The sequence below is a fragment of the Notolabrus celidotus genome, chromosome 6, assembly GCF_009762535.1.
Source record: "Notolabrus celidotus isolate fNotCel1 chromosome 6, fNotCel1.pri, whole genome shotgun sequence".
Classification (NCBI taxonomy): domain Eukaryota; kingdom Metazoa; phylum Chordata; class Actinopteri; order Labriformes; family Labridae; genus Notolabrus; species Notolabrus celidotus.
Genome location: NC_048277.1, coordinates 25,439,092 through 25,583,270, shown reverse-complemented (window position 1 = coordinate 25,583,270; position 144,179 = coordinate 25,439,092). Strand labels below are relative to the sequence as shown.

The 144,179-nt window shown below is 39.8% G+C and overlaps 5 protein-coding genes, 1 long non-coding RNA gene and 1 pseudogene across 9 annotated transcripts; 4 read left to right on the top strand and 3 right to left on the bottom strand.

Moving 5' to 3' along the window:
• Positions 1–29,196: 29,196 nt before the first annotated feature.
• On the bottom strand, positions 29,197–34,808 carry LOC117814751 (heat shock cognate 71 kDa protein-like). Of its 2 annotated transcripts, none has more exons than XM_034686241.1 (9): positions 34,775–34,808; positions 32,443–32,647; positions 32,080–32,285; positions 31,651–31,803; positions 30,996–31,551; positions 30,648–30,850; positions 30,341–30,539; positions 29,738–29,970; positions 29,197–29,562 (listed from the first exon to the last, which is right to left on the bottom strand). In XM_034686241.1, exons 1-9 carry the CDS (start codon positions 34,778–34,780, stop codon positions 29,356–29,358), a joined length of 1,968 nt encoding a protein of 655 aa, XP_034542132.1. In that variant the 5' UTR covers positions 34,781–34,808; the 3' UTR covers positions 29,197–29,355. The 2 variants fall into 2 exon arrangements, with proteins under 2 accessions (XP_034542132.1, XP_034542133.1); XM_034686242.1 differs by lacking the exon at positions 34,775–34,808 and adding an exon at positions 32,796–32,902.
• A 63-nt stretch (positions 34,809–34,871) lies between these two features.
• LOC117814752 (TBC1 domain family member 15-like) lies at positions 34,872–43,776 on the bottom strand. 2 transcript variants are annotated; one of them, XM_034686243.1, is made up of 10 exons: positions 43,196–43,776; positions 40,860–41,045; positions 40,639–40,757; positions 38,986–39,089; positions 38,062–38,129; positions 37,779–37,925; positions 36,257–36,347; positions 35,985–36,133; positions 35,750–35,891; positions 34,872–35,646 (listed from the first exon to the last, which is right to left on the bottom strand). In XM_034686243.1, the coding sequence occupies exons 1-10, from the start codon at positions 43,404–43,406 to the stop codon at positions 35,478–35,480; spliced, it is 1,386 nt and encodes a 461-aa protein (XP_034542134.1). In that variant the 5' UTR covers positions 43,407–43,776; the 3' UTR covers positions 34,872–35,477. The 2 variants fall into 2 exon arrangements, with proteins under 2 accessions (XP_034542134.1, XP_034542135.1); XM_034686244.1 differs by lacking the exon at positions 43,196–43,776 and having other exon boundaries at positions 40,639–40,773; positions 40,860–40,951.
• A 2,807-nt stretch (positions 43,777–46,583) lies between these two features.
• LOC117813761 lies at positions 46,584–50,642 on the top strand. The gene is made up of 8 exons (XM_034684791.1): positions 46,584–46,697; positions 46,964–47,024; positions 47,119–47,505; positions 47,759–47,785; positions 47,906–48,023; positions 48,413–48,487; positions 48,714–48,789; positions 49,111–50,642. The coding sequence occupies exons 2-8, from the start codon at positions 46,964–46,966 to the stop codon at positions 49,168–49,170; spliced, it is 804 nt and encodes a 267-aa protein (XP_034540682.1). The 5' UTR covers positions 46,584–46,697; the 3' UTR covers positions 49,171–50,642.
• Positions 50,643–54,267: 3,625 nt separating this feature from the next.
• On the bottom strand, positions 54,268–60,530 carry LOC117814420. Of its 2 annotated transcripts, XR_004631575.1 has the most exons (4): positions 60,445–60,530; positions 54,814–54,885; positions 54,588–54,660; positions 54,268–54,508 (listed from the first exon to the last, which is right to left on the bottom strand). It is a non-coding gene; the product is annotated as an uncharacterized LOC117814420 (long non-coding RNA). The 2 variants fall into 2 exon arrangements; XR_004631574.1 differs by having other exon boundaries at positions 54,588–54,885.
• Positions 60,531–67,967: 7,437 nt separating this feature from the next.
• Positions 67,968–101,322, top strand: LOC117814419 (LHFPL tetraspan subfamily member 3 protein-like). Its single transcript, XM_034685732.1, has 4 exons — positions 67,968–69,311; positions 94,720–94,956; positions 97,372–97,400; positions 99,918–101,322. Exons 1-3 carry the CDS (start codon positions 68,885–68,887, stop codon positions 97,386–97,388), a joined length of 681 nt encoding a protein of 226 aa, XP_034541623.1. The 5' UTR covers positions 67,968–68,884; the 3' UTR covers positions 97,389–97,400; positions 99,918–101,322.
• Positions 101,323–103,715: 2,393 nt separating this feature from the next.
• si:dkey-29p10.4 (E3 ubiquitin/ISG15 ligase TRIM25) lies at positions 103,716–113,580 on the top strand. Its single transcript, XM_034685731.1, has 7 exons — positions 103,716–104,029; positions 105,571–106,529; positions 106,647–106,742; positions 109,144–109,392; positions 109,499–109,521; positions 112,237–112,391; positions 112,562–113,580. The coding sequence occupies exons 1-7, from the start codon at positions 103,774–103,776 to the stop codon at positions 113,104–113,106; spliced, it is 2,283 nt and encodes a 760-aa protein (XP_034541622.1). The 5' UTR covers positions 103,716–103,773; the 3' UTR covers positions 113,107–113,580.
• Positions 113,581–121,431: 7,851 nt separating this feature from the next.
• On the top strand, positions 121,432–122,577 carry LOC117814036 (annotated as a pseudogene).
• The last annotated feature ends 21,602 nt before the right edge of the window (positions 122,578–144,179 follow it).

The following is a 144,179-nucleotide window of genomic DNA, read 5'->3' as shown; positions in this document are numbered from 1 at the left end:
AGCACGTGTTTAGGTCTATCAGAAGTAAGCATTGAAATACAAAGTTCATCCAGTGGAGTTTATTTAGTTTATAAAAACATGATTATAACCTGGATAGACAACGCAACATAAATAAACAGGTTAAGAGCCAATATTTCTGCAGGATAGTTTACATGGTCTGTACACTGAAAAACCCACACAGCTTATTATTTCTAATTGGTCCCACTTATCTAGAACAAAAGTACAATCTCAATGCCGCTGTTCTCATTTTACTGAGATCACAAAACTGACGCACTGTTTGCAGACATAAAGGAGTCCAGCAGAAAATCTGAATCCTTCAGAGGAAATAGATTTTTCTGGCTCAAGTTTGGCAACTGTGCTGTCCACAGTCAGAGCTCGATGGCTGACTGAACAGTGCAAACACTTCAGGTTGAAAAACAGACTTTTACGCCAAAACTGCTGCCATACTGATGGTAGTCTTACAGATCCCCCCTCTATTCATCAGCACCACCAACAGCATTTAAGGCATTGTCCTTAAACCAGAGTATGGATGGGAATTAATAAGATTGATAGCAACAACAATAACAATACCAATGCCCCAAGGTTTTCATAAAACATGTATTTGAAATATATTTTGTCCTCCTTATTGTGAAAAAAGAACTGCATTTGCAAGGACTCTTTTCGTGTTTCAACAAACAGCTGTTGTGGATGACAACCACTAGTGCATTCACCTGAGAGTTGCCAGATAACAGGGTCACTCTTTAAACCAAAACACCTCTGACATAGAGCGTCAAACACATGGCCCTCCTGATACTTAATGCTCTGCTGCATCGACAAACGTTTCAGCACGCTGCTGGTGTTTCCCTCCTTGCTTAAAAATCACGCAGCCACGGACATGGGACGATGCGCTGCTCACGTCATTTTCTGTGAAATTAAGCCACACTCTGGACCGACTCAGTCTCATGTCCACCATGATTACTACCTCTGCTCCTTGGTTGTCAATCGCAATGACTGCCTCTCTTGATGCGTGACCTGACTGTTTTCTAAGGGATGCAGAAATAAGTGGAAGGTATTGATAAGAACCAGCTCTCAACTGGAACCAGTTCTTGATTACCCATCCCTGAACTAGAGGCCTAAATTATCTCTCACACAAACACAAATACAGTCATATAATGGCTTATGTCAGCTAAGGAGGTAACTGTGTCATAGGTGGGGTTGTAAAATTCTGTGAATTTCAAAGTTGGAAACTTTCCATGGGAATAAACGGGAATTTATGGGAATAAACCCGGAATTTACTAAATTGAAGGTTGGCTCTTAATAGGGAACTTAAATATAGTTGGGGAAAATATATTTTAGCATAATCCTGACTAAACGCCCTCTACATGCACTTTTTATTTGCATGTTGAATTGGACTTTTTTGGAGGGAGAGCGGCTCTCTCCATTTAACATTTTGAATGGGACTTTGTTGGGATTGCATTTTTGTTAACTTTTGAATGGGTTGGGTCAGGGGGGATGAGTAATATTTAACTCAACATTCATGTTTTTGTTCTTCAATGAAAGAAATGATTGTTCTATAAAATATTTAACACTTGATAAAGTTCTACAAATAAATCTGTTTTAATTGTATTATTTTGGATGGATGTCTGCTTATAACAAAACAAATATTTATGCTTGGATATGATACCCTACCATAAAATTACCCTCAATTCCCAGTTAATTCCCATAAATTCCAATTTGGAATATTTCCAAAATTCCCCAGCTTAACTTCCCATGGAAATTTACCGGAAATGTTCCACCCCTTTGCAACCCTAGTCATAGGTCATCATTTTGAAATATTATTCCACATATGTGCATGTGGATATGTGTTTGTGTGTGACCTTTCCTACATCCTCTCATCTTCGCTGAGAGCAGAGAGCGGTCACAGCTCAGTGTTCACCGTCTGTTCAACACACCCCTGCTGAATACACATGCTCACCGTGCTCAAACACACACACACACACACACACACACACACACACACACACACACACACACTCCCAAACAGATACATTAGTCTAACATTGTAAAATGAGGAACCTTGACATGACAACCTAACAACCTAAGACAGAATGACCACCAGCATAAGTGTTTGGGACGCACAGGAGGCAAAACGAGAGACAATTAGTGTGAGCCAGGTGAGCCATCTGTTTTACCTGTAGCAGTGTTTAATGACAGCAACACACATCCTTGTACCTAATGGCCTTTGTGTTTTCTTCATGTAGGTCTTGTCCTACATCCATCCCAACTACAACATGACCATTCTGCAGCCTCTCCCCCTACACACACACACACACACACACACACACAGATTAACACACAGTTAAACACACACACACATAAAGTGCGACTGGGGGCTATCGTTCTCCATTATGAAAACTAGGTCGGGGGAGGCGTGGGTGAGGGGAGAGGGGCAGTAATTATTTTTATCATTATTAATTTCCACCTCAAGGTTGCGCCAGGGCTTTTTTGTCCGCTTCAATCTTCATTTTCAGACCCCCTGCATCCACGCACACACACACACGCACATATACACACACACACACACACACACACACACACACACACACACACAGCTACCATCACTACTTCTGTCTTTGAAAAGCTGCGTGCCAAACAAGGCAGAACAGAGGGTGGGGGCACAAAAGAGGAAAGGGCTCAAAGGGATGGAAAGACTGTGGTGGCAAGGGAGAGAAGGGAGAGCAGAGGCAGGGGAGGCAGGAGGGGTTGGATATGTCGCTTCATCACTCACTGGACCCTAATTTACACTAACAGGTTGTTTACTCGATATGGCAAATGATAATAAAAGCCCGGGTGTTGGAGGAGGGGAGAAGGCAAGAAAAGAGAGAAAGAGAAAGAGAGGGCCTGCGGGAGCACTTTGGCTATGATGGCTTGCACACTCCAATTAGTCCAATGAAAAGCTTGTCCCCCCTGAAAGGAGTAAAGGAGGGGTGTATTACTCAATGTGTAAATAAAACCAGCCAGGATCACCCCCAAAACCCACTGCCCTGTCAGAGAGGGAGGGCTGCAGTCACACACACAGAGGCTCTCACTGAGCCAGCAAGACAACACAACTCTGCTGGTAGCCGGGTCTCAGCGGTGGGCATACACAAAGAAAAAACTCACAAAAGACACTTGAGTGTCCAAAGACTACAAGCAACAAAGTATTTTTTAGTGGGCTTTACTTGTTGGCTGTGACTCTGTTACGTTAATAGGAATGTTGGGGCACAAACCAAACACTTTGGAGACTTTGTAATTGCATAAGATTGGACTGCACTCAACAAGGTCAAAGAAGAGTAAGTTTTAGTTATTATAACTGAGTTTGCCAACGATAAATTCCACATCTGTGTTTTTCTATTGGAAAATAAGCTCACTTCAAGTCACTACACATAGGAGAGCTCTTTTTCCATTTGCACTGCAGCCACAGAAAAAATGTAACAGAAGTATTGAAGAGGAAAAATACTGAATCCTGACTCCTAAAATATAGAAACAAGGTAGGTTTTTTAAACATACTGAATAGGGATGGGTACCTTTCACATTTGACCCGATACGGTATCGATACCTGGTACCTGGGAATCGATACCGGTACTCAACAGTACCAATTTTCTGTACTTTTGTGTGTTTATGTGGTAATAAATGTTAATTTGTTTAATAATAAAATCTCATTTTTTAAATTTAACATATTTATTTCATTTAACATGAAATGAACAGAAACAGGATTATATAGGTGATTAGATATATTAGCTGACACGTGCTTGTGGAGTCTAATTGCTCTTTCGGGAGTTTATCAATTAACACACGTGAATGGAAAAAAGTCAGTTTGCCGTCTCTTTATAATAACAGGACACACAACTTACTTGTTGGGCATTCACGCACACAGGAACGGCTATAAACAAGGCAGGTAGTCAGAGCAAGAGAGTCCGTGTCTACCATAGACTGTATAAAATAAGTCCCAACCAGGTCTCAACTTACTCCTCCTGCAACTCTGCCTCGCAGTGAGTGCGCGCGCCCGTTGGCTGCAGGCTCTGTTTTGCGCGCTCCCGCAGAGAGCAGAGACGTCCATCCGATCAGTCTTGAACTTTATTACAGGGCGAACGTACGGAAAATCGCCTACTCTTCCACTCCCTCACAGTCACAAAGATGTGTTTAGGTACCGAAACATTGTACCGTTTAATTTTACGTGAATCGGTACTCGGTTGTACTGACGGAATTCGGTCGGTACCTATAAAAGTACTGAAAACAGTACCCATCCCTAATACTGAAACACACCAGTCAACTGCTTGATATCAGAAGGTGTTCAAGAGGAGGTAGAGATCAGATACAGAGACTGGTTTCTATAGCACCGATCCGATCCTGGTATCGGATATCGGCTAGATCGGATTCAAAAAGCTAGATCAGATATCAGTGACAAGGGGCCGATATATAGTGCTGATCCATATGGCAGATCTATTCATCTCAGTTCTATGCGTTTCTGTATCTACAACAGGCATGTGCGTCTCCTACGTCATCAGCGCCTACTGGCCTGTGCATTTTTGCCCGGCAGAGCATGATGGAGGATAACTACAGAGACTCTGCAGTTTAGGTGCATGCTTCTCTTGCTAACAACTACACCGGAAACTTGCAACATGTGCAGTGGTAATGTTTCCACCCTCTGGTTTAGCACTTGGAACCCCCCCTGAAGTTGCCAAAACATGATCCTATCCTCACATTAAGGAATAGAGTCATGTTAAATCAATACCAGGATCGGATCGGCTAATATCGGTATCGGCAGATACCAAAGCCCAGGTATCGATATCGGTATCGGGACCTAAAAAGTAGGATCGGTGCATCCCTACTGGGAACCATACGTTTTCCCACAGAAATGTCCAATATTAACCCACTTTTCTATCAAAACATACAGACAAAAATCTGCATACAGCTCAAAATTGATCTTAATGGATTGAGGGTCCATTAGAGCTCGGATCCAGCTGTTTGTTTTTTCCAGTCAGGAATGAGTTTATTCACATTTTCCTGCCATTGGTCCATTTTCATTCGTCTTATTTTTGGCTACACAGCAGATTAGGATTTGTGATCATGTCCAGTTCAAATAAACTGATGCTTTGAAAATGTTTTACTTTATTCTGTATAATGTAGTCAGACTTGTTTGTCTTTGGTGAAACTGCTGAAATAATCATAGCTAATCATATGATTTGTTATAATTGTTCAGTAATTAGTGACTGATTAATGATTACAGTTAGAGCTTGGTGTAATTATTCCCAACAGCTCTCAAAAATGTGTATTGGTTACATGATTAAGTGATTACTGGCCACAGTTTTTTTTTTGTACACTTGAGTCACAGCAAGTGACCTCGTTTGAGTTCAAGCTGTTCGTTTTATATTTCATTTACGCCTTTTTCTTCCACCAAACTCGACCTGAGCGATAAGAGGCCCTGTCAGGGTTCCCACTCTTTTCCAGAGATCATTTTCCAGGACATTTCCAGGACATTTTCATTGATGATCAAGCTGGTATGACCGTCAAAATTTAGTTCCTAATTTAGTTCCTAAATAGTCTAATATGTTCCTCTCTGTGGAAGTCTACATTGAAAGACATGTAGTCTATGGCTATCATTGAAATCATCTCTTACATACTTAAAAATGATGGGAAATTGATAATAGAATAATGCAACCACAGATGTACAGCACTTCACTTTATCAGTGCAACCAAGCAACAATGATGGGCAACTCTCATCTCAGCTTTCTCTTTTCTCAAAAAATATAAAATGAGCAAAGAAAAAAACAAAAGGACCTACAAAGGAATCAGGAAGCTGCCTTCCTGAAACAATTAAATAATAATAATGATCAGAGGATCAGTGCTTTAATGACCTAAATAGATCTAAATGACAAAAATGGCCACAAATGTTTCTCAACTCAACTCAGACTCAAAATGTACCTGCTTAATCATGATATTCATCCTGCTAAGTGGTCGACATAAAACAAAGCAAATGTCACTTTTTTTTTATTTGAGTTACCGTAAACTCTGAAAAAATCTCACCGGTGTAAAGAGGCACTTTGTATGTGAAGATCTCTCAGAGATTTAAAAAAATGTAAACTGTCTTCCTGCATGGCGATGTCTATTATGATCAGCGATGTCTACAACGTGGAGTTTCTGTGCAGCTGTGTCACTCTTTTTGTTCCCTTTGTTTTCACTATCGGGAGTTTGCACTCCTACTAGCTAGAGCAGGGGTTCTGAAACTTTTGGAGCCAGGGACCCCTTACAGGTGAGAAAATAGTCCATGGACCCCTCATAATTGTAACACAGATTAAGTACATTAGTGATGTGTCATCAAAAGCTGCAGCTCTGAGAGTCGATGCTTTATAGTGAATCAGAAGAGCCGGCTCGCATCAATAGAGAGCTGGCTCCCAGTTTTTTCCTTTCGCTGCTTAGCTCTCACAGTGCTCAGCCCCAGCTCTGCTCACAGCAGAACTTTGTTTTGATTGGTCAGCATGGCGGCCATGCGGCCAATCATATGTGAGGATATAGGAAACAGGTGATGGAGGGGAGGCTGTGTTTCGTGGCTTCATCTGTTCCTTCAGAGAGAGTCTTCTTAAAGACCGGGCAAATACTCACTGAGAGGAGAAATCGGATCAGCCCATCCAAACTGAGGCATCTGATTTTTCTCAATGCCAACCTGAGGACATTAATAAGGTTTGCTTGAGTTTGGTTCTGTTTCTGTTTACCGGAGTTGGTTCTGGTTCTGTTTGCTTGAGTTTGGTTCTGGTTTTGGTTCAGTTTGCTTGAGTTTGGTTCTGTTTCGGCTCTGGTTCTGTTCTGATATGGTTCTGGTTCTGTTCTGTGCTGGTTCGATTCTGGTTCAAGTCTGGTTCGCTTCTGGTTCGGTTCTGGCACAGTTCTGGTACGGTTCTGGTTTGGTTCTGGTTCGTTTCTGGTAGGGTTCTGGTTCGGTTCCGGTTCTGGTTCGGTTCTGGTGCGGTTCTGGTTCGGTTCTGGTTCGTTTCTAGTATGGTTCTTGTTCGGTTCTGGTTCGGTTCTGGTTCGTTTCTGGTATGGTTCTGGTTCGGTTCTGGTTCGGTTCTGGTTCGGTTCTGGTAAGGTTCTGGTTCAAGTCTGGTTCGGTTCCGGTACGGTTCTGGTACGGTTCTGGGTTGGTTCAGTTCTGGTTCGGTTCTGGTTCGGTTCCGGTTCGGTACTGGTTAAGTTCTGGTCTGGTTCTGGTTCGGGTCTGGTTCTGGTTCTGGTCTGGTTCTGGTATGGTTCTGGTTCGGTTCTGGTTCAGTTCTGGTACGGTTCTGGTTCGGTTCTGGTACGGTTCTGGTTCGGTTCTGGTTCGTTTCTGGTATGGTCCTTGTTCGGTTCTGGTTCGGTTCTGGTTCGTTTCTGGTATGGTTCTTGTTCGGTTCTGGTATGGTTCTGGTTCGGTTCTGGTTCGGTTCTGGTACGGTTCTGGTTCAAGTCTGGTTCGGTTCCGGTACGGTTCTGGTACGGTTCTGGGTTGGTTCAGTTCTGGTTCCGTTCTGGTTCGGTGCTGATTCGGTTCTGGTTCGTTTCCGGTTCGGTACTGGTTCAGTTCTGGTATGGTTCTGGTTCGGGTCTGGTTCTGGTTCTGGTCTGGTTCTGGTTCGGTTCTGGTTCGGTTCTGGTTCGGTTCTGGTACAGTTCTGGTAGGGTTCTGGTTGAGTTTGATTCTGGTTCGGTTTGCATGAGTTTGGTTCTGGTTCTGTATGCTTAAATTTAGTTCTGGTTCTAAACCTAACCCCAATCCAAACCCTAATCCTAGTCCTAACCCTAATCCTAACCCTAATCCTAACCCTAACCCTGATCCTAGTCCTAACCCTAACCCTAATCCTAACCCTAACCCTAATCCTAACCCTAATCCTAACCCTAACCCTAATCCTAACCCTAACCCTAATCCTAACCCTAGTCCTAACCCTAACCCTAATCCTAACCCTAACCCTAATCCTAACTCTAATCCTAACCCTAACCCTAACCCTAATCCTAACCCTAACCCTAATCCTAACCCTAGTCCTAACCCTAACCCTAATCCTAACCCTAGTCCTAACCCTAACCCTAATCCTAACCCTAAACCTAACCCTAATCCTAACCCTAATCCTAACCCTAATCCTAACCCTAATCCTAACCCTAACCCTAATCCTAACCCTAATCCTGACCCTAATCCTAACCCTAACCCTAATCCTAACCCTAATCCTAACCCTAACCCTAACCCTAACCCTAATCCTAACCCTAACCCTAACCCTAACACTAACACTAATCCTAACCCTAACCCTAATCCTAACCCTAACCCTAACCCTGATCCTAACCCTAACCCTAACCCTAATCCTAACCCTAACCCTAACCCTAATCCTTACCCTTATCCTAACCCCAACCCTAACCCTAACCCTAATCCTAACCCTAACCCTAATCCTAACCCTAATCCTAACCCTAACCCTAACCCTAATCCTAACCCCAACCCTAATCCTAACCCTAATCCTAACCCTAACCCTAATCCTAACCCTAACCCTAATCCTAATCCTAACCCTAGTCCTAACCCTAACCCTAATCCTAACCCTAACCCTAACCCTAATCCTAATCCTAACCCTAACCCTAATCCTAACCCTAACCCTAACCCTAATCCTAACCCTAACCCTAACCCTAATCCTAACCCTAATCCTAACCCTAACCCTAATCCTAACCCCAACCCTAATCCTAACCCTAACCCTAACCCTAATCCTAACCCTAGTCCTAACCCTAACCCTAATCCTAACCCTAGTTCTAACCCTAACCCTAACCCTAATCCTAACCCTAATCCTAATCCTAACCCTAACCCTAACCCTAACCCTAACCCTAATCCTAACCCTAATCCTAATCCTAACCCTAACCCTAATCCTAACCCTAACCCTAACCCTAATCCTAACCCTTACCCTAACCCTAATCCTAACCCTAATCCTAACCCTAATCCTAACCCCAACCCTAATCCTAACCCCAACCCTAATCCTAACCCTAACCCTAATCCTAACCCTAGTCCTAACCCTAACCCTAATCCTAACCCTAGTTCTAACCCTAACCCTAACCCTAACCCTAATCCTAACCCTAATCCTAACCCTAACCCTAACCCTAAACTTAACCCTATCCCTAACCCTAACCCTAATCCTAACCCTAACCCTAACCCTAATCCTAACCCTAACCCTGATCCTAACCCTAATCCTAACCCTAACCCTAATCCTTACCCTTATCCTAACCCCAACCCCAACCCTAACCCTAATCCTAACCCTAACCATAACCCTAACCCTAACCCTAATCCTAATCCTAACCCCAACCCTAACCCTAACCCTAACCCTAATCCTAACCCTAATCCTAACCCTAACCCTAACCCTAATCCTAACCCTAACCCTAATCCTAACCCTAACCCTAATCCTAACCCTAATTCTAACCCTAACCCTAACCCTAACCCTAATCCTAACCCTAATCCTAACCGTAACCCTAATCCTAACCCTAACCCTAATCCTAACCCTAACCCTAACCCTAATCCCAACCCTAACCCTAACCCTAATCCCAACCCTAACCCTAATTCTAACCCTAACCCTAACCCTAGTCCTAACCCTAATCCTAACCCTAACCCTAATCCTAACCCCAACCCTAATTCTAACCCTAACCCTAACCTTAATCCTAACCCTAACCCTAATTCTAACCCTAACCCTAACCCTAACCCTAATCCTAACCCTAACCCTAATCCCAACCCTAACCCTAATTCTAACCCTAATCCTAACTCTAATTCTAACCCTAACCCTAACCCTAACCCTAATCCTAACCCCAACCCTAATCCTAACCCTAACCCTAACCCTAACCCTAATCCTAACCCTAACCCTAATTCTAACCCTAACCCTAACCCTAATCCTAACCCTAACCCTAACCCTAATCCTAATCCCAACCCTAACCCTAATTCTAACCCTAATCCTAACCCTAACCCTAGTCCTAACCCTAATCCTAACCCTAACCCTAATCCTAACCCCAACCCTAATTCTAACCCTAACCCTAATCCCAACCCTAACCTTAATTCTAACCCTAATTCTAACCCTAACCCTAACCCTAATCCTAACCCCAACCCTAATCCTAACCCTAACCCTAACCCTAACCCTAATCCTAACCCTAACCCTAATTCTAACCCTAACCCTAACCCTAATCCTAACCCTAACCCTAACCCTAATCCTAACCCTAACCCTAACCCTAATCCTAACCCTAACCCTAATCCTAACCCTAACCCTAATCCTAATCCTAACCCTAACCCTAATCCTAATCCTAACCCTAATCCTTACCCTAACCGTAACCCTATCCCTAATCACAACCCCTAACCCTAATCATAACCTTAAACCTAATCCTAATCTTAGCCCTATCCCTAACCCTAATCATAACCCTAGGATCAGGGTGAGAATGATTTTGTAACAGAAGAAATGCACACAATTGGGCATTATAAGGCTTCTCATAAAAACACTGTACGTAAAAGGGTTTTCAACACAAACCATTAGTTTTTGCAAAATTAAGGTAAAATATACGGCTACAAAAGATCCTACATTAAGAGCCGTTTGAGAGCCGAACATCCCATCACTAAAGCACATGCTTACTACCATTTGCACTCTTAGTTGCCCTTGGAACTATTTGTATTGTAAAACATAACAATGGTGTATGCTGTTTTGTAATGACACAGCACAATTTTATGATTTACTAGAAATGTATTCAAATTATTTCATGGACCCCCACGCTATGGTTCGCAGAGCCCCAGGGGTCCCAGGACCCCACTTTGAGAACAACTGAGCTAGAGTACGGTAATTGAGCCAAATGTACCATAAAACATGAACAATATACCCCCGTTTTCTGTGAATGCATGATTATGAAGTGAACGATAAAGGATGTGAAAAAAGTTGTGCAGTGTCGCTGTCTTTTCCAGCACAGCGTGCACTCAGCTTTCAATGAATGGGGATGTGTTTTGTTAATAGGGTCAGGTCAGACGCAGCCATGTTGGAATAATTTTCCAGGACTATATGTGATTTTCCAGGACATTTTACTTTTTCTCCCATTTTCCAGGTGTTTTCCAGTACTGGAAAACTGGTCAACTGTTTTCCAGGTTTTCCAGGTTTTCCAGGTTTTCCAGGACGCGTGGGAACCCTGCCTGTACTCTCTCTTACCTCCAAGATTAGGCTGAGGATCTCTGGAAGTGACTTCATGGACACCTTGATAAATGACGCTGCTTAGCTGAACCTATGAGGTATCATGCTTTCACAAACAGTAGGATCGACATTCTCCACATACTCTGCTCTTCTTCTCTCACATACTATAAGGACTATAAGAACTGCAGTAAAAATCATTGGTGTCGACCTGCCCCCCATCCAGGACTTGTCCCGGTCCCGGGCCAGGAAACGGGCAGGTAGCATCACCACTGACCTCTCACACCCTGGACACAAATTCTTCAAACTCCTCCCCTCCGGCAGGCGCTACAGATCACTGTGCGCCAAAACAACCCGCCATAAGAACAGTTTCTTCCCCCAGGCTGTCACTCTGATGAACACTAAACCATAACAGTGTCATACCTGTTGGATCAATACTCTCTTTAAATTCACATGTAAATATACAATGCAACAATTCTCCAAGCAGAATTCCATATTTCTATTTTTTGTATTATTTAACAACAATTTTTTTTAATGTAAAAACTACCTCTGCTACTCACCACTGCACTTTTATCATATTATTTTAGCCTGTACATATTAGTCATGCCTACTTGTTGTTCTTTTGTATTTATAGCTGATGTTACTGTTATTATATACATTTTTATTTATTTGTATGTCTTATTCTTATGCCTTGTACAAAGAGAGCACAGTTTACCTAAGTCAAATTCCTTGTATGTTCAAGCATACCTGGCCAATAAAGCTGATTCTGATCCTGATCCTGATTCTGATTCTAAACGACTGACCACCTCATCTGGATCTGTTCTGTGGATAAACGGTCTGGGTGCTAAGTTGATTAGCAGTGCCTTGTCGTATGCTGAGGTCAGACTTCACAATCTTTTTGTCTGATACAATGGTCACTGTTTCAGATTAGACGATTACAGAGTTGTAAATTCACGCCGTTAGTTGACCGACAGACATACCAGACTGCACAAACAATGAGATGACGCTTGAAGGAAGATGGGCTGGGGTAGACAACACCCAGAAATCCTAACAGTAGTTACTCCCTAGGCTGATGAAGTTGCTATTTCTCGCCAATACTTCTCTTTTTTCAATCCGTCATGGTGGTACCTTCATAAAGGTCGGGATGTTGTTGCCAGACCTTTCTTCTGTCTCATAGTACCATCTCGCAGCACCTTCATCATTCTTCTTTAGCATCCTTATTTAGTTCGTGTACACTTGTGATTTTTGTTCTGTGTGCCCATCAGTCAACCTCACTGATGCAACGGAACAAGAGAAAATCAAACATGCTACACGTTCTGTCAGGAGTTCACGGGGCGTCTGAGATTGTTGCTAGCTATGACACACTACACGGGATGAAGCGATCAATTTCCTGCTGAAGGGTCCCAAAATCCTTTGTCCACGGGGTCAGGTGATAATGGTGCTTAAAACATATAGGCCAACCTTAGCATTGGTGAAACTATTGATTCTAGAAAATTTGACAGACACAGTAAAATAACAGATAAAGGGTAGAGGAAGCTTGACTGACCAGTGGGGGTCGGTTTGATGACCGAGCACTATCCGAGCAGGCTGTCCTTCCTTCCTTCTTTCCCCTTTTTCTCCAAATTCCGTCATAATTCTGCATCAGTGTTTGAATACGTTTTTTGAATTGGTTGCTTATCAGAGTTTCCAGCATGTTTCATTTTAGCTGTTTGTGTATTTGACTTTTTCAGCCACCATAATCAATAGTGGTATGCTAGCTAACATTAGGCTTGTAGCTAAAATGTAAGCTACTGTTTAGCACTGTCATACTGTGAGCTGCTCTGACTCTAGGAAATGTTCTCTCTCTTTAGCTATTTTGGTCCAGCTTGCAAGGTTCATACAAAGTCATCCAAGTTAAAAATCCTCTCCCTCAAACATTTTTGAAATAATCAGGGCACCTGCTTAGCTTGCAAGCAGTTTAAGAGGTTTAATGCTGTGGATTATTTTCATTACTAAGTCACTTGTGCTGAACATCAATACACACCAAGGTCCAAGACAAGATATATGGTGATTAATTGACCCCTTTAGTCTTAGCCCAGCTTTTTAAGTTTTTGAATTAGAACAAGTGGAGCATTAATTACCAAAATGTGGAGTTCATTTGCAAAAACAGATAACTCAGTTTTTTCAAAAAACATATTTCTTTTGGATATAGGTTTCTAATAAAGTTACACTTTCAAGATATGTCTGATTAGTAAATTCATTTTGACTTAGTCAAAGCCACCCAGTTTTTTTTTTAGTTTTTCAAAAGTGAGTTAACTGTTTTTGCAAATGAACTCTTCAAGTCTTGATCCTTAAAGTATGAATGAGAGGATGCATTCACTTTTCTTACATCAGCTGCTGAACTGTTGTTGAGTTGATTATACATAGTACATAGTTTAAAATAAGATAACATAAGATACTCTTTTATTCAACCCACAACGGGGAAATTTAAGTGTTACAGCAGCAAAGTAGACAGTGCAAAACAGTATAAAGCAAACAAGAGCAGATAAAATAGCAATTATTAAAAATTTGTTAGCAATTAAAATTAAAGAAGTAGAAATTTATGTGTGAATATTCCTTTATATTCTTTTTCACATTGGCTTCCATTGGCTCAGAAATGCAGAGGAGTCAAAGACTCGATGCTAACCTAAGTTTAAATGTGGAAGGGCACATGGCCTGGCACAATTTCAGTGTTATACATTTTTCAAAAGCTGTGACTCATAGTTCTTCAGGAGTTCTGAGCATGGCACAGTGCATCACTCCAGGCTGCCCGAGTCCACAGATTGTTGGCCTTGTACTTCTTTTGCATCTGCTAGAGCAGAAATCTGTTCTCCAAACTCCTCATTTCAGTTCAGCTCCCGGTTCACTGTCATTGTAGCAACCCCCCACCCCCAACCCCCATCCTGCAGTCATGGTAACAGAGCTGTGAAAGAACAAGCTGAGGAATATGATACATGGGAGATGACAGACACATGGCCACATTGTGACAGAGACAGACGGAGTAAGTGCGGAGTGTTTGACACCACAGACAGACAGCCATTTCCCCATCCTAACATCCAGCATGCAAGCAATTATGGGAGAACAGGAGGCAGATGTTATGTGGACATGCCAGTGTCAAGAAAAACTGGGATGCTATTGTTTGAGTGGCATTCAAGAGTAGACTGAGGGTACCACTGAAAACATGTTTTATTGTTTTGAGAGAGATGTATGTTCTTTCAGTTCTGAGGTACTCGTCTTTCAGCTGACACTGGGCTAGTTTCTTATAAAAAGATATCACAGAGCTGACCTACTGACACAAACTTTTCAGCATTTTCCCTCTAAACCCTTTCTGATGACCATTCTGCATTCAAGAAAGCATAAGCTATGAGCATGGCTGAAAATCAATGAGATAAATTATAGAGAAATGTTCCAACATCTGAAATCCTACACGCACTCACATAAAACCTCCTGCCTTCACAGAAAAGTCTTATAGCCTAATAGATACAATATTGATTTTAGTGTGGTTGATGCAAATGTCCATAAATGTGCAAAAGACAAAACAGCCCTTGTTCTCTCTCCTCTGTATCCTGCATAATCTGAGCTGTTTTCAGGCATTGTGCTCAGCAACAGCCTGGGAGAGGTTGCTTTTCTTGTGTGTGCAATAGATGCACAGCATGTCTGGCACACACATAATAAAACAGATCTATCCCAAAAGATACCATTCATCCCTAGACACCAGCTCAGGCTCTCACTTCTAACAAGATAGGGGGTGCATAAACACACGAGCAATGATAGCAGGAAAAATAATTCTCATAAATACTGTTGAGAAAAAAAACACAAACTTTCACTAAGATAGTGCTTACACACTTAAAAAAAAAGATGTAGTAGAACATGCACACACACATATCTGCACTTGCAGATACAAACACAGAGGGGGGAGGGAGGATGGGGAAGGGGGCACAGAGGCCACAGTACATACAACAAAAAGCAAACAGACAGCCTTGAGCTACGAGCTCAGCTAAATAAATAAATAAGTGAAAATCTCATTTTAAACCAGTAGCTTCACACCCCCTCCTGGAGCCCACTCATACTCTCCCTGCTCTCCTCCTCCCCATATCCCCGATCAGGATTTCATTCTAGAAAAAGCACAAAGACAGACTACCGAGCGTTCATCTCCTCAGCTCCATCCCACCCATCACCGGCCTCCAGAGAAATGGACGAGGAGCTCCAGAGAAATAGACGAGGAGCGCTGCGCCCATCTTCTCTTCTGTTTTCATTTATTCCCATAAAGAATGCTGCGAGTACCAGACCTCAGCAGAGTCTGACACCTGACAATCAAACTGCAGAGGGGGCAGGGTCCACATTGTACGCGTTTGTGTGAATGTATGATTACAATATATTTTTATATATATATATATATATATATTTTTTAAGTTATATTATTGGGGTATTTTGCCTTTATGGATAGGACAGCTGAAGAGAGACAGGAATGTGGGGAGCAGAGAGAGGGGGAGGACATGCAGTAAATGGTCGAGGCTGGAATCGAACCCAAGACCTCTGCAACCAGGATTATAGCCTCTGTATGTGGGGCACTTAGACCGCTAGGCCACCAGTGCCCCGTATGATTACATTCATCCATGACTCATTTTTATATTTCATAGCTCATTATGTGGCAGTACAAGGTTGGAAGGATGATGCATTCAGAGATAGATATAGATACCTCAAACCCAAGACTAAAGAACCCAGTCTACACACAACCTCCTTATTTAGATCCACCTAGATTTTATCTGCTGTGGCTTACAAGCAAAATGTAGCAACCCATCACTTCATTTAATCCAAGTTGTGGATGAATCCATGTTAAGTAGCATTGTGTAAACAAGCAGAGATAAGTAGTGGACATGTGGATGCTGAAGAGACACAACAGATCATGGCTGTTTTGGCATGTAAACCCCACACAGATGGATGAACATACTGCCAAACGGACTACTGAAAAGATTTGGTCAGACATGAAACAATATCTCTTAAACAAAAACACACTCGGATGCTCAAAAACAAACAAACAAAAAAAAAACAGGGGAAGAAGAATGGTGGATGGACAAGGAGGGATGATGGAGTTAGTGGGGAGCTAGTGAGACAGATGATACGGATGATAATGTGCCCTACATCTTTCTGGCTACGAATAGAAGGAGGGAGGCCTTTGCCCTTGATTATATGGGTCAGCGGACCACGAGCTGGTGGTCTTGCATGGAGGGGATCAACAAGTCAAACAAATGCACAGACACACACACAGACAGCCACTTGATCCAAAGGGAGTCAATCAATGATGTGGCTTAATAAAGAGCAGAAAATGCAAATAGGACACACGCGGACACACACAGTTTTAATGGAGATATATCTATAGGAAGAGTTGTGAAAGTCTGAACACAAAAGAGAGATAATGATGAGTAACGGAGAAAGTATCCGTGGAATAGGACACCTGACTTTATATATTTGGTCGTCGAGAAAAAGGACACTGTGCATTTGCATGTTGTATTATAAAAACCAAGGACAATAGCTGCTCCACCACAGTTTACCAATAATGACACAAAGAGCAGAGCTCCATGCACACCTGCTCCACCATAATCATGATGTCCAGAGTGTGTAATTAACAGAGAGGAGCAGACACACATTGCCATCAACATATGCACACAGTGCCACACCTTTAAATCAAATGAAATGTCCCGCTGAATCCTTCACTGTAGGTCCTTCAGCACAGTGCTCCACACACTCATTGATCCAATTACAGGTCAGAGGTCACAAGACAGTCCTATCCTACCACAATATACAATGGGACCTCCCCCCACTCACTTCTCCCATCCTCCCAGCATTTCCCTCATTCATTTATCCTCCTCACTTCACACCCTTCTGCTCAGCTGTCATCTCTCACTTCGTCTCCTCTAAATGGCTATTGACGCTGCTCACAGAGCTTTCGGTCTTTGTCCGTCTCTATCACAAATGTGTCTGCCAATCACAGACTTATGTTCTTTGAATATTCACCTCCCTGCTCTGACCTAACCCTATGTGTCAAGGAAACAGTAGTGCACTACCGATGTGGAGAAAAAGTTAACCCTCTTTCTATTTATCTTCTCTCTTCTTGTGATATTCCATACTGTTTTGAATGTTGTTGCTGCAGTTTCTCAACTAATCTATTTTCTCTGTGGTTGCCCTTTACTCAATCACTGCCCTCTCTCCTACGCTCATCCAGTCTTACTCACTCAGACTCTCTCCTACTCTCTCTTTTATTCTTTCCTTACTCCTTCTCCCCTTCACATGGTAAGTCTCTGGCTCATGCCCTGAGGGAAGCGCTCCCTTTCAACTCCCTGGACCTGCAGAGAAGAAAAATCCATTCCTCTCCTTCTATGTCGCGGCACTTTGTTTCTAGTGACTAGCTGGCGGAGTCGATCCTGTGTGACAGTCACTGTGTTACTGTGTCACTGTGTCAATGTATGGCTGGCTTTGAAATGCAAGGCATCCTCATTCAACTATTCAGAGACCATTCACTAGAGTCTTATCATAGTATGAGGGAGAGTATTTAGACTAATTTAGGTTTTATTATATTTGTCATTTTAATTGTATTCTTTTATGCTTGTCTGAATGTTTCCAATGCTTTTAATCTTTTAATGTAAAAGATTGAGTTGCCCCCGTGTATGAAATGCGCTATACAAATAAAGTTGCCTTGCCTTGCCTTAAAAAAACAAACTCTACATAAATATCACCATCTTGAAAAAACAGGAACAAAAGTCAAAAAGCTAGAGAGAATAAATTATTGGTAGCAGGACAAATAAAAAGAGAGGACAGAAGCCATGGTGCCAAGGGAAGGACATCCATGCTTATATATACCCCCCGTACAGAAATCTACACATCCCACACTGACAAGGCCATGCCTCATTAATCTATCACTCCAACAAGCACCCCATCACTCCCCCACTCCTATCCTCCGCTATACATTTGCTCCTTGTCCTGCACGAATGCCCCAGATTTACTACCTCTCTGCTCACTAGCAGAGATGGGGTTGATATACTGAGAGCACTGCAAGAGAGGAAGAGAGGAAAGAAAAAGAGAAGGGGATGAGAACTGAGATTTTATCCCTCCACACCCCTCAGCACCTCCTCTGATGAGTTTCACTCTGCTGGCATCAGTCTGACATCTAGTCTGAGAGTGCAGAAACTCATCACCTCTCTGGGCAACAGCAAAGGTAATTATGACTAATGAAGTGCAGACTTTTATGGCCAAACATGAGCCTAACTGCATTTTGTGCTCATAATGGCGTACAGAGAGACACACTCTGCTGCACTGCATAAACATTACCCAGACGTGGAATCAAGGTCACCTCGGCAGATTAGCGCAGCCTGTAAATGAGTTCAATTAAACAAGTTGCTAATGACTGTCGGCTAATGACCAAGTACCTCGCTGGCAGCTCAGTGACAGCTTTTACAAGGGAAAACCTCTGTGTAACCTACACAATGTAATAATCAGACCACCTACAGGTACACCCTTTAAAAAATGAAAACATGAAATGTACCTCACATTCTTTGAAGTTCCCAAGAAGTTCTGGAGATTTCTGAGGAATTTACTTTGTAAAAGAAAAAATATTCAGCGAGAGGAAAATCAATAATTGAACGGGTATAATGGAGTAATTCCACTCTGCACAATGAAACGAAGAGGACACATTTTGATCAGCTAAAATCTAGTTGCAATAATTAAACATGAGTAATGAGCTCCTCCATAATTAACCTGCTCCCCAAGCTATGCTCCTCTCTATTAGAGAAAAGATCAAGAAAACACCAGAGACTGAGAGATAAGGGGCGGGATTTGAAATGTTCACACAACAGCGAGTGAGATCAAACCCATTTGCTGGGACCAGGGTGGAAACTTTGCCATGCAATTAAATGGCAATTCCAGTCATGAATTGGGAGAGGGGATCTCATCATCAGCGGAAACTGATGGATTATGGTCATGAGCCTGAGCAGTGCTGTCACAGGGCCAGGCTAGGCTCATTCACCCACACCAACCCTCCGCTCACCAACGTTTACCCCGAGCTATTTAACAAGCCATTATGCCATCTCATTACATTTGACGTCACAGTAGGATGTTTGACCTGGAGGCAGCACATGGGCAGTAAGGTCAGGGAGAGCCCAGCAGCTATTAAAGAATCACCATCATCTTCCGCCTCTGAAGCTAAACATAAACAGATTATAGAAGCACTCGAGTGGAGAGAGTATTTTGTTTTAGGAGAGATAAGTTAAATAGTATGTTTACAGTTTAATCAGTGTAGCCCTGGAAAACTTGAATACAACTTCATATACACATGGGACACAACCATATAATGAGGAGCTAAAGGTGAGACCAGAGACTAATGGCCCTTTTTCACCGGCCCGTCTTAGCCCTACTCTACTCGACTTGACCCGACTCTACTCGATTTGTGTTGCGTTTCCACGGCCGCGGTACCTGGTGTCAGATACCAGTTTTTCGTACCTGCTCTGCTCTGGTTTCAAGCGAGCTGAGCTGATGCTAAAAGGTGACGTTGACAGACTGCTGGCCACTGATTGGTCAGAGAATGTCGTCACCGAAGAGTCATGAGTGCGACGCCCAACCTATGTGTCCAACACAGGAATCAAACCTGCCATTCATCAGTACTGTACAATGTCTGCACGCAAAGTGTCTCCGTGGTTTCTCCTCTCTTGCTCAGCCTGAGACAAAAAGCCACAGACCGAGCATCAAGTACACCATCGCCTCCATGTCCTCCATTGTTTGTGATTGTTGTGTCTGTGTCGCGTTCAAAATGATGTGAACGCAGTTTTGCGCAGCTGTGTAATGACCAGTGTTCATTTTGTTAACGAAATTATGACGATAAATGTTCGTCAAAGACTCATTTTTTCATGACGAAAACGAGACTATGACGAGCTAAAGTGCATCACTGATAATAAAAACTCTGTTTAATAAAAATATGTTTGGATTTCATTGACGAGACAATGACGAGACGAAAACTTTTGTGGTGGACTGTCCATGTTTCCCCCGCCGTACGTCAAATCTTTAAAGATAAAAGTGATGCATTCTTGTGACAGGCGCTGTGTTAGCTTGGTCACTACCTGCAGTAGGTGTGCTGTGTGAACCAGCTCTCCCACCTCCATGCCAAGACACAACCGGGGGACGTCTGTTTAATATTTAATGTTTGCCGTTTTTGCCGCTCTCACCGTAAAAAGCTCCACGTCTACAGCTTGATTTGTTCCACTTTGGTGAAACATCAGACACATTTAGTAAGTTTTGATCAACTTCTTGTACCACTTGGTACAACCCTGTTACCAATATCTGATCAACTACACGAATAATTTAAAGAGTGAAGATGTTTCTGCAAAATTCAAAGACTAAAATGTTTTGAGTTTTCATTGACTAAAACTAGACTAAAACTATAAAGGGCTGAAAAGACTAAAATGTGACTAAAACTAACAGGCATTTTCGCCTATAGACTAAGACTAAATCTAAAATATTCGCCAAAATTAACACTGGTAATGTCGGTGAGTCGGTACTGGGGCTGGTGGAAAAGGTACCCAAACCGAGTAGAGTCGAGTGGAGCAGAGCCGAGTCGAGTCGAGTCAGGCTGAGTCGAGTCGAGCTGAGTCGAGTAGTGCTGGAACTGTGTAGTGGAAAAGGGCCATAAAACAGAGGAGGGTAAACTGCAGCTTGTCAGGCTAAATCAATTCCTCCTATATGCTCTAGTTTTAATATGTTGTCCAGCCACTATCAATCATATTTGACCAACATTTGGTTGCATACAGGATGACAGTCGATGTATAGAGAACAAGAGGCAGAATAAATGCAACCCTAAACACATAGGTTCATTTCTGGGTTAGTGATTTCGTTTTTAACCAATCTGTAATAACAGATAACTTCTTTTGGAAATAGATAACAAGCTGATTGAACACATCCTCTCTCAACTCTACTCCATGTTCATTCTGCAGTCTTGAGTTTTTAGTCAAAAGTAAACAATGACAAAATTAGCAAGAGGGAAGTAATTAAAATATCCACATGCCTTATAACACCTGTGTTACCCAACAATGGAAAACACTACAAAAAGCAGCTCTTCATCAGATCTATGTAACCGACAACTCTGTCCTAAGAAGTCATGCCGGTTTGTTGCAACTTTTCCTTCCAGTTAATGCATTATGGTAACAGACAAACTGAGATGGTGTCAGGATTCAATAATATACACCATCAGGGAGATGAAAGCAGTCCTGTGACTTAGTGAGGAGGCTCGTTATGTTGAGTGTTGTCAGCAAACTCTAAAACCCAACAGGAAATATAACTTATGAAACAGACACTTCCTCAACAATCAACCCACCCTGGTCTTCAAGTCCCACCAATGGGACAGTAAGAATATGAAGTCCACAGTTTGAACTGGTTGTATGTGTACAAGACTGTGAGGCACAAACAGTATGGCCACCATAGGTACATTTGTTGAGTGAACTTTCAGTGACTGAAGGAGAAATGGAGAGTATTTGGAGGAACAGGAAGAGTCACCCTGTGCTCTTGTCCTCTATGCTTCCTTCCTTGGTTGCTTATTGAGGCCAGAGCAGGGTTGCTGTACACAGGCTCAGCGGCGAGCCTCTCAGAAGGAGCAGTAAAACTAACCACCAGTGGGAGGTTAAGCTACTCCAGTGTCACTCTGACAACCCGCAGTGATGCCGACACACTTCCTCTGCCAAGTTCTGCGGCTGGATCCTGACAAGGACAAAATTGTTTCCCAACTCGTCCATTGGGGTCCGGGTCTCACGCCACGGATGAACAAGCTGAATAAATCATACAAGTATGACTGAGAGTGTAGAGCCAGAAAGCCTCAAGGAACAACAGAGTGGATTCTGAGCCTCTTTCATATTAGCAGACTGCTGGCCGCATGGCTGGGGGAAGCTGAGCCCTTCGAAGCGCAGGCTGTTGTGAGAGAAACACTGAATTATGCATCTGAGAAGGGAGGGGAGATTGGCTGCTGGCTCCAATAGCACCCCCTCCTCCTTTACCTCCTTTCCCATTCACTGACAGACAGATGAGGATTTCTAGATGAAGTTTCACAGGAGGTCAGCCCTGCAGACTCAGGATTGATAGACACTGTGAGGCGTGTCCCTCTTTCTCCTGTTTTCTGCACCATTTCACAGAATCGGGGGAAACGCCACTCTCCGCCCTCTCATCCGACAGGGGGGCGGTGGGGGGAGAAGGTCCTGTCGCCTCTGGCTAAGACGTATGCTCAATGACACATTGATGACACATTTAGGGCCCCTGAAATCGGCCGAGGGTGGTTATGAGGCTGGACGCATCGATTCTCAAGGATGAGGACTATCTGCTGCCACACCTTCTATGAGCAATGGGGTCAGAAGGTCATCCTCTTTACTGCATTTCTTCTCCCGAAAAAAATCAATTCCCTATCAGAACTTTGTCGCCATCAGAGAGGGAATGGGACGGCATAAAAATGAAGACAGAGGACATTCACCTTCTTTGGATATGATTATAGATGCTCTCTGGTTTCCCTCCTGTTGTTATGGAGGAATTTCAGTGGTTCAGTCCCTCTTTCATTAGCTGGCCCATACTGTTCCTCCTCCTCATTTGAACCTCTTGCTCCTGGTCTCTTGACACTTCATTGCCAGGCTGTTGGTTCTATTTCTGTCCATTGCCGTAGGCTATACATTCTGCATATTGTGCATGTGCGGATGAAACCCACATATCAAACACCTGCTTTTAACAGTGTACAACACAACACTCAGTAGGACGGGTTTTTCAACAGCTACTTAATTTGTGGTTTTGAACATGTCGTGAACAAAACAAGTGAAAAAAGAACCTGCTCCCAGAGCTAAAACACACCAGTGGTTCCTAGCTGCATTATAAAGCACAGTGTAAACCATACTTCTAATGTCCTTCAAAGATGATACTGTTTGTGGGAGCAGTACCTCAGGCTAAATGGGGTTCACAGGGAAAGGGTGTTATAGATGAGGGCTGGTCCCCTAATGGATCCTCCTGATTGTCATAACCAGCCGAGGCCTGTGGCGGAAACGTCCTCTCTCTGTCAATTTGACTCCTGAAACTAGAGCAGCGGACCCCCCCGCCCGTCCCTGTCCTTTAGACTACCTCGCTCCACCTGATGGATGGCTGGCAGTTGGCAACAAGCTGTCCAAGGCTACCAGTGACTACTGCAACCAAATGTGGCTTAACAATTCATAAAAAAACAAACTGTTAAATCATGAAATGTTGCACAAAGGCTAACACTGGATTTATTCTGCATTTAAATGCAAAATATCACTACGGAAATATTGGCTAATCACATTTAAATTAAGTCACATATTGATATATTTATTTATGTTAAGTATTAACCCCATATTTCAGATTATGCAAGATGGTAAAGGAGGGGCATCAGGGCGTTATACATTACACCAATTTGCCTGAGGAGTATTTACGAGCAACTACAAATTGTGGCCAATCGGCAGACACAAACAACTAAATGAGCGCATAAATATAGATGACATGCTGGAGGGCCTATGGCAAGAATATACGACCCCCTCAGGCAAATGGGTCCGCTTCTGCTCCCCCACTCTACCTTGAGACCTGAGATGTGTATATGTATGGAACAAAAATGGAGGGGGATAACAGCATGGCTTTTTTTCCCCAGAAAGTCGGATTTATGATCGGGATAAAGAGATGAGGGTATATCAGCCTGTCGCATTCACAGTGGTACGGTATGTTTTTTCAGAAAGCTCACAGCAATATAGAGTACACAACCTGGATTCTACTTATCTTACTCCATATAGCGAGTCCCTTGTCTGACATACTGTAAATAGCATCAGCTGTTGCATGGTATGAAACGAAATCATAGTGAGAACATGTTTCATGTTTCTGAGCATCTTGCTAGGGCACACTTCACCTTCTATATGTGCTGGTGAGAAACATTCAATAAAAGTGTAAAAAAAAAAGCTGGCTGATAACATGTTAAAATACAGCCTCTATTTTTATTTTCTGCTCATGGTAATAAATATATTCCCTTTTTCCACATTCTTTTGTCATAGTACATGTTTTGCTCACTGCTGGGACCCTGAGGAATCATATGAATTGATATGTGGTCCAGACCTGATGCAAGAGAGCTCACTTGACAAAGGTCTTTACCATTTCACAACCCTGACCCTGACCTGGCTTCTGTTTGAAAACAATGCTTGGTGGCTCAGGTGAGAGCGGGGGGTGGATGAGATGACTGGAGGGAATCTGAACAGGTTTTCCTGATGCATAACAAACTCCCATGAGAATATGAAGTACCATCAACAAAAACCTTTGGGATTCGAATTATTCCAGGTAGTCACTGAATATGATTTTCTCTGGGTGCTTCAGATGAAACCTTGTGAACCCTAAGCCTCACTCTCTCCATGTATCTTTTTTTACTTCTTCTGCTTTATATGATAAGTTTATCGAACGTGTCTACTGGAGTATTTCTGAGAAATTTGTGATTGATGATGTGTTCACTTTGTGTCCAACTACAGGCCATGTTTCTCCATCTCGTTGTCCTCATGACCTTCTCCACCTTTTGGGAACAGATGCCACAGGGGCTTTTCTCCTCTTTTCCCCTCCATGTCTGGCATCATCTCGTGACTCGGTGTGTTGTGTCCTGCTAAAAGTTTACCAGTTCGTATCGTTGAGAAATGACTGATGCTACATTTTTCATGCAGTGCATTAAAAATTCAAAAGATCCGTTCTCTTTCTTCATTCTGAGACTCAAGGAAAAAAAACAAGTCTCAATAATGGATGAGAGAAAGGTTTGCTAAGAAAAGAGAGCCGGTGTGGTGCGATTGAGCTGAGAGGAGCGAGAGAGAGGGAGTGAGAGGGGAATGATGTATGGATGGACATAACAGGAAAACATGGAGATGGATTGAAGGGAAAAAAGGAGCTGCTGACCAGTGGTTTCATACACATGAAGAGGAAGAAGGAGTGATGAAGTTTGTTGTAGGTGATCTGACCTGGTGTGGTGAAGCATTTCTCTCCCAGTAGAAGCCTTTGTCCATGAGTATACACAGATGTCTGCTCCTGGTGCTCTGCTCTTAGTCAGTCACGCACAGCAAACGCAGCCAGCTCTGTCTCACAAAGACAAACATTCAATACACACATATGTACAAACACAAATACAGAAACACACACACAGAAAAACACACAAAGCTGCCATCACCTCATTGCCACACTGCATATATTTGCCTATACAGCAGGACATTCACTGCTCCAAAGCCTGTTTGTTACAGAAACATGTTAAATTAGTTCCCCATTTCTAACATTCCTGAAGGCTCAACGCAGCTTTTGTCAGAGTCTTGTTGGACGGCAGTAACGAGCCGTGGAGCGAGACACTAAATTGCACACCGTGTAGAGGACTGACCAACCATAAAAGTTGTTTTACAGGATTTAATTAATGTAGAAGCACAAATGATCACAGGCTATAACATTTCACATTCCATAAAATATGATGAGGCTCAGAGCACTGACCAAAATATATCTGATCTGAAGGTTTTAAGTGCCATCTTACCCTCAAAATGGAAATGCAGGTTTACGCTTTAAGGGAAGGGAACTTCAACTACCGAAGTCTGTGCAGAAGACTTCGCTTGACATTGTTAGAATTGTATGAACAGGAAGAGAATTGCTCCCAATAGTTTGAGAGAGGGAAATAAAAACACTGGCAAAGGAACAGAGAGACAATATTAGAGGCATCGATTAAACTCTCTGAAAAGTGTCCTTAAGTACATCAAATATATCAGCTCAGTTTAAGACAAGTATGCATGTGTGCAGAGATAAGCATTATTTTATTATGTCTCACTCTGCCAACAAAACAGTGCCGCTGGGATGATAAGGCCTCTCTCAGGATGCCATCTAGTGGTTCAATTTATGACGCACACACAAAGAAAGATACTGTGAGATTTGTACCTTCAGAGCAACTAAATAAGGTTCAATACAATACAGTCTGTAATTTATGGTAAAAACAGCAAAATGAGAGAATTAACTCTATAGACTCAAAGGATGAAAACAGTCCAGAGTGCTGGTTTTCCATGCCACTGGAAAGCTCCAGACATAATGATGAAGACCCGTAATAAATGACATCAAACTCCTGAGGGGAGAGCATTCAAAAACAAGGTCAGTGTGCTGTTGTATGTCCTATACAAAGATATATCCTCATAAAGAAGAGCAGTTTTAAAAAGCAGCCAATAAGAATCAATGACTCAGCTACAATGTAAAGCTATACAAGAAACATAAAAACACTCTCAAATATATATATAATCATGCATACGTGTAAACCAAGTTGCACACTCACAGGGACACACATAAAAACACATCTGTTACACAGCTCCAAGATCATTAGTTTGTACAGGGTGTTATCATTCTTATTAGAGCAGTCAGTGTAAACATGTTGATGAGAAGGAGACAGTAGGGCATCAGAACTGGGAAGACAGAGACAGAGCAGACTTTCATTCCTGCCAAAAACTCCCAGAAGACAGTTCAGAAGATTGCAGCGCGCAGATCCTTCAACACATTGTAGACTGGTACATGTTATGATTGGAGAAACAGCCAGTCTAAAAGGATAATGCTGGCACTATTAACAGTTTTTCTTATTGGAAATAAATCCCACGTCAACAGAAGATGTTAAAAAAAAAGATTTTCAAGTAATTTCTTGAGAAACGGTCAGGTCATTTTCTAATACAGTTGTGCATACAGTTTAGTAAAGCAGAAGTAAATAGTAAAGGCTATATGCAAAGGATTACTTTTAAGGAGAGTATATTAGGTATTATATTCACAAGCTGGAATCAGATGTTTTTGATTTATTTAAGCTTCTGAGAGGAGCTTTGTCAAGTTTGTCTAGTTTTTACTATCAAAGCTTCAACAATGGAATTTTTTGTAGCATAAAAAATACTCTTCTTTTTTGTCTTCCAACCGGGGCATTTTAATCAGCCACCAACAAAACACAAAAACACGTTTGTTACTAGTTTGTCCATTCTGAGCCACTGTAGAAACACATCAGTGCAAGATGGCAGCCTTTAGCTTGCTGTGTGTCTTTAGACTGAGCATCACCATGGTGTGTCTTACTGTGTTTAGATTCTTGCTTTCATTTGTTTATCTTTATTACACTTGTTTTTTTCTTATGTTCTCCATTTTTGGAGTTCTATTTAGTTAATCTGAAGGGAGGATGTGTCGGGGTGGGGGTTATTTGTTGTTTTGTATTTCGTATGTCATCTGTGTGCTTCTTTGTTCCAAGAAAAAGGAAAACGTACCAACCTCTAATTTTGGATGTGACTATTTTTCTATGTGAAAATCAATAAAAAAAGTAAAAAAAAAAAAAAAAAAGGTGGTAGCCTCAGTGAAAGAGGCCCTGCTCCAATGTAGATTTAAAAGGCCCATTCTGAGTGAACAAAAACAAAACAACGTCCATATTCAGGTGATTATAAGTCAATTCAAACATACTTACAATTAAAGCTGCAAGCGGCGATGAACGGGTCCTCGCACACCTGCAGCCACCGCCTAAGTGAGCCACCTCCACATGTAAACCACCGCCTGATATAAGCCACCACATGATGTAACAGCAAGATCTGAGAGAGTATACCGCCTGTGTCCCTTAGGTGGTGCAAATGTTCCAAGTTTTTTGCAGATTGCCAAGAAAACTTCCAAACTTGACAGTCTGCCACGCCCACAATTTTAGTCTGAACAGAATGCCTCGAATAATTTTGGATCGTCAATGTGTCTACTGTAGAATGTGCCTTGTTGGGACTGAAATAGAGTAAAACCCTAGGACTAGTTCTCAAAAGTATGCACCCTTATTCGGGCATCACTCTTCACATTCAAAGCTGTATGTGCATTTGATGCACCGCCTGAAAGCTTGCCACGCCCACAATTTTAGTCTGAAAGGAATGCCTATAATAATTTTGAATCGTCAATGTGTCTACTATAGAATGTGCCTAGTTTGGACTGAATCGGAGAAAAACCCTAGGAGGAGTTTGCAAAAGTATGCTCCCTTATTTGGACGCCATTTTAAATCTTCAAAGCTAGGTGGCGCTCTTCCTGTTGAGTTTCGGATATGGGTGTGAGAGGCTTTTTTGTGTGTCCTGATGCCATGAATATGCGTTTTTTGAAAACTTTAGGGGGCGCTAGTGAGCACAAATTTTTGTGCGAGACCCATAAATTTGCTAATTTTTCACCAGGCCTGATTAGCATGCAAAAATTTCCGATCTTTCATGCATGTTAAAGGCTCCAAAAATGCGATGTAAGTCGCGTGACAAAGAATAAAAATAATCCTTAGGGTTTCAATAGGGCTTTCAATTAGGGCCCTAATGAAGAGGCAGTGCACATTACTGATTTTGCAGTGAGTGGCTTTTTTTTTCAAGGTTTGTATTTTCAAAGTTTCCAAGTTGTGTTTCTGCTTGTCTCAGCCAGGACACTCTTGAAAGGAGTGTTAATCTCAATTTTTTTCCAAGTTGAACTGAGGTCATCCATCCATCCATCCATTATCTTGACCACTTATCCCATTAGGGGTCGCGGGGGACTGGAGCCTATCCCAGCTGGCTTCGGGCGGAAAGCAGGGTACACCCTGGACAGGTCGCCAACCTATCACAGGGCTTACACAGAGAGACGGACAACCATTCACATCCACACTCAATTTAGAGTGATCAATCAACCTGGTGAGCATGTTTTTGGACTGTGGGAGGAATCCGGAATACCCGGAGAGAACCCAGGCATGCACGAAGAGAACATGCAAACCCCACACAGAAAGGCACCTGCCCGGCCAGGGATTCGAACCAGGAACCTTCTTGAACTGAGGTCAAATAAATAAAAAAAGTTAGCTACTTGCCTTTTTCTCAAAGGTTGATGACCCCACTTTAAATATTCTTACAGAAACATGGTAGCAAGAACACAAATTGAAATAGAATAAACATTTCATGTGATAGTCTTTTGAATATGTGCTCTGGTTCAGTTAATAACATGAGTGAAAGATGGGATCTGAGATGATTCATTTAGGGTTTATTCATCAGGTACAGATACAGTTGACTTAGGCCAAATTTAAACAGCTGTTCAATGTGAGAATTACAGTGTTTATAGTAGATATCAATTTGAAACACCTGTCCTTATAGAGGGAATAAAGATGCTGTTGACAGAACGTTTAGTCGACCTCCTCAATAGTTGGGCCAGAGGAGGATCCGCCTCCAGCTCCACCAGGGAAGCCACCAGGCATTCCTCCTGGCATTCCTCCAGGCATCCCCCCTGGCATGCCCTCTGGCATGCCCCCCTGGTAAAGCTTGGAGATGATTGGGTTGCAGACCTTCTCTAGCTCCTTCTGCTGGTGTTCATACTCGTCCTTCTCTGCCGTCTGGTTAACAGAAGGAACAGCACGGTCATCATTTTGACAGGGGAGTATAGAAATAATTGCACATTATTAACACTATGAGAACATACAGCAGGCTTCCAATCTGCTTTCAAACCATGAGTCTGAGAGAAACCTCTGTTTTCTATCAAGAATAATGGTTTAGGCAATGGATTCTTACCTGGTTCCTGTCCAGCCAGGAAATGACTTCGTTACACTTGTCTACAATGGCCTTTTTGTCCTCAGGGCTCATCTTGTCTTGGAGCTTCTCATCCTCCACAGTGCTCTTCATGTTGAAGGCCAGAGACTCGAGGGAGTTCTTGGCTGTAACCTTTTCTCTCATGACCTCATCCTCGGCCTTGAACTGCTCTGCTTCACGCACCATGTTCTCAATCTCCTCCTTGCTCAGTCGACCTCAGGGGAATGAAACATAAAGCTCAGTATGTCCAGTGAAATATTCACCCAAATGGTCTCTCTGTTTATGTGCAATTGTCCTTTGGTTTTTAGGATACATTGACATTGTATAATGACTATCTGCCTTTTATTGAGTTCTGTCAACAGATACCTACACAGACAGGCAGATTACATTGTGTAGTGGATGTTAGCTCTCTAGTCCTCATTATTACATTATGAGTGGCTTGTTAGGTTGTTATTAATGAGCAGCTTATGGGAAAGAAAGTGCTGGTCTCAACATCCTGGGGTGGGATAATATTTGACAGGTTTCTCTACTGGCTTTTAAATACAATTTTTTATATAAGTATAAGTATTTGATATTGTAAAATACCTTTGTCATTGGTGATGGTGATCTTGTTCTCCTTTCCAGTGCTTTTGTCCACTGCAGACACATTGAGAATGCCGTTGGCATCAATGTCAAAGGTCACTTCAATCTGAGGAACCCCTCTGGGAGCAGGTGGAATACCAGTCAGCTCAAACTTGCCAAGAATATTGTTATCCTTGGTCATGGCTCTTTCACCTTCATAAACCTGTAAACAATTATGCAAATCAGTTTCTGATGCACAAGTGAATTCGTCCATCTGATATGAATAAATCTGCTACATTTTGTCTGGAACTTTACTCAGAGTTTGCTCTACCTGAATGAGCACACCAGGCTGGTTGTCTGAGTAAGTAGTAAAGGTCTGGGTTTGCTTGGTTGGGATAGTGGTGTTCCTTTTGATAAGGACAGTCATTACTCCTCCAGCAGTCTCGATTCCCAGGGAGAGGGGCGTGACATCCAGCAGGAGCAGGTCCTGTACGTTCTCAGACTTATCACCAGCCAAGATGGCTGCTTGCACAGCTGCAGAGAGATTCAATTGGTGAAATGAATGCAATGACTGGGAGGCAGATTTTCATATACCAATTACTTCTGAAGAGGAGCTTTTATATTCTAATAGTTGTAGGACTAAAATATGCATACACCTCAATGCAATAAAAAATCTTACCTGCACCATAGGCCACAGCCTCATCAGGGTTGATACTCTTGTTAAGATCACGGCCATTGAACAAGTCTTGCAGCAACTTTTGAATCTTTGGGATACGTGTGGAGCCACCAACCAGAACAATATCATGGATCTGAGCCTTATCCATCTTGGCATCTCTCAGGGCCTTCTCCACAGGCTCAAGAGTGCCACGGAACAGGTCTGCATTCAGCTCTTCAAATCGAGCCCTGGTGATGGAAGTGTAGAAATCGGTTCCCTCATAGAGTGAGTCAATCTCAATGCTGGCCTGAGTGCTGCTGGAGAGGGTGCGCTTGGCGCGCTCACAGGCTGTGCGCAGACGACGCACAGCTCGCTTGTTGCTGTTGATTTCCTTTTTGAACTTGCGCTTAAACTCTGAAAGGAAATGGTTGACCATGCGATTGTCGAAGTCTTCCCCACCCAAGTGAGTGTCCCCGGCTGTGGACTTGACCTCAAAGATGCCATCTTCAATGGTCAGGATTGATACATCAAAAGTACCACCTCCAAGGTCAAAGATTAGGACATTGCGTTCAGCACCAACCTAAAGGAAAGTGTTAGAATTACTTATGGAAACACACCTTCTCTTTTAATTTATAGATATGGTTTATCATATGGCCTCTTTCATTCTATTGACAGACACCTTTTTGTCCAGGCCATAAGCGATGGCTGCGGCCGTGGGCTCATTGATGATGCGCAGCACATTAAGCCCTGAAATGGCTCCAGCATCTTTGGTGGCTTGACGCTGGGAGTCATTGAAGTAAGCAGGAACTGTGACAACTGCATTATTCACAGGCTGTAAAGGGAGCGAGACATGGGGTCATTTAAAATAATTTCTGTGTTTAAACAACTTTTAAATTCTGTCTAGACATTGCAAAATGTAGTAAGGGGCCACAAGGCACAGTCAAAGAAATGCTTGCATCAACTATGAGTTGTTAGATTTGAGATATGATTTTGAGAAGTGTAGCAGGCTTGAAAACTGTTCACCACTTTATGTTTCTGTTTTGCATAAAAGCAAACTACCTTTTTTGCTACTTTAAAAGCATATTGTTATACACGTTGTGGCATCTACCTTGCCAAGATAAGCCTCGGAGATCTCTTTCATCTTGGTGAGGACCATTGAGGAAATCTCTTCAGGATAGAAGGTCTTCATCTCACCCTTGTATTCAACCTGCACTTTGGGTTTGGATGAGTCATTCACGACCTGGAAGGGCCAGTGCTTCATGTCAGACTGCACCACAGCGTCGTCAAACTTTCGACCAATCAGACGCTTAGCATCTAAAAAAGATGCGTGAGAAAAAGGGGTTATTTAAACTATGTGTTCTCAGGGTATACACAGATAAATAAAGAGTGTTGAGTCATGATATGTAAAAAGATTGAAACTACAATCCACTGATTTGTAAGCCCATGGTATTCTGGGAGTTTCAGTTCTTACCAAATACAGTATTGGCTGGGTTCATGGCAACCTGGTTCTTTGCAGCATCCCCAATCAGTCTCTCAGTGTCGGTGAAGGCCACATAGCTGGGCGTGGTCCTGTTTCCTTGGTCATTGGCAATGATTTCCACCTTGCCATGCTGGAAGATGCCCACACAAGAATATGTGGTGCCCAAATCAATGCCTACTGCTGGTCCTTTAGACATCTAAGAGAAGAGAAGAGAAGAGAAGACACTTTGACCATTTATCTTACATTAGTGCATGTACTCATCGTGGCTGAGGAAAGGATTTGTATTTGTGGACGTTCATGATTGTTCATGTTTTGTGCTTGGACTTATAGATGTGTGCTCCTACAATTATAATAACTTGGGAGTAGCTTCATTTTTTCAGGTGTTGCTAAACAAATTTGCCTGCATGGCAGTGTAAGGCTGTCTTTCATGGAGTTTGTGGGGTAGTGACGAGTCTGACGACACACTAAAAGCCTAGACTATGTTACACTGTCCTTTACTTCCTTTCCAAATTAACTCTCTCTCCCTCCCTCAGAAACACAACACTTCAGTGTCTCAGTCAGGCCCGTGAAATGTTATGTGCTGATCCTTGGTTGGCAATTGGGGGGGGGGTCTATTTTCCGACAGCTGGTTTCAGATAGCTTACAGCTACTATAATAAGTATCAACGTGTCTGCATGGCAATGAACGGAAGGTGGTTGTAAACTAAGTGATCATTTATCAATGACTGGCAGGCAAGACTTGAATGATTCAAAGTCAGTTAGGCTTGAACACCAAAGTGACACCGAAAACTCAAGCTTTGGGGGTGTCATAATTAGCAAATGTTATAATTAACTACAGAAGAAAAGCCTCTTATTGCAAAGGACTGTGCACTAACAACACCAGCAATCTGACACAGTAAATAGCACTATTTTGAAGCAGAGACACATTTAATGCCAATTAACATCATACAGAGCTGTTTTGATTAAAGTTTATAACCTTTTAGATTATCTTTTTTCTTCTGTTTGTCATACAGGGGAAGTACAGAGTGTTCCTTTAAGTCTAGAGCTGCTTCAATCATAGGATATTGAATTATGGCTCATTATCCAGTTGTGTGACACGGAGCAGAAAACGCTGACAAATCTGTTGCTTCACTGCTTGTCATACACACACATTTAAAAACGTTCAATGTGCAGATCCAGAAAAACATCTTATCATAACAGGACAGTGGTGTTGATAGAAGAGTTCTATATTTGAATCTGTCTGTACTGAGCAATAACACATTAATGAGTCTTTTAAGAGACAAGTCCACCCAACTGAAAGTGTTGTGCTATGAAAATGATTCATTATAATCATTTAATTTGATAACATTCACTGAACTTTTTCTTATTTTACGAGGATCCTGCTTCAGTTTGTCATGCCATTTTTTGACACTAACCATGCAAGCCTCCCTTATATGGAAGTACCTCTCACATTTGGTGGTTAGGCTTTAAAAGCAGCAAGCAAGACAGATTATGTGAAGTCAGGCTGAATGCAATGCCTCTTATAGAGGGGGGGTTACCTTGTGCCGTCAGATGTTCAAGACTTGAGAGTTTACTGATTAGTGGTGCTTTAGCCGTGCACACAACACTCCTCTCCAGCACTCCTTTCTCTCCCCTGGCAGGCGGACTAAGAGGGCGACTGTCACTACTCCCAAAAGTATATAGAGCACTGCAGGGGGAGCCCAACAGGGTGTCAGGTGACTCCACCAAGGAAAGTTCTAGGCCCATGTTTCTGTCCAATGGGTGGGTTTCCTTGAGAGCTTGCTATTAACTCTGTAGCCCTCTGCTAGGGAAGCAGAGGGAACAAACAAAATGTTAAATCATGAAGGCTTTGATTTGGAATCTGACCTAAAAATTCTCCACAACAGGGACAATTTTGTTCTCAGGGCTACAACACTAAACAGCACAGTGTTACAGATTAGCTTATTCAAAAATCATTTCTCTGCTCTGACTTGCTTTTAATTTCAGTAATCATATAAACATAGGCAATAAGTGTCAAATGTTGGTTTAAGAATAGCATCAAATGTCTAACTCACTTAAGCAATACATGTCCGCACATATACATGAGTTCTGTGAGGGGACTAGCTCAGGACGAAGAGCAGTTCATTCACACTGATACTCAATTTGTAGTTTGTTTTCTTTATGAATGAATACATTTACCTTTTGAGGTGATACATAATTGTACTCGGACACAGTTATGCACTTATATGTATTTTCAAGGTGGCTATTCTCAAGGGAAACTTTTTAATTTTGCAGCTTCAAATGTTAGACTCAGTGTTATCTTAATGTATCCCAGTTGATCTTACCTGCATACAGGGGTTTGTCAGATATTTAACCAACCTTGATTTCATTGTCTAAGGAATATTAAAAAAATAAAAGATAGATATTACTTTCACCACATAGTAAACAGCCTTCAGGAGTTTTATTGAGGTATAATCTTCAGAACAACTAATGTAAATATTTCATTCTCTATGTAAGACACAGTTGTTCAGTAAGTTTTCCTTCCCCTTAGTACATGGTCCCTCTGCCAAAGCCTGGACATCTATTCGTGTTTCCTATCTGACACACAGGCCATATGGCATTATATTCAACTGCATTTCATCACACACCACCTGTTGTGACACCAGATCTGTGTTCACATACTCTCATGGAGTATTAGTTTTTTTTAACAGAAGTTGAACTCAGCATAACTTGTAAAAAAGTGCTGACTCTGACCTGCTCAGATTTCAAGCTTTGCATTCAAATTCATTGGGTTCAGCAAAGCAACCAAAATGTTTCACAGTTGGTGTTTGTCAGCTTTCATACAATAAATACTGTACATTTGAAATGACCAGCAGAAACTGATCACACCTCCGGTCAGCAGCAATCACTTCATTAGAGTGTTTCCCTCAGAAATAAGAACTAAGATAAAAAATATTCCACTAAAATGACAAATTGGGATTGTTTGACCCCTGTTGGAAGTTACAGTATCATAACAGTCTTTGACATCAGCTATTTAAATAGTAGCTATCACTTTAAAACAAGTAAACCCCGCAGCTGACAAAGAAAGTCCTCTTCTTTGCTCTTGTGTGCTCTGCAGTGCCCGTTCATATAGTCCCAAGCACAGCGCTTGCAGTAGTTGTAAAGATGATGCTCTGCTTTCTTCAGTGTGCTGTTCAGGTCCAATGTTCCCTGAAGGCTGCACAAAAAAAATCAAAGCTTTACTGAGACATTCATACAGACTGACCGACACAGGATCCCTTTGTTTGTAATGACTGTCATGCTTTAGCATACAGACATACCTGCTTGTAAACTGGATGAGTTGTACATCATCTCGGCACCGCAGCAGGGCCTCTCTGTTCTCTAACAGGATGGCTGCACAGATGAAGAGCTCAAAAGTGAAGTCTGTGTTGATAGTCTGAAGCTTTGACTCTGAATTCTCCTCTGTGAAAATTACAACATCAAAATTTAATAAGTCGTAGATTTTAAGTGTTTCAACATAACGTTAAGTCTACTAACTTGCATTCTGGCTTTCACCTGTGCTGTACTTTCGTGCCAGCCTCTCCTGGTAACGGGCTCGGTCTACTTGTTGGGAGATAAGCTCCAGGTGGTCACAACTCAGGATCTCGAACAAGCGCAAAGCATCACTGTGCTCAAACTCCCTTTGGAAACCCAGCAACAGCCACCTTAGAGGAGACACAACACACGCAGACAGACTCAAATAAAATGTACATCTGGAATAAAAACACAGAGACCAAAAAGTGGGCACAGAGCATAATTATACAGAAAGTTATGATTAGCAGAAGCACCTGTGGCAGAAGGTGAAGCTCTCCATACTGTCTGTGACTAAATGAGCATAAAGCTGAGGATCCAGTTCCTTTAACAGCGCTGCTTCCAGCTCTGAAAGACAGTAAATTCAATTATGTACAATAATGATACTACTGTAATAAGCTTTCATTCTGGATGAATTATACTCCAAGTTGCTAATGTCCAGGATTGGTCTATGTTTTTTTATTTATGTATTCTATTAATGCTTCGGTTTGGTCCAGTTTTTTTTGTATTTTTCTATAATCTATGACATATTTTCCTTAGCTTTCCCAAACCTTCATTTTGAAATATGAAAAACTTGTTGTGAATTAACTTATCAGCCGAATCGACCATTTAAAAAAAAACCTCAAAATTCAACGTACTGTATGCTGTTATTGTCAATCTACTGGATTGCATGTACAAAGAATTCAGTACCTTTGCTTTACTAGCAGAGGTCTCAATTTTTTTTCATACAATACATTTATGTGCATATTCAACTTCCCAGCATTTATGTCTCCCCATTAAAGCTGGGGTCAGTAGTCTCGGAAAACTAGCATGAATTTGAATGTAGCATTTCCTCATGACTCGGTCTAACCCCCCCCCCCCCCCCTCCTCCCCTTGGAGCTCCTCCACAACGACGCCCCCCCCGCTCACATGCACGAGCGCCGCTGATTTGCAACCATATGATCGTGACTGATTCAAAACCAGTCCTCACCAAAACATTATCATATTATCACACGATATCAGGAGAAAAGTTATAACACATATAATACTGTAACAGCTCCACTGTTTGTTAAATGTGTTCAGTGTAGATGCTCTTAATTCCTACAGTGTTGACAGTCAGTGAAGGCATCCGGAGACTGAGGTGTAGAGAGTGCGAGGGGGAGAGAGGAGAGACAAGAGAAGTTTTTCATTCATTCAAACATTGATTGTTGCTTTGTTGGTTGGCGTGGTCACGTCCGACAGTGACCGGTTATTAAAACTCAACGTGTTCTCGAATCAGCTCGTCATCACTACAGCGTCCGGACGGACGCTACAACATATACATTTTCCGTAGGACTTACCAAATGTAATTAATTATTTTGCTCATCAGAGCCCCCCGTGGTGAGAGCTTTTTAGACTCTTATCCGGACTACAGTCCTGAGCAAAGCACCTCATCGGGTCAGAGGGGACAGGCCCGAGGTAGAGCGAGAGGGGCAGTCAGTAGAGTCAGGGGAAGCAAAGGGAGGGGACTCTGAGTGCACGCCGGGGAAATGTACGCGCAGGAGGCGGGCAGAACGGAATTTGATTGGTTTAAAATGTTGGGACCCAAAAAACGGTGATTGTTTGGTGTTTTCCCAGGTTTACTCTGGCTGTAGATAGCAGCTTTTTTCACTCTTTTTTAGGAACACATTATGTATTGATTGCCATCAGGACATAGAGATCATTTTAACCAGTAAAACAAAAAGTGTATTTAAATCTGACTACCAACCCCAGCTTTAAGTAGCATCCACATGAAGTTTTATTTCTATTTGCTGATCTCACCTATTTTCCTGTGAAGTCCATCAGCCCGAAAGTCCTTGGAAAACTTCTCCATGTAGCAGGAGAAACTCCAGAAAGTGTCGACCTCTGAATCAAGAACCTCCAGAAAGCGACTGCACAGGTCGTTCATTCCTTGAGCATAACTGACCTCTGGATCAATATTCAAGATAAGTAATGCACAAACAAACACATTTAGTGTCCCTCCCATCACAGACAGCCCCTGATGCTGGCTGATCAAGCCCCATCAATGAATCACAATAGTCTCACTGTTGTTTGTTTACAGTACCTGGGTGAAAAGCAGCATAAGTGATGAGGATATCTCTCAACACCAGCAGATTAGCCAAACCTTCCCCCCTGCACAGACATAGTGAAGCAGAGTAATTAGAACACTACAGGATCTGATTTTATAGACTCTTTAAAGGAGGGCATCCTAGCACTTCAAACACGCCTCGACAGTTTTGGGAATAATCAACAAAACATATGATGTAGCTATGGCGGCTCCCTGGTATTAATATGGCATGTTACAATGAAATTGAGTGTTGCTTTTATGCATTTGAATTCATGTACAAACCCTATATTAGTTAAGTTTTCGATTTCTAAGTAATGTTTCAGTATTAGTTGTTTCAGTACCGATATGCTTGTATTTTGAAGTATGTCAGAGAGGTATTGAAGCCCTTATCAGCAGATAAAATCTAATATAAATCTATGTCCAAATCAAGCTTAGTCTGGTCATCAGTTTTAAGGTAAATACAAAACACAAACTCTAAATGTATGCTTTTTGTTTGAGCAACCCAGCTCACTTGGCTTAGTCTTGAAATTCCCAATATTGAGAGCCAGTGAATGCTTACAGTTTAATTTTAGAATATTCAAAAACAGACTTTAAATTTGAATTGAAGCTAGCTTTAAGCAATATCATGGCATGGGTTTTTGCTTCTGGTAAACGTGAAGGGTTGATGTGGCCTGAAGAGTTGATTCAGGGTTAAGTCAAGTAAGTAAACTGACTTTCTTTAGTCTTTGCTCTTGTTTCTCTTTCTGGGTCAAATGCAATGAATGATCCCTTTTAGCTGCTTTAGAGTAAATGTCTAGTTTTTACTGCCAAAAATTACACGAGGATAAACAATCAAATACCACACACTATCTGATGATTCATACATGTTGACTGACTCATGTCTGACGTGTAAGCCCACAACAATGGCTTCCAGTCACTCACTGATAATAGCTCAGGTCTCTGTTGGTTCTCGGCACATCCTTGTCAATGATTCGTATGGCTTCCCGCAGCTCCTCCTGGTCAAATGTGACACGCTCAAACAATATCTAGTGTCAACAAGGAAATGAAAAGACAAACATATTTCACTAATATGGTTTTTGGTTTCACTTCTATGTTGGTAAGGAGAGTTAGATGCATTTTTAATCATATCTTGTTTAAGCACAAGAAATGGTACCAACACTGTCTGGGATGTGAGTAGTTTATGGATGAGCATGGTTCTGTTAAGATGGCATGTCAAGTTTCACTTGTCTGAGTTTAGCAACTGTTTAAGAGAACATAGTCCCCTGACAGAAGTGCTCAACACTTCAGCTGGTACAAATAGGTCAAATGTGACTATATGCAAATAACGATTTAACAGAACTAGATCTTGCTGCAATTTCCCTAAACATACTGCATACCTTATCCTTCAACAGAAAATCCATTCACTTTTACCAAAGCCAAAAGAGATGGAATTTACAGAAATGTGTAAACAAACAGGAGTTTATAAAATAGGAAACACGATCCTGAAATACAACCCCAATTCCAAAAAGAAGTTGTGACACTTTAAAATGTTAATAAAACCAAATTCGATGTTTTTCAAATTATTTAAACTCTCTATTTAATTGAAAATGAAACAACAAAACATATATATGCTAATTTAAGTTTGATACCAGCAACACATTTCAAAACAGTTGGGACAGGGGCATGTTTAACATTGTGTTGCATCATCTCTATTTTTAACAACATTCTGTAAACATTTCGGAACCGAGGACACCAGTTTCTGGAGTTTGGAAATTTAAAAGTTGTCCCATTCTTGACTGATATAGGATTTCAGCTGCTCAATAGTTTGGTGTGTCCTTTGCCGTCACTTTTATTTCATGATGAGCCAAATATTTTCAATGGGTGAAAAGTCAGGACTACATGCAGGCTAGTGTAGCACATGGACTCTACTACTACAGAGCCAAGCTGTTGTAATATGTGCAGAATGCGGTTTGCCATCTTCTTACTGAAATTTGCAGGGTCTTCACTGAAGAAGGCATTTTTATAGATAGCAGCATGATATGTTGCTCCATTAAAAGTGTAAGCTACCCATGCCACGGGCACTTATGCATCCCTGTACCATCATGGATGTTGGCTTTTGAACTGCACGCTGATAACAAGCCGAGGAGCCTTGTTCCTTTTGTAGTCTCTCACAGAGTGGGGAACCTCTTCCCAGCATTACTTCTAAAAGATTCAGCCTGTCTAGAATTCCCTTTTATTACCTAGTCCCATTGCTAACCTGTTGATAATTAACTTCATTAGTTGGGAGATGTTCCTCCATGTGGTTTTTTAACACTACACAATTTTTTCAAATTGTCTTGTCCTGGACCCATTGTCTTACAATGTGTCAATGGAATCTATTTTTAAATGAACATATATTTTTCATAAAAGAAAAAAACTTTTCAGTTTCAATTTCAACAATTATCTTTGCACTATTTTCAATTCAATCAAGAGTTTAAATGATCTTCAAACCATCAGAATCTGTTTTAAAAACATGTTACTCAGTGTCCGAACTTTTTGGGATCTGGGGTTGTATACAGATTGAAAATAGAACAACAAATATTCAATTTCTCTAACCTGTGCCTGAAGCTCCAAGAAAGCCAGTCTTTCCCAGACCTCCTCAGATTGGTCCTGGGTCTGTTGTTGGGCCCGAGCCTGTCTCTGTTCAAAATATCTGACTGCTGCCACCAACTCCGCTTTAAAGGACAAAAGCTTGTGTGGTCATGGATATTTTAAAAGGGAGTACGTAAGACAGTGCAAAAGAGAAAGAGGAAGATTTTGAATGTTTGGGCTTTTACCATCGGTGCCGTTGAGATGAATCTGCACAGCTGAAGGAAGGAACTGCTGCCACTTTCTTTTCATGACGCTGTAACGAACAACCAGCTGCTCCTGCAGCAGGGAGCGCTCCAACGCTGTCGAGCTGCATGGGTACATCCCAAACAGGAAACGCCACACAAGGCCACGCTCAGAGGGGGACACGCCACCTATACATGATCATTTCTTTCAATCAGGACTTTTCAATAATTACAAACACTGCATGTTAAAAACTTGGGCAGTCTGGCAGCTAATTTAGTATTCAGCAATTTTAGGCAAGTAAACACAACATAATAATTCAAACAGAAGGACAAACACAAAACCACAGTAATGAGAAAAAAAAGATAAGAAGAGATGTTTTAAAACATGTACCGCTGCTCTTAATAATCTCATCCTAGCTGCTCCCCCGTGGTTCTCTCAGCTCATTTTTTAAGATCAACCTGATAACTCCTCAACATGTGTTTTAAAGTCCCTGCTTTCCATTAGTGTTGAATGTTTTTCATGGCAACACGTTGATAGATCCTTAATAAATTCATAATGAATAAAAAGAATCATTAATACATGGTTAGTCATATTTTTCTATAGCTTTTGATGATCTCTGAATCGATATAAACACTTTGTTAACTGATAACAGTCAATGAATCTGCTGCCCCAATGTTTTCAGACGAAGATTTTATCCCGGCTATCATCTTTCAGTCAAAGCTATCTCTACAGGAACCACACAAACCCTGACTATATCACAGAAAGTAAAAAAAAACACAGCTTTGCAGCTGAGAAGAATATCCTCGGGAAACAAAGCTTGGACAACATTTGGTGACCTTTACTCTGCTTCCCCTGGGATTTGACACAAAGATTTGAGATGTCTTGTGTAATGATTTGCTCTGCAGGCTCTTTAATCAGGTTCCGATGTTTGTGAGGCAGAATGGAGGAGGTAAAAGGGCATCAGAAATGCAAGTGATTTTCTACATCACTGCTCATTGATGGAATGTAGGGAGATGTTTTACCCCAGAGAAACTTCTTATGTAGATCTTTATTGCTAAAACTTCATAAGTTTTAAGCTTGATGAAGGAAAAACAATTGCAATGGTACTTTAGTAGTTAGTAGCCTTTAGTAAGGCCCAGTTGTGAGATCTTGTGAGGTATGTGTTTACAGACTATTTTAACGCATTTATGCACTTCAGAAACATTAAGTCAGAGGTGATCTCATTTCTTAGCACACTTCACTGAATATTTATTTTCTCTGACTAATGAATCTCATGTGACTTTATTCAGCTTCTTAGGAATCTTACCAACTCTCTAAATAGTATCTGTTGTTTTATCTTGGAAGTCACACTGGAGTTCTTTGCCTGAGGGGTCAGCTGTGAAATGAAACGTTTGAGAGAATGGTTTGACTGCAGGTCACGTCCTGCAGCAGAGCATCACTTGACTCGCTTTTTGTCACCAGGAATGGTCACAACACTTTCAGGCACATAGACACATTTGATCATTGAGGTACTTATTTGTTAATTATTCACTGAAAAAAAGAGTAATGCATGTACAGGCATGGCTTTATCTTTTAAGACACTTGAGCCACATGTTAAGTTTAAAAATAAAAATTGTACTCTTTAATCAAAAATGATAAATCTCCTAAATGCAGAAATTAAATGAAAACGAGTTTATTTTCAAAAACAGATAACTCACTTTTTTTTTTTTTTAAACTCAAATTTTTTTTCCAATTAGTAGCTTTAGGTATTATCAATCAGCTGAAGTTGGATGGCTTCGACAAAGTAAAAATGACTTTACTAATTAGAGATATGCTAAAAAATGTAACTTTATTGAAAATCTATATTGAAAATAAATCTGTTTTTGCAAATGAACTCTCCAGTCTTCTTAAACAGATTAGAATAAATAGAAAAGTCCAACCTTCAAATATGTTTGTTCAAAACAATTAAAGGCCTCATAATGAAAGTTTTCACTGTGTAGAAACATAGGACCTCTGTGTCATACCGTACTGCCGTAACACTGAAATACCAATCTTTCAAACGCGAATTTCACTGGATTACATTTCTAAATGGGAATTATGGGATTATTTAAGATCTCTGCTTTGCCTGTTGTGACCTCAGAAACATGGGTTTGTACAACCTTACAATAAAAGTGTACCACACACAGATACAAGTTGAGAGTTTCACAATGATGTTACGCAAAGGCAAGCTTTAATACTTTCATATTTGGGAAAATCACCTGAACTTGTAAACAAAGTCATTAGCTGCAGGTCACTACCCCTAATGCCTCTCAACCGATTACTAAAACAGTATCTGTTATTGAAAGAAAGACAGATGTACCGTTTTTGAAAATATGAAGCCTTAGCCTCGACTCGTCCACCCTCCCCTCGGCGTCCATAACTCCCGGTAAGGTGAGTCGTTCGTCGGACAGAACAGGAGAGTTCACCGCTGCTACTTGTCTCCGGAGACGGACATGTGACTGCCGAATGTCCGCTGAACTCGTCCTAACTCCTGCTGTCTGCAGTGTGCTCCAATTTCCAGGTTCTTCCATCTGAGCCCACAGTGTACGCGATCACACCTCCCACAGGTGAAGTAGAGCTGCATCCACAGAGCCTCAACAGGCAACAACAAACTGTCATCCTCCTGCAGACTACTGCTCACTAAACAACGCGTCGCTTCCCATCTCCGCGTGCGTGCTGGAGCGCAAACCAGCCAGGGTCGATTTCTTCCAACACAGTTAAATCGTTCAGGATCAAAAACTATGTTAAAGTGGTTTCAGGAAAGCATTTTCTGGCCCTGTTGACTGACTCTCATTCGGCTATCTGGGAGTCATATGACTGCACCCTCAGATCCGAGTATGGCCCACATTCCAGGTGGAGTCTGGATTTCAGTGCTAAAGTTCACTAATGGATTTGAGAGAATGTCTCGCTCCACCTAGTGGTTTAATTTGACGCACACAAAATTGTAATTCAGTCTTTAACCTGAGGGGCGGCATTATTGAGCTACTTTTGCATGCCCCTGTGGTTTTATAATTGCTCATTGGAAACATATTTGGTTTATTTTTGCCTGTAGACATTGTGCTCCAAATTAAATCTTAAAAAAAGAAAGGTACGATAGTATGATAACAATAAGCACTTTTCAAAACCTGCATTACAAAGTACTTCACAATGCATCAAAACAAGTATAAAATCAACATGTTAAAGGGATCATCTAGTTAGTGCATTAACCATTAGGCTACCATTAAAAGAAAACATACCAATAAGAAATAAAACAAGACGACCCTTCGGATCAAATAAAATCACGAAAGGCTCTCTCATAAAAGTAGGTTTTAATCAATCAATCAATCAATCGATCAATCAATCTTTATTTGTATAGTGTCAAATTACAATAAACGTTATCTCAAGACAATTTTACAAACATAGCAGGTCTAGACCATACTCTATTTCATATTATGAACAGAGACCCAACACCAAGACAGGATAAGACTCAGTCTTACCCCACCTTAATCCACCATGAGCATTGTACCTTGCAGTATTTAGCTATAAGAAATTACTTTAATGCGAGTACAGAATCAGCCAACCTAATTTCCTTGGGCAGATCATTCCACAATATTGGTGGTGATTTAAGCAGATATATGGGCACTGGAGAAAATAACAATTTAGAGGTCTGCATGATATGAGTAGGCTAAAATATGCAACATATGCAATGATGCTGTTCAATGATAAGAAGTGCAATAAATACCCTAAGTGTGCATATTAGCTACAATAAGTTTTTGTGTTTTTCTGTTCTTTTTGTTTTACAGAAATCCTGCGTTTGAAACATGTCCCTTCTGAATCTTGGGACCATTTCATCTAATATGAAAGCTAGCTTGAGGTTCATTTGACTGCATCAAAATAGTAAAGTGTGCATGACCCAATAACAATAATTTTCCACCACATGATACATTCAGAATGTTGCAATATGTTCAGTGAGACAACAATGACATTGCACTTAATTGCACTGCCCTAGTTTATACTTCTAACACTTACATACCTCATGTTCCCCTTGCATACATCCTTACCCCACTGGCCAGCCTAGTTTACACTAGTGCTTGTAAAAAGCAACAAATCTGAAGCAGCTCCTTAAAAACAGCTGGAGAAAACATTTAAATGTACACTATTGCTCTTGAGTGCAATTTTAGATTTGAATCACTTTTTATTGTGTGGTTTTTGTATTGTTATTGTACCTCTGCAAATGGGAAATGATTGCCTTAAGGCAACTTCTTAATCAGCTGGTCTTTATTCATAGAGGTGTTCATTCCAATTTCAATTGCGGGTGTAACCCATACTCTTTACTTTAGCATGGGAACTATAAAAAATGTGAAATTTACCACAAATGTGAAATTATACTGTATGTAAGCAAAACAGTTCACAATTAAGGACACAGGTTTTCAGTGATATATGGGCTTTCATAGCTGGCTGTGTTAAATACTCGATTCTGATTGGTCAAAACCCGACATTAATGGTAAATAATTTTGGGTGTCAAAAGGGATCTAGGGGCAACCTAATTGCACATGTCATATCAAATCGATACGCGTAGAGGAGCCTGGTACATTCCACCTCTCCCTACTTATATAGCGCTTTTCTAGTCTTTCTGACCACTCAAAGCGCTTTTACACTACTGGTCACACTCACCCATTCATACTCATTCACTCACTGATGGTAGAGGCTGCTAAGTAGTGAGAGACCATCAGTGTTAGCTAATCTCACTCGTTCACATTCACACACCTCTTAACAACAGAGGGAGCAATTCTGGGTTCAGGGTCTTGCTCAAGGACACTTCGGCATGTGACTGCCAGAGCTGGGATCGAACCGCCAACCTTCCAATTGATAGACAACCGACTCTACCCACCGAGCCACAGCCACCCCTCAAGGTTCTATTTATTCTGTCAGGATTTTAATTTGCAGACCTACCTGTTTCCAACACATTACACCTTGCATGTTCAAATTATTACAGTTTTCTACTAGTCCTGAGACGGTGATTCCCTAGATTCATGAAGTCCCAGCAAAGGAAGGAAGGAAGGAAAGTAAGGAATCATGGCGCTTCAAAATGAATGTACTTTTCTTATGAAACAGTAATACACTTACTTACAATAACTTTTAACATTTTGAATGGTATTTTCAGTGGAGTATTTTCTTAGAAAGATACAGAATTCACTGAGGAAAAGATTCAAAGTATATGTCCTCTTACCAACAAGATTCAAGATTCAATATTCATTCAGACCATATGTATAGGTTGTATGCGCTTTCGTAAAAATGTTAAATAAATTATGTGAACTGCAACAGAACAAAGGCACAGCAAAACAGGTGAGCCATTTGTGGAACCACACTTTACTATTGGTTCAAAACACACTTGTTCTGCCTCACCTGCGACCTTTTCTCTTTTTTGTCTGAGGGGGGCCTTTCTGTAAATGACTTCCTCTGAATGTTGAGCCACTGTGGTTCTCTGAGTGCCAAAGCATTGCTGTTTTTGAGAGGTATATTATAATATGACACTTCAAGAAAATATTATCTTTTATATCTGGGACAGGTTCTCCATATAGCATAAACAATTGATATGACAGAGGTAACTGTCAGTATTTTCCCTGAAGATTTTGAATTCATGCACAGGCTTAAAATTCTGCCCTCTAACTCAATGAGAAAGCTTTACTGTGTTCTCTTTTTTTTTGCCTTGACTTCCCCTTTTCTTTGAATTCACCACGAGCAATAGCAAACACACCCAAGAGTTTCACGTCAGTACAGAGATAAAAGATATTTGTTAACACTCATCAACGCTCTATAAGCTCATCGGAATCCCTTTCACAGTGAGTATATATTGATATACTGTAGCTGTCAAATAATTTCAGTCATTCTTTATCTTCTTTTACTCACACCCATTAATCTAATTGCTTTTAATTTTAGATTTTTCTTTGTATTATTTCCCTATGCTCTACATGTTTTTTTGTGTTAAACACAGCAAATATCAGAAGAGAGGCAGTTTAATGAGATAAACATGTAGTATGAATGTAATAGAAGCTCTATAAAAAAGCCTACTATGTTGGTAGAACTTACTTTTTTAATTTTAATTCAGATGCAGCCGAACGGCCTGATGGAATTCACTCTCATATTGAGCCTGGCCTTTTGTTCAGTAGGTGGGTTACATTTTCAGTTTATGTTTTTGTTAAGAATTGTATAAGGTGAAGTATGCATTTTAATGAAAGTTATGCTGGTTTGATCTGAACACAGGTCTGGGACAAAATGAATGGACCATAACAGTCAATAGGTCCATTTCTGCAAGAAGAGGCTCAGACGTGACCATACACTGCACATTTACATGTCCACCTGTACAATGTGATAATAAAGCCCAAGTTATCTGGAAAAAGCGCCAGGGGAAAACTTTTGATGGCAAAGTCAACGATGCAAATGAATTTGTCTTTCATGAGAATAAAACATTTGTGCTGGAGAGGTACAGAGAAAAGACTGAGCTCGTTAACAAGAAAGGTAATAAAGATAAGGACTGCTCCCTGAGGATCAAGAATGTCACAGACAGTGACGGAGATATCTATGTGAGACTCATCGCAGAAAAAGATCAGTACAGCTACTATCGGGATACTGTCTCAATTATTGTCTCAAGTAAGTACTTCATTAAAGTTTTTTCTATTTGATTAGTTGATTAATATTTAAGTGCTAAGGAACAGTCATAATACCATCATCTCTTACAACAGAAGATCTTTGAATAGCTTAATTTCTTTGACATATACATGATTTCTTTCTGTATTTTCAAACATGCTGTATGTTATCTTTCAACTAGTTCTAACAATGAATGTACCAAGAGTGTATAATAAAAACAGTAACACTGATGATTTTTTTTCACTTTGATTTTCAGATGGAAATAAAACATCACCAGAAGATAGTAAGTTAACACTTACATACTTTGTTCCTCAGACACTTTCTGTCAATAATGCGTCAAACTGTTTTACCTCAACTGTATTTACGAAGATCTGCTCACAGTGACAGTCGTTTTTATCCACAGCGGCTAACATCCCAAATAATTTGTCACTACTGATGTACACAACCATCTTTGTGCCTGTTGCTGCGCTTGTGATCATTGTAATTCTCGTTGGAACTCTCTGTCTCATTAAACACAAAAGGTAACTTCACTTCAACCTCATTTCAAAATAAGTGTGGGGCTTCTAAACAGCAAAATAAATGTTATTCTACCCTATTGTTATGCTTCTTGGATGTGGAGTGCAGAATGCTGCATGTGTATGTACGTCACATTAATCTGCAGAGGGGAGGAATTTTAATTGTGTTTAACTTGTCTCTGTTCGAGAAGTGTACATATAAAAATGATTTTGTGACACCACAACAAGTTTGGAAGCCCAGTGATACTTATGTGATGTGGAGAAAGAAAGAATACTCATCTTTTATAAACAGTAAACTGACATAACGTGCCTTTACAATTCAAAGCAGTACATTAAAACCTATATTTGATGTATAAATACTTTCTTATAACCATTACTCTTTCTTTTTAAAACAGGAAGCAGTCTTTTACAAGGGAGGAATCTGGATATTATGCTAATTTTAGCAGAGCATCATCAAACAACACCAAAAGGTTAGCTATTTTAATCAAATGATAATATGGATATTATTTTCTACCACCTGACACAAGGTTTTAAGAATTGTTTTTGGATTTAGATAGTTAAGTTGAGCATGAGTCAGAGGAAGACTGAAGCCTTGATGATAAACCAGTACAACTTTGCCGACATGATGACACATGACACACTGTTCCCCCTTTCTCACTGTACTGAACTCTAAACTGTTCTGTTTTGTCTCTACAGTGAAGTATCTTGCAAAACAATTGACAACCTTCCTGAACCAAACGAGGTTGATGATCCGGTCTATGTCAACACACGGGTAGGATTTACAATGTCATGAACTTCATGATTTGATTCTAATGTCATTAGAAGATAGTAATAAAACAGTGACAAGTAAATGTGATGCTCACTAACACCAAATGCAACACAATGCAAGTTTTTTCTAAATTTCACTTTGCAGAGCTGATTTTACTTCTAAAGCAGGGTTCTTTGAAGACATCTGTGTTTGATATAGCTTTGAGTTCACTTTTTTGAGTGCTGAACCAAAGTATCAATACCATATGTCACTTTAAGTGGACATGCTGCATAGCTATGTGCATCATCATGCAAACTTATTAAAAAAAACAATGAATCTCTGCAGGGCCCTCTGGATCACATGGATCACACCAACAACATTTATGGAAATATAGATTACTCATGAAAGAAGAAAACTGCAATTGTCATTTTGACTTGAACTTCAACGATGTATTAGTTCATGTCTCCATGCCTTTGTGCAGCCATGTGCCATGGTATGTTTGATGGAGGATGATTGTAGCTTGTTGACCGATGAGGTAAAGCGTCATGACTTAACATCATATTTTTTTTACAGACTAAAGGGTCAGGTTTGACTTGTTAGAAGACTTAAGAAAATGCTCTGTAAATACAGTCCATTTAAATACCTGCTGTCATTCATGCCCGCATTTTGCTTACTTGTGTTATAGACACTATCAGTTCATTAGCTCACAGCAGCAGCATTTATTGGAGCAGAATTCTCATTTAACCTCGTTATCAAATCAGCTCTATGAAAGTGAAAGCTTATGCTTTTGAATCAAGAAACAGAACAGCATAGTTAGCTTATTAGTTTATTGATGGATTTTAAACAGGTCCTTCTGAATCCAGGCATTCATAGGAACTTCTGCATGCTGCGACTGTTTGTATTTATTGTTGTAAAGTAAAAACAAAGCTACCACTAATGGTTGCACAACAAACTAAATCATGTCATAGAGACATAGTAAGACTACACAGTAATTGTGGCAGTGTTGTTGTGTAGTGTTTCTTTAAGTACAGTTGTCTTGCTCTTGCATTTAGTCTTCCGCAGTGTGGATAAGGGTCTGTGTCCACTGACAGCTGTTTTTGCACTAGCAGTGCCAATTTTTTTGTACAAAAGTAAACCAAACCATAATTTTCCACTCTCAGTGTCCTCAGCAAAGTAACATCCTGGTTCATTGTTTATATTGTCCCTGCACTCTCACAAAAAAAATGTTGAACTTTTGGAGCATCGCCCCACTCATCAATGTCACTTCTTCCACACGAAATAATCCAAATTAAGAAAAAGCTTGACTTCTAATATCGACTCTGTCAACAACAGTGGCAGAATAATTAAATAGACGAGTCTTTAGCAGAAAACTTCTAGGTGTAGAGCTGCCAGTACACTGTTCTTGATTTGGCAGACTCAAATTGCTGGACTCCAGTGTTAACTATTAATATGTTTTTGCACCTTACACTTGCACTTCCAGTTTACACATCTGTAGATGTGTACTGTTGTCAGATATATTCGAAAAAAAAGTTGCTTTCAAGTCTGTATGTTGGTTTTACTCTGCAAAATCTTCCTGGATGTTAGAGTTACATTTGACAATTTAGCAGGACAGAACCTGAAGGTGTTTCAACAGTTAATGACTCATTACAGAAATGCACATTAAGCTCACTGCAACAAAGATTTATTTGACATCACCATCACCTCTTCATTAGTTTAATGTGGATTCTACATCGAGCAGATACTGTGGACCAAAAATATATAAAAATGATGAGCATAAAGGAAATTAAGTTTGTCTGCCTTGCTTACATGTATCTGTTGCCATAAAACTCAATGTGACAATGTGAAACCTATTAATAAAACTCAACTCTAAATGTTCATTTAAGACCTTTTCTTTTAATATAATAGTATTCTCTGGTTGTTTTTAATGTGTTGCTGTAGAATGACTACTGAGGCTCAAACCTGACAGTGTTGGCCCTGTGTTGCCAACTTAATGTAACAGGAAATTATATCAAGTGTTAGCACATCAGTTTTGCAAGGTATGTGTAAAATGACCTGTATTACTGGAGTTCTGTTTTCTGTAGAAGTAATTCATGTGATAGTGTGAAGTGTTCAAAAGGCCCAGGGAGAAGGAAGTCACTGGGTGACTTTTTCTTCTTATTGGGAGATAACGAATTATTTCTTGTTAAGTCAAAATTTGAAGACACAAAGTAAAAAATGGCTCAAAATTATTGTTATTGTCTGTTCTAACTAATGCACAGTTCTGGTCCTTTTTTCACTGCTCTGTGACTGATGCTTGAAACTGAGCTCAACAGAAACAGTTAGGGGTGTTAAAGCCTGCGGTAAATAAAGAGGAAGTAAGTGACATGAAAAAGTAACCACATACTGCAAGAAATATTTTCCTCCCTGGCTACTGTTGTAGCTTTTTAAATACCAACTCACAGTATGAGTTGAATGCTTTGTAAATATTTGGCAACACTTTCAGTTTCAAAGGGCAGGGCTGGATGATATCCAAAGACACTGCACAAATCCTAGGAACACAGGGGGAGAAGATTCAAGGTGAGTGAAAAACTGATATTGGAGGAATTAAAATGAAAGAAACTGATTAATTGTTTGTATTGTCTTTATGTTTTTTTAATGCTTTAAATTCCTTGTTCTTTTCTCAGTATTGAGCTGAAGTTGTGGCTTTTCCTTCTCTGTTTACACGGCGAGTCTTAAACAAAAATAGTTAATAGTTAACTAAAACATTTCAACAATATTTCTTTTTATTGATTGATTTTGTGTTTTCAGTGATTCCTCATGTCCAGTCCTCTACAAAACAGTGGTCAGCCAATGTGCCACTGAGGATTCCCGTCCTGCAGGGTCACTGTGTGTTTTTTCCCTGCACCTTCACTTACCCTCCTCCCCACACAAAAAAGATCCTGAACAGATGGAGAGCATTCTGGAAGAAAAGGAATGCAGTCATCCCAATTAATCTCCCACACCTGAAACTGCCAAGGAGTTCAAACAACGGACCATGTTTTTGGGAGATCTGCGTTCACGTAACTGCACCATGCTGCTGGCTGGAGTCAGAAGGACACTGGCCCCTTCTACTTCAGGATTGAAATGCTGCAGTACAAAAGCTTCTCCTACATCAAAAATGCAGTGACCATTGACGTGAGTGCAGTATATTTAAAGCAAACATGGCCTGACCCTTCTTGATCATAATACTTTATCCATTGTGTTTGAGAAATGTTAATGGGTTATACTAGTTTAATATTTTCATTCTGAAGGTGACCCCCAGCCCCCCACTCTGTCTGTGCAGGTGAGGGATAAAATAAAAGCCTCCTGCTTGGTGACTCACTCCTGCCTGTTTATGCCCCCGAAGCTCTCCTGGAATCATCCAGGAATCATCACCCACTGATTAAAGAGGCTGAATACATGGAAGTGGGAGACAGTGTCAACAGTGACCTTTAACCCTGTAACCACTGACTTTAACAAGACTTAAACATGCACAGTGCAGTATAGACATGAGAGCGTTTCCTCAGTTCGTTCAGCAAATTATTTAGATTTTTTATTTTTTATTTTTTATTTTTTATTTTTTTATTGTTTTTATTACTATTGTTGCATATTGTGTTGTTAACCTTAGGATTGTGGGGTGGGTTTGGGGTCGGGGCTGGGGCTGGGATCTTTTTCTTAATTTATTCTATTTGAAGTTGTTTTTCTTGTGCAGCACTTTGTGTTACAATGTCATTGTATGAAAAGCGCGTTATAAATAAATTCTGATTGATTGATTGATAGAGAAGGAAAGCAGACCAAGAACTCCACCATCATCAGGATGTGAGATGAATATCACCTTTTGGTCTCCATGGTAAATTAATTCATGTCTGCATATTTTGGATGTCTTACTCTTACTTTGTGTTGTGCAGCTGACAGGGATATATTACCCTGCAGTCAAATAACACAGATTTACTGTGTTACTACTACTGTAATAGTAGCTAACGGTGGGTCCTTCCACCCACTGTTATGGGGAATGCAAGATCTATCTATGATAAGGTGGACGAACTAACCCAGCACCAGAGGGAGTACTGGCAGAGTAGCATCATGCTAACAGAGCTAACACCGGACACGAACGCCACATTGGAAGGATTTCAGTGATGATTTCTGTGGGCGGACAGGATACAGGAGAGCAAGACTGAACTAACTGGTGAAGAAGGCCAGCTCAGTCCTGGATCCTATGGAGGTGGTGGCTGAGGAGAATTATGGCCAAGCTGTCGTCTCTGATGAACATTTCTTTTCTATATACTGTACACCTTTTTGTTTGCTGCTGTGACTCCATGAATTTCCCCACTGTGGGACGAATAAAGGAGTATCTTATCTTATCTTATCTTATCTTAATACTAACTTTATGTCTACACTCAGAGACACAATCAATCTGTTCAAAAACACAGAACGTTTTGATTTCATTCTGCAGATGTGACTCCTTCGTCATCTTTAAACTTACCACCTCATATTTGCTGTTGCTGAAGATCAGGTATTTGCAGCAATGCTCCGCAGTTTGATGCTTCTTTCATGTTTTCCTGTTAGTATGAATCATTGTGTCTGATTAACATTAAATAATCTATATGCAACTCTGTTTTTGTGTTTGGCTTTTTTTGATGATTTGAAAAAAGAAAGGTAAGATGGGGAGAGATGCACCCTTTAAAAGCATTGTCTTCTCAAAAACAAACAAAAAACAGCATTGTAGTACTTCAATATAAATTAATTTTAACTTGTGAATTCAAAACTCAGTTTTGGGCCTCTGGTGTTACTCTAGTAACACTCTAGAGGGCATATGAGGTTCCAATTTTAGGGGTGTTGCACAAAGAAAAAGAAAATATCTAAATATCTTTTCCACCAAATATTTAAATAAAAATCCATCAATCACATTCATAGGCTGTACTGTGTTGGTGAAATGATTCAATCACTTCAGTGTTCTTATCTTTGAGGTAAGATGTTACCCATGCAGCTTACTCTTTAACTATCAGTACACTTACTAGTTTCACATTGTTTTAAAGGTATTGGAGCAAACACAAAAGGCTTTCACTTTTGTTGTAAGTTAATAGAGTTAAAACCTTTTGTCAGGGTATGTGGACTGTCAGTGCTGCTGCCATACCTTACAAAAACAGTAGTTTTCTTAAAACTATTGAATAAATGAAACAGCACCAAAGTTACGCCTCAAGCGCACATACATTATATGTTCAAGACCAAAGTGCTGTGATGTTCCCTTTTTGACCTTGCTGCATATGTAGTTCAACAGGAAATGGAACTTTCACAGTAATGGTCTCTTGGAGAGAATAATCTTCTCTTAACAGGAAACTTAAGAGGCGGACTTCAGTGTGACTGGTGTCATATGTGTTGATACTGAGTGACATATATTGTGTGAAATGAAGAGATATAAAATATAGAATAATTATAGTTTAATGGTGATAAAACAAACAGTCACAACAAGAGAGACAGCAATTGAAAACACAAGTGCATAAAATAGAATAAAATAAAATAAGTCATTTTAGACATGAGTGACTGTTTTCTCAGAGAAGTGCATCACAGGAGACTGATGATAGCAATGTTTACATAATCTATACAGAAAGTGGTCAATCAATAGCCTGAACAACTTTCTTGACCCACATAAGTCAGGAAACACATTTTGCATTATGCAGTAACATCCAGTGAACTCTTCTTTTTGTTCCTGTTACACGTTGGCGTTTATTGCATCATCCAGGTCAGTCTATAATAGACACCACAATAAATTAAAGATAATCTTTCAAGTCTGGAAATCATAAAGATAGAAAAAAATCTTTACATACCTCCATGTTGCCATATACGGGATCATTGGCATAAATTTCTTGTGAATCTACGTTATCATAGTTATTTACTTTTCTGAGAACAGAACAGAGAAGACATAGATTAAGGTTTTATCATTTTAATTCCTGAAACCAAAGGTTCAACATAACAACACAACCAGAGAGAGAGAGTAGCTTCAGTTTCTTGTTTAAGGTGAATAATAATTGAAACATTTTAGTTGCAGCGTACTGAGAGGGCCCCACATCTTTCTCAACCGTCATGGTGCTCAAATGAGTTCTTGCCACATCCTTAGGTCTCCCCCTGTTGGCAGAGTAATGTTTCTCAATTAAGGCCCTTAAAAAACATCACACAACCACTGAAACTCAACCCAAACTGCAGGCTAAGGTGCTTGTACTTTCACAAGACACATTTCCACTGCATATCGATAAACACACAATGTTAAAAAAGTGTAAATAATTTTGAAATGTTTTGATGATTCTTGAGTTCTGTAGCTGAAAAGAGTAACATAAAATGTACAATGTTCTTTGCAAAAATAATTTCAGGCATGTAGGTGAAAGTAGCTTTGAGGGGCTGGCCTTTCAAGTCTCTAGGGGAGGCTATGGAGCAATATGGCCCAAAAACAACGAATTGCTAAATTGTACGCCATGACTGACTTTGGGACAAATGTTGGCGAGTTTTGGTCCACGTTGAGGCATTCAAATTGGTCTTTGAAGCAGCGGAAGAATCCTAGCCATCCTTCGGGATACAATAGGGCCTCGCCGCCACTGCGTGTCAGTGCTCGGGCCCTAAATATTATATTCCATTTCTACCAACTCGGTGCTGCTAATCACTACACACTGCCCCTTTAAGTCATGCAGAATAGATTTGATGACAAATCGTAGAGTTTTGGAACAACTTCCAACAAATTCCTGGCTTGACTGTTTGTTTTTGAAGGCTTTGAAGATCTTGCAGAAAATTCTGCTAATTCGCTAAGATGGTCTAAACACAAACAAACATTGAGATACACATAGGCACACTCACACACACTCACACATTAAGAAAATTCTGACACCAGCCAGTATCAAAAAACACACTCTCCAGCCACTATTCAACAGCCCCTCTTATTGTGTCGATTTTTCTCCCTCCCCAGCTTTCATTAGAGTGTTTCATCTTTGTTTACTGGAGGAGTTTTTTCTCAGAGGCTCGGGGAGGCAAAGTGTTGGCGGTGGCTCAGTTAGATCTGCGGCCATGGATGAAAAGCACCAGTGGGGGAAAACAAGGGCATTTTTTAAATAAAGAACACTGCCATGTAATTACAATGAAAATACTAAAATATGAGTCCTCCTGACAGTGAGGGAAAGTGCCAATGTCAGCATTGTGATGGTAAACAGTCTGCAAGGGAGTGTTTGTGTGACTCTGTGGGGGTCACCTCTGCAATACATGAGCCTGAGTTTCTACTCGGAAACAAAAAGTCTGGAAACTTCCTCACAATCCTACGGGTCCTTTCAGGCTGAGAGCAGCCACACAGCAGGCTGTTAGTTATTTACCATCAACTTTCCCACAAGGCAATTTGGAGGATGAGGGGGGGGGGGGGCAAAGCACAAATGACAAGCTTCTGCCAAAGAGTATCACTGAACGGTTGTACTTACAAAACAGACATTTGAGTACTATAAGATGAAATGAAACAGAAGCTAAACACAGAAGTTAGTTCAGCCCAGTGTCAGGGTTGGAGCTATTCCCATCATTTCCAAATTTGATTAATTTACAATAATCATTAGTCATTTATTTATGTTAAACATTATAAATGAATATGCTCGTTATTATCTGGAGACAGAAAAAAATAAGTCAGTTTTTATGTCATGCATGTAATTGACGTTACATGCATCGCCTGAAGCCCTGCAGCTGCAGTTATCTTCCTCTGACCCTCCCCTGCTGGACCCGTTCACTGAGACTGTGGCTTCATCTCAGTCAAACCTCTGCAACATGCATGTAAATAAAGCTAAGAAACTGTTGTCAGGCAGGCAGATTTCTTTAAAACCCCCACAAACACATTTGATTTAAGCTTAGAACCTTTAACTTTATGTGTTAAATTCCTCCATTTGAAACCCCAGTTGCAGTTTAGTTTAAACTCTGTCTTCATTAATCAGGGAAACTCGGGCTGTTTTCGAAACCGCCTACTTTACTATGTGTTTATGTCACTTCATGTCAGTATGTAGTATGTGAACGAAAGCGAAATCTGCAGTATGCCAAAACTACCTGGATGTCGTACTGATTCGGGAAAATTTCTCAGTATGCATCGGACTAGTCTCCCTCATGTATAGTTTCCCAATTTTCATCCATTTAAAATGCAAAACATCACACGTTTCATTACATTTTGACTTGGCGTCTGAAACTTAAGTTTAAAATTAAATTAATGAGCAAGAAAGAGAGAAACAGATCAACAACAGTATGAGGAGGTAGAAATATTGTTAGGATTAGCTAAACAAGGACAGTCTACAGTCTACCATGGCCCAGTCTCAATGTCCTCCCTGAGCCCTTCTTGACTTAAGTGACGTCAGCTGGAAAGTGATAGAGGGAAGTAGGCTGTAAGGGCTCAAACTGTAGAACTGGGAATGGGACAGCACTTTGGGACGTCTCACGTGACCTGCATGTCGTCACCAGTTCACCTTAGCGATATTAGGAATTGTTATTGCACAATTTTTACTTTCCTCAAATTCAAGGCGCTTAATTGAGATTGGTTTACTTGCAGGAAGAAGGATTACTCTCTTTACTGGATCTTACTTTTACGTATGTTTACTGCTGATGATGGCAAACTTGACAATCCAGTCTGTAGAGCGCCCTTACTCCAGTGCACACAAACTTTCTAAGCCCACACCCGAGCAGGCAAGCGATCAATACAACAGAGACTGCATAACAACCCGAGACAAGAATTAACGAGCACTCACATAGATGACAACAGATGAGGAGCTATACTGTAATAGTTTCAGCATTCCTGACATACTGAAAAACATGGAGGCAATGATAGTACTGAGCTGTTGTTCTATTTTAAGATTGTACTTAATGACTAAATTGTAAAAGCCTGTACAGCAGAGTGAAATATGTAAGACTCTACAAATCAGCAGATGATCAAAACCACTTAGTTCTGCAATCTTTCATTGCAACACACAATGTAACACTGTGTAAGGAGTTTCTGTGGTGAAGTGAGCTTCTGTGAAATGGTCGCATGGCAGCAGGGGATCATAAACGAGCATTTTATACGCTATGATGAATATAAGAGCACTTTTGGCCATAATTAAAAGTAACAAGTAAACAAGAAGAGAAACTTTGAAACCCATAATCACAAGTTTCTGATAAAAGAAACATCATCAGGGGAAAAGAAGAAGAGTGCACAGACAGAAGGAGAGAGAGACGGAGGAGACATTTATCAAGAGTGGCGCCATTTAGGGTCAAAATATCAAAAAGAAATGTGTGCAGTCCCAATTCACAACTCAACAACGACTCGCAACTTCACAACTTCTGTGCACACAGAGAAACATTCACACAAGCACATGCATGGGCACATACACAAATGGTGTGTGCCCAGAAAACAACAACCTCACAATGACCCAAGCTTATCTCAACATACCCAGGCTTTCTGTCTTTGGCATTCACTCACTCTTTCTCACTTGAACATATAAACATACACACACGGACACACACACTACACTAAACACAAGCCAATCTTTCATCCTAAAATTCATGGAGGCAAATCTCTCTCATCCTCTACCAACCATTCTTTCCCTTCAACTCTCACAGGCACTGTTCCCCCTCTGTCCCAGCCTTGCCTCTGAAATCTGCCTGTTTTTTCTGGCAAGCGGGGACTGATTCACTGTCGTCTCAGCACACTGCTTCCTTTCTTTTCTCTGGCCTTGTAATGGTCCACTGGCTTTTTTCTAAAATAATCTAGTCTCACTCGAGAAAGCCTCAAGCAAGTGTGACAATACGTTTCTCAAAAGCTGAATAAAGGCATGAGCAACTCAGGGTCCTAGGATAACCGGACAGGTGGGATGAAAAAGGCAAAAAATCTTGTAGAATTCTGCTATATTGTAACAACTTCAAGTCATTGTGATGATCTGCTCTGTGTCATTGGTCAACATCGTGCAATAGGGCCTACAGCATGACTGGTCCCTTATTGTAATCACTGCCGTACTCAACGTTCAAGTTTTTTTTCCGACTTTCTTCAATGTCCAGGAGTTAAATTAGAAAACCAGAAAAGCCGATTGCAAGTTCATCTTCAAAGTAAGTGTTTGGCTCTCATTGTTTTTTATTGTACAGTGACACAACCCTTGATTCGCACGACATGTTAACATGATCAAAATACACTGTGTTAGCTGCTAAAGGGGAAGACTGAGCTGATATATAAACTCTACACACATCACCGTGTCCACCAAGTGATCGTAGGTATTTCCAGTTTCACAGAATGCAAAACTGAGATGCAGAAATGTCAAAAATTGAGAACATATCGGTGATGTAGTAATATATTCGGATTAGCTGATCAGTGCGCTGCAGGCGGAGGAGCACGTCTGGGTTGTGTCCGCAAATAGTGCAAAAACGAACAGGCTTTCTGGTGGCAAAGTAAAGTGCTGAAAAAAATCCCAGTAGAGTGTGTACCAAAACTGAGGATCAGAATCAAGCGACAACCTCAGGTCTAAAAATATGAGTCCAATGCGGAAGTGCTAAAAACTGTAGTTCATCAAGGATCCGCTTGAGGCTGGCTCCGGAAGTATCGGAAATCACATACACACCAATTCAAAAAAGCCGATCTTTACAGCAGAAATAAACATGTTTACAGCCTGGTACAAAAGACAAGTGTAGTCTGGATAGCTCATTTCTCAATCGGCACACACTGTACGGGGGGTGAATTTCTTCACGCGGCAATTTCGAAGATATTGAGATTGCGAGTCTTCCAATGAGAGGCACAGCTGACTTGATTGACAGGCAGGAACACTGTAGCTGTTGGCTAGGAGGCTCAAAGCCCGCCTCTTTACGTCACAGTCGCTCGACAGCAGCAATATGGCCGCCGCCAACGATTGGCCTCAAACAGCACTTCAGAAACAGATGGGTGACGTCACGGACACTAAGTGCCAATTTTATACAGTCTATGGTCAGAATCCTTCAAAATTTGCTAAATTACGAGGCAGAAATGACCCAGTCTGCAGAAACAGTAGCCTAGCTTGCGTTTCCCATTACAGCGATGAGCTGATCAGCACTTTATTACTAGAGATATAAAACATATACAACCCCACTTCAAAAACACTGAAATATGTCTTTAAAATCACTAAAACACAATTAAGTATCTCTGTTCCACTCTATTTATAGAAATATGTTAAATTATTGTACATGTCTGTTTAAGCACTTTATATTTGATGATAGAGAATGAGTCATCATGAACTACAATCCTCTGGCCCGGCTGTACCAAAGTCTAATGTTAGGCTATACTGATCCTTGGTGGTCAGATGAAGTACTGCAATAACTGAAAGTCAAGCTCTGTTTTTCTGTGTCACCTGTGGTATTCTCAGTAGTAGAGAGGTAGAGGTAAGAGAGAAATGTCTGATGGAACAATTAATAAACATTTGTTAACATGTTAAGTGTTTACGATGTACTTGAAGTTGAAGTATCCTGTACAGGATTGTAGATGGAAACTACAATATAAAGCAATATAATAATGTTTGGGGCTATTGCTCCTTTATTAAAAATATGATCTTAGTCCTATATAAACTGTGTTAGAAACATTCCAGTACTTTTGAGACTTCTGGTCAATACAATTCATATTCATTGATTCCTTTCTTTGTTGATACAACTGTAACATCTCTGTGTTTGTTCAGTCATTTTATTTCCTACCTGCATGTTTCATGTCTCATGGTTCCTGTTTTATTTTGTACTTCCCTTGTCTGCCCTTACAGATCTCTTTACTACCAGCCCTCTTGTTTTTCCCAAGTCTGTGAACCAATTTCTATGTCCCAGGGAATTACCCATAGTTCATAGCATTGTGAGTGAAACACATGATTCCCAGGGGAAGCCCGTGAGCATGGAAGAGTAAATGAATGGCGTAACATCAAATTAAAAAAAAAAATACGATGGTAAACAAGAAGCATGAAAGGTGCAACCAATTTTGGCGTTACCTAACAGTTCGCCTGTAAGATAAATGTAGAAACAGCCTTAATCAGCCTAAATATATCTATCTTTACATATGTATACAGTATAATTGATATATCTATAGTTCTGTATTTATTATATTTATATATTTTGTGGTTAAGCAGTCTGTGCAGCAAGAGCCTGGATCACATGGCAGTCAGTCCATCCCTTAAGCGCCTTGAATTTGAGGAAAGTAAAAATTGTGCAGTAAAAGTTCCTAATGGTGAGCTACATGACGTCATGCAGGTTACGTGAGAAGTCTCAAAGTGCTGTCCCATTCCCAGTTCTACAGTTTGAGCCCTTACAGCCTCCTGCCCTCAATCACTTTCCAGGTGATGTTAATTAAGTCAAGAAGGGCTCAGGGCTCAGGGAGGACATTGGGCCTCTGATTACCCTAATGTGTCTCACCTGTGTCTAATTGTCTCTACTCTCCAAGTGTATGGAGTCTCACGGTGTTCCCTTCCTTCTGTGCCAGTTGGTCTTGCACCTCAGTGTCAGCGGTCCAGCATTCCTCTCTGTGATAAGTCTAGTGTGAGACCAGTTTAGTGTATTTTGACTCTTCTTTTCTTGCCTTACAACTTTGGATACCTCTGTCTGTGTTTATGGATCTCTGGTGTGTTGACCTACTTTCTGATAACAGACTATAAACTTTAATCTTGGCTTAAGTCTTGCATTTGAGCCCTGTCCTGAGGATTGAATCACAAAATAATCCAAAATTGCAGCCACAGTGGTGATACAGCACTTTTACTAGTTTTACTCACTTATGTACAATCATTATCATGAATTTGACTTACAAGTTGATAGACACTGTTTTTCTACCTTATATTACAGTGTAGAAACTCAGTAGGCAGACAAAGCACATTACACATGTTAATTGCAATATATTGAACACACCTGCGTTTTTCCATATTAGCCCTGTCATAAACTGTACTTTAAGAAAGAAAGTAGACTTTTAAAAGTCTGGTATGAAATGTTTCGTGACACCGTCAAGTATTTACCTGCATTAAGTCGATTACAGGTAAATATTAGCTACACACTTTTGATACCTATGTTCAGAGCTGTGGGAAGTGGCTTTAAGTTGGGGGTGCTGTAGTAAGAGGTGCAATTTTTTTTTCTTTTTGCATTTAGGTTACTTATGCAACTGATAGGCTATGGCGCACATACATTTTATCTGTATTTATCTGGTTTGAATACAAGCTTTCAAGAGAACTTTTCATTATAAATTCACAAATTGCAACTTCCATACCCCGTTGTACAGCAAAGAGCACACAAGCCAAACCTGGTACACCATGGACAGTGTGATACATAGACATAGCCTCATTGATGTCACCCATTGGTTTCTAAAGCGAAGTTTTGAAGCCTACGGTGGACGCCATGTTGGAAAACCTGACTGAATCTAACTTTGGGTCGACCTAACTACAGGCACAGAGTCGAGACGGGCCATAACACTCTGTTGCCATTTGCCATTGGCTTAATTTCTCAAGACTAGAGGTTGCTGTTTTTTCGAAACAAAGCCCCGGCCTGGTTTTGAACATGCAACTAGCTTGCTGTGAGGCAGAAGCTCTAACCATTGCACAAAATTCATCCACCTTGTGGAATTGGTTGTTTGAATGTTGTTGAACTTCAAGAACATTCTGCAGATTTTCTTTTGCAATTCAATACATGTAACTACAACAAAGAGAATGATTTCAACATGAGCTTTTTTCCATAGCTACCATAATTTAAGAGCGTTTCTTTCTTGGTTTATGACCCCTTCACAGCTTTATGTGTTCCCCATTCAAATCAGTAATTTGAAATGGGATATAAGAAATGTCCCTCAATATTATCTAATTCAGTTAATAAAATTATACTGTATGGCAGGGGTTCTCAAACTTTTTGGAGCCAGGGACCCCTTACAGGTGAGAAAATTGTCCATGGACCCCCTCATTATTGTTACACAGATTAAGCACATTAGTGATGTGTCATGATCAAAAGCTGCGGCTCTGAGAGACGACGCTTTATAATGAATCAGAAGAGCTGGTTCGCATAGAGAGAGTGGCTCCCAGTTTTTTCCTTTCACTACCTAGCTCTCACAGTGCTCAGCCCCAGCTCTGCTCACAGCAGAACTTTGTTTTGATTGGTCAGCATGGCGACCAATATATAGGAGGAGGATATAGGTGATGGAGGGGAGGCTGTGTATCGTGGTTTCATCTGTGCCTTCTGAGAGGGTTAGGGTTAGGGTTCTTCTCAAAGACGGCAAATTCACACTGAGAGGAGAAATCGGATCAGCCCATCTGAGGCATCTGATTTTTCTCAATGCCAACCTGCACTAAGGACATTAATATGTTTGCTTGTGTTTGATTCTAGTTCTGTTTCTTTGCTTGAGTTTGGTTCTGATTCTGTTTGCTTGAGTTTGGTTCTGATTCTGTTTGCTTGAGTTTGGTTCTGATTCTGTTTGCTTGAGTTTGTTTCTGGTTCTGTTTGCTTGACTTGGTTCTTGTTCTGTTTGCTTGACTTGGTTCTGGTTCTGTTTGCTTGAGTTTGCTTCTGGTTCTGTTTGCTTGAGTTTGGTTCTGGTTCTGTTTGCTTGAGTTTGGTTCTGGTTCTGTTTGCTTGAGTTTGCTTCTGGTTCTGTTTGCTTGAGTTTGGTTCTTGTTTCTGTTTACTTGAGTTTGGTTCTGGTTCTGTTTGCTTGAATTGGTTCTTGTTCTCTTTGCTTGACTTGGTTCTGGTTCTTTTTGCTTGAGTTTGGTTCTGGGTCTGTTTGCTTGATTTGGTTCTGGTTCTGGTTCTGTTTGCTTGAGTTGGTTCTGGTTCTGTTTGCTTGAGTTTGGTTCTGGTTCTGTTTGCATGAATTTGGTGCTGGTTCTGTTTGCTCGACTTGGTTCTGGTTCTGGTTCTGTTTGCTGGAGTTTGCTTCTGGGTCTGTTTGCTTGAATTGGTTCTGGTTCTGCTTGCTTGAGTTGGTTCGGGTTCTGTTTGCTTGAGTTTGGTTCTGGTTCTGTTTGCTTGACTTGGTTCTGGTTCTGGTTGATTGAATTTGGTTCTGGTTCTGTTTGCTTGAGTCGGTTCTGGTTCTTTTTGCTTGAGTCTGGTTCTGGTTCTGTTTGCTTGAGTTTGGATCTGGTTCTGTTTGCTTGACTTGGTTCTGATTCTGTTTGCTTGAGTTTGGTTCTGATTCTGTTTGCTTGAATTTGGTTCTGATTCTGTTTGCTTGAATTTGGTTCTGGTTCTGTTTGCTTGACTTGGTTCTGGTTCTGTTTGCTTGACTTGGTTCTGGTTCTGTTTGCTTGAGTTTAGTTCTGGTTCTGTTTGCATGAGTTTGGTTCTGTTTCTTTTTGCTTAAGTTTAGTTCTGGTTCTAACCCTAACCTTAATCATAACCCTAATCCTTTCCCTAATCATAACCCTAATCCTAACCCTAATCATAACCCTAACCCTAATCACAATCCTAACCCTAATCATAACCCTAACCCTAATCCTAACCCTAACCCTAACCCTTTCCCTAATCATAACCCTAATCCTAACCCTAATCACAATCCTAACCCTAATCATAACCCTAACCCTAATCCTAACCCTAATCATAACCCTAACCCTAATCCTAACCCTAACCCTAATCATAACCCTAAGCCTAATCACAATCCTAACCCTAATCATAACCCTAACCCTAACCCTAATCATAACCCTAACCCTAATCACAATCCTAACCCTAATCACAACCCTAACCCTAACCCTAGTCATAACCCTAACCCTAATCACAACCCTAACCCTAATCACAACCCTAACCCTAACCCTAATCACAACCCTAACCCTTATCACAACCCTAACCCTAATCATAACCATAACCCTAATCACAACCCTAACCCTTATCACAACCCTAACCCTAATCATAACCATAACCCTAATCACAACCCTAACCCTAATCACAACCCTAATCACAACCCTAATCACAACCCTAATCATAACCCTAACCCTAATCACAACCCCAACCCTAACCCTCATCATAACCATAACCCTTATCACAACCCTAACCCTAATCACAATCCTAACCCTAATCACAACCCTAACCCTAATAACCCTAACCCTAATCACAATCCTAACCCTAATCACAACCCTAACCCTAGTCATATCCCTAACCCTAATCACAACCCTAACCCTAATCACAATCCTAACCCTAATCACAACCTTTACCCTTGTCATAACCCTAACCCTAAACACAACCCTAACCCGAACCCTAATCATAACCCTAACCCTAACCCTAATCACAATCCTAACCCTGATCACAACCCTAACCCTAATCATAACCCTAACCCTAATCACAATCCTAACCCTAATCACAACCCTAACCCTAACCTTAGTCATAACCCTAACCCTAATCACAACCCTAACCCTAATCACAAACCTAACCCTAATCACAACCCTAACCCTAATCATAACCCTAAACCTAATCACAACTCTAACCCTTACCCTAACCCTAACCATATCCCCGACTCCTTATCACAACCCTAACCCTAATCACAAACCTAACCCTAACCCTCATCACAACCCTAACCAGAACCCTAATCACAAACCCTGATTCTGTTCAGTGGATATGTTTGCAGCTTTTTGTTAATTTGTACAATAAAAAAGTTTGATTAAAATACTAAACAAAGGTAAGAATGGTTTTGTAACAGAATAAATTCCCAAAATTGGGCAAAATTGATTACATGATGCATGTTGTTTTTTTCAAGGGTATAAGTGTTGTGCATAGTCTCTTTGTGAATATGGAGGCAAACCAAATGACGTAATACAAATTGTGCACTGCCACTTGTCACTCAAATGATTAGACTCCATTCAAAATGCATTGAACTCTTACAGTGAATCCTCTGAGCCCTAATCCATCAGAAACTGTCTTCATGCAGAGTAGCCACCAAGGGAGCAAAATATGGACAATGCATCAAACTAAAAAAATAAGCCCATAAAGCGATTTAAAGCGCTTAAGGTCAGCATCAAACATTAAGAATACTCTTGTTATCCTGGTAAAAAAACAAAAAAAACAAGGATTTAACAGTTTACCCATGATAAGCAAATTAATGACACGTTTATGATGTCCCTGCTTAATTACACAATGCACAGTGGTCATAGGCAGATCATAAAGTCAAGATAAAGAAATTAAACATATTTTAAAAGACATAAAAATCCCCTTAAAGAACTTTAAAAGAATATAATTATTTTAAAATGTATTTCTAAAGACAGTTAAAATAAAATAAGGTCAAATAAAATTCAGATAAAATCTGTGAAGGCTCTGATAAAAGTATGTTTTAAGAAGGGATTTAAAAGAGCTCACTGACTCAGCAGACCTGATTATGATGAACATGATTGATTATGTTAAGTTGCTTTTTCTGTGGCAGAATTTAGTTATTTTATGATGAATCAATGACTTTTATGTGCATGACGCTAATAAAAAACAAACTTGTATCCAATTATCTCATGAAGAAGGTGTGTGAACATAAAAATTGACCAAATTATCATCACAAGGGTAAATAGCTTACTGGATATTTACTTTACAAATGTTATCCCCTAGGTTTGAATGATAATATTCATGGCATGTTATCCTCTGAGTTCTTGTATTCTAGAGAAATGTTAATGTTACATGCATGATGCATAGATTGTAGTTCGTGTGATTACACTTTTTTGAATGCTTTATGAAAACCCCATATTTGAAATCTCCTGTAATGAGGTCAATGGAAAATTGGGAGCACGTGAAAAAAAAAGTCCAGAGGAACCGAAACGTCGTGTTTAATGCTAATAAATGGTGATACTTAGCAAGTACTTTTTGACCGGGGTGGCCCATAAGGCTCTCACATTGGCAGGGGTGGCCAGTGCATTTACAAATAAATAACATTTACCCTTTCTTCACAACCTACTTTCATTAAAGTATTAAACAGATGTAATATTTCTTTTGACTTAAAAAAAACCAACATGGTGGTGCCGTGTTAATTTATCAACCTCACTTCATAAAAAATAAATAAATCAAAGTTTAAAATAAAATAAACAAAAATCTATGTCATGTAAAACTATTGTATTTATATGTAGGGCTTTCCAGTGTACATTAAAAAAAGTTTTAACATTAATTTTAATGAAAACTGAGTGAGTTATCCTCATTGAACCATGATCTGTGAGGATTAAAGAACACCAATGGACAAAATCTTGATTTAAATGGTTAGTAATGGAGTTAAAAATTACATTTAAAAAAAAATGTGTATTGGGATTTTTTGGGGTTCTGACACTTTCGGATAATTGAATATTATTGCTGTTCCAGAGAAACAAACATAATAGGAGGATTAAGGACTTACAAAAGATGTTTTTTCAAAGTCACATTTGAGGGCACTAATTTAGTAATCTACTCTCAGCTTTTTAACTCATCCCAAATTATAGATTTGAACGGAAACCCCACCTCTGACAAGGCAAATAGCCAATCTCACAAAGACAAAAGTAACAACACCTCAAACGTTACCAAACGAGAGAAAACAGAGGCACCAAGTCAAGCACCAACGGGTGTGACAATCTTCTTAGTGGCTCTTCACCCCTAGAAACAAGAGATCCCTAATACTAAAATGTACTTTACACAATTTGTGAAGGCCAATATCTGAATAACAAGTCTAAAGTTGAGACCACAAAAGACATTTCACTGCAGTCATCTGATTTAAAATGCAAAATAATGGAATTCTAAATATGTGGTAAAAATGTGATAAGTATTGAAATTCTGTGTGATCAATCAGAAAATCAGAAAAATTGATAGTTTAACAGCTCTACTTTAAACATTTTGGGACATTGTCCATTATACAAGCTCTTAAAAGAACCACAACACATCCTATGAAGTGCTTTCTTCAGCAAATTTCTGCAATTTGTGAACACTTTTTAAACATCAAATTACAAAAATTGTCACAATTTCTAGTAGCACCCTTGTCCAAAAAGCCTCTGTAAGTGATTTGTGTGTTGAATAAACTGTAGTTTGAATAAACTGCCTGCCTGCCTGCCTGCCTGCCTGCCCGCCTGCCTTCCTGCCAGCCTGCCTGCTGATAGTTTAGGATTTTGGGGTGGCCCCTGTTGGATTTCAAGGGGTGCCAGTGCCACCCTCTGTACACGCCACTGAGTGTAGTGTACGAGATTTTCTCTTTCCTCCCTTGTTGCCACCCCTGCCATTGTGACCACTCACTGCTTTCATGTATGTAGTGCATTCAGCCTGTGATGTCGCGTGCAGTGTTATATAGTGTTGCATAACCTCCTGGCAGCGAGCAGTATTGGCTGTATCCCTCACACAGCGTGCAGCATATACGGACTGCTCATTGGATGTTGAGACGGGGACAGTCATCCTGATACAAAATCTAATGCAGTCCGCTTTTATTGCACATAAATGTAAGCTGTTTTGTGCATATTTGCGATCGCGTTGATAATTCAGTGGATGTTGACGCAGCGTTATCCGGAAGGGAGTTTGCACAGATAGACATCACGGGCTGCCTCTTTCTGCGTCTGCCGTCTGTGCCCCGCCCTCTCTGACTCCCAGCAGCATCACCGGCAGCTGCTGTCAGAAACCAGAGAATAGATTCACCGTTTACCGATCCTGACGGCGGGCGTAGTGTTTTCTGACTGCTTATGGTAGAAGGTTGTATGCATTTGTGAGTACATGGATAATCTTACAATGCGACTCCTTATTTTGCAATAGCATAAGCCTGCTTGTTGAAGCCTGTTGTCTTCATTCTGACTTGATACATTTGCGTCGTATAGTGTGAATAATACATCTCTGTTCGAGGTTTTCCAAGGACATCAGTGAGCGACACGGTGCGGCAGAGATGAGCACGTCTCACGGCTACACCGAGCAAGTGGGAGGAAACCTGTTTCTGCAGCTGTAGTCATTGAGTTTTTCCAGACTTCTCAGACGCATCCTGGGTTCAAAGCTCTCTCTGCTTCAGCTCCTCGCTCGGTTCAGCGCCTGGCTTTAGGCTGCAACGTCATGAGTTGATCGCGCCTGACAGATGTTGCAGTTGCACAGGCGTATACACTCTCCTCTTGTTCTCGCTGTTTTTGGGGATGATTCTGTGAAAAAACGGTGCGTGTCATAAATGTGCAATCCCAGCTTTGTGCTCGTGCTGATCGGAACCTTCATTTAGATTTCGGGATTGCGTAAAATGATACCTGGATCTGCCGCATCAATGCTACCGTCTGCAGAAGCTGCGAAACTGTACCAGACCAATTACGTCCGCAACTCCCGTGTCATCGGACTTTTGTGGGCCATCTTCACTATCCTGTTTGGTATGGTGAACGTGACCATCTTCTCTCAGCCCTATTGGATCGGAGATGGCATTGATACGCCGCAGGCCGGCTACTTCGGCCTCTTTCACTACTGCGTCGGAGACGGACACTCCAGAGAGCTGGCCTGTCAGGGCAGCTTCACTGAGTTCGCCGCTATCCCCTCCAGTGCGTTCAAGGCCGCCTCCTTCTTCATTGGGATGTCCATGATGCTGGTTGTCACCTGCATCGGCTGCTTCAGTCTCTTCTTTATGCTCAGCACCTCCACCGTGTACAAGATCTGTGGCTGGATGCAAGCATTATCGGGTAAGTCAGGAGGGGGCAGGGACTTTGAAAAGAGGGGAGAGGATAGATTTACACTGTAATGTGATTTAAATGCAGGGAGAGCAGGTACCAATAGAACTTATAAGAATCAAATTTTTTCACTCATGCTATTTTTTGGACATGCTACACACATAGTATATACATACAATCATGCACACACATGCAGTGAACATGCTAAGGGAGAGATGTCAGAGTGAAGATGCTGCCATCAACCAGCGTACCCCAAGCAGTTGGGGGTTCGGTACGTTGCTCAAGGGCACCTCGGCAGTGCACAGGCAAGTGATCCAGCACCTCTCCAGCCACCAGTCCACTTGCCAAACTTTGTCCATGCTGGTACTCGAACCGGCGACTCTTCGGTTCTTAAGCCAAGTCCCTATGGACTGAGCTACATTAAAACAGTTTTAATATTAAATACAAAAGAGAATCCAAACGAAAAGCAATCATAGTTTGAATAGATCCTTTGCAATGAGTGTCTTTGGCCTACATTCTTTCCATTGAGGGTCTTTGTTGATGTATATATTTTTAAAACATTAAATAAAATAACATTGTCTAACAAATAGATTAGATACCTTTCTCGTCAATGAGAGCAGGCAATGGTAAAGATAAGCTAACAATGTCCAAAATCTCCCCTGTTCTGCTGTCAGCCAGCACTGCTGAGCAGGCAGTGCTGAAGTGATGCTGGGGACATGATGGACATTACTGCCTCATTAGCAGTCTAACTGTTACTACCTTACTGAGCTACAGGTGTAGTCACCAGGAGGTACAAAATTGGGAAAAACAGAGCTGCTGTATTGGATTGGAATTCCATATAAGCTGTAACCCTGAGTGAAGGTGTGGCACTAAATTAAAAGAGGTCTACAGATGCATTCCTTGTGAGTATCCTGTGTTTTTAAATTCTGGTGCGAAACAGCTCTTGTTACCAGAAGAAATGCGATGTAGTGCCTTCAATTTTAAATCAGCGCTTGCTTTACATAACAATGAAATGACATCATTGTGCAGCCAAACTACTCCTATGCTTCTTTGTTTGTCATCATAACAATCTTATTACACTAGCATTATGCACGTGGAAGTGGCTCAAACCACCATACAGAGTGTATCTTTTTTCATTATTGGTCAACATAATGCACCACTGTGATTTTATAATGTAATGCAGCAGGATGGTAAACTTTTATATGGACATTCAAATGTGTAAAGACAATAATTTGTGAACAATGCTTGTACTTCAACACCTTGGAGATGCAGCTAAATATTGTATGAACTGTCATTCTTTTCAGTCTCCAGATGCATGCTGGGTTCGTGCACTAGTTTGTGCATCAGCCTTCACAGTGTTGGAAGTTGTTTAAATGTTTTAGAGGTCAGTGGTCCGGCTGCTGGCAGAGTTTTGTCTCTGTTTCTGAGGGCTAATGTCATCCAGTGTGAGTGGAGGCCTCCATCATCTGAAAGGGGTCTAAGCGTTGCCAAACATCGGTCCACTCAGCTGCACCGCTGGTCATAACGGCCGGCTTGATGTTTGCAACCAAGGCAAATGAGGTGGGGAGGGATTTTATTTTGGAACAACTCCAGCTCAGTGTGTTATGTTGGGCTGCATTAATGCAACAGGCCTGTCTAATGAGGAGACCGCCGGGGCTTTGTGCCTCTGTAGCTGAGACATGAAAGAAAAAGCCAAGAGGAGAGACCCTGACCACAGAGAGCTGGCACAGAGAGGCCTAATGAGCGATCCTGGCTGCTTAGTGCTTACTGGCCCTGTGGAGGACAGGTGGCCCACTGGCATCTGTAATGGGCCCCTTACTGTCAGCTGATGTTTGGATTGGAAGGTACAAGTCATCAATATAATTGCGATAAACTGCAGGACAGAAAGTGTGTAAGAGAAAGCAAAGAAGCTTATTTTTTTGTTTTTCTCCCTTGTGTTTATTCACAGATTACCTTTCATTACTCTTATTTGGATGGAAAAATGTACATCACATCTCATTGACGCCATGTGTCACCCTGAGCTTGTTGTATCCTATCTTTGCTGTGAGAATACAAGTGACATAATCGGCATTCACATAGCTTTTTCTGCCTTGATGCAAATATGTAAGGTGAAAAAAAACAAGCTTATCACAGTCCCATGCCTCATTAAGCGATTCATACATGCTAACTCAATATCAAGGTCATACTAAATGTGTTGGCTGGGTGTATGTAATTTAAGTGACATACTGTATGTCTCTCTGGCAGCAGCTTCACAACTCCCTTTGGGCCGAGGTCAGAAGGTTGTGAATAAGCACTTAACAAATTCCCACCAATGCACACAGCACCTCATGAGGGAATCAGTCAGTAAAAGCATGCACACAAATCTCCAGCCATCTCCAGGAATAGAGTTTTTTTCTTTCTTTGAAGCTGAGGTAAAAGGACTGACTGTTTGATGAGGAGGCAAAAACCACCAGGACACATTAGATATCTGGAAGTGTCTACCTCAGCCAAACAAAGATGAGTGCAGAATGCCTCCACCCTGCTCTGGATGGACTTGTATCCTTCTTTCACTTTCCTCACTGTAGCTATTTCTGTCTGTGCATCTGCTCAAGTCCATGGCAGGCAGATGTAAGTGTGCATCCCCCCCCCCTCCCCGCTGAACTGGGCACAGCTAGAAACATAATGCACAAGCTTCTATACCTCTATCTCTTTCTGCTACTTACACACAATTTCACCCTTCTCTGCTTTTCAACCTGTTTAATTTCCTCATTTTGACCTCATTGTATCTCCAGTATCATTTTTCTCCTTCTACTCCACCCTCCTTTTTTCCCTTCTCTTCATTAACGCATTCTGGTGAGTACATTACGTGCTGTCCATTTCTCTCTCCATCTTTTATGTCCCATAACTGCAGTTCTTCAGGGGTCTGCATGCCAATTAACTAAGAAGTCCTTGAGGTCACAGATAATTACTGCACTGTTTTACACCCCCTCTACGTGCTTGGTTATGTCAGCTGCAGCCTTTCTTCCTCTGTTCTATGGGATTGTTCCCTTTGACAAAACATATGAGTCATACCTGTGAATAAGCAAGACGTAAGCTTTGTTAAGTCAGCAGAACAAATATGCAGTCTGAGGGTGGCCTATTTGGAAAGATACAGACTGGAATGTTTTCAAAAAGAGCTGCAATTGCGTAGGGGCTTCATTTCTTCTTTGCATTATGTGGTCTGCTCTGTTAGCTTGGGCTTGGTTGCTGTATTTCTCCCTGAGTAATTAGGAAAGAAAACATTTGCTTTAAAATTCATGGGGAAGCAAAATTACACCACAGCACTCTGCTTCTCCTTTGATGTCTTTGGTAGTTAATACCTCAGGGATGACTTTTTCACATTGTGCACAAGCTCGTGCTTTTTGCAGCATTTGCATGACTTCTTCCAATTTGTCTAATGAGCTACTCTTGGCAAGTGAGTTTCTGATGGCAGCTCCATCCAAAACTGACCATGGTTTCTGTCCTCATTTTTACTTGATAATTAATACCTGTGTTTTAGTTTCATGTTTTAGTCCCTAACAACACCCATGCCATGCTTCACTTTGAGGTATCCATAATCTCCTCATAGAGACTTTGCATATAAATGCAGAGAGTGGGTGTCGGCAGTGCTACAGCTTCTGTTTATTTTAAGTAGTTTTTTCCACTTTGTTACAGCGGGCTTTGGCTGGACACAGAAAAATGGTTTGAGGAGAGCATCAGGGGCAGAGTACAAGTCGTAATCCTGTAACTCATCAAAAATCATCTGACAACCATTGAGCTTTGAATTTCTCTTTAGGATAGGCTAGGATAGATAGGATAAGCACTTTATTGTCATTGCAAAGAGATACAACGGAACTTTGTTTGGCAGCATTTCCATACAGCAGTTTTCAATCTATCAATCAATAAATACAATTTAAATGGTACTACAATAAATATTTACCTATATAGAAATATAAATATGTGCATTCATCGCTTTAAGTAAGTAACTGACAGTTATGTGCAGTGTACTATCAGCAAAAGTTGCTAGAGTCAATAAAAACTGTTTTTTGGGTGTAGGGCTGGGTCACGTGTTCTGCAGTATGTCCACCGCTTTGGGGAAGAAGCTGTTCGTTCGTGTGCGGATTGTTCTGAGTCTGCCTGAGGGTAAGGTGGTGAACGTGGGATATCCCAGGTGTGTTGAGTCCCTCATAATGGATGAGGCTCGTTTGTGCAGTCGGGTTGAGTAGGTGTTCCTGAGTGATGGTAGTGGAGTACCTACAATCCAGGTACCCCACTACCATTTAAACCATATACTTTAAAAAACATAGACAGAATAACAGTAATCCTAAGCCAAAACTTTTTCAGCATCCACCGTTGACTGGCTGAAGTAAAGGTCTTAAACCAAGAAGCAAGAACAAGGGATTTTTTCTGACTCAAGTTATTTGAATCAGTAATGATATATACAATTATTTCTATCTATAGGTCAAATCAATAATTTGCAAATTTCAGTGCTGATAGCATAATTTATAACATTGGATTTAGTCAAAAGAAATCCCTGGTCTGACCTCACTGACTGACTTCAGGGTAATCTCGTGAAATGAGCTTCTATGGCGACTCAGTCTTCAAAAGCTCAAACTGCCTTAAAAGCACAAACAAATCTGTCAGCCGACTTATAAGTTACAAAAACTGAAATCCACCATATATCATTTTAATTGTATGTATATGAAATATATAGTGTGTATTTATGTATAGGGTACACAGACAACCTCAGTAATACAGAGATAAAGTCTGCTGAAGATCAAACAGGATGGATCACACTTGAAAAACATGAAAACTTGCCTGACAGTGTTGAGACGGGCAGATAAGGGGCAAACAGAGCTGACAATAAAGCGAAGAAGCACCTGGGAAATAACATACGAGAGAGAAGCATGAGGTGTGAAGTCAGACAGAGGAGACAGACAACAGGAAGAAAACAGAGTTTAGAGAAGACATGCTGGTCCTCTGGGTCACCTCTGTCTCTCCCTCCATGTATCATTATCAGTGTTTCTTTGTGGCTGTCTCTCACTCCCATGGTTCATTAGCTCCATTGAGAGGCTTGTTCTAAGGGGGGGGGGGGGGGGGGGGGGGGGGCTTTAAAGCCTAGTTTAATGCAGAGGTGGAAAGTGGTGGAGCTCTGTGTGAGAGCAGCCGTCACAGAGCTTCACTTTTCACTGCAGCAGACGCAGACCTGTGTACTCCAGCCCTCCACGGTTAATGCTGCAAATGAGCACTTTAGTCTAGATACCTAGCAGGCCTTGAAAAGCAGATTGGAGCTTGTCTGAAGTTGATTCTGCCTTTTGCTTTGCTTCCTGTGTTTTTGTGTTTTCCTGTGCATCATGAGTCCAATAGCAGGTTCCAGTTCATTTAGAGGCACTTTGTTTGACTGCATTCTAAAATGTCACCACCTCTTCCTGGGGCTTCGTTGACTTTTCTGGCTACATGCATATTTCCTCAACCGCCAATTAAAAAAAACATCCTTTGGCAAAAATTTGCCTATAAATTTATATTTAATTTAAATGCAGAAGAGTTTACTTCAATTTGATGAAGCACTGTAAAGCTCTGTCCGTAATTGCCCCAATCTGGAAGTCATAAACAGAGAAGAATTTATCCCTCCCAAAAAGTTATATATCACAGAAATGTGATCTACATATTTTTCATCACTTATTGACTTATGCAGTTGACTTTTGTCATTTTTCCCAAGTTGACCTCCTGCATCTCAACTCTTAGGTTGAGTGAATCAGTTTGTTTTAATAGGAAGCACCCTTTGGAGTTGAACAATGAAGCCATGCAGAAGTGCTAAAAACTGCTTGTTTCCAACTGACTACTTGAGGCCAAAGAACCAAAGAAAGCTGTCAGAACATGAAGATGCTTATTTTGTGACAGCAAAATTAAGCATGTTTACAGCATGGTGAAAAGTCTGTTTTGGTCTTTATACATAATTCTTTATTCCTAACAGTCAGCATATTGGAAATGCTGACTAAACCTAATTTTTAGTCAACCTAGAAACGTACAAAAAGGTGGTGCTTTGGCGTTGCATCAAACAGCTACATTGCACTTGCATGTTAGTCAACTAAGTCACAACCTGAAATATCCAATTCTATGTATAACTTTAAGGCGTATTCTCAAAACAGATGAGCAAAAAGAAAATTCATGCCCTGGCCATGCACATTGTGTAGGAATAAACAAATAAGCAATTCAGACCGAACTGTCTTTGAACCAGGCTGTAAACATCAAGCGGCAACCTCCGGTCTAAAAATATGAGTCTAGTGCTAAAAACTGCAGTTCATCAAGGATCCGCTTGAGGCTGGCTCCGGAAGTACCGTAAACCACATACACATCACTTCAAAAAAGACGATCTTTACAGCAGAAATAAACATGTTTTTACAGCCTGGTACAAAAGACGAGTGTAGTCTGAATAGCTCATTTCTCTATCGGCACACACTGTGGGGGGGGGGTTCTAAAGTGGCAATTTTGAAGATATTGAGATTACGAGTCTTCCAATGAGAGGCACAGCTGACTTGATTGACAGGCGGGAACACTGTAGCTGTTGGCTAGGAGGCTCAAAGCCCGCCTCTTTACCTCATAATCGCTCGACAGCAGCAATATGGCTGCCGCCGACGATTGGCCTCAAAACAGCACTTCAGAAACAGATGGGTGACGTCACGGATACTACGTCCATATTTTATACAGTCTATGGTAAACATGTTGTCTGCTGTAGCATTTAAACATGGTGGCACCCAAAAAACTACAATAGGTTTTGAACCGCTTCACAATGAAGCCTGTAACTTGGTTGCAACTTTAAAGGGGTTTATTTATTTATTTGTTTGTTATGACTGATCCATTTTGACTATATTAATGCCAATAGTTATTTGTATTTACGCATAGTTAGGGGCGTGACTGACAGGCTTGCATTGTAGCTGTTTGTCAGGTAGCAAAGCTATGGCTTCAATGCAACCTTCAATACTCCATATGCCAGTTTCCAGATTAACCCAGAGATATTAAGCTTTTCCAATATAGCGACCGACATGTCTGGGCTTCTTCACGCTTCTTCAGAAACCAGTAGTTGATGCCACTGAAACTACATCAATGTTTTACACAGTGTATGGTTTTTACACACCTGTACCTACGTTGTGTTTACTCTAAGGATTTGAGTCTTTCCACTCCAGTGAACTATTTATGCATAGTTAAGTTCACTTCCATTTGGTTTGACTTTGATGTATTTTGAAAGACCAAGTTAATGCACTGAAAAAAAGTTCTGCGCATAAGATCTCTTGAGTTTTGCAAAATGTCCCCACTTTCCTGTATTAATGCATAAAGCTCCAGAATGTATTTGTTTATATTAACAGGGGGTTAAGGGATATGCCTGATGATCAACACATTATCTTATTTGAAAAGAAAAGTATATTTTGGCTGCTAAGTTGACATAACTGTCAGCCTTCTTTCCTGAAATGTGCAGTAGCTAGACGTCCAAAGTGCAGTCTATGACAGGAGCTTAATCTTACCTTGGACATATTTGTTATTTGACAGCAGTCTGTGCCAGTTTTAAGCCTGCCAGTTATCATCATCATGTTAAAAACAGCCTGATGTATCCAGTCAGTCATATTGCTGCAGCTATACGTGCAAAGAGAGGACTAATGTCCCTCTGCAGCACGTCAAGTCAGATCCCCAGGGGGGCAGATTTGTGTAACCCAGATAGAGACACAACATGGAAGAATGCTGTCTGCTGTTACCTTAGAAAGATGCATCAGTGCTATTAACTTTGAAACAAATACTAAAGAAGAAAACATGTTAATTTGCTTTTGTGTGACAATGACAGGATGAGAGACTGGATTAGTTTTAACGTAAGCACTATAAGAAATAACCTGAGCAATAAGAGCACAGAATTCTCTGCAGATTTATCCTAAAACCTCTAAATGGGCCTCATGAATCTTTCACCAAAATTCACAATTTGTCTGAAGTACAGGACAGTGGTAGTGAGGTGGTTAAGACAAGTGATGACAGCTGGTTCAGGGTAATTGCAGAGCAGATCTGTATTCTCTCTGGGTCTTTTTAGAGCAGTGCTAAATCTGAATGTGCTGACCCACTACTTTTATTTTGAATCAGATCAAGTGGATGCACTAACATTCGCTACACAGATGGGGATGATCCCTAGAATACAAACTCAGTGCTGTGACTCTCCCGACTCAGTCAGTCAATCTTACTTTCTCACAAGTTTCCTCTCATCTTGAGGGATAATCTGATTTCAAATCAACTTCCTTCCCATCCTGTGTTTTTGTGATTAAGAGACACATATATTAAGGAATTAAGGAGGCATTGGGGAACTATCATCCAGCTCAGAGCTCATTGAACAGCAGGAGAGCGTGTGGAAGTTAGATTTCTCCACACATACTGCACCCACATTCGCATGCATAGGAATTTGCATACACTCAACATGTTTTTTTTTTTAGTATTCATGTACCGTGATGGTCAGGTCTTTTTAACAGCAGGAGGTTCATTAGAACGCCACGTGATTTTGTAATGCATGTTTGCTGATTTTCCTGCTTATTTGCAGAGGAGTTGGTTTAATCATGATTTTTGGACCTCAGACCAAACAAATCAATGCAGATGAATTATCCCACACCTTATAAGTTTGGCACTGGCTCTGTGGAAGACAAATTATTAATGCCAGCCAAGTCCTCATCACGACTCCCCCTTGTTCTGTGTCCCTGTAGCCCCCTGCAGGACTATAGATTTGCCACAGTTAATCCCTATGATCTCAGGAGTGGTCCAGCTCAGTCCAGAGCTCAGGTGGTGGAAGCTGCTAATTTATTTCACAGGGGAGGATGAGGAGGGACAGCTAGGACACTGTGACTCATGGAAAAACTTTACAGGACATAGTGACAGTATATTAGTGCACACGAATCACCTGTGTGTGGAAAGTATCCAAGGACACCTACTCAAATACTGCACATTATTTCAATAATAGAGTACTTGTTTATCACAACTTTAAAAAACTGCTTAACACATCATTAATACAGTTGTAAATATGTGGCTCTAACATACTGAACTGAGTAGTTTCATTCCAAAAAAAGAAATGTATAAGTTTTTTTTTTTAGAAAGGGCTATTTCTAGAGTGACTTAAACTTTTAAATATATGGTTTAAAAATTATATTTGAAAAAATATGAAAGTACAAAAATGAATCCCTCTCTTCCAGTTGTTTGCTCTGAAGTCAGTTTTGCCCTGAAGCACTGTTAAACTAAAAATAGTAACTGGAGGGTGCATTTATAAAATCTTGTATTTTACTTTCATTAAAGATTAACTTTCCTACTTCCCTGGAAAATGTTGTTTTAACTAAAACATCATTGGTTGGTGCTCTGCTGCAGTCTGTCCCAGCTGAAAACTCTTGATGTAACTATTGACTGAGAGAAAGAGTCCTGCCCATAGACTATAAATAATGGACGTAGTATCTGTGATGTCACCCATCTGTTCCTGAGCGCTGTTTTGAAGCCAATCGACGGTGGCAGCCATATTGGAAATTCGGAACTCAACCAGTCAAAGTGTGAGGTAAAGGGACGGAGTTTGAACCTCCTAGCCAACAGCTATGTGTTCCCGTTCAGGAGTCAAGTCAGTCATGTCCTTATTTGGGCAAAAACTTGTAATCTTAATATCTTCTGAATCGTCACATTAGAAAAAAATTCACCCCCCTTCAGTGTGTGCGGATATAGATATTAGCTACGTAGAGCCAAGACGTTTTTTGAACCAGGCTGTAAACATGTTTATTAATGCTGCAAAGATCGTCTTTTTTGAATTGGTGTCTATGTGATTTCTGGTGTTTCTGCAGCCAGCCTCAAGCAGATTCTCGATGAATTGCAGTTTATAACACTTCTGCATGGGCTTCATAGTTTGAGACTGGAAGTTGCAGCTTGGTCCTGCCTAACCGATATCTGTTTGCCTCCATCATCCCCCAACGGCTGGCCTAGTCCGTATTTTAACAGAGAATTCAAAGGGCTCTTTTGATACCCATTGCCCTTGCCGATCTTTATCCTTTGTGGAGGTATACGGGCCGCATCTAAACCTGTTACATAAGCCCTCCACCCCTCTCTGACTCCCTCCTGCTCTGCTCACTGCGGTTTACGCTGCACTCCTCCCTCTTCTCCTCTCCTTCGACCTTTGCATCCACACCGCTGCTGTAACCTGGAGTGCTGCTTTTATTATAGAGGTACATGTTTCACTCCTGTGCCAACTTTATATTACTTCAGTGACGATTTCAGACTCAGAGCGTAATGTGTCCCTGCTGCTACATTTCCTGAGGCATCCACAGCCTGCTCCAACACCAACTCTGATCAATGTGTAATAATGAGACAGGCAGCATCTCGCAGGATGGTATGTGGGGACATTAAGATTCAGAGCACTTATACAGCCTGAATATACACCATGCTACCATACAATGCAGGATTTAAAATAAAAGGTTTTGAAGATAAGTCACTGAAAGTTCACTAATGACATTATGGATAGAAAGACATTTCAGGATAGATTTAATTAAGGTTGTTTTTTAGAAAAAATCTAAAAACTGTCAGGTTACTGAAATGACTGGCAAAGCGAAGCTAACATAAGCCTGTTTACTACTTTTGGTATATTTACAACAGATAAATAGAAAGACGGATAATTCATGAAACAATGCTCACTTTAGTATTTATTTTAGGGAGAGATTTTCCAAATGCAAATACAAACTGTCAGGTGTTACGTAGCTAGCTGAAAATTGATGGTAAAGCAAGCATTAGCTGGGTAGATGAGTACAGACAGACAGACAGACAGACAGACAGAATGGACTGATATCTATCTGTCAGCAAATATTTACACATACTGTCAGGTCTAATAGCATGTATAGCTACTGAAACCAACTAACAAAGCTAGCATTAGCTTGCCTGTAGTGTCTGCTTCATAATATATAGATATATAGATAGATACATGCATACATAGATAGAAGTAATCATTTTGTCCAGATTAATTGCTACCAAATACATGTACTTGCATCAGGTTTAACTTATTGTAGCTAACTGACAAAGCTAACCAGAGGTGACAAAAGTATTCACATTCATTGCTAAAGTAGAAGTATAGATACTAGGGTTTAACAAGACTTGTAGAAGTTGAAGTATCAACTCAAGCTTTTTACTCAAGTAAAAGTGTAAAAGTACTGGTTTCAAAACTACTTAAAGTAAGTAAGTAAAAGTAATGTAAGGGGGAAAAATGCCATTATGGACAAAAGCTTAGGCTGAGCAACAGGGGCCTATAGTGCACTACCCCACCTCCCAAAAAAACATGTTTTTAAAGGCCATAATGACAATAATGTTATATTGATATGTTAATGTTGAAATATTTGGGTTGCACCTGTTTCTGCCGCATTTATGCCCATTGAAAATGAACGCATTTTCGTACAATGCAGATACATTAAAGAACCATATATGTGTATTAACGTGTTTTATGGAGTGGAAGATAACGAGGCTATTTTTAAAATGTAAGGAGTAGAAAGTACAGATAGTTGCGTGAAAATGTAAGGAGTAGAAGTAAAAAGTTGGCTGAAAAATAATTACTCCGGTAAATTATAGATACCAAAAATTTCTACTTAAGTAAGGTAACAAAGTATTTGTACTTCGTTACTTGACACTTCTGAAGCTAACATTAGCTTAACGCCTTTTAGCTACGCGGATGTGCGTAAATGAAGTAAATGAACTAATAAAAGTATTTTCAAGCCTTTTGTTTCTTACAGGTCCCATGGTTTGTATTCATAAATCTAATCTTGTAAGGTTTAAATCACTACTCCTGAATTATAGTCACTCCTACTGCTAATAGCTACTGCTCTTTACACTGCTAATATCAGTATATCTTAGTCCAGCTGTTCATTTGATTTACTCAATTAAATTCAGATTTGCTTCACTGAATTTGAAGTATTTGTGTTGGTGGTGACAGAAGCGTTCATTCTTTTCTTTGTCTTCTGTTAAAGAGGTATCTTTTTCAGTTTCTCTGTCTCTGATTGAAACATCAGACTTTTGCTTGTTGTCAAAAGGATGCTTCCAAAGATCTGTTTCTAGTTTGGTATTATTCCCTGTTGTATGAAAGCTCCCTGCAGCTTACTATGTAGTTTGCACAAGTGGGAACATTATTTGTGGCATTTGGAGATGGTTGAATTTTTCCAAGACTTGTCCTGGCACAGAAATGAATAGATGAAACCAGCCATTTCTTGCTCCTCCTAATCCTTTAGATTGAATTGGTAGGTAAGCTGCAGGCATTATGAGCTCATTGTGCAGAAAATTGCCGAAGATGTTGACAGAGCGAGAGACAGAGGATGCCTGGAAGCTTCCTGCTCCCTTCTAGCAATCATCAACTTTTGCCAGCAACTGAAGCAGAAATAGATTTGGATTGTGGACAGCTCATCTCGAGATGCATGTTCCTCATTTTCCAAGGGAGATAGTTGGAATCTGTTTTAAAAGTTTCTCTTGCTCTACTTTCCGCTGAATCTTCAACACTTTGGAAACATTTTTTTGGAGAACAGATTACATTTTTTGTCCAGTGTGCTGTCTAGTTGTCCTGTCTAAGCTGTAAGAAATTGTGTAACTCTATCTCCTTTATATGTCTCATTATTTTTTCTCTTGTAGCCGCATACACTGACACACATATCAGAATAAATTCAACACTGTCCCAGCATTTATAACCATCTGTCTTTGTTCTCTTTCAACACCACAGGCCCGGACCATGAATCAGAGAGAAAGTGTTGACTCATTTTCATGCCCCATTTAGTTCCGCTATATTGATCATTCTCTTTTAATTGCCCCATTTATCAGGGTGCAATTATGGCATATAATTGTCATGGTCTTTGGCCATCCTTTGGCACTCGTGCTCATCTTTGAAGCCAGTAAGAAGTATTAATTTTCCAATTATTGTCCAGCGTGAATGCTCCAACTTCATTACAGCCTGGACTGGTCATGGGACAGATAAGATTAATTAGCCTCATTCTACACTCTGATTATTTGACTACATACAGCTTTCTGTTGGTGAAGCAGGGTCCATATCATCAGCAGAATTAAGTGTTTGAAATTTAGTGAACATCCATATTATTACAGAGGTCTGCATAGCTCTCAAGTAGAACTACTTTTGCACTGTGAGCCCATAGATACCACTGCAAAATGCAAATGATGGAACACCAGAATAAGATGGGAGCCTGCAGAGAGTGGAGCATGCAGCACTGAGGATCAAACCATGATGACAGGCTCCCTTGGTAGCAGAGCAAGATGAAAGACTTCAGACTTTCACTGTCTCAAATTAGGAACTGAAATCCTTTTGGCTTGTGGCAGATAATAATGTGCAATCCTGGAAAATACTAGCCTGGCATCACCTGACTTATTTACCAGGGCAATTTATTTTGTAACCTCCCAGTTAATTTTTGATTTTAATTAAGTTTTAAATGGTGCAGATCAAGGATGCTTTAGACACTACGAACAATCAGCGCACACATTGGTGAAACAATGGTAGACTTTTAGGACAGATACTATTTCTAACATTTTATTTTTTCTTTTTTTTAAAGTTGTTTTTTGGGCTTTTTCGCCTTTATTGATAGGACAGCTGAAGAGAGACAGGAAACGTGGGGAGTAGAGAGTGGGGGAAGACAGTGAGGGCTGGGAGTCAAACTGGCAACCTCCGCGACGAGGACTATAGCCTCGATACGTGGGGTGCTTAGAGCACCAGGCCACCAGCGCCCCTAATATTTGATTTAAATCCCTTCAAGTTTATTATCATACAAAAATATTTGGTAGGAAATTATACACATCATGTATAAATATACATTTGGTTTTCACTCTCCTAATTAAGTGAATAATAGAGAGCTGGCAATGTAAGTGTCAACATTGCTTATATTGGAAACAATGCATGACATAAATTTAAAAGGAGTAAACAAAAGTATTTTCTTGCGATTTACTCACTTTTTATGGGTCATAAGTTTGCCGAAATAACATCTTGTTGCAGATGTTTTATACAAGATCTAACAAGCCTGTCCTCAAATGGAAAATACAGAACTTGAAAAATGCTTCGAGTTGAATGGAGGTCAGATTAATAAATTCTGATGCATTACAGAAATTCTAAATGTTGATCAAGCAGGTTACTTCAAATCATTTTTTGATCTCAAACTGATTTAAGGTGCATATGATTGAAGTATCTATCAGACATCTGTATATATAGATAATTAGATTATCATCCGAGTCCTCTGTGGTAGCCGGGATGTCATTATGTCAGATTGCGCACTGCCCACTGTTTCTCAATTCAATTCAATTCAATTCAATTTGCTTTATTGGCATGAACAAAGACATGTTGTTGCCAAAGCACATACGATTTATACAGATACATTACATATATATTCATTGCATACACATTAGAATAATAATAAAAATACTTTTTCTCTCTCTGCAGACTGTTTCTCCTGCATGCACTTATGCCTGCGAGGTGGTCTGTACTAATTGGTCTACAAATATAATGCAAACCAAAAAGTCTGTGAGTAAAGTGTATGTAATTACAAAGATTTTTTACTGTTGGTTCAGACAATTTCTGCTCAGAAAGGTAAAACTGGCCTCTGAAAGAGGCCTTTGTAGGCACACAGTAAAAATATGTGACAACAATTAACACATATCATTTCTGTATTAAGCAGCTCTACAGGAGGGAACCTGTTTAAGTGTTCCCCAACAGATTAAAACTATGTTTTTCAACTTCCAAGTTAAAATTCACACTAGTTCCATCCAGCAGGAAGAGTGCTTCATTAGGCAATGTTGTATGTTTTATCCCATTTAATTCAAAAACACTGAATCACTATGACGCATGCCTGTGAGCAAGCAGTGTTTTGGAAACTGTTAATTATTAGTGTGTTAAGTGCCTGCAGAAAACCCTAACATCCAGTATTCTTTGAAAGAAAATTCTGAATAAAGTGCTGCACTTTGTTAGTTGTCAAACAGTAAAAACCTGCAGTAGTGTTTGGTCTTGGAAACTTTAGGCTACAACTGCTCCCACCTCTCTTTCCAGCAACGGTGTTTAGATGTGCCTGTTTGTCTCCAGTCTCAGCAATGTGAGTCATCTGAGCACCCAGCCACGCTGTCATACGGTGCCTCAGCACAGGCAACAATCTCACTCTGCCTGGAGCTTTATGCTGAGAACAGCAATGTGGACAACAAGCTTCAGAGACGGAGGATGTCTTCAGGGGTAGAAGATTACATTACTCGCCAATGAAGAACAATCACAGGCCGGTGTTTTGTTTTATTTGGATGTTAGTAATAATGTTACTGTCTCTCTCTATCTCTCTCTCCTCCTGCGTTACCACCTGAAAGACACAGACTGTAGAAGGAAGCCTTGAAATGAATGAGTAAGACTTTGCCCACATTCAGGTCACTGTTTCACCTGTGGGATTGTATCATTAGCTGTTACATTAAAGCAAACTTACTTATGCATATTCATTGGAAGCCCCACAAGGGGGGAACATTCACAGCATCTGTGCTGAATTATTTTTTAAGCTGATTTTCAGTTTTCACCTTAAATGCCACTTTGCTTGCACTGGGCTCCTCACAAAGTGGCTGACAATTCAGTGAACACACTCTATTCATCAGCGCCAAGATGTGTCACAATGAGAAGTGGCAGATGATGTTCAGTGCTTAAGCCACAGTGCATATTTTACACAAAGAGGCACATGTTCACCATGACGGTGCATGTGTGTGCCGGAGTAGTGTGAGATGGAGCAGTGTGGGATGTGTGTATTCATAATTCAGCTTGTTAAAGCTGTTTAAATGAGGAGAGGAGAAAATGGGGTGCATAAAAGACTCCGCAGTTAAAATGTGAATCCTTTTTCATGGCAGCTTGGATGTGCTGCAGATGTGTAAGTGATGAAAGCTCAGGAAATACAAATCATGGTGTTTCCACCTGCCACCCAGATCAATCAATGACATGCTGACACACAGAAAACACAGAACAACGCAAAAAAGCTCATAGTCCTTCAAATGCAGAGCTCAGTATGTGTGATTTACTTTTCTTTGTCTGCACAACGGATGCATAAATCCAATCAAGCTGCTGCTTTGAGGACGCATTGGGCCTACAGTCACCTGCAATTTATACCGCTGACACAAAGGGATTATATGTGGCAATGGGATTCTTTCTGTATCGATGGGATTAAGTTGTCTCTTTGGGGAAATGGGCATTTGTGCTTCTGACAAATCCACTGCCATCGCACTATCCTGTACCATCTGCATGTCTGCCCCAGAATCTGCCCTACCTACAGCCTCTTACATAAACATGTAAGCCAACAAGCATTTCTCAGTCCAGTTTTCCACTCCTATGATCCCAGTGTTTGCAGGGATAGAGAGCAGAGAGGTGTGTGTGTGGAAGAGACAGAAACGAGTAAATGCTGAGAATAGCTCCGCCCAGGGGCTCCAGCATATGGTAGCCAGTGCTCATGACGTTAGCGTGGTGCTGGGTACTTGCTGGCGGCCGCACACAGGGCATGGCACCCTACACATTCTCTGACTCTCCCCCATCTCTCCTCCATCTCTCTTTCTCTTTTTGAACCTCTGCCTCGCCCTGCCTCAGAGCCTGTCTGTCCCCCCTCTCAGGAGACAGCGGGAGAGAGACGGGGAGAAGGGCAAAGCTGAAAGGGTTGGATAATGCTGTCAGTTAATATTTCGTCTCAGCTCAGACTGACAGCTGCATTCTGTCAGGTGTGCTGCTATTTCTGTAGCCAGCATTCAGAGCACAGCAGTTAGAACTGCAGCAGGAGGTTCTGCTCCAATGCAGTGAGCTGCTGAACTTAGCAGACACAGAAAATTAGATCATGATCTTTTGGTAACACTTTGCTGTTGATCCTCTCGATTAGCATCATTAAGCAGACTTTTAAACAGTTTCATGCAGCTATAGTGTCATTTTAAGTAGGGATGCACCGATCCGATCCTGGTATCAGATCTCGGCCAGATCGGACTCAAAAAGCTAGATCGGATATAGGTGACAAAGGGCCGATATATAGTGCCGATCCATATGGCAGATCTATTCATCTCAGTTCTATGCTTTTCTGTGTTTACAACAGCCATGTGCGTCTCCTACTCATCAGCGCCAGCTGGTCTGTGCATTTTTGCCCGGCAGAGCATGATGGAGGATAACTACAGAGACTCTGCAGTTTAGGTGCATGTCACGCTTATTTTGTGGTTTTCAAAGTCAGAGAAGCCTGAAGTTGCCAAAACATTGTTTTCAGTTTTATCCTCACATTAATGAATAGAGATTGTTAAATCAATACCGGGGTCGGATCGGTTCAGTATCGGTATCGGCAGATACCAAAGCCCAGGTATCGGTATCGGGACCTAAAAATTAGGATCGGTGCATCCCTAATTTTTAGTATTTCTTTGTTTATTGTATTTGCCAAAAGAATAACTTTTCTCTGAACACGGACTTCATGTAATTACATGAGTATTTCACCAATTTGTTAATTTATGTATAACCTACAGTGACCTCTACTGAGGGGCTAACAAGTGTTGTGATGTTTGGCAGATTAATTAAACCATTTACCTGCTGACATCTACAGCAGAGTAAAGATATTAATCCTGTATCAAGTGTTAGTATGTTTCTATCTTAGTCAAGAATTTCATATGTAGCCTATTTATGGATCTATACAGGGCTATGACAGCAATTAAATAAATTATTATTTTATTTTTTTTATTTGATTTGATGTCTTTATTTCAAACATGTAAAAGTAAAATAGAAAAATAACATACAAGTAGAAAAGAAGAAATAGTTATACAAACATACAAGAAAAAATAAATAGTTGTACAAAATCAATCAGTTCCATTAGAAAGCAGTGAAACAATTTACTTTATAAGTGCGAAAAGGTGTAGGAAGAAGTTAAAACTTATCTAATCCTACCCCGTTATTCACTATTATCTGGCATTATACTCCCACAAGTCAAATCTTTATATTTACACCGACAATCAAAAGCAAACCCCTCATGATTATCAACACTTGTCTTCAATTATTTATACCTCTTCTTGATCTGCATTAATTTATTTGTTTTATCTTTATCAACCAATCAACTGTTCCATGCATAAAATCAAAGTGACAAGGAACTTTTGGTGTGTGTCAATTTCAGCAGTACTCTGCTTAAACACTTGTGCTGTGGGATTTATTTGTTACTTGATCTACTGTTTCTGGTCTTGCTAGGTTTGTTTGTGCACGAGGAACTATGGTAACTTCGAGCATATTATGTTAAGCTGGAGCCGAGAAATGTTGTTGTTGATCCTACTGCAATTATGACAAAGAAGAAAAGAGAGGAGACGTCAAAGGAGATCGAATGGACGGTCAATGCCCAGTGGGCCAATCACAGGGCAGTGGTCCGATGTTACATTTTGGAGGAGGTGCGTAAGCTTCTGCTTAGGAATAAAGCTACACTAACCTATGGCGTAGGATACAGCGTCGATTCAACGCAGACGCATAAACTAAGCTGAAGTAGTATTTCTGAAAATTATCAGTGTTGAGCAACAAGCTACCAAGTATCATGTTTCCAAGCTACCTATAACTTCACTAATATTTGCAGTAATTAGTAATCCAGTTCCTTTTCAAATTCAATAACGCTGTTACACTTAAAGAGATTTAAAAGAACTCCAAATACATAAAAAAAACAAAACTATATCAGTTTAATCATCCGACTTGCTGGCAAGATTGCACACATCATTCAGGTGTTATCTGTCTATCATAGAAACACCAACAATGTGTTTCTCTCATCAGGGTAAAGGACAAGAATATATCGGTGAGTTACAGTCTGTGTGGAAGAAAGGAACAAAGCACCTTACCAAACAACATGCTTCTACTGAGCTAGTTCACAGAGAGCCCCACACTGCAAACACTTGTGAACCAGGTGCAGCTCAGACTAAGGAGGAGTCATGCCATCAAAACAGCCAGAGCTTGATTTTAAATCACTGCCTGCTCCACAATCTTTAAGCCTTGGAGGACAGACTAATGTATGATGCTGAAGACATGCTTCCCATATCAACTGTTGAGTCTGCTGCTTTTAGAGCACTAATTGAGAACTTATTTTTGATAGTTGTAACCAGTAATTGCAAGTACTAAATTTCACTAACTTGCCCAACACAGCTTACAATAAATCTTTTCCATGGAAAATGAAGGCCATTTAGGCTGCCTGCTGTTCATCTCCTCATCCGAAACCTACCCTGCAGCAGCTTTTAGTCATCAACAATAATATGGAAATAATCATTCACCTCGCTTCAGACTTTAGTAGGTCAGATAAAAGCATGAGTGTTCATTTCAGTCTGTATTAATGCCGGCTAAAGACTTCCCACAGGAGCTTTAAAAAACTGAAAAAAAACAATCACATATTGTTCACTGCTGATGTCTTGACATTGTTTTTTGGAACATGAAGTCCAAACACAAAGGCTTTTAAATGACTTTGATTCTCAACTGAAAATGTGATAACTCCTCATACTGAAGAACAGATGAAATGAGATAATAAAAGACTTAGTTTAAGTTTATTGCACTGTCACTGAGGACACATATACCCACACACACACTCCAATGCACATACTTACACGTACACATTTGTGCAGCTGAAGCCAGAGCGAGGTAGCAACATTTTGATTCATAATCAGTGATTTTAATAGGAGCCCAAGCCTCCTGAAACAGAGGCACAAATAAAATACGTAATGTTGTCAGCTGATTTTTTTAAAATGGCAAAGAAAACCAGATTTGCTGTGCTATAATAATCTGATGACTCATAGTTATCTATGGCTCATCGTCAGTGGAGATAAGAAAACATCATGATAGAATAATGGCCAATTTATTCTGCTTAGAAAAGTTTCCCAGTCTTTTGCAGAATATTTTATGGCTCTATATTTTGTGTTGTTTCGCATTTCAAACTTTGATGAATCTATCTTTTTCCATGCAACATGTTGATAGTAACATTTCAAAGAATGTAAAAAATGTTAAAGTTCACTGGTGTTTCCAGAATGTGCAAAAAAACCAAAAGAATAATGTGAATATTATGGCCTCTGTGAACCCTTCTTTGCTTTATCAAGAGGCATACACGCACTGTACTCTGTGAATTTGGATTAAGCTCCTCATTATGTAAGAGGATGCAGTGATGGGCCTGCTGGATTGCGTTGTTGTGTGGTTATGGATTAGTTGTCACTAGGCTTACTGTGCATGGAGGGGACATGTGCTCCTCCTCAAACCACAAGCTGTTTCTGGGAACAGAAGTGGCATATGTGGCACCCTCTGTTGGTTTAATCCTCGCCAATACATTCCTCAGAGATGTGGATCTGCAGCGGCAGACTTTGGGGGAGATATTTCAGTAGTGACTGTGACAGATATTTTACTGCACTTGTATCTTTTGTTCTCTTTTGGTCTCCCTCCCCTGATGATATCGGCTTTTGTCGGTGTACACTTCTTTTATTCGTCTTTTTCTGCACTCTCAGTTTCTCTCTCTCGCTCTCCTCCTGAGTCTAAATGTAATATTCACGATGCAGCTCAATCGAGCCAATGACGTGAAGGAGACACCCAGGAGGATCTGGAAAAGCTTTTGTTACCTTTGTAGTAAATGCATCATGAGGGAAAGGGAAGAGTAATGTGTGAAAAATGTTATTTGGTCCTCCGTGCCACTCCCTCTGTGAAGTGGAAGCTGTTACATAAACCCTCACGATATATACGGCATTCAAGCAGAACCATTCTGTCTTGTTCCAAAGTGAGAGCGGTATTGAGGCTGGTGCAGATATGATTGCCCATTTCCCAAATGCAGGAACACCCAGCGGATGCATGAACAGCTTCACCCTCAGGTCACCAGAAAACATGACAGCTGACTGATGAGTTCAGCTTCTCAGCACCAGGTCAGGATGTGCAGCGCTCTCAAAAAAGAAGTCGCTAAAGTCAGTTTTATTATCGTGTTACATTTGTACAATGCTTTCATTGTTTAACTTGATTTCAGTAAGGAGAGACACATTACAATTTGAAGATTAAATGTTATTTATTACAACTTAATGAATAATGAAACTTGACAGAAATCTTTGGCATAAGGACTCTATGGGGATAATTTTGTGAGCGTAGGATGTGTGAATTTGGCAGCAGAAAAAAATCCCCCTAGAGTCCAGACACTGGTGGTGGTGGTTGATGAATTCCAGGAATTGAAGACCTGCGGAGACCAGGTGGAGATGGGGAGGTGGAGAGGTACGCGCCATCAATGCAAGAAGGAACTAGCAGGAGAGAGAGACATTTAAAAAGACAGCAGAAAGTTGATAGGCTGACAATAAGGGTGTGCCACTGAGCTATTGGATGACAGCCGTCGCTGATTAACCAATGACAGCTCAGGAACATGCAGCTGGAAGCGGTTGAGCTACTGAACGAGGGAGAGGAGAGTTAAACAACTGCTGTGATTGCTTTTATAGTCTTCCTGTAAGAACTTGTACCAGGCAGCATCATCGTTTATTTCACAAAAAGTTATTTATAGTTCAAATGAGAATAGAAATAGTGTGAAACCAAAACTGGCAGTGATGAGCCCACAGAGAAACATCGCTTGTATCTGCAGCTCCTCTCTCTTTTACACAGCTTTCTAGTGACTTTGAGCTTATCGTTTATCTGTGTGGTCCAAAATCTTTACTATTTGTGTCTGTTCTCATTGCTCACTAAATGTAGTTATCAGACACAGCAGGCAGCTGTTATCAGTAATGTACAGTAAGGAACCTGTTCAGTTAGCCTTTAATGGCAAACATCTAGGAGCAATTAGAAACTAAGAGGCCAGTATTTCCTGAAAGTATCTGTGGAGATCAAAACAGAGCAGGAAACAATGAATCCAAACTCATGATCATTTTGCTCTATTAGTGTTGGGTGAATTCATGATATCAACTCAGAGGGTGATGACACATCAGAGTTGGGTTCACATTGTCTTTCTTCTTCATCAGTTTTTGCACCCTAGAAGCATTTACTGTATCTAAAAAGTGGACACAGCCACTGCGGTGTCACTCATTTTTCTGGATCTCTCTTTGGAAGCCACAATCCTAGCATTTTGCCTGTCTCCATCTTGCGCTTGTTTTTTTTGGAACAAGTATTCACTCTTTTATCTAATTGTACAATAGTTTTCAAAAAATATTACCAGGTTTTTATTGTGGTTGACAGATGGTAATGACTTGTCAAGGACACTTAGATACACCCAGAAGTATACCCTGCTTCGTCATCAATTTTACTGTATGAATTTAAGAAAATATGCTATTGAAGATAATGTAAAACTAGCAATGAAGACCAGAAATTCATCAGCAAAATGTATCTGAGGTAGTAAAGCAACTTAGAAGAAGAGTCATTTTCTAATTTGGTCGCATACATTCAGTCATGTTTATCCAGCTGGTTACGTCTTCTCCGGCTATTCATTTGAAAGAATTTAGGTTTCATGAAGTCTTGCTTCGGCCTCTCATTTGAAACTAGAAGCTTCATCCACTTCAGTCCAAGTTTAAAAGACAGGCTGATCAAATGTAACATTAAAGTTAGCAACCAATGTGTCTCCACTTCCTCCCATTGTACAAAAGTGAAGCCAAAATCCCTGAAAAGGGGCGCTAACATCCTAAGCTAGTGGCGTTTATGGAGCCTGAGTTTGTGCAGTAGCGGTTGTTTGTTGGAGCTGATGCCCGGTCTGCTACATACATTTGCCTTAGCAACAGAATAACAAAGATCTACAAGAGCAAGGCCGTTCAACAGTATGATAAATTATTAAGTCACATTTGTTCATTACATTAAGTTGCGTTGCGCTGGGTTGCGTTGCTCTGCATTGCGCTGCTCTGTGTTGCGCTGCTCTGCGTTGCGCTGCTCTGCGTTGCGCTGCTCTGAGTTGCGCTGCTCTGCGTTGCGCTGTGCTGCATTGCGCTGTGCTGCATTGTGCTGCATTGTGCTGCATTGTGCTGCATTGCGCTGTGCTGCGTTGCGTTGCGCTGCGCTGCGCTGCTTTGCTTTGCACTGCATTGCATTGCGCTGCGTTGCTCTGCATTGCGCTGCATTGCGCTGCGCTACGTTGCGCTGCACTGTGTTTGATTGCGCTGCGTTGCGTTGCGTTTAGTTATATTGTTGGGCATATTAGAGATCTTTCACTCATTATTCTTAATTTTTGGCATCAGATAAGTAGTTATAAGTAAACTTGTCAGAAAAATGAACACTTAGACGAAAACATGATAAGATCGAACTACAATAACAGATATCCATGTTTTTCATTTTAAAGTTTGACCTATGTCCCATCTGTCAACATAGTGAAGATGGGCTTAACACTTTTGGGTAGCTGTCATGTCATCCATCATTTTATACAGTCCATGTCTGAAAGCAAAACAACATCAGTGCAAACAAGGCAAAAAAAATACATTTTCTTAGCTTGTTGCCGAGAAAGTTTGTTTTTACTGGCAAATTTTCTCCCCTTTTTTTTGCACTGACTGAATCAAACCTCATTGAGCTATTGTTGCAGTGTCACCTGTTTGTCAACTATATGCACTGTTTGTGTTGCTGAACAAATCAAGAAGTCACACTCAGGAAAAACAGACAGGCTGATTCAACAACACTGCAGAGTAAAAGTCAACCACTGAGTATGTCACTGTGTCCATAACTTAGAGAGCTGTTAGAGAGATGGAGGGACAGAGAGTGATTCAGGTAGAAGTGGACCTGTTTACAGTCTGCCCTCTTACTCATCACAATGTTTGTCAAGCCCTCAGTGACGCTCACTCAAGAGATGAATCATATTTTTAGAAGACATTTGACAGACTGTGCTGCTCTACTGTATAAAGCGCTCTGGTGGGCTGAGTGACATGGGATCTTGTGAGGCCGTATCACGACCTGTCAGGGCCTAGTTAAGTTCTGCTTGAGTGAAAAAAAGGATGTGGGCTTTACTCAGAGGTGCTGCCTTTAGAGAGCAAAAGGTAAAAGTTATAATCATTCATGAAACCAGTTAGTGTAGGAGTATATATCACTGATTTACATCCTGTTTGCTCTAACTGCTTTGAAGTGAAGGAATAGTTTCTTTGCCAAATGACTCTGAAATGTCTACAACAGAGAGTTCATTGCAGCACTCCTCCATCAGCCTGAATAAGTACCCGAGCCCTTGCTCTTTCAACCTCTGTGTGCACATGAATTTGTTATGACAGTAAGAGCCATGAGGTGGAGGGGCTCTGCCTTGTGAGGTATGCAGTTTGTCTGCAGCAGATATTGCTCTGTAATCTTCCTCTCACTCACTCTCCTCTCACTGAAAACTCTCTTCACATCCCCCTGATATCTTCCAGCACTTTCACACACTGCAGCACTATAGTGTAACAAACTGCAGCATGTTTTAATGCGTATGAGTGGGCAGCTTGGGCATGCATTTGAGAAGAGGAGGATACTGTACTCAGTTTTTGTTGTGAGACTGTAAAAGATGCAAACAAGACCATAACGCCTCCATTTTTTTTGCAGGTATAATACTTACATGTTTTAAATGTGTCCAAATAAAAGCAGAATGCATGATCTTAAACGTGCAGATGATTCCATGCATGCATTGCAATTTAACTCATAACACTCAAACAAATAGCATTCAGGCAGGAAACATAGCAAGCAAGTGTTTTAGAGATAAAGAGGTGGGAGGGATGTTTTATTATTGATGTGCAATGCTCTGTGGATAAATGTGCAGTCAGCTTCTTTTTCCCAGGTCTACTACTGCTCTGCTGCAACACCACCTCAGAGCAGAACTTCATCCAAATTGAAGATGAGAGAGATTTTTCCCCCTTGAGCAAAAGCCGAGAATGAGGAGTGCTTAGTTAATATCCAAAGAGGGAGAAAAATGGGCTTTGGTGCTTCTTGTGCTTCTCTGCCGCAGCATCACCTCAGAGAAGAATTCCTTTTAAACTAAAGATGAGAGAGATCAAAAATAAAGATGAGAGCAATCTTACCCCTTTGGGCAAGAGCTGGGGATGGCATTAGCGCTGTTTAAAATCTAAAAGAGAGAGAGAGAGTGAGACATTGAATTTCTGTAATAAAACAAGCAAACTATGTGAATGGAAGGAAATACGAGGCATATTGGGGGATGTTTAGTATCATAGAGCTGTTACAGCACTGTTGCTGCAATTGCATTTGGTTCTGGCTGTTGTTAACTGCAGTTGTTACTGCTAACCCGCTGGCACTCTCTGTGTCTAGACACTTGTTCCCTACCTATAAGTGAAGGATTTGAAAATGTATGTGACAAATGTGAAACAAATACAGAGTTTTTAAATGAGTGGAAACTATCATTTATCATTTTGGGCTGTCTTTACCCCCCAGAACATCGCATTATCCCTGACCTCATTTGCAACACCCTCTTCCCCAAAACTCATCTGTTACTATATTACCCACCATCATGTCCTCCTTTCTTCCTGTCACTAGGTGTGTGTCTGGTGCTGGGCTGTATGATCTACCCTGATGGCTGGGACAGCGAGGAGGTGCGGCGGATGTGCGGGGAGCAGACGGACAAGTACAGCCTGGGAGCGTGCTCAGTGCGCTGGGCCTACATCTTGGCGATTATGGGCATCCTGGACGCTCTCATCCTCTCCTTCCTGGCCTTTGTCCTCGGGAACAGGCAGGATGGACTCATGACGGAGGAGCTGCTGGCTGAGAGCAAGGGTGAGGATGTGTCATCTAATCTGATAAAGATGTGACATTTGATTGATCCCCTGGGATATTTCACTCTTCCCTTAGGTCAGAGCAAGGTCAGAGTAGCCCTACATGAGCATGCTGGGATTCACTATGTTGAACTTCAGACTGTTTTTGTTTTAGAGAAGAGGAACTTTAAATGATTTTGTCATATAATAAATAAAAGTTTATAAACTAAAAACAATCAAATATCTCCAGAACTCTCACATTAAACTTGAAACAGATTCCTCTTATTTACAGTCCTTAATAATCCTGCAAGATGTGGAACTTCTTTTTATTTTGGTCTCTTAACAACAGACAAACTGCTCTAATGGAGCAATCTTAAAGCATTTCTACTATAGAGAACCGCAAGAGCATGCACCTAGTAAATAAATGAGAAACCTCAAAGCTTGCTTGAAGAATAGCCTTCTCCTTTATCACGACTTTGCACTGGCCCAAAATTAGAATGTGTACACTCATTAAGGTAGCGATAAAACCCTCTGGTCTGGCAAACACATTAAATGAGCTGAATTCATAAAAGGATCACATTGAGTTTGCCTAAAGCCAAAGTTGCTGACGTAAGAAGCTTTTGATGCTGCCCTGGAAAAAAAAAAAAGAAACTAAATTTAGGAAGCTTCAAATGAATTTGAACACAACCAGAAGGACTGCCTCTGAGTTTCATGTAGTTATCAACCAACATCAATGAGCAGCATGTGCACTTGTTTTTACATCTACTAAGCCCCATCTGTTGTTCTCTGCAGTACATGTTTCAAATGTAAGATTAAAGTCTTTCTGTTGAGATACTACCCTTAAGTTTGGTTTCTTCAGAACATAACCTTTTAGAATTTTATGACTTTGTAAGTGCTGTTGCAAAATTGGCGTCTACAAAAGTGACATTAAGGTTTGAGGTGAGTTGGGATTCAATCTGAGGTGTCAAAAGTATTCACATTCATTACTCAAGTAGAAGTATAGATACTAGGGTTCAAAAAGACTTCTGTAGAAGTTAAAGTATCAACTCAAGCTTTTTACTCAAGTAAAAGTGTAAAAGTACTGGTTTCAAAACTACTTAAAGTATAAAAGTAAAAGTGATGTAAGGGGAAAAATGCCATTAAGGACAAAACCTTAGGCTGAGTCACAGGGGCCTATAATGCACTACCCCACCTCCCAAAAAAACATGTTTCTAGAGGCCATAATGACTATAATGTTATATTAATATGTTTATGTATCATGTTTATACTTCTAATCCAACCACAATCAAATTCACACTATCTGGATGGCACTATTTATTGGGATAGGTTTTTGTATTTTTGTGTGTTTTTTTTAATGATGAAAAGCCAGAATGAAAACAAATAGGCTATTTTTAAATTGTAAGGAGTTGAAAGTACAGATAATTGCGTGAAAATGTAAGGAGTAGATGTAAAAAGTTGTCTGAAAAATAAGTACTCCAGTAAAGCATAGATACCCAAAATTTCTACTTAAGTAAGGTAACAAAGTATTTGTACTTCGTTACTTGACACCTCTGGATTCAATCAAGTGTCATCCAAGTCAGGTTGCAAACCTTCTCCGCATTCTACTATGACTGTATGATAATCTAAGACTCCCTATGACCGTCAAACTTCACTTTCCAAACAACAAACAGGGGATGTCATGATTTAGTCATGTAAAAGCTCCAGCCTTTACTTTGGTTTCTATGCGTATGTATTATTCCATCACTATCACAGGTCTTAACAGTGATTCACCATTACAGGGTCTGAGTTCAGGCATGTCTCCTAGGGGGGAATGGGATTTGTATGTCCATGCCCTGTAGTTTGTAATGGAACCAGACAAGCATGGATGACCGATAATAACCCATGAAATAAAAGGTGGAAAAAGGAATGAGGGGGAGAAAAGGAGCAGCTACAGGAATGATGTCAGTTTATTATTATGACAAAAACACTTTTTGACATCATCATCACCATCTGTGAATGTAACTCTCCTCCACGGAGTAAATCTCAGAGGTGTGAGCAATTTTCACGGCAAATCTAGTGATCTTCAAAAAAGCAAATTAGAGATCAAAAGACGAAATCAAAGATGTTCGGACAATGTCATAGAAGAAAAATCTTGAATGGGATTATCAGCACTTTTCCAGGTCAATAAAAAGCCTCGCTGTGCAGCCTGATGATGTGCCTCTCCTCAGTATAGAGCTGAGAATGCATCATTTATGAATTATTTACTGCAGCTTAACAGCCTGTTAATATTCAGCTCATCACTGGTGCCATCTAGTGGTGGTAACATGCAATACAAGCAGTCACAGTGAAGGATGCTTGTGTTTGGCAATGTGTGAACACACAAGTCTATTAATAGCATGACCTTGAAAAATGATGTTGTAGTGTTTTTATGTTTTTCTCTGTGTTTCTGTTTTTGCAGAGGGAGGAAACGCCTAACCAAGTCTTTAGGTAAGGACAATAGACGCTCCTCCAATTGTGTACTCATTGGCTTAAAGGAAGAGCGTTATGTAAGCCTTAATGCACAATGTGATTGTTCTTACCGATCTGCCTGCCATCTGCAGAATAACAGTACAACAAGGTGTGAGCAGTGTTTTACTCTCTCTCTTTCTTCAGCCAAATCCTCTCCAAACAGTCACAAAATAAATCTTAGTGAAAACAAACCGAGGTAAAGAAGTAAAGAGGCACAATCTCACAATGTGAGACCTTTTCTTATATTTGTAGCATTTTTTACTATAGTGTAGATAAAAGGAGAACAAAAAGGGGACTAAGTCTTTACTTGATCAGCTTAAAACTCACAGATGTGTGGATTAAGACAAAAGGCTGTTTTTATCACAGCCAATTCAACTGAAAAATAATACGTTATTAAGATATCTACTTTCCCTTTTTAATCATTTATTTCAGTGATTACAAATTCCTTATTCAGGATGGCTTTTTCTTCAGATTTTTTTTTTAGCTGTGAAATTAATAGATAAACAAACTAAAATTAAAGTGACACAAACGCAACCCTACAATGACAAAATAATCCTTACTACTGATAGTTGACACTCTAATTCGGGTAGCATTGACCAAGTATTTTTCCCCCAGATTCATCTGAAAATTAACATCTTGATTAATGTGTCTTTTTTTTCATCTGTAAAATGTGTAACAACGCTGAAAACACAGAAAACATAGTGTTGATAGGAAAAGGGAAGACCTATAACAGCCTGTTTATGTACAGTCCTTTGGGTTGATTTAATATAATAAATCAACAGGCTAGATCTTTGTCCCTTTTTAAATGTTATCTTTAAGATAGTGTACTATTTTCTACCTCTAATGTTTGATCAATAGTGTTAATCATAGCTAGTTATTTATGAGAAATTTTAAGTGGAATTGTACAGTATTTAGAACATTTTCATGAGAAAAAAAGTGCTCATGTAAAATGGACCGCCAAATGATATGGAAAAGGCATGTTGGTGAAAATTGGTACAGTAGCAAATAAGAATGTGCATGTTTTTTTTTTGTCTGACTTAACACTTAAACATTGTCACCCTTGTTTGTTGACACCCAAATTACTAGTCCGTAAAACAAATTATTGATACTTTAATTATTGTAGGCTCAAAATGCTAGTCTTATGTTATGTCTAAGCTGTAGCACAGCCAACCCCAGTATCTGGAGTTGAAGCTCAGGTTAATGGCTACTGACATAATGCTATACGGCTCTACCACAGGCACAGATTACAGATATCACCTAGCACGGTTTGGCAGTATTTTGACCTAGCAGATACAGTATGTAGGCTGTGAGTGGTTAAACTGTCCTATAACCACTGCAACAGAGCAACGTGTAACCAGCACAGGCATGTGGATGTTGAGCTACGAGGAGGACTGAAGGCTGGTGGTGCTAGCTCTGCTAACTTTAACCACACTAAACCAACATGGTTTAACCGCTACCTCTGTGATCGCAAGTTTACCCATGGGAAATTAATTGTGCTCATTTTGACTTAGTATTTTTCATACATATAGACTGCTCTGTTGGAATGTAATTTCAGCTTTAACGACTAGGTGATGTGTCGCTAAGGCTATGTTCACACTGCAGGCAGAAGTGGCCCAAATCCAATTTTTTGGGGGGTCAAGCGACCAAGTCAGATTTTTTAGAGTCAGTGTGAACACTCAGATCAGATTTTTTTCAAATCAGATTTAGACCACTTCCATATGTGGTCCTGAGTCAGATAAAGATCAGATTTTTTTTCAATGCGACCTCAGTGTGAACGGCCAAGGCATATTTGATGCGCATTAGATACTTTCACGTCACTTTATAGCGACACACGTCACAATTCTGCACGGTGGTAGCCTTGCAAAAATGGAGGATAGTAATGATGGAGTGCCTCAATGGAGTGTCCTGCAGAAGGAGTCTTGGGGAGAGCCGCTGACAGATGTAATTGAAAGTTGCCCTCGACATCCGGAAGTTTTGAATAAACTCTGTCTCTTTGAAAATATGAACGTTGCAGACCCACCACTCCAGACTCCTTGTCCACATCCACAGAGACCTTTCAATCGTATTTGAGGCCACAGCTCTGCAAAAAGCTGAAACAAGTAAATTGGCTCTCTTTTTCTTTATACTTGACCTCCTCTGCACCTGGTCATTTATTCTCCGGCTCCCCCTGCACAAAAACTTTGTAACAAGGGTGAAAGTGCTGACTTCCTCCATGTTTACGTTTGTGAAACAGCTGCATGTGACGTCATTGTTACTGTTCTTTTGCACATGCAGGGCAGTTGGGGGACGCAAACATTTCACACTGGAAATGGATACAGGTCACATTATAGATGGTAATGTGAACAGGCAAACAAAAAATCGGATCTGAGCAAAAAATCGGAATTGAGCATTAAGCCTTGCAGTGTGAACGTAGCCTTAGACATCCCCAGTAGCATACCTGGTTACTTTCATCCACTGCCAAATAATTTCTGTCTTTCTCTTTCTTGTTTCTCCAAGGTTCCTAATCCCCATGTGTCTGTTGTCATGAAGTACCTGTCCCTCGACATGAGCGTAGAGGAGGGAGGCCTCCATGCCTGTGAAGGAGAAAAATACTACAGAACCAGCCAGCCTGCCTTTCACATCTCCCTGCCTAAAAACCCTGTGTAACCTCCCGCCAAGTCCAGCCATCCTGCTTGCAGTCCCTATCATCTCCAGCACTTAGATGGAGCCCGCTGCACTTCAACCCCTATGTGTCTACAAAGCTAACCCTTACACTACATGTCATACACCCACAACAGGGGCAGAGACTGTTATCCTACTGAGAAGACTACGGACTACCTGCCTGAGAGGGAACAGGGTTGGCATTGTGTACATGCAGTATGAGCACACACACACACACACACACGCATATGCACACACACATACAAACGCACTCACATGCACAAACCCAACTCTGTTACACACACACATATACAGTACATTCAGACAAAAACGTCATCAATAAACTCTGTAATTACAAGTATTAAACTATGTTAACACTTAGCCGTGTGTACCACCGTCAGAATGTGTGTCATGTATGTTTTATTTGTGAAAAGAAGAAGAAATTTTAAGATTATATCGGGTTAATGTAATTCTATTGTGTTTCATATGTAATGTTTGACAATTACATGAAAGTATTAGTTTCTTCTTTGTCCATACAGCCCTTTGTTCATCTTAATTTACAAGAAAAAATCTATTTAAATTAACACTGTTTTATAAGAATATTATCATCCAATAGAGAAAAAACTTGTATTACAAAGTATGTACAGTAAATATTAAAGACATTCTAGAAATTTTAACTAAATCCATTCAATGCCCTGCTAGCTAACTTTGCACAGCGCTTCAGTTTGAGAAGAAATCAATATTTTATAGTCTGTGGTATCTATCTACACTGTGATGGGGGCTAGTAGGACTGTGTGCTGCAGGATTCGTAGCAGCTGTGTGAGTGTGCATCTAAATGTGTGTGCGCGAGTGAGTGTGAGTTTATGCACATATGCGAGTGTTGGTTTGAATGTGTCGCCTGCATTAGTATGTTGGGCCAGTGAACAGATATGCCAGCCTCACACACAATTGTTCTGTTGTGTAACTAAATCAGTCTGTGTGTTTGTTTCTTTGACTTCCTTTCTCCCGTTGTTTTGTTGGGACATACAGGGTAGCATGATGAAGAGTTATGTATATCGATCTGTGTGACTGAAGAGGGAACCTGTGGCAGTGGATCAGTAAGGCCTGTCCCAGCCTCACCTGTGGATATGTTCCTGTGTAAATAGATGTTCTATAGATTCAAATACTTTAAAATATGGAGGAGATTAACTCTGTTTAACTTAGAGCAATTTAAGAGATTCCTATAAGAATATATGAACACTTAATAAAGATTTTCACTGTACATGGCTGTGGTCATGTTGTGTTCATTTTACCTTAAGGTATATTTGTTGAATGGGTATTCCATCAGACATAAAGATTGAAGTACTGGTAATGGTCCCAGACTATGAAAAATGCATACAGCCACTGTTATGTCACTCATTGGTCTGTGAACTGCTTTTTGTTTACAGCTTTGAGTGAGTGTGTTTCTTTGTTGTTGTTTTTTTTAACAAGAAGTGACCATATTAATCTGAGAGGATGGAACTACAGGAAAGTGACATCAGGGAAATACTAAATGATCAATGTTATAAAGTAAATACAAATGGTAAATTGATTTGTTGGCTTATTAAATAAAAACTAGTATTTCCCACAGAGCTAGATTCTATTTTAGTGGTAACCAACATAAGTTGTTGATCAAAGACTGGAGACACTTTTATTATCTGAAGAAAAAAGAGATTATAAATTGTAAACGAGTTTATAAAGATCAATGGTTAAAGTCTACAAAAATGTTAAAGACAAAATGTGGCTTATAGAAAAAGAAATATGGGTTATAAAGGCTGTAATAAAAAATCATTTGAAACAGTAAATTCAATGTGATTATGATTGTATGCTCCATTGAGACACACGAAGAGCTCAAAATATAAATAAAGCTGTCTTGTGACTTACCACAGCTCTAACATTTCAAGCAACTCAAGTAAGAGAACACAGTCTCTTTGAGAGATAAATTGTCTATGAGATTATGCCAGATTAACCTCTTACTCCCATGTCACTATAGCCTGTTTTATCCAAGTCACATGTCCAGACCACCTTAAAGACAGGAATGTTGAGAAACAAGAGGAACAAAACAAAAAGACAGCATTAAGCTTGTGTTATTTTCCTCTGATGATTTAGGGCATAACAGCAACACATAATTATTGTGTGCTTTTAACATCAGGGGGAAAAGAACAGTTTGAAACTCTACTTTGATGTGTGTGGTTCATTTTCACCATAGATACAAGGGTGAGATTACGATTAATTTCATTATTTGCTGATTTAAGGTTCAGTGGTAGGCTAAATTTAAATGTTATAACTTAGAAATGGTATGTAACACAGGGATTCCTGCAATGGATCAATAACTACATGATGAGATCAGATACAAACGGGTATCTGTGAAGAAACTTGAATCTATTAAACCAGGGGTTCCCAAAGTGTGGGTTGGGGACCCCCTGGGGGGGTCGGGAGACAAATATGGGGGTTTGTGAGACGTCTTCCAGAATGTTTGTTTTTTTTAAGTTATTTAAAAATTGTACATTTTACACATTATAGTAAAAGATATCAACAAAAATAGTAGCTAACCTTGAAATTAGAAAATGTAATGAGTTTTCTGCCTTTCTTTTGGCCAGAAAACTCCTAAGTTTCAGGTTAGTGAACAGTTAATTACCAAAAGCATCAGTAGCAGTAGGTTAATTCATAACGACACAGGAAACAGTCACATGCTCAGGTAGGCTAATTTTCTGCAGACCAGCTGAATAAAGCCACATTAGATAACTTTGAGGGACAGTGGGGGTCGCAAGTCTTTGGCACTTATATTTTTGGGGTCACAGGCTGAAAGCTTTGGGAACCCCTGGGCTGTTTCCGAAACAGCCTGCTACATACTACTTACTAATGTAGTAGGCAGTAGGTACAGTCTACTGCATACTGTGTTTGAATTTAGTATGTAGTATGACTGTTCTGTTCGATCTGTTTTGCAGTATGCTGGGTCAGATGTCACTGGATTTCCGGTTTCGGAATGCGGAAGTAAACAACGGCAAAGCCGATAGAGAAACTGCTTCTTTAGCATCCATTTATGATTTAAAAAGTGAGGAAGTGGTTTATATGTAATTCGATAACTTCCACAGCATCCAAAAACGGATTTCCTCCCGTCAAGAAAGAAGGAAAAAGAAAAAGCGTAACGAGCGCTGTGCATTGTGGGACACAGTACACGAGGGAGACTGGTCCGATGCATACTGTGAAATTTTCCCGAATCAGTAGACATCCCGGGACTTTAGGCATACTGCTGATTTTGCTCTTGTTCACTTACTACATTCTGGCCAAATCAGTACATACTGCTAGTATAGTAGGCGGTTTCGGAAACAACCCTGGTTTAAACCATAGACTTTATCATGGCAGCTGGTATCCTCAAATAACACTGAAAGAAAATTAAATAAAGCAGTCTTTTACAGACTTCTGATACTATTAGTTCAAGTTTTGACTTATTTCTTGAATAATATTTTGAAGGCAGGACTTGTGATTGTTATTATCTCCATATAGCATTTTTTTTTTTACTTTTAGTAAATGACCAAAGTTCTTCTGACACCAGTTCAGAGATTCATGTACTGTACCTTTAAGAAACGCTCTGCTAGGAGGGTGAGCGGGATTCAAACACTAAGCCCCGCCTCCTCCTAGCAGAGCGTCATCATCGCGGAAACAGAAACCAAACATCAGCCAGAAAAACAAAATGGGAGCATCGTTGGACACCCCGACGAGGTGTCCTCTTTGCAATGAGCTCACTGGAGAGCCGGTCACTCTGAAATGTAACCACCAGTTCTGTCAGCGGTGTATCGGGGACTTGTGGAGCGTTTCCCCGAACGGGCCGTACCACTGTCCGGAGTGGAGGTGTAAAACAGTTTACCAGACTCTACCGTTCAGCAGCGGTCTAACACGGCCGCCCACTAACAGCCGACGGGCCCAGCCTCGCAGCTCTGGAGGTTCAGGTAACTCATAGTTATGTTTTCATTATGTAACGTTGGCTGTGTAACATGAAGGGGTGAAAAGACAACAACAGGGAACAGGTGTAAATGGCAGGTAATGGCAACTGAGCCTGCTAACGTAAGTTGTCCCCTTCTGAAGTAACACACTGACGTAAGAAAGTTTTTCAACTTGGTCGCTTATTATTGTTTTTTAACCTCGAATACTCATTTAACTATGTACATATATATATAAAGAGGATTAGGGCCACTGAAATAATTAGATTAAATAAGGTTCAGTTTTTTTCATTATTATTATTTTGAGAAAAAAGTCAGAATTCTGAATTTAATCTCAGAATTCTGACTTTTTTTTTCTCAGAACAATGATAATAATAAAATAATAAGGTCCATTTTTTTATAATTATTATTTTGTGAAAAAGTAATTATTCTGTTTTTAATCTAAAAATTCGGACTTTTTTCTCAAAATAATAATAATTAAAAACAATTGGACCTTAATTTTATGGGGGAAGTTATTATTCTGATAAAAAAAAGTCACAATTCTGATTAAAAAACCTCAAAATTCTGAGATTAAAGTCAGAATTTTGAGTAAAAAGTCACAATTCTAATATTAAATTCAGATTATGACTTTTTCATTAGAGTAATAATTAAAAAACAAATCAATTAAGGTCCAATTGTTTTAGTTATTATTATTTTGACCAAAAAGTCATTATTCTGAATTCTGACTTTTTTCTCAAAATAATGATAATTAAAGACAATTTGACTTTCATTTTTTTTTAAAATTATTATTCTGATAAAAAAAAGTCAGAATTCTGAGATTAAAGTCAGAATAATGACTTTTTTATCAGAATAATAATATAAAAATAAATTACAGTCCAATTGTTTTTAATTATTATTATTTTGAGAAAAAAGTCAGAATTCTGACTTTAATCTGAGAATTGACCTTAATCTGAGAATTCTGACTTTAATCTGAGAACTGACTTTAATCTGAGAATTCTGACTTTAATCTGAGAATTCTGACTTTCTCAGAATAATGATAATAAAAAGAAAAAATTTGACCTTAGTCTTTTTATTTCAGTGGCCCTAATCCTTTTCTGCTATTATGCTATTTTTTCATGTGTTGTTACGACAGAAGAAGTAAAACTAATCATTTTAGAAATATCCTGTGGAGACGACATGTGATTAGCTATTATTAGATTGTTAAATTAAATGTGAACAACATAATGTTAAAATTCTGTGTTGGTTCACTGAACAAACAGAGTGAGTGGGTCAAATGTGGTAGATCTGGGGCCAAAGTTCTCCGGTTGTCTTAAAAAGTCAATAAAGATAAAAGTCCTACTATTTCACCTGCTACAAGTACTTGCTGACTTTATGTGTTTTGCATAAGTTGTCATACATTTTTGAAGGCATTAAAATAATGCATGAAAGGTTGAGCATAAATGGTCTAGGCACAGAGCTGGTTGCTTGTGTTTGTATTTTATTTCTCAAAAATGTCAAAGTCTGTCTCCTGACACTGACAAGCCTTTCTTTCTTTGCGTTCTCTTATAAAGGCTCAACCAGCAATAATGAACAAAACACATTCAGCTCAATGCTGACGAGGCCCTCACTCACCAGCCGACTACTTGGGAAGCGAAAGGCCAGCACATCTGCACCAGAGCAACCTGAAACAAAGCGGTCCACTTTAGAAGTTCCCCTCCAGCAGAGCAATGATGAGACACCCTCCACTTCCCTCTCAGAGATCCCTGGTGTGGCAACATCAAATGCAGCAGCATCCCCTAAATCCACACCGTCTGAGAGGAGTGAAGGTGCATCTTCGAGTGACATCTCTGAAAGTCAGGCAGACCCTCCAGTTGATGTGCTTCCTGCAGGTGATGTACCTGACAACATCCCAATCCAGCATGACAGGCGTACATCAGTGGAGGAGATCTCATTAGATGATTCTGATACCTCTAATGAGGTAGATCTTTGTGAATCGCCTCTTTTTGTAACCCCAAAAAAAGATACACGTGTGACACAAAGTAATGCATCTCCTAAGAAAACTGCCAACTTTGAGTTCTCTCCTCGGGTCTCACCTCAGGCAGAAGTGAAGCCTCCTGCACACAATGTCAACAAATCACCTCAAATGTTCCCAAAACATCCTGCTCTCTCTCCAGCATCCCCAAGTCATGTTGGCATCTTCCCCAGGTCAGGGAACAAAAATTCCAGCCCTGTGCCCTGCCACTACTGCCCCAAAACTGTGTATCAGCCTGCTGTGAAGACCTGTCTGGTGTGTGGAGCGTCCATGTGTAAAGAGCACCTGCGTCCCCACCTGGAATCCCCCGTCTTCCAGAATCACACCCTGGTTCCTCCCATGGAGGACATTTCTTCCTGGAGGTGTCAGGAGCACCAGGAGATAAACCGCATCTACTGTAGGCAGTGTGGAGAGTGTGTGTGCACCGTGTGTACGGTCATCGGCTCACACCGTGACCACGCCTGCATCAGCATCAGGGAGGCGGAGAGAGAGCTCAGGGTAGGTGGTAGCTTTACTGATATATTCCTAAATACAAACTAGCTGTGGTTGTGGATGAGATTGCAGTAAATCAGCTGTGTAATGTGTTGCTCTTTTGTTGTGTACATTTGTCTTAAGGGGAATCTAAAGGAAGAGATCAAGCAGCTACAGAAGGCTGAAGAGGAGGTGAAGAACAAAGTGTCAGAACTCACTCAAAAGAAAGAGACCTTCAAAGTAAGAGAGTTAACTCTACAGCATTGTTCTTAGACATCATGCATGTAATTAAGTCAGTTGCTTATATTCTTTGTATTATACTCTGACCCAACGTGATGTGTTTGAATGTGTGGATTATTGCTGCATTCATCTAATCCTCGCATGGTCCCAGTTTCCGAGCTAAGAAGTCGTTCTTCCAACTTAGGTGTGTTCACTCACGGTCTTTTGAGTTCAGACAGTCGGGTTTAACGTTACCTGACCTTGATGTGCAATGCTAATAACTACTAAAAACATTCTTTCATGATAAATCTGACTTGTTATCATGGTTTGATATTATACTAATGTAGATAAACAACTATTCTCACAAGTCTACGTCATTCTATGTGGACAACAACTAGGGATGCACGATATTGGATTTTTTGCCGATTACCGATACCGATATTTTTTTCCGCGCACCTAATTGCAGAGATCATCAACTCTCTTCTGTATTGGAATTAGCGTACAGTATTATGGTGATACTCTTATCACATTTGTTATGTAATATTCATTTCTTGTGCAAAATAAGAAAAATACTTGATACTTAAAACTACATATTTATTTATGACAATTGCTTTTTAAACAAAATTCATACAAAAAGATACATCCTACTTAAAACTTGGATGATGCTCTCCCTGAGACAATCCTAACAATAAACCACAGCCAGGGCAAATTTGGCCAATTTCACATTTGACATAGTAAGTAAACCTAACCTCTGTTCACAGGGAACATGTGAACTGTGCAACTGTACAGCAATTAAACCCAAATTAAATAAAATGTTTCACTCTTTGACAGAAAATGTGCCTAAATTAGTCAGCTACATGTACCTTACAGACTGCTGCTTAACTTCAAATTTAACTTGAATCATGAGCCCAACATGTGTGTAGCAGCCCATTATTTTATCGGTTAATTATATCGGTGGATATCGTTTTGTTGGCCGATGTCCGATAGTTCATTTTAAAGCCAATATCGTCCGATACTGATAATGTGCCGATAATATCGTGCATCCCTAACAACAACATTGTTTGCCCACCACGTTGATGACAAACAGGACGTGCAGTTGATAAGTTGACCATCAAATTCTTGCCCAAGTTTCTGAGTTGTTTATCCAACTTCTCATGCACTTTCTAGCTCCGAAACTTGTTTTCCGATGTTGCCGACACAACATCAATGCAGCATAATCTGCATGTTCAGAGGGGGAAAGTGAGTGTGTACACGATGGAGCTGTAGCATTAAATTAAGATTTAAGACTTGTTGGTTAGCTTAAATAAGCTTCAAAAGTTGTACAGCAGCATTTACCATTCTCACTGTCTTATTTCAGACTTGGATTATTTAGATCAGGTGTTCCCAAACTTTTCAGCCCGTGACCCCCAAAATATAGGTGTCAAAGACTTGCGACCTCCACTGTCCTTCAAAGTGATTTAATGTGGCTTCATTTAGCTGGTCTGGAGAAAGTGACCTTCCTTTGTGAGCATGTGACTGTGTTTCCTGTGCCGTTATGAATTAACCTGCTGCTAATGATGCTTTTGATAATGAACTGTTCACTAAACCTAAACTTAGGAGTCATCTGGCAAAAAAAAAGGCAAAAAACTCATTACATTTTCTTTTTTCAAGGTTTTATTTCAAGTTTAGCCACTATTTTTGTAGATATTTTTTTTATTATAAATGGGTAAAATTAATTTTTAGATAACTTTTGTCATTCAACTTTTTTATTGCATTTTTTCAGTATTTCTTTGTTCACCACAAGTTAACAAATTATATATGTAATACAAAACAGACGAGGAGAAGAAAATAAATAAATACCAAAAAATACAATAATAATAATTATAATATACAATATAGATAATAACAATAAACAGTACGAACAGAAAGGAAGATCAACATAAGAAAACAAGGTGAATAAACAAAAATAAATACATTTTTTTAGATAACTTAAAAAAAACATTCTGGATGACATCTCACGACCCCCATTTGTGTCTCACGACCCCCTAGGGGGACCCGACCCACACTCTGGGAACCCCTGATTTAGACCATCCACCATAATTAATATTTAATAAAGTGTTTTGTTTGTTGAAAAAAAATCATAGAAAACGTATTTTATCAATATATATTTTACATTTGAATATGAGCTCTATATAGTATATGTTTAAGTGCAGAGTAAGTTGTGGGTGTTTCTGCACGTGTAGTTCACATGCATATAACTCTTGTTTCATAAATTGGTTAGCAGTCTTTCAATAATATTTGACCGTGATATTTAGTTAATATTTCTTTAAGAAATCTTCTTAATTGGTTGTTCTGTACCTCTCTTCAGCTGTAATGGAATAAAAGCCTCAATCAGCTGTCCTGCTGTATACATGATGTTGTGTTTTTAATCGTGTCCGTCCAGGTCGTGCTAAGTGAGGCTCGAGCAGGCGTGCAGCAGCAGTACGGAACCATCAGAGAAGCCCTGGAGCAGGAGGAGCAATCAGCTCTCAACTGTGTATCCAAGGAGGAGAGCAGGGTTCTGGGGGGACTAGAGGAGAAACTCAGTCACCTCCAGAGCTCTCTGCAGTCCATCCAACAGGGCCTGAACACGCTGGAGGGGCTCGCTGACGCCAGAGGAGACAAACAAGTTCAGGACCAGGCCTTCATTATGGTGAGTTGAGAACAAGTTTTTCTGTCTTCTTTTGTTTTGTATGTAAATAAAGAGATCTGCTGTAAGCTTATGAACACTAACACAACTCTCTCTCTCTCATTGACAGGAATACAGCAAGGTTGCCCAACTGTAAGTGACTTCCTCTCAACTATTACTCAACTTCTTGCTGAACATGTCGTTCATGAATCAGACAAAACATTGCCTCTGTAGACGGACTGGATGTGTGGTTAATGTATTTGTCAGAAACAGGTACAGAGAAACACAAACAGTGTCAGAAGTAGGGTCCAGTGTAGTCCAGTCCACATGAATGTAGCAGAGGGTCATTTTCAACACCAGGCAGATGTTAAGAAATCACAAGAAATGGATAAAGTTCACAATCTTATACTCGATGCATAACCAACCAAAAAAATATAACAAACACATGAAAATAACAAAAAAAAGTAACATGAACTCCACAATTAAACTAGTTGATGTTGCGATTACAGGTCTGTTAATGTTTTAAATTGTCCTTGACTTTTATAAATAATTTAATAAAATCCTGGATTTTCCTTAACCCTAGAACACTATCACTAAAATTAGTAGCACCATCACTAACGCCAGGTGTTTTTTACCCGATATAATATACCCAATAAAAAGTACTTGTCATCAAAATATATCAAAATATGACAATACATGACAAATAAGAGTAGTGTTCTTTTATTTTAAACTGTGCCATGTCTAACAAAATGAAAAGAACGTATCATTGGGGGGGGGGGTATAAAAATGCTCCAAAATTACTGAAAATTTGGAATCCGGGACCAAACATTTCTAAAACAAAAACTGATGAAACTGGAAACTTGGTGTTCGGTCCACCCATTCCTGGTACATTTGAGACTTCCGTTGTGAAGGCACAGTCTCCTTGACACACAAACAGCTGCAGCAGAGAGAAACAAAGAAGGGTTAAAATCACCCGAACACGTGCCTGTAGGAAAAAGCGGGTTTTGGAATAGGGAAACACTCACGCCTTCAAAGACGTCAAAGACGATGCTGAAGCTACCCAGGGACCCATGACACTCAGACAAAGGCAACATAATGAAAATCATGTAAATGTGTTTGTTCGGGTGAAAATCACGCGGCGATAGTGTTCTAGGGTTAAAATGCCAGGTGTGATATTCTATAGGTTGTAACTATTTATGAAGAATTTAGTTCATGCCAAAAAACTAACACATGCAGATGAAAGTTCCTCAAAGTTGGAACATCATTCACTTCTTTATAAAATCTGTTGTTGTAATGCAGCCCTATTCAATAAGTGGCCCGAAAGCAACTCTTGAGTGATTGTGACTTGGGTCCGGCAAGAAAAACCTTTTTTGTTTATTTTTTTAAACTTTATTTTTATTGAATTTTACAATTATTTGAAAACAAGGCACAGACAAAAAAAAATACAATTCTGTACAACAACAACAACAACAACAACAACAACAACAACAGGGTCAATAGATTTTGTCGGTATTATTTACATAACTAGAGGAGATGAGCCTACCACAGGATTAGTTTCCTTCCTTTTGTAAATATTTCTTCCTTATGGCTATACAGTGAACATCAACAGAGTATACATACACATATACATATATATACATATACACACAGATCCATGCAACTACAAAAACAGACATTTTCTTTATTTATTTTTTTACAGGTTTTTCTGTTGATAAGTCAATGCGTTAAAGTGAGTCGTCCATTTGTTCCAGTAATTAACAAGAAAAACATCTTTTACTAACACTGACAAGTTCTTACAAAAATTTATTTATGCACTTTCAGATGTGACCAAAACAAAAGATGGTGTTCCTAATCTGCACTCTGTTTGTTTATATGCACCTTAACATGTGCTTGTATTTACCTGTCAAAATGTGTTGAAGTCATGTGTTTGAAATGTAAAATTTAAAGCAGCAGTATTGCAGCATAGGTTTAGATTAAGTACTGCTCTTTTATTGTGTTTTTGCCCTGTTGGATGTGGCAATACGTTGATAAACACCCAGTGTGTTTGTTATCTTATCTATTTGTTCTTTTAAATGGTTAACTTTGCTCACTGTCTGCTAAAAAATTCCAGCCCGGCTCATTTCCTTAGTCTGAAAATCCAGCCCGACCAAATATTTAATTGAAAAGCCCTGTCCTAATATTTTCAGCTTTGTCAAGATTAGCAGTGCCACTGATTATAGAAGGAGCGGCATCAATAATTTATTTTGTACATTATTTTTTAGCTTTTTATGCCTTTTATTTAGCGGGTAGGACAGTGGATAGAGTGGGAAGGTGGGTGGAGAGAGGGGGGGTGACATGCAGCAAAGGACCAAAGGTTGAATTTGAACCCAGGCAACCTACTTCAAGGCTGATAGCCTCTGTACATGGGGCATGCGATTTAACCACTTAACTAAACCATTGACCAATCAATAGACTTTTATGTGTGCACATTTTGAAATGCTTTCAGTAAAAACAACATAAAATTCAACATCAGTTGAAGAGAAAAATGTCAGAGAAGTGTCTTTAAAAACCTTAAAAACTATCTGATTGATAAAAAAGCTGATAAGTGAAATTCTTCGATGGACATTCTTTTTACGGTCCTACAAGTTTGCTTCATGGTAAAATCTACTTTAAGTCACAAATATTCTGTACATGCTTTTTAGCTTGATTATACTTTCTTTATCTTTAGCGTACCTTGTTCCTCGTTAATTGTATTTAAATTGACCCTTTTCCTCATTTTGTCCTTGTGTTTTCACTTAAAACTCTACCCTAGAACTTTTCCAGAAGTCGTCAGTGAATAAGATAGTTTCATATATCTTTACATGTAAGTCACTCTGGTTTCTTAATCAGGGCTGGTGACATGGGGAGCTGTGTGGACCAGTTGGAGGCTCCAGAGGAAGTGGATCAGGCCCGGCTGACATGTCTTCAGAAGTGGACAGAGAAACGTCTCGGCTCCATCGTCGTCACAGTGCCGGGCAATGACCGAGACCTTTACAGACTTCTCTGTGAGACAAATGTTTTCTTGTATCCACACCTGTTTTCTTTGCTCTCACTGATGAATCACTGCTAATTAAACCAAAAGACTAAATGCATCCTGTCGGCCCAAAGGTGGCACATTCAATTAGCGTTAATCTCCTCATCTAAATTCCCCTTTAATTTCCTCTCCTGCGTACAGATGGTACCGTCCCCGTCTTGGATGCAGACACAGCTCATCCCAAGCTGCAGCTGTCTGATAACAACAGGAAGGTGACTCACAGCGAGACTCAGCAGGTCTACGCTGAAAACGAGGCCCGGTTCAGCTCCTTCCCACAGGTCCTGGCCTCCTGTGCCCTGGAGGGGGGTCGCTGGTACTGGGAGGTGAATGTGTCTGTGGACGAGGGCCGCTGGAAGGTGGGGCTGTGTGAGGGTCAGATCGAGAGGAAGGGCCAAAAGGACAACTCTCGCCTGGGCTTCAACTCCAACTCCTGGTGCCTTACCTGCGACAGGAGGAAGGTGGAGGCTCTGCATAACAAAGTGGCCTCCACTGTGGACGCAGATGGGCTGCAGAGGGTTGGCGTGTTCCTTGACTTTGAAGAGGGGGTTGTGTCTTTCTTTAAGGTGACACCAGGGGGCAGTCTTGCTTTGATGCATTCCTTTGAGCACAGATTTACTGAGCCTCTTTACCCAGCTTTTTCTGTGTCTAAAACACACCTGGCTATCAGTGATCTCTTTCAGTCATAAATAATGAAACACAGGAATATCAGTTCTGCTGGAAAGATACAGAAAACATCAAACTGTCGTGCCTTTTTTAAACACTCCAACCATTTTAATGTTTTAAGATTCGCCTATTTTAATAATTCTCTGGGATAATGGCTCTGTCTTACACTGTATATAATGCAAACATCCTTAAATGTGATTTTATATTATTACAAAATACTGGATCATGTATGAATTCTTGTTCATGTTACACTTTATAAGAAATTTTGCATTTAACTTCCTTTCTTTGTTATCAGGATTTTCATTTATATATTATTTTTAGATAATCTCTCTGAACATGATTAAGTTGTTTCATTGTAGGCAGGCCACTCTTCTAAACAGTATTTCTCATTTTCATTGCAAAAAATGTAAAAAATGTTCTTTTGACATCTTTTCTTCTTTGAAGAACACTTGTCATTTTACAACAATAAAATGTCGAAGTTTCAGAAAGAAGTAAAACCTGCATTCATCCTGTCTTTATGCTTCCTATTTGCGTAGACATAAGCATGACAGTCGGTGTGCTAACGTTGAACTCCCTCTGCCCTCACAAACCCTGCCCACTTCTGACATCACACATAGCCACTGTTGTTGAGTTACCCTCCTCCCTGCAAGCTCTGGGGCTCATTTATTCTCACTGGGGGTCTGTGTGGCTGACGTCATTTAGGGGGATCAAATTGGTGTTTATATAAACTAGTTCTGGATGGCTGGCTGAGCACCAGCATACCAGTGGTTCAGGGACAGCTGGACATGGAACAAGGTTGGAGCAAACTCGTTGGCCAATTAATCCGCTTAATTAATGAATCAACAAGAGTAAAAGTTTATACACTTGTTTGGAATAAAGTGAGAGGAAACCTTGATAGACGTCAGGATAAAGCAAGGTCTTATCAACACCTAATGAATTCTTTGTTTAAACATCTTCTTCCTTTTCTGACAGAGTTTAATTTGGCAGATTTTAAGACATTCAGGAACCTTCGATTGACACAGGTGCAGCAGTCAACCGTGGCAACAATTTCACACTTGCAGCCGTGTGATCCAAAGGTAGTCAGAAACCTTCTGTGGGTTTTGCTTCTTTTCTCTTCCCCAGCTGGCACATGAAGGCAGGATGCAAGACGTGCCTGAGAGAGAGAGAGAGAGACAGAGGAGGAGGAGGAGGAGGAGGAGGAGGAAGAGGAGGGGGCTTGAACAGTCAGGGTAATTAAATTCTCCTCTTCTTGTCCATCTAAGGGTCTTTCAAACTCAGCCAGGCTCTTACAGGCTTTTTTAGACATGTAACTCTAAAACGAAATAAACTATAGGCTTCTAGAAAGATGGCAGGGAACGGTGTTTTTCCACCGCAGGAACTTTACCCTGGAACTAGGGACTTTACCCTTGAACTACGTGCATTTTGACCGGAGGAACCAGGGTCTAACTTTAGTTCAGGGGTAGATAATCTCCCCCCTGAAAAGCCCCTGCTTGGGGGGTAGTACTTTTCAAAGGTCCTGGGACTTTCGGTTGAACGTAACGGTGTTTGTGAAGTTTACACAGTTGTTGAAACACAGAGGGAGTTCCTGGGAATGCATACTAGTTTAGTTTTTTATTAAGATTTCAAAATATTATTAAATTTTTTTTTTTCTCCATACGTCACTGGCCTGATTTGCACAATCTACCTGGGACTTCAGCCCGCTGTCGAAACGCAGACAACAATGGGGGCACAGGAACCATAGGTTCCAAGGCAAGTAGTTCTGGGGGCTAAAAGACCCCGGAACTCTTGGTAGAAATGTACCTAAGTGCTCTCAGGTGTTTGTGTCTCAGGGGGATTTGCAAAGATTCAAATCCTTATATTAGCATGATGCTGGCATGGCAGTGCACAGAGAGGAATTACAGGGGATATAGTAGTCCTGCCTCGCAGCTGAAAATTTGAATTATGACAACGATAAGCTGCCATCAAAGTAAACAGTCCATTTACAACATTGTTCCTTTCCACTGGTGCTCTCAGAGGCAAATAAACTGGCATAAAATACCAATTAGCAAAAGCGGTGCAGGCAATAGATGTTGCTGTTTACCATTTAAAATCAATACTTCATTAAAGAGAATCTAAACCCGACTGGGAGGATTAGTCTTGCATTAGTTTCATGTGCTGATGCAGGAGTTGCCTTTCTCCTGAGGTCGATTCATACGGAAACAAGTGCGTCAAAGTGGGTCTCATTTGCAGAAGCGTTCCAAGTCAGCACTCTCCTTTAGATTGCATGCTTTTACCCCTCATCACTGTCGTCAGGATGGAGAGTGGAATGGCATGAAATTATCAAGGTCAGAGATTTTCAAAGAGTTACTCAGCAACAAGCCTTCCACTTACACTGTCTCTTAATGCTGCAAAATGTCACTCTCCTTCAGTACAGGCTTTACTTATTTGACGTTGACCTCATGTTTAGTTGTTGAGAAACCAATCAGTTGCAAATTTACAGTTGGATTTTTACTTAGTGCATCATTTGATGTTAGCCCATGAATATTGAAGTCTGTTTTTTCCGTTTTGGGGGAAGGATCAGTGGCTGTGCTGCAGCACACTGCAGTTGCTGCCGCCCTAGGGATTGTTAAGCCAGTTCAATTTGCATCCCTCCATTAGAGAAACTGCCCTGAGTCAAGATCATCTGCCTGGCCAGAAATAACCCGAACTTTCTCCCCTTTAATTATTACTTCCTTTTTTCATATACTGAAAGTGAAATAAGAACACTTTTTTTTCTGCATGAAGATAAAGCAGGTTTGAAAGAGACATTGATTAATAGGCCTACAAATACAGCTGATAACAGCATTAGGTCATGGACTTCATCAGCAACGACACAATGTGCATGTTAGTTAGGACTTCAGAGCTTTTGAGAACAGCTTGGAACACTAAGATTCAACTTTTATATTTCAGTTGAAAACCTGATGCTAGCCGATTACTGAAAATTGTTGTCTAATTAAAAAGAGATAATCATTTTCACCATCAATCTAACAAAGAAGAATGCCTCCACTCACTTCCATTGCACATCTCTCACAGTAATGCTTACTACCTGTTGCATAGAGCCTGCTACAAAGCCATGCAGTAATTGGATATGTTAATTTGCTCATGTTCTCATTAAAAGGCATATACTCATTACCAGTGTGACAGGACAACAGCTTCCTCCACCGAGGGCAGGAATCAGTTCACAGTTTCATTTATCAGCCTTTCACAGGGAGCTGAGATGATACTGCTTATGCATAACAAATTCCTTGGATCAGACTATCTCCTGGGAGAGATATGCAGTTGTTACAGTCATCCTTTGTAAACTGTTAACTGGTGCTTAAAGCTCCTGTGAGGAGTTTTCATCTGGTTATGAAACAGACTGTAATTAAAAGTGAGGCCTCTTTATGACCTACAAAAGCAAACTAGACCATGAGCAAAAAGACTGACAATTTATATTTTGTGAAATTTAATGATGATAACCATTGAAAGAGGGAAGGTTTCAGACGATTCAATTCTGAATGCTGAAGAAAAAAAATGTGATACTTTTTTGGCAGCAAATATATTTAGGATGAGTGATTCATACAACTTTTAACAGAACAGGATGAGACTTTAGTCAGACAACATGACTTACACATGTGCAGGACAAGTTTAGCTAAGACAGAGGAAGTACCAAGTTGTCCATAGGGGGCCAAAATCCACACAAACAACCAAGTTCTTCACAAGAGCTTAAAATCCCAAAGTTTATTCTACAGTTTATATTTCTACAACCTATTCAAACAGGAAAACTATTTTCCTCTAAGAACCTGTGAAGCACAGCATCTCATATTTGTATTTTATCCATACAAACAAAATTCCATGTATTGATCGATTCGTACAATCAGCATAGGTTCTGGTGTGAAATATTATATGTAAGACATCAAACCTATTGCATTATTTCTTTTTTTTTTTTTTAAGTTTTTGGGCTTTGTGCCTTTAATGACAGGACAGCTGAAGAGATACAGAAAATGTGGGGAGTAGAGAGTGGGGGAAGACATGCAGTAAATGATCGACCAGCCGGGAGTCGAATCAGCGACCTCTGCGACGAGTACTTTACCCTCTATACGTGGGGTGCTTAGACCCATATATTAATCACCTAATATTGGTTTTATTTTCAAATATCCTCATTGCTGTATCCATTATTTGCTCCCGAGCCATGAGCATGCTCTAGTTTAATGTCAGGATGTTACGGGAAGCAACAAATTGCGCTTAAATTTTTGTAATTGTACACACAGACCTCACACACAGTTAATTTCTGATCAGACGGGAAAGTATCGTCCAGTTTTTTGCACGTGTGACCCTGTCCTTTTTTAAATGTATGTAAAAAAAAAGATGAATTCGTATTCAAATGAAACCATGAAAAATTAATTATTATGCCACCAGTAAGTTCGGAAAAACTGCGAGAGACTCAAATATTACCAAGTGTTTTGTCCACAATCTAGTCCAGATATCACATTGAACTAATTACATTATTTTTAATTAAAATTTAGCCTTTAAATGATTTGCAAACCATCAAATTCGGTCTTTACAGTATCAATATTTTACACAGCATCCAAACAGTTATGGAATCAGTGTGGTACATTCAAATAACATAAATATATTTTATTTTTTTACCATATAACTCTCTAGTGACAATATTTCACATTAGCCCCTAAACACCTAGACGATGAGATGTACCAAAATGTTCAATGTTTAAGCTCCCATGAGGACCTTTATTCACAGGCGAACCCTGTGGACAAAACTGAACATTATTTGTACTTTGATTATTTAGTTTTATTCTCCCACCTTTTTGTTTCATCTTGTTCTTCTTAGGATTCCTATTTTAACATCTGGGAAGGGTTTGCAGATGGAAACAAGCATTTTGGCTAACTAGCATATTTACAGAAATGTTAAGAAATATGCAAAGTCCTTGTAAATGAAAAATGTAAGGGCTTTAACAGTAAAAGTCAAAATAACACAGATAAATAATGTCAGATCTCAAACGTCATTGTCCCCCACCTTCAATGACTCCCATAAATGCTTGCTGAAGATTGTAAATAAAAAAAATAAAAAAATCATCTTCCAGCAAACAAATAACCTATCATGTTTCCTTTTAGCGAAGCATCCCTGTCTGTTCTGCAAAAAACACAGAAAACTGCTCATACATGTATTGCCAGTGCAATCTATTCACACACTCACACGTCATGCCTTGTGGCCATATCCTTAGTTGGCATGGCAACAAGTGAACCCAGGTAAGCAGGGATTCTGACGTGTGTGACCCTGTCACCTGCCAGGCTTGGCACTGTCTGTGGAAATCTGAGACAGAAGAAGAAGTGATGGCCTATTGTTGAGTGACGAGCTTATTCTTTTCCCTTCACCTTTCCCCGGGCAAATCAATTTACTCTGCACTGTACCGCAGAAAAAAAAGAGCCTCATGACTGTCATGACCGAGGCTATCTCTGTATTCCACACTCAGCCAGCCACGGCACTGATAAAATCAAATTTGGTGAGAAACAAATCGTATGCCTTTCCGTGCGATGATCCCGCTCATACTATTACTGTTTGTCTTGGAAATGTGCAATTACTTAAAGCCTGGAAAGAAATTAAAAGTGTGCTGATTGGATGATGCACAGTGCAAATGAAACGCTCTAATGACAGACAATTAAATCTTCTGTTTCTCTCAGATAGTCTTTCCTTTGATGTCATTAAGTTGCACTGCCCTTCAAACATTCAGATGTCGGCACATTAGGATTCAGAGGAAACAGCGGCTGAGCAAACAGCAACAGCATCCATTTCAAACACTGCGTGCTGTCAGCTGTATGGTGCCTGTCTGTCTCTGCCTCCTACTCCTCCTACAATCACATACCCTACTAGCGCCACCCCCCACCCTCACTCCTTTCCGTCATCTCTCAGAATATCTCCAGTCCCTTTAGCATTATTTATTTATTTGTCTGTCCTCCTGCTCTTTTCACTTGGCCCCTCTGAAGGAAGGTCGGAGTGCAGGACCAGTGTCCTCCAGGAGTTGGTTGGGATTCAGTGTCTTGTTCAAGGACATGTTTGCAGAGTTTCCCAGGAGAGGATGAGCTCTGTATACTACATATTTGACAGTTTTCATTCAAACAACTCTGTGCCTGTTTTCAGCTTAAAGTGTCATATTTAGACATCTAAAATGCAGCTTCCTGTCAACATTAGACAGTTTGAATACAATTATCCTTGTTCTGATCAAAGAAACTAGATCTCTCAGTCAGATCACTGATCAATAAATTATCTTAAGAGTGATCTTAAGATCAAGGGACCGGTCCTCCAAGGCATCAGGGTAGTGTGTTGTCATCCTCGCTCACTCACAGTCTACTAGTACTTAGTTTGTGTCTCACACAAACACCGGCCAGAGTGCTTTCTGTTTTTATGTCCCAAAGCTGTGGAACTCTCTGCCTCTGGACATCAAAACGGCGAGCTCTCTGGGTGTTTTTAAAAGTAAACTTAAGACTTACCTTTTTAATCTAGCTTTTAATTTGGAGTAGTTTATTTTCAGCCCTCGACTGCATTATCATTTGTATTATTTTAATTAATATTTTAATCATTGCTTTAACATTTATTTATCTTATTTATAAGAAATATTTATTTATTTATAAAAATTTAAATATTCATTTATCTATTTATTTCTTGTGTTCATCTGTTCTTGTTAACTCTAACTTATTTTTTACCTTTCTTTCCACTCTTACTTATTTTATTAATTTTACTGTATTGATTTTATTTTAACTATTTTATTTATACCCATTTATAATTTTACTATTGCTGTTGTTTCCTGTCTCTCTTTTATTCTTTAAAACACTTTGGGCTGCATGTTTTTATGTATTAAAGGTTCTTTATAAATAAAGTTGAGTTGAGTTTGAACCCTGGCTGGGCCTTCCAGTGAGCAGATACACTGTTGTGGCTTTCCTCCCACTGGAGTGAATACCATGCTTCCTTAGCTACCATGATGTACAGCAAGTACAAGACAGTAAATAAACAAATGAGTCAGCAGCAGAGTGGTTCGGACTGCAGCGTTGATGTAAACGATGCGAATTAATGAAATTAGCTGACACTGATGGTCTCTTACTATAGCAGCTTCAGCCATCAGTGTGTGAATGTTGTGTAAAAGTGTTTTGAGCGGTTGGGCAGATTAGAATGTGCAGTCAATCACAGGTTCATTTGCTTCAGGTTTAATAATGTTTCAGAATGCCAGAGGGAAGAACATGTCGAGTTATGATCGATTAAGCAGGATTGTTTCAACAGCCTGCCTCACTGTGCATAGCTGAAATGCTGGAAGTAAACAAAATGTGAGAGGATTGAGAGATTTGCCTCTAATTCATCACGCATAGCTAATCATTCTCATCCTCCTAGACCATCAGAATGTCAGTCAGGAGAGCTTTTGACCTCTAGCAGATGCACAGATGAACTATTACAGACTTGTAAACGCTTAGCATTTTCTCACACAACAGCGTTGTGACTGGGATATGAAGGCCTTACACCATCACTTCTTTCCAACTGCAATCAGGCCTTTTTGGTGCCAAAGTATTGCACCCTCAGTGTAATCATCCAGCATTTTCATTTCCCCCCTTCCCTTCCTCCTGGGCCTACTCGGCTGTCTGGAATGTTTTTCTCTCACTGATGGAGACGGGGGCTTTACGCCTTTCACAGTAATTGGTATATTTCTTTTTGAGCCTGTAGAAGGAAAAATGTTCTGTATGAGCCATGATATCGTTGCTGTTTTTTATTGAATGCGAATAATAATGCACACATTCCATTCAGAGCATCATTGCCCCAGGTTTCTCACGATCCACAAATCATTATATCTTGTGGTGTTTTATCATCTTTGTAATGAGCGGTTGTTACTGTGGCAAGTATGACAATAAACCCTGAAATATCTTCAGTGCTATTTCCAGATGAATCCCTAAATCCCACAAATGAAGCATGCTCATTACAAAGGAATTCCTCACCGCTCTGGCAGTTTATCTCATTTTGACTTGACCTCTGGGTTGGCCCTTAATAAATTCCCACAGATCACTATCTTCAACTTTCATGCTGTAGTTTGTGTCCCCTGAGTTTTCTCTGACATTAGTGATTTATTGCATTTCAAATTCAGTCTCATTGCAAAACAGGAAGAGTCTGCATCCCTGTGGCAGCTGACAGGCTCCTTTCCACCCTCATTTCACAAAAACTTGAATAGGAATATCTCATCTCAAGCTACAAAGACTAAGTATTACGTAAGTCATCAAACTTTGTCATGATGATGTTACAGTTCAGTCATTATACTATTGCATTAAAAAGTTTTCCCTCAGAATGATTTCATCAGGATGAGTATGCAGGTTGTGTTTGCCACAAAAACCCCAGGTAACCTTAAAATGCACCAGAGAGGATAAAATATATTTAAAAAATGTAGTACTTCACACAGCACTTATCACTTATCATCTTCACAACCTAAACCTAAAGGGCTTTAACATAACGGAATATTCTCTCTCCAGTAGATGTAAAGATGCCCAAATAAAATGCTCTGAGTACAATTTACAGGATTTTTTTTCAGCTCCAACTTTAAAGTAGGGGAAATAGCTAATAGGACTTTGTATGAGATAACGTACTGTTTGCACAAGGGTGCAATGTTGAAAAGTCTCACACATGAGCCAAATGTCTGTAACTTTTAAATGTAGCCTTAAAAGCCTTGACAAAAAAAACATACTTATCTATTTGTAAAAGCTTGAACATGTGACAAACAGCCTGAACTCTCTTGTTGTTGTATATTCCTTGCTTTACCAATCACTGGCTTGCTACATTCTCCTCTGCTGGCTTTTGGCTGTGCAGATGTTACCAACGGAGGGAAAACCACCCTCACCAACAGACTGATCAAGAACCTGCCCAACTGTTGTGTGGTCCACCAGGATGACTTCTTCAAGCCCCAAGATCAGATTGAAGTTGGTGAAGATGGCTTTAAGCAGTACGATGTCATCACTGCTCCGGACATGGACGCCATGATGAGCAAGATCTACACATGGTTGAAGAACCCGGTGAAGTTTGAGAAATCTCATGCCGTTAATAACACCCTGGATACTGAGATCGTCCCAAAGTCTGACAATAAGGAAGAGGAGGAGACTCATATCCTTATTGTGGAAGGCTTTCTGCTCTACACCTTTGAGCCTTTGATTGACATGTTGAACCAACGCTACTTTATTTCCATCCAGTACGAAGAATGCAAAAAGGGGAGGTGATCAAGGAACTACTCGGTGCCAGACCCCCCCGGCCTGTTTGATGGTCATGTCTGGCCCATGTGTTTGAAACACAAAATCACAATATTGTGTTCCTCTCAGCAAGTCCAAAGAAATGTAAAGGTGGTAAACTCCAAATTAGGACATGCTGGTATATTATTATATTAATATTAGAAATTTTGAGGAGCTGTGCCCCTAAAATTTTCCATACCTTCTTTCTTACAAATGTCCCTCAAGGCCTGAATTCTTCCCAGTCGGATGAGGGTAGTGCTGTGCAAAAGATGGGTACCAGGATGGAGGACATGATTTCGAAAGCATGTTGTGGAAGCTGCAGTGTAATGTTTACAGCATGAGGATAGACAAAACAACAGAGATCTGAGCTATGAGGGCAGTATTTGCATTTATATCAATGCTACATGCAAACTTTGTGTGAAGCGTGGGTTCTTTTTTAGAAACAGAACCTGCTTCTCTCTCAGGGTCAGCATGAAGTTAGTGACAGCGACCTTCTTACCCATTCTTGACTACAGGTGCATGCTTTATCTGAGTGTGTCATCCAAATGTCTCCAGTCTTTGGACACAGTTTTTCATTCGGCACTGAGATTTGTCACTGGCTGTAGTTGTCTCACCCACCATTGTGATTTGTATGTGAAATCAAATGTTCCTTCTCTGAGTGCACGCAGATACAAACACTGGCTGACCCTAATTTATAAGGCTCTTTTAGGCTTGATTCCTCACTATTTGTGCGCTTTATTGCAGAGAAAAATCAGTTCCTCGGGTAAGGACTGAATTTGGAAAAAGAGCTTTCAGCTTTGCTGCCCCCATGGCATGGAATGCTCTACAGACTAAGCTGAAACTCTCTGAACTTTACACTTAGAGCCTTCCGTTGTATCCTGAGGGACAGACAGCGTGAGAGCACTGAACAGTGCCTGTGTTTAAAACCTTAAATTATTGTTGTTTTGTTACAGCCTCCGCACCTCTTGGCCAGGTCACCCTTGTGAAAGAGATCCTGATCTCAATGGGTTTTTATCTGGTTAAATGAAGGTTTAATAAAAAAAAAAAAAAAAACAGACAGATGTGCTGACACTGTCTCTTCTCTCGTGGAAACAATGCTTCCTTCTTAAACCTCAGACATTTTAATCATCCTGTTACATGTTGCTCTTGCTGTTTGTACAATGATAGACATGTCTTCACTCCAGCCTACTTGCTGGAAAATGTTCCTGAATATTTCCTGCTGTGTTCTCACATTAAACCCCAACTTCACATGGACATAAGTCAGAGTGAAAACTTTCATCTGTCTGTTTTTGAATGAGAAGTTTCAAGAGTTTTGTACATGTGTGAAAACAGCTTTGGTGTCTGTTTCACTGACATACTGTTTTCTGGTGTATTCAGTATATTTCATCTTTAGACAGTCACAAAAAAATTGTATTAGAATATTATTTGGCATATTTTTACTGGGGAAAAAGAACGTAGACTTATTTGTCTTTGCAAACAAACTCAATTCAATGACTTTAAAGACATTGCTTGCCTGAAATAACATTTTGAAGGAGCACATCACATTGACTTTGCCTTTAGCTTTCAGTCTGCTCCAAAGGAGAACATATCCTGCTCCATAGATCAAGTGTAACTGGAGGGAAGTGTCTGAGAAGACTCGTGTTCTCTTCATCCCAGAGAGCAAGGGCGAAATCTTATATACCAGAATGTATAAATACACACAGACACACACCAGGAACTGTTATCGGAAAATTAACATAAAGTGCTGATGCTGTTTGAGGAAATGAGGCCGTGTCTCACACATGATCCAAGGTATCCTGCCATACTGGAATCAGCAGAACGGCTTGGCTCCTTATATAGAGAAGCTCACACATTCATACTTGAGTCAGAGTGTACACACACACACACACACACACACACACACACACACACACACACATGGAAGAGATATAGTTCGTAAGATGACAAACTAATAGTGTGATTTCATATTTAACGAGGTGCTTCTTGTTATATGTTCAGTTTAACAGAGGACAAAGACAGTGTCAATTAGGACCATTAAAGAAGCAAATTTCCATCTTTCATATATTGAAGGGGACGTGACCCTCTGTCCCCTGTGGCAATTATGCTCTTGCTGGTGAGCTGTGATTTTCACCATGCAGAGCGCAGACTTCAAGTGTGTCAGCCAGGGGTCTCATTTCACCTCCTGTTGAAGAGGAGACAGATACAGTACCCTCAGTTCTCTGTGTTCTCATCAATGCAACGACCGCCCTGTCAGCGGGATATGAGACCAATCAATATGGTCCTTTACACGAGAACGTCTCTGATGAGCTGAGGTTATATAAACCACTTGAAGCTGTATACATCGAGACAAGAGATGAGTCCCATGCAGACTTAAAGTGGTCTCTGATTCACGGACTCTTGAAATAACCAGATTTTGAGTTTATTCATTCTGTGAGGGAATAACACATCTCTATACATTATTTAAATAGTATTTTTCATTTTATTTTTATGCCCATAGCAACTCCTTCATTGTCATTGTGTTACACTTAAGGACCTGAACAATCTTTATCGGTAATGATTCAAAGAAATCTCAGTTCAGCTATTTTTCCCCTCCTTATTTTGTTCAGCTGTGGGCTTTGAGCTGTGTGTTCAGATGTGAAGTCTGACTAAGACAAGCCTGTCCACCTGCTAACAGCCTCAGGTCTATTGCCTGAATCCCTACCTATGAATCCACCAATTCCACCAAGTTAACAGATAAAGTCTTGCATCATGACTTGAAACAGCCATGTCTCCTGCTAAAAAGTAATTGAGCCATCAAGCCAAAAAGAGCTGTGGGCAGCCTAATGATTCACCAATCACAGCGTTGTCAAGCTGTGTGCCTGAGTCATTAAGGAGTAATACCAAGTATGAAACCCCATCTTACAGACTGCATGTCAGCTAAAAATCGCCTGAAATTAAAGTCTCTCTCTTTTATTACTTCACTATTAAACATTTACAAAACCACTACTGGCAGCAGTTTTCATATGTTCAATTAAGTTTACATGATATCACAAGACACCAATAAATCTAACATTGGTTTCTTGTGATTGGCTAAGAAAAATGAAATAGTATTCTACAGTGGAGTTCTATAAGAAAGGAGTCAAAGTCTCACTGAGGTTAAAGTGATTTAAGTCAATCAAATCAAAACAGAAATGTTTTTCCATATTTATAAATCATAAAGAATTGAGTCATATCTGAAAAGTTTTCTCCACAGTGATACAAATCAGTCTGGGAGAAATTAAGCTTTACAATAGGTTATGATAGCATACAATAGTAAACGATAGGATAGGACACAATGCAATGTGATGTGATGCAATGATATGCAATATTATACAATATGGCACGATCAGTACAAAACATAATGATACAATATCAAACCAAAGGATCACTACTATCCAATTGAATATTATGTAAGTTGCGTTGCGTTACATTGTGATACGTAGCGTTGCGTTACGTTGCATTGCGTTACGTTGCATTGCGTTGCGGAACATTGCATTACGTTGCGTTACGTTGCGTTGCGTAACGTTACGGTAAGTTGCGATATGTTACGTTGCGTTACGTTACGTTGCGTTGCGTTATGTTACGTTATGTTGCCTTGCGTTACGTTGCGTTACGTTACGCTGCGTTATGTTACGTTACGTTACGTTACCTTGCACTATGTTACATTACGTTGCGTTGTGTTACGTTGTGTTACGTTGTGTTACGTTGTATGTTACGTTACGTTACGTTGCGTTGTGTTACGTTGCGTTACGTTAGGTTACGTCACATTACGTTACGTTACGTTACTTATATTGTATTCACGTTGGTTTGGTTTGGTGTGGTATAGAATGTTATGGTATGATATTGTTTGTTTGGTATGGTACGGTGTAGTATCATATTGCATTGCATCGTGTTGCATTAGCTAAGGCTACGTTACAATGCAATACCATACTGTACCATACCAGACAAACAATATAATACCATAATCTTTTGTACTACAACAAACTGTACTTTACAGTACGATACAACAAAACACAATATGATATGTCTGGGTACAGTACAAAATCATGTGATATGATATTATTTATTTATCATTTTTTATATATTTTATATGATACAATTAGATAATATAAGATACAATACAATACAATGCAATATAATACTATATGATTCATTATGATGCAATATAATCAATACAATTCAATTTAATAATACCATACAATGCTATGAGACATACCATACCATGGGATTCGATGAATTGCAGTGCAACCATAAAATATTATGAATTATAATATTGTACCATACATTATGCTGCAATATTATGTAGTATAATCAATATTAGCTGTCTCAATAGTAGTACGCATTAACAACATATTTTTCTATAGCCCACTGGACAAAGCATTCACTAGCCATTAAGTAAAAGAAGAGCAGTAGGCAACAGAAACTGGTTTTAAAGGAGATTCAGAGACAAGATAAGACTTCTAGATGTGTAAGAGCAGTCTCTGAGGTAAAGCAGGGTCAGTGGATGGGCTTAGAAACTGAGGGAAAGAAGATAAATTGCTTGGGGGAACTGCTCAGCATGGAAGCAGGCAGCATTGGGATGCATGCTAGGAGCAACTCATGATGTGCACCCAATTCCCAACAAATGTCGGACAAGACTTCAACATGTTCCTTATGCTGGGTGTACTTTTACTTTGGCACATTCTGTGTAGGTGTGAAAATGCATCCTGTCTTTTCAACAACAGAACAGAATTTCAAAACAAAGCCTGAAGTGTCTTGCAGCAGCTATTGAAAATGTGCTTCAGAGTCAACTCATATAAAGGTGCAGTGTGTGGTAATGAAGACAAACATGGTAGAAATAGAATATAACATAAAATACCACATATAATCAGCTGAATATAAAAATAGTTTTGTTTTAGTTAACTTTGAATCAGCCTTTCATATTTACAGAAGGAGTGTGTCTCCTTCCATGGAGGTTGCCACCAGTCACCTCTTTGTTTCTACTGTTGCAAAGGACAGACAAACTACTTGTCTTACTCCATGTATTTTATGTCCATGGACACTTTCTCAAGGACTGTCATATCATGTCCTTATGTAGCTTTTAGTCATTTTTAATTTTATAGTGCTATTTGTACTTTTCTTTTGTTTTCTTTTTTGTTTGTTTGTTTGTTGGTTGGTTTATTTGTTTGTTTGTTTCTGTTTTGGCATCTCCTCTACCTTCTTATTTTGATTTTATTTTATTCTATTTTACCTTTTTTTTAATCTTGATCTTTTTAGGGAGCCTTTTTAACATCTGTCAAGGGACTACGGATGTAAACTAGCCTTTTGGCTAATTCTGGCATATGTACAGAAGTGTTAATTAATATGCGTGGTCCTTTTAAAAAAATAATAATAAATGAATAGTAACACATGCATTTTTGTTTTTCCTGAGTGGCCCTGCAAAATGCATTGGTTGGAAGACAAAGAAGATGAGAGTTGTTTTGCGCAAAATAATCTGCATTGATTTACGTTTATGATAATATAATCTTGAGGAATAGAGGATCATACTTACAATACATCCCAGGAGCTTCCTGTCCTCGAGGGTCACCATCGCTTCACCAAGGGGAGGGGTGAACACTGGAGTGTTTAAGTCTAGAATCTGACTGCTAGATATCGCTCAATATTCCCTTTTTAATTAAAAATAAAAAATAAAAAAATAATTAAAATATTCATTTTAATTATGTTCTTTTATGCCTGTCTGAATGTCTCCAATGCTTTTAATGTGTTAATGTAAAGCACATTGAGTTGCCCTCGTGTATGAAATGCGCTATACAAATAAAGCTGCCTTGCCTTGCCTTTCTACGCATTGAACTTTGAGACAAAAAGCAATATAGACAGGATTGTAATATTTTTCTTAAGTGCAAATAAGTTGGGTAGGAAAAAAAAATCCAATTTCATATTTTTAACAGGTATGATGTAAAGTAACCAAATGTAGAGAGAGACTGGAGAATACCAACAGGGCTACAGATGAATATTTAATGTAGTTACCTCCTGTGTGTTCTCTTCAAAACTTTTCCTTGACCTTGCAGGAAGACTCATGCCTCCTTTCCACTTAACTATGCGCGCTGAGGTCAGTCAACCCAAAGTCTATTCATCCCTATGGGAATCTCTGTGATATCTGATGTGCCTGCAAGGCATAACAACTTTGAGAACCCAGTGATTACATGATTTATGTCTATGTTTATGGTTCAGTAATTTGTCTTTTTATAGTTCTATCTATTACCTTTCCTTAGCATTTAGAGAATTTGACTAAATTTTAGGAATTCAGTCAGATTTCATCAAACCAAACTCATGATTACCACGTAAAACACATTTGCATGTCCATTTGAGAGAACCTGACTGGTCATACTAACAACTCAAGTCAGTATCAGGTAATCACTGCTAATGTTTAACAGAACAGAAACACTTGGAACATTGCAGAGCACAATGCAGAACAAATGAGACCCTTAAAATGCAGGAGCACATCTAAGCATGCAGGACTGATGACCATGGATCTAATGCCTTCGTGGGAAGCAGTTATTGTAACTTCATATAACAGCAGTCACTTGAACAGCACTTTGTATACCTCATTGAAGGGGGTTTTGGTCATGGTTTCAGCTCTACTCATTTTAAAATAAGAGTGCCTTTTTTAAACATCATCAGACACTTTTGAATCAGCCCCTCTAACTCCATTGGAAGATAAAACATTTCTGTGTGAAAATAAACAGGAAGTGCTTAGCCCAAGAAAAGGCTGAACTGATAACACGACATCTGAGGAACAAATGCCTAAAAAGATGTAATGGGGATAGTAGTCAGCATTTGATTAAGTGTAAGAGGTGAAGCTAGCATTATCATGAGTTTGGCTAGGTCTAGAATGATGTTGTCTCTCCTGCTGGGCCTTATGATAGGTCAAACTGAATTCAACAAGAATACTTCCAACATACATTTTTTGCAACAGAAATGCTGGCCTGCCTGCCAAATTTGGCTTTGTATTGATAATGAAAAGCAACAACCTCTGTTAATTCACTGCATGAAGCTGCTTTATCTCTTTATTATTTCCAATGCTGCAATTCTCCCATAGCTCTTATGCTGATTGACAGTTCAACCTTTCATGTATTTTAACAAGACTAAGAGTCTGCAGCCCCGTTGTTCTGTAAAGACCCAGTCAAGGTGACGAGCATCTTCTCTTTGTGTGGGTGAGAGTAGAAGTTAAAGGCAGCTTAGGTGGTAGGGGAGCTGGATAATAGTTTAAATGTGTCTGTGTCTCTCCTCCCCTCCTCCCCTCCACCCAGAACTTTTCACTAAGCATCGACAACCACCCAGTCACACCCTCCCCAGTAGTCCGTAACCTTGGCATCATCATCAACCCCACCCTTTCCTTCAAACCACACATCAGAAACGTCACCAAAACATCATTTTTTCCCGTCTGTGACATTGCACGGCTCAGATCTTCTCTCTCCTCCTCTGCTGCAGAAACCCTCATCCACGCCTTCACAACCTCCAGACTTGACTATTGCAACAGCACTCTTTACGGCCTCCCCTCCACTGACCTCAAAAAAACTTCAATATGTCCAGAATTCAGCTGCCGGGTTACTCACCCACTCCCGCTCCAGAGCCCACATCACACCCAGCCTTCAGCACCTCCACTGGCTCCCCATACAGCACTGAATCCACTTCAAGATCATACCTGACGGACCTCCTCAAACACCACTCCACATGTCGCCGGCTCAGATCATCAGATGTCAATCTCCTGTCCCCCATCACCAAGTCCAAGCACCACACCTTGGGGGACAGAGAGCTGCCCAGACTCTCTGGAACTCTCTCCCTCCACATATCCCTAACTCTGACTCTCTTCAATCATTCAAAACCACCTCAAGACCTACCTGTTCAAAAAAGCATACAACACATGACCTATACCCCGCCCACCTCTGTCCCTGTTTTGTTTTATTTACCTGTTTTATTTTTACTTTTATTCTATGTAAAGCGACTTTGAGTATTCAGAAAAGCGCTATATAAATCCTATGAATTATTATTATTATTTTGTCTGTGGGCACAGTGGTGAGCTTATGCTAATAACAGCATGCTAACATGCTCACACTGTTAACACTTTAACCAGGTCAATTGGTAAGCATATCACCATTTGTTAGTCAGCACTTAACACAGTCTATGTGAAGCTTAAGGGAATGCCACTTGTGTTGAAGGTTAAGTGAACAAATGATCTCATTTTAGCTCTCAAAAAAAGAGCAAAATATAGTCAAAAGCTAAAAAAAAAAAAAATTCCAGGAAAGCTATGAACATATGTAACAATTTGAATGGCAAAGCATCATCTAGGTAGACATGTGGTGTACCTCAGGGCTGAGTTTTAGGTCCTACTCTTTTTACGCTTTACATACTACCAATATTGGCAGCTGTGGCTCAGTGATTGAGCTGGTCACCTCTTGATCTGAAACTTGGCGGTTCAATCCCATGTCAAAGTGTCCTAGGGAAAGAAACTGAACCAAGCAACTTTGGGTCTTGAAATATGAAGCCAATTCAGAAGTGCTAAAATCTGCAGGTCCTTGGGTGTCCACTTCAAGCTGGATTCAGGAGCATTGGGAGCAGAGGTGAATTGTTTTTATAACTCATTACTCTTGAAGATATAAGGATACAAGTTTTGCATAATTAGAGGCATGATTGACTTGACTGACAGGCGGGCACACTGTAGATGTAGGTCAGCCCACAGAGACTATGTTGATGTTTTAAGTGAACCCTGAATTGCTCCTGAGTGGCATATCCAGAGGTATAAGAAATTCACAAGAATGGGATTAGTTAATACCGATGGGCATATTGCTTAGCATCCAATGTCATCAGAGTGTGAATGTCACATGTAGGTCAGAAGTCTAGAAAAGTGGAATATAAGTAAAGACAAACTACAATTTACCAATAGCAAACATCACAAGAGTTTCAACATTTACTGTATGCTGATGACAAACAGTTATGTGACTCAGGCCCAGTTGCCTTTTTTGACCACATCTTAAACACAAAGTTATGAGTTGTGAAGAGTTTTTCTCCTGCTCATCAAGAACAAACCTGAGCCGTGGGCATTGGCATTGTGATTCAAAGAGTCAAACTATGGTGGAATATTTCCTAAACCTTGCACTTTCCTAAAATATCACTACCCTGAACTTGACAGCAGACAGATATTTGTCAGTGCTATTGCAGTACTCTGGTCAACATCTATTTCCGCATAGTGTCTTACTCGACAGTTTAAATGACCTCAAAAGGTAAAAGGGGATGCTGAAAAATCTATCCCTGGACATGAGCTCACAAACTAAATTCAAAACTGCAAGCACTGGCATTTAACTCCTGCCAACATGAGAAAAAACTAGGATTCAAGCCCACACTCTGTCACAAGAAGTTCATTGAACCACAACGTTTCTACCTACTGGCCTTTGTCAGCTGCCTTTGGTTGAATAAACTTTGTAGGCAGTCAGGAAGTGTTCAGGCTCATCTCCTTCTTCTTACTGGGGGGTTTTAATGACCTGCTCCTATATAGTTTACATATAACCACCTTTTTTTTCTCAATAGCCTAGGATATCACAAAGCATGTATATATAAATTCAATATAGTGACAATCTTAATGATCATTTTTTTTGTCATTAAAGTTTTTTGTTTTTTTCAAGATTTGTTTTTTATTGGCAAAACGCAAACTTTACAATACAGGTCCATTATTTCAAACATGTTTTAAACATATTCATATGAAAGCATATATATATACACGTACAAAATAAAAAAATAAAAAAAATAATAATATATACATACATAAATTGAAATAATAACTATGTATAAACTGTATATCCATACATACATACATACATACATACATACATACATACATACATACATACATACATACATACATACATACATACATACATACATACATACACGCATACACACATACAAATAAAATAAATATAAAAGATAATAATGTTAAATAAATGAATTGTATTTATGTACTTCTAATGAGTAAACAGGTAAGTAGCTGAATAAAGCAATGAATATAACAATGAGAATTAAAATAAGAGTAATAATAGTTATAAAAAAATGTAGATTCAAAGTAATGATTAAGGAATTGTGAAGAGAAAATAAAAATAAATATAAATGAATGTACATTACTTAATACATATCTAGTTTGAGCTTGAATTATCTAATGAATGCGTCAACTGCAATCAATTGAAGAAATAAAGTCAAATAAAATGCTGTGTCATTAAAGTTTTTATTAAATTTTCAATGTATTACAAATAAGACAATAGTGAAAAGAAGGAACAAAATTAAACAGAAATACAAAATACTGGGATACATTGCACAGGCCAGACAGACAATTACAAATATAGGATAAAGGATACATATACAGACAGGGCATCCATTCAAAGACAAAAGGCCATTGTATATTGTGACTGGAATAATACAGTGTTAAAGCAATAGTTATATAGGAGATCCTGATACTATTGGGATCTGCACCGTGTCTCGGTCAGTTTTTATGTTAGCCCAAAAGCAGTCCCAGGAGGTGGTCCCACCTTCTGTATTACCTTTTAATCTGTGCAGCACGGATTCATAAGATGCTGTCTCTATCTATCATTGCATCTACCCAGTCTTTAAGACTTGGGCTTGTATCAGACTTCCAAAGTCTTCAAATAATTCTGGATGCAGTGATCAAACCAACCATAATGACAAAAAGAGCACTCTACATTCTATACTTGAGATTTATCACCCAGAAGAAATAGATCTGGGGTCAGAGGGATCTCTGAACCAAACCAGCTGCTCAATCTTAATGATAATTAAACTAATTTGACTGTTTTCATGACAGATATTTCACATTATATAACTGGATGTGAAGTTAATCAACAGACAACTTAAAAAAAGGCTTTTCCGTGTCAAAATCAGTGTTTCTCAGCCCTTTACAATTTAAGATTTCTGCCTATTACGCATGGATGAAAGTTTTATTGTGTGTGCATGCTGCTGTCTATAAAATTCTGAGATGTCTTGCAGTTCCCGTTCATGAATATTTTATTTAACATTCAACGTCTGTGTTGAACCAGCACACACATTTTTTTCATAAAATATTTAAACTGCTTAGTTTTTGTGAGCTCTGTACTGTGTTCCATTGTCTGTGTGTGCTGTTTTATTCCTAAATGATGATGAAATATGATGTAAGTGGGAAAGGCAGTCATGTTCAGGACATCATACATTCATCACAGAGGACAGACTGTGTTGATTTTTAAGGGAATCCTGTAAAAGCCCCGAATGTATCCCATCTGTTGTATGTATTATGAATGAGGGAGTTTAAGGAGTGATTTCTATGAATTACACTCGTATTTATTTGTTTAACCCTCCTGTTATGTTCATTTCTCTGGAACAGCAATAATGTTCCTGGGTCAATTTGACCCGAGGCATATTCAATTATCCAAGAACCCCAAAAAATTCCAATAAAAATTTGTTTTAATCTAATTTTTTACTCCATTAATAATCATTTAAATCAATATTCAGTCCATTGGTATTCTTTAATCCTCACAGATCATGGTTCAATGAGGATAACTCACTCGTTTTTCATTAAAATTAATGTTAAAACTTTTTTTAATGTACATTGAAAAGCTCTAAATATAAATACAATAGTTTTAAATGACATAGATTTTTGTTTATTTTATTTTATTTTTTTATTTTTTTATTTTTTATGAAGTGATGTTGATAAATTAACATGACACCTCTTCTGTCACATGCTGCCCATATTTTTTATGCTGCACTTTAAAAAGGGTCAAATGGACCCGTAACATAACAGGAGGGTTAAAAGATTTAAATATTGTTGATGTCTCGTACTCTCAGTCAGCCACAGTCATCCCCTTTTTAATTTCAAACCAGAATGAATTAAAATGAATTTGTTTTAATAAAGCTATTACCATTTCTGTTTAGCATTTTCTTAGCTATTAACTGCACTTCTGATTAAATCTTCCATTTTCCTTTTCTTTTTTTCTTAATTACTTCATAAAATACAACATCTGACTTGGCTCCTGTTGAGTCAACCATTCAGCTGCTCACTTTCCAATGTGGGAGGTGAAATGCCCTAAATTCTGAATTAAGCCGGTGTTTGGGTTTATGATTTTCTCCTCTTTGGAACAAATAAGCGCCATGTTCTGAAAATAGCTTTTGGCTGAGGCTAAGAGGAAAAATTAATTATACTAGAAAGAAGGGCACCATTGTTTCCATAAGAAGAGCAACTCAGGTGCTAAATATTTAGTTGAATCCCACGTAGAAGCAAAATGTGCCTAAGGCGCAGAGAGCTCCTTCATGTCAAATTAATTTTTCCATTTGCCTAATCAGTTTTGCTTCTCTACGCAGTGTGGATGCATATTTCTTAAGTGTTTTTCCTGCTGACAACTCCTCACTTCTGTATTAAAAAGATACTAATCTGCTCCTGTTTGTTTTTCAAATAGTTCAGTGGAGAGATAACTCAAAGTGTTTCTCCCTGAATATTATTGGATTTGCAGGTTCTCTCCACTATTCTCAGGTTTGGAGTGAAGAAAATAATGATTAATCTCAAAGTAAAGGATGAGCAAGGGAAATGATTAACTGACCATGAATGTGTCCAGTCTAGAGGAGGCCAGGTCAATAAGCATGCATGCGCACAGGGTGCAGGGGGGAGAGGTATTATATTCAAATAATACTTCACCTTTGCCTCCTTCCACTTTTAGCCAATGTTGAACTAAAGCCGGCCTCATGGGAGACTCTCTTTGATAAATAAACAGCCAGGAAACAGCTGAATGGTGGTCGTCATACCCCTCCACCCCTCCCTAACTCCCCAGACCAGACATGTGTTTACATGTGGCAGATGAGTTCTCCAGATTAGGGTGTTATCACAACATGAGTCTGGGTTTTTGGCTGCTTCTTTTTCTGTTACAAGTCATCTATTGAAACAATATATCTAAATATGTGACTCAACAAGAGCAACAACTTCTGAGCCTTGAATCTGCAGGCATAAAGACAGATAGCTGGACCAAGAATCAAATACTTCACAGTAAAGTACTAAAGTGAACACATTATTTGAACACAAATGGCTGGTTTTCCTACAAAAGAAGTGTAGGTTTTTTGATGATTTTTAAATTACAGCATGTGAGTTCATAAGAAGTGATAAACATTTTCATAACCAGAGGATCAGCACACAGAGAGTCAGATCAGACTACTTTGATATGTAAATCTGACAGCACTGCCATATGTTTGTGTAGGAGAGCCCATGTTTTATTTGCCTCAGCAGATGCTATCTATCTCCTTTCTGTTCAGGCAGATATCCTAAATATCTGGTGCTGGTCTGGCCAATCACAATGAAGATGGCTGCATAGAAGAGGGCATTTTAGGTGTTTCATATGAACAACAAACAAATGTAGAACATCCCGAATCCATGAACATGTAAGTATTCAAAAAACTAGACCTCAGGACACGATACAGTCAAATGTTTAAAGTTGGCCTTAAGATAATTTGATGAATAGCCACATGAATTGGATCTGGGCACTTCCTATCCTTGCTTTTAATCCACCACTATGTTAAATGTTTTGTTTTTTATTGGTTGTCTGCCTGGTTAACAATAGAGAGAAATCAGTCAAAACCTACAAGCAACCTCTTGCACACTCCTCACACACTCCTAAATGCTACCAACAAAGCGTATTTTGACAGTAAGACAGTGTGCATAAGTTATTTTGTACGTTTTAAAGTACATTAAATTGTGACTTAAACTTACATCGTCTTCTTGAATCCATTAAGGATTAAGTTTAGAAGATCTATATTTTTTAATACTCTATTGTGTTACATTTTTATTTTTATTTTTTTTATTATATTTTTTGGGCATTTTTTCCTTTATGATAGGACAGCTGAAGAGAGACAGGAAATGTGGGGAGTAGAGAGAGGGGGAGAAGACATGCCATACATGGTAGCGGTCGGGAGTCAAACTGGCATCCTCTGCTATGAGGACTGTAGCCTCTGTATGTGGGACGCTTATTGCCACCAGCGCCCCAGATTTTGTCTTTTAAACAATAAAAAAAGTTAAATTATCAACAGAAGAAGTCACATTGCTAAGAAGTGTTCATACAGTTAAATCAGTGTTAAAGAGATTAAAGAAGGGTTTCAGTTTAGTAGCAGATGAGTTATTGTTGCTTTAAAGTCTCTCTCACATCTATTTGAGACCTAATAATAGAACGTAATTTTACCTCAGTGACAGTAATTGGCAATATCTGCAAGTTTTTCATATCGCAGGAAATGCAGAAAAGCACATTAATGGAGACTAATATCCATAAATCTATTGACCACCCACAATCAGTAATAGAAAGGATTAGAAAGAAAGGAATCAAGTCAAAGCAAGGACAAAGATAACAAAATATGGCAACCATATTTGTTTTGATGATGGATGATGATGGTCAGCCTGTGGCAATTGGAGCAGCATAAAGGCATTTATATTATTATTATTACTCAACAGGGATGTTTTGTCCTGATGACAGCTGCATGGCCTGAATAAGACGAGCCTTTCATTGTTGTGATTATCGTACAGCTGGTAACTTTATTGATAACAATTTTCCCCTCTACATTATAGAAAGCTTTAGCCTCCTGGTTTACTCGTCGAATACATTTTGAATAACTGCCTGTCAATTCATACAGTTCTCTTGAGAAATCAAATCACATTTTCTACCGTGCCTGCATCAACACATCCTTTCAGCTGACGTTATTAGCTGTGGACAGATTGTCAATTTGTTGCTCTTTTCCTGTCACTGTCCTTGATTTCCATCAGCTCCTTGGTTTCAGCTTTCTCAGACCTGCTGGACACAAGACTTTTCAATCCACTCCTTAAAATGAGAAGAAAATTACAACCTCACAAACAGCATATCCTGCTCTCTGAGGCGAGGGAAGATTAAAGGGATAATGTTTTTAAATACATTTATAGCTGTATGATTACCATATGCTTGAGATATCTCATGCTTTTAAACATCCTGGACGTGAAATGAGATAAGAGCAGCAGGAGAATTTAAGGACTAATGCCTGGAGGGCTGTTTAACAGGATTAACTGAAGAGGTAGGATGACAGTAATGGAGCTGACACTGAGGTTTAGAGTAGTATAGTATGTGTGAATATCCTAAATGTGAATAACCGTTGGAAAATAGAAAGAGCGAGACAATAATAATTTACATGTCATTTTCAGCCTTTCACACAGTGTTCATTGAGCAGCCCTGCAAAGAACTCTGATATTCTTGCATCACAGAAAAAAGGGATTAAAGAGATTTTGGTTTCCTACTTGTTATTTAATGTTTGGAATTCCTGCAGCAAAATGAAACAAATTTTTGGTTATTTTTATCTGGAGCGAGCTAAAACATAATAGAATACAAATAAATCAAACCAGCAGTTTTTGGCATAATCTAGCGATTTTGTTCTCGTGGACTTGACATGTTGTGTAAGGGAAAAGCAAGTTTAACGGCTTCCTCTCTTCATCCTCGATAATCCAACACCTCAGCACAAACATTCACTTGAGAAGAGAGCAGGCAATAGGCAAGAAATTGACTTCTGAGATGCCCAAATGCGTTATGTGTCTGCAGGTTGGGGGTGGAAGAAGAGTGTTGTTTGTTTGACAGGTTTGAGTGTGGGTGAAGACAAAGCACAGATGCCTCCCACATACCCGCCCCTTTCTTGGAGTCCATATTATCTCTGTCATTGTGTGCAGCACATGCTTTTGTTTCTGCAGGCTAAAAATGGTATTGAAAAATGCTACTATTATAAACACAATAAGAGCAAATACATTGACTCAACATCTAATCTAACCACACCAGATTTCACTCTACATGTTTGCCATCTTCACTTTGTCCTCTTGACCTTTACAGCAACAATTAAAAAAACCTTCAACTCCACACAGGCCATTTATCTGGCCTTTCCTCTACAATGTCAGTAAAATCCCTGCTTTAGAAGATCCTATTCTAAGATACCAAACTTCAAAACATGGATAAGTGAGAAGTCTTTTACTCTGCTAAGGTGGAAGAAACCTTATACTGCAAAAACTCACATCTTACTCAGTGTAATTGTCTCATTAGTACACTTAATATAATTTACATTGACCTAGGGGACGCAGCAAATGGTCAAGGTCTGGAGTCACACTGACCTCTGCGACAAGGACTATAGCCTCTGTATATGGAGCGCACTTAGGCCACTGGGCCACCAGTGCCCCTGGCAGTTATTTTAACCCGTTACAATCAATTATAGCCTATAATAACTGGACACAATATGTATTTATTTTTTATATTTTTTTGTTTATTCATTTCAAAAATCATAAAGAAAAAAACAAACAAACATAAGGGCAAAGCAAATAACTGTCATGGCATGCTTCCTTTACAGACTCTGTAAATTCAGTTTGACAAGGGGGTAGAATGAAGGGAGGAACTTAGCTAGTCCTACCCCTACTTCCTTTTTAAGTTAGATCAGTGAGATCTATCAAATTTAGGCCGAGGGATGCAAAATAACACCAAAGAATACGGATGGTCATAAAAGCAACAAAGATGCAACATCAAAATACTAAAAATAACACTGATATTAAGTGTAATGAGGTCTTTTGACTAGAAATGAGACACATAAACTCAGTGATAGTTTAGTTTTTAGCAGAATGTTCAGTTGGATCGCCTGATTTCTTTGAAGTTTTGATCATTTTCACTAATGATGATTTGTGTTGGCTGCACGGTGGTGCAGTGAGCAGTGCTGTTGCCTCACAGCTAGAAGGTTCCTGGTTCAAATCCCCGGCCGGGCAGGTGCCCTTCTGTGTGGGGTTTGCATGTTCTCTCCGTGCATGTGTGGGTTCTCTCCGGGTACTCCGGCTTCCTCACACAGTCCAAAAACATGCTCACCAGGTTGATTGACCACTCTAAATTGCCCGTAGGTGTGAGAGTGGGTGTGAATGGTGGTGTGAATCTGTGTTAGCCCTGTGATGGGTTGGCGACATGTCCAGGGTGTACCCTGCCTTCCGCCCGAAGGCTCCAGCCCCCCGTGACCCCTAACGGGATAAGCGGTCAAGATAATGGATGGATGGATGATTTGTGCTCCTGCAATTGTCCGATTTTAATAAAACCAAGATTTTTAGCTTTACTGCTGTTTACAGTGTGTTCAGATTCAGTCTAGCATCAGCTTTTAATGCCAGTTGTTTGGTTCTAAATTGAACTATTGCTGTTATTATGCCCTGCTTTTTGACCTCATGTAGAAGAGGGGTTTTTTTAAATCCCAAATTGTGTTTGTAATTTGTCTGAAGCTGCTTTAGTCGAGTTATAATTAAACCTAAAGTTTCTTCCCTTTGTTACTCCTTTTTTAAACCCTGTAGTTTTGGATTGTGTTCTATGTAGATAAAGGTTTAGTGTATGAATATCTTCTTTCTCTATGCCCATACATCTCTGCTCTTCTCACACCAGTCCTAACCCTCTCACCAATTTGCCTGTGCCTGCATTTCACCTGTGACATCCACCCACCATCATAACCAGCTGCTCTCAAATGTCACTGTCACTGTCTCCCTTTAAGGCCCAGTACCTGAAAAAACCACAGAGGGTTGGATGTCATGATCATGCAGGTGGGTAAGGAAGCCACTGAAACATGACCCTATTCTGAAATCAAATCCTTTAATAGTTAATTCCATGACTGAGATTTCTGTCTGTGTGAAAGGCTGGAGGACAGTCAATGAATCATAGAGGCTCTCTGGAGGTAAATCAGAATTTCAAAGTATGATCTTTTTTCTCGGTTATGGTTTTTAAAATAGATCAAAGAAAAAAAGAAAGAATGTATTCCACTCCTTTGGATATACAGTACTTGTGTGTTGTTTCTTTACTATATTACAATAAAGCTGCTGTATTTAATTCACACTATTTCATCCTGCTGCCAACCCTTGTGCACCCTGTTCCTCCCACACCTTTCATTTTGCTTCTGCCAGCAAATCCTTAGAGGGCCCTCCTACAACAATAATTCAGCACCTCTGTGCAGAGCTGAGGAGCTTGTTTTATTAACACCTGCATGAGTATCCTCGATCCTGTTACAGAGGCAATTAAAGACAAATAACCCTGCCCTTCTCTGGCTCAGGCTCTGAAGACGAAATGGGAAAATGGGCGGCTGTTAAACTTTTATTGTTCTGCACTATTAAGAGAGACATGGATACAGATGCTACCTAATGTTTGTGTTTTTTGAAAACACAGATAGACACAAAAATAAATACTAAGGACCATACTCTAAATCTAATTTAATGCCTCCATGAAAATTACTTATTGGCTGATGCCTGCTTGTTTCTCAGTAGCTTTTGAACTGTCAGAAAATACAAACTATCATTGTTAAACTCTTCTGTTGAGTTTCTTTTATCATGACAATAGCCAATTTATGCAGTCCCTGATCTGAGACAGATAAATGAAATGCATTGATTTCCAAGGCTGCTCTTTAGTGCGGTCTCTTTTTGTGGTATTGTTCGTGAAAGCTTGAAAAGCTTAAGAGATGGATTAAACCAATAATCTTACCGAAGAAGCACAGCTGAAATATGATTATCAGCACACTGCACTTTTCAAAAGTTGGGTAAATCTAAACAATTATTGACTAAAACTATTCAATATATCTCTGTTAGTTTGTAAGTGCATCACCAAGTAAGCAGGGTTTTTTAGCCTCTGAGCTTTTTATCAGCTTTACATCCCAGCGGTCAAGCTCTTTACAGAAAGATCACAAGATACTGTAAATCTCTGGGATTAGTGAAATGATTAATGAGGTACAATGGAAGAAGAAAAACAATCCAGCCACACACTTCTGGATTTGTATGTTTTCTCTGATCTTTGCTTTATGTCAAATGTTTTGTTTTTCCTATACTTTGGTAGGTTGAACTTTCATATTTTAAAGCATTCTGATTTGGAAGGAGAATTTAACTAAACCCTGCAGATTTAACAATTTCACATTTCCTGAAAAACCTTACTTAAAGATCCTGTGAGCAGTTTGTAGCGGGTTATGAAACAATCTAAAATTAATACTAATGACTCTTTATGAGCTACAAAAGCAAAAGAGAACATCAGCGTAAACAAATATTATTTCTAGGCCAGCTGTTTTTAATATTTTAAAATGCTGCCATGGGGTAGGTGTCAGACAAACTGGTCACTTTTTCTTAACTCTTTCCATGTGAAAGCTTCTTGATGAGTGATACATGTGATTATTCTAGTGAGCATAATAGAATAGAATAGAATAGAATAGAATAGAATAGAATGCCTTTATTGTCAATGCAACAAGTACAACGAAATTCAAAGGTGCAGTCCTCATTAGGTGCCATTTAAAAGAGACAAAAACAACAACGATCAGGTATAAAAAAGTAATAAATACAGGAATAAAAAAAAACTGTCATACAAACACAACATACAAATCAAATCACGGAGTCTTATTATTGCACAGTTTGTTAGTATTGCACTTGTGTATTGCACTTGACTATATTGCACAAAGTCCCTATTCAAAAAGCCCATACTCAAGCAGTGTTTAGCGCAGTAATGGGTCTTGAATAAAAACTGTTTTTTAGTCTGTTTGTTTTTACTTTTAATGTCCTAAAAGGTCTGCCAGAGGGTAGCAGCTCAAAAAGTGCATGTTCAGGATGAGTTGGATCTCTGAGAACTGTGTTAAGCTTACACATGCGTACGACAATATCTGCAAAGACAGAGGTACTGCTTCTGTCATCAGAGGTTGCCTAAACCACCAAAAACCAAAAGTTTCTCACAGGAGCTTTAAAGTGCAATTTTATCATATGCTTTTCTATTTTATGCAGCTTTTGAGTTCTATCCAGCTTTTGGTGAATGTTGTTTTTTATTCCATCACTTTTCACTTTGCAAATTCATATTACTAATACAAAATATAAGTCAAATTCTAAATGAAGATATATTTTAGAAGGTAAAGCCTGTCAGCTGTTCATAAAGAGTAAATAAGGTATTTATTATTGTATTGATGAATGCTTGACTTGCACTTGTTATAGAGTATATTTATAATGTGCCAAGATACTTTTATTTTTATTTAAGTGAAAAATCCTCTTTCTTCTGATTTAAACAGGCATTGTTTTAGTTTAATAGGAGCTACACTAACACATTTTCTGATTAGATCTATCAAATTAAATGAAAGAAATAGAAATATGTATTTGATATTGATATTATATTACACTCTTACATCGGAAACTAGAAACAAATTTGGCCTTGAACACACGATAAACTTCCCAACCGCACTTACCAATAAGAACCTGAAAGTGACATTGAATTACAGATGATGTGAGCATAGCCTGGCAGCACAGGAGAGCAGACTGACACAGACAGACCCTGCTGCCATGAGAGGACAGGTTGTGCCCCATGGTGATGGGGAAGCTTTGAGAGAAAATCACACTTTCTAAAAAAATGTCAAGTACAGAAAAATCTTTCCAAAATGTGAAAAGATGTCCCAAATTCCAAAGTCTGACAGAAAGAGAGAACTTACCCCTCATTATCTGGAAAAGAACAGTGTGCAGAGTTGGCTGCCAAAAATGTCACTTCCTGCCATAAAGAGGTAACAACTAACCTCCGGTCTAAAAATATGAGTCCAATGTGGAAGTGCTAAAAACTTTAGTTCCTCAAGGATCCACTTGAGGCTGGCTCCGGAAGTACCGGAAACCACATACACAGTAATTAAAAAAAGCCGATCTATACAGCAGAAATAAACATGTTTACAGTCTGGTACAGACGACGAGTGTAGTCTGGATAGCTCATTTCTCCATCGGCACACAATGTACGGGGGGTGAATTTTTTTCTAACGCGGCAGTTTTGAAGATATTGAGATTAGGAGTCTTCCAATGAGAGGCACAGCTGACTTGATTGACAGGCAGGAACACTGTAGCTGTTGGCTAGGAGGCTCAAACCCGCCTCTTTACGTCACAATCACTCGACAGGAGCAATATGGCTGCCACCGACGATTGACCTCAAAACAGCTCTTCAGAAACAGATGGGTGAGGTCACGGATACTACGTCCATATTTTATACAGTCTATGGTAACAACTCAGGACCACTACATAATGGAAGATGGACATTTCTTATACTTACCACATTCAGAAATACTAATGAAACAGAACAACAAACAAACAACCACGAAAGGTCTGGCCAATCAATTGTTGTTTACATGACATTTGTACTCTTATTCAATTCAGCAATTCCATTTCTATATATTTTATCAACCAATTCTTGTGTTTACATTATTTTTGTCAGTTCTTTTCAATAAAATTGCCTTTCAAAGTCCTTATGTGGAGATACATTTTAAATCAGTTTTAAAAGACGTTTCCAGTTTTAAAAGACTTTTAAAGGAACACCTTAATAATAACCCTAACATTAATGATTTTTAATGAATTTTATTGAACATCCTGGGTTTCTTTTTGTTTTATGTTTGTAGCGTTTTCATTTTTTCTGTCATATATTAGTGGCATTTTCAGTTTTCAGTTTTTCTATCTTATGTTTGTAGTATTTTCATTTTTTCTATCTTATGTTTGTAACATTTTCAGTTTTTCTATCTTATGTTTGTAACATTTTCAGTTTTTCTATCTTATGTTTGTAACATATTCAGTTTTTCTATCTTTTGTTTGTAGCATTTTCAGTTTTCAGTTTTCTATCTTGTGTGTGTAGCATTTTCAGTTGTTGTATCTTACATTTGTAGTAAATTCAGTTGTTGTATTCTCTGTTTGTAGCATTTTTCTGTTCCTGTGTTTCATGTTTGTTGCATTTTCAGTTTTGTATTTCATGTATATTCTGTATATTATGTTTGTT

Coding starts and splice junctions, on each gene's coding strand:
- LOC117814751 (XM_034686241.1), bottom strand. Junction 31,804..32,079: donor CCGAGGCTTATCTTGGCAAG/GTAGATGCCACA, acceptor CTCCCTTTACAG/CCTGTGAATAATGCAGTTGT. Junction 29,563..29,737: donor CCTGGCTGGACAGGAACCAG/GTAAGAATCCAT, acceptor TCTGTTAACCAG/ACGGCAGAGAAGGACGAGTA.
- LOC117814752 (XM_034686243.1), bottom strand. CDS start 43,406: ATGGAAGAACCTGGAAATTGGAGCACACTGCAGACAGCAGGAGTTAGG. Junction 40,758..40,859: donor TCATCTCAACGGCACCGATG/GTAAAAGCCCAA, acceptor TGTCCTTTAAAG/CGGAGTTGGTGGCAGCAGTC. Junction 35,892..35,984: donor GGCACGAAAGTACAGCACAG/GTGAAAGCCAGA, acceptor TAATTTTCACAG/AGGAGAATTCAGAGTCAAAG.
- LOC117813761 (XM_034684791.1), top strand. CDS start 46,964: ATGCAGCCGAACGGCCTGATGGAATTCACTCTCATATTGAGCCTGGCC. Junction 47,506..47,758: donor TGTCTCAATTATTGTCTCAA/GTAAGTACTTCA, acceptor TTTGATTTTCAG/ATGGAAATAAAACATCACCA. Junction 48,488..48,713: donor TCATCAAACAACACCAAAAG/GTTAGCTATTTT, acceptor TTGTCTCTACAG/TGAAGTATCTTGCAAAACAA.
- LOC117814419 (XM_034685732.1), top strand. CDS start 68,885: ATGATACCTGGATCTGCCGCATCAATGCTACCGTCTGCAGAAGCTGCG. Junction 69,312..94,719: donor CTGGATGCAAGCATTATCGG/GTAAGTCAGGAG, acceptor TCCTGTCACTAG/GTGTGTGTCTGGTGCTGGGC.
- si:dkey-29p10.4 (XM_034685731.1), top strand. CDS start 103,774: ATGGGAGCATCGTTGGACACCCCGACGAGGTGTCCTCTTTGCAATGAG. Junction 109,393..109,498: donor AGGACCAGGCCTTCATTATG/GTGAGTTGAGAA, acceptor TCTCATTGACAG/GAATACAGCAAGGTTGCCCA. Junction 112,392..112,561: donor AGACCTTTACAGACTTCTCT/GTGAGACAAATG, acceptor TCCTGCGTACAG/ATGGTACCGTCCCCGTCTTG.